Source organism: Hyaena hyaena, unplaced genomic scaffold (assembly GCF_003009895.1).
Source record: "Hyaena hyaena isolate Hyena2069 unplaced genomic scaffold, ASM300989v1 scaffold_189, whole genome shotgun sequence".
Classification (NCBI taxonomy): domain Eukaryota; kingdom Metazoa; phylum Chordata; class Mammalia; order Carnivora; family Hyaenidae; genus Hyaena; species Hyaena hyaena.
In genome coordinates, this window is record NW_024080821.1 from 1,344,681 (window position 1) to 1,488,005 (window position 143,325).

General features: G+C 47.2%; 3 protein-coding genes and 1 long non-coding RNA gene across 6 annotated transcripts in view; 1 reads left to right on the forward strand and 3 right to left on the reverse strand.

The window, feature by feature from the left end:
- Positions 1-60,702: 60,702 nt before the first annotated feature.
- CUNH17orf67 (chromosome unknown C17orf67 homolog) lies at positions 60,703-79,282 on the reverse strand. The gene is made up of 4 exons (XM_039241127.1): positions 79,228-79,282; positions 77,501-77,601; positions 62,770-62,907; positions 60,703-61,121 (listed from the first exon to the last, which is right to left on the reverse strand). The coding sequence occupies exons 1-3, from the start codon at positions 79,280-79,282 to the stop codon at positions 62,791-62,793; spliced, it is 273 nt and encodes a 90-aa protein (XP_039097058.1). The 3' UTR covers positions 60,703-61,121; positions 62,770-62,790.
- Positions 79,283-85,032: 5,750 nt separating this feature from the next.
- On the reverse strand, positions 85,033-91,710 carry LOC120237728. 3 transcript variants are annotated; one of them, XR_005530028.1, is made up of 4 exons: positions 91,658-91,710; positions 90,184-90,408; positions 85,730-85,861; positions 85,033-85,060 (listed from the first exon to the last, which is right to left on the reverse strand). It is a non-coding gene; the product is annotated as an uncharacterized LOC120237728 (long non-coding RNA). The 3 variants fall into 3 exon arrangements; XR_005530026.1 differs by having other exon boundaries at positions 85,730-85,932; XR_005530027.1 differs by lacking the exon at positions 91,658-91,710 and adding an exon at positions 90,663-90,718 and having other exon boundaries at positions 85,730-85,932.
- Positions 91,711-92,396: 686 nt separating this feature from the next.
- On the forward strand, positions 92,397-116,546 carry DGKE (diacylglycerol kinase epsilon). Its single transcript, XM_039241126.1, has 11 exons — positions 92,397-92,962; positions 102,832-102,991; positions 105,311-105,430; positions 107,225-107,368; positions 107,842-107,999; positions 108,332-108,383; positions 109,531-109,644; positions 110,944-111,015; positions 113,684-113,811; positions 114,734-114,845; positions 115,447-116,546. The coding sequence occupies exons 1-11, from the start codon at positions 92,508-92,510 to the stop codon at positions 115,624-115,626; spliced, it is 1,695 nt and encodes a 564-aa protein (XP_039097057.1). The 5' UTR covers positions 92,397-92,507; the 3' UTR covers positions 115,627-116,546.
- Positions 116,547-136,057: 19,511 nt separating this feature from the next.
- Positions 136,058-143,325, reverse strand: part of TRIM25 (tripartite motif containing 25) — a 24,758-nt gene continuing 17,490 nt past the window's right edge. The window contains exons 8-10 of the mRNA XM_039241138.1: positions 143,121-143,204; positions 142,942-143,043; positions 136,058-140,300 (exon numbers count right to left, since the gene is read on the reverse strand). Of these exons, the coding sequence (XP_039097069.1) occupies positions 139,771-140,300; positions 142,942-143,043; positions 143,121-143,204 (716 nt within the window). The 3' untranslated portion in view covers positions 136,058-139,770. The remainder of the gene's footprint in view (positions 140,301-142,941; positions 143,044-143,120; positions 143,205-143,325) is intronic.

Below are 143,325 nucleotides of genomic sequence, written 5' to 3' on the forward strand. Positions count from 1 at the left end.
AATACTGTGCCTCACAGAACCTGCACATGGCTCTGAACCAAAGCTTATCATTACCACTATCTTTGTTGTCATCGGCTTCAGCCAATGTTGATGAAGGAGACTCAAGCATCCAACTCAGGGAGCTTTTAAGTCATGAGAGCCATGCCTTTTGGGCAGCCATCGGTGGGTAGGGAGAGGCGCATCCACTCCCTGGTTCATGCCCATAATCCCAACCCGGTGGGCCCTCAGCCCATAGGACCTAATTCCAAACAAATGGCTCCTCCTCTGTCCCTCAACCCTCATCCTTATTTCAAGCAAAATAAGTCCTGTTTCCTAGAGGTTCATCAATGGCAGTTGGCCTCACTCTGCATCAGATGACAAGAGAGAGAAGGGACTTTTGATAAAGGAAAAGAACTCAAGAATGCTGCAGAATGTCATCACTTCACCTAGATTACACTGTTGAGCCCAGGGCTGCCTGGAGTCCACATCCTCCCCTTGTCCCCATGTAGGAACAAGATGACCTTCCCCTCCAAGAAGGTTCCCAGCAAATGGGCCTTATATCTCCCCACAGCCACTTACATCTTTACTATGTTTGCCCTTTAATGGAGACATTGCTTAATGGAAAAAACATCATTCTGCATTCAAAATAATAGCTAATAGTAATGAGTGCATTTATGAAGCACTTACCAGGTGCAAACACTGTACTAAAAATGTTAATAACCCATTTCACACCCCCTCTCACCAAAATGATTATCCTTGTAACAAAGAGGAAGCACCTAAGGCTCAGAGAAGCTACATAAATTGTCCTAGGTCCCCAAGATGGATTGTGGTGAAGTCAGAATCCTTCAGAGGCCAAGCTCTTACATCTTGCTTTCTATGTTGTCATAGGCATCTGGTGTTCTACAAATATGGAGGATCTGACGCTTTTTAAAAAGAAAATGTTCACTATGATAAAGAATAGAAGATATCTATAAAGGGTGAACAACTGAGGCATGATTGAGTTGAAATTTTCAGGAGGGTGGGTCAAGGAAATGCCGGATTCTGGTGGTTGAGGAGTGAATGGAAATTCTATTTCCAGAATCTGGACTGTGAAGCAAAGGAAACAAAGGATTTACAGGAGAGTAGTTTCTTGTTCACTTGTTATTTTTTTTCTTCTAAAATAAAGTTTAAGAGCAAAGATAAAGGATATAATAGAAGGGCAATCCTCTCCGATTGGAGAAACAGGAGGAGGTAAGTAAGGTTCCTTAGTCTGAGAGGAGTATGGTGTCAAGTTGAGAAAGTTTCCATCCCAATGGCCTCTGTTTTCTCAGGAATATTGATGGGTAGGTCATCTATTGTGACCAAGGGAGAATTTAGGGAGTGTCATGATCTGAATGTTTGTGTCTCCCCAAAACTCATATGCTGAAATCCTAATGTCCAATATGATGGTAGTTACGATGTAGGGCCTTTGGGGGCTGATTCAGCCATGAGGGTAGAGCCCCCCTCAATAGGAGACCCATTATAAGAGACCCCACAGTGTTCTCAGGCTTCTTCTTCCAAGTGTGGATATAAGGGTCTGCAACCCCAAAGAGAGCCCTCACATGCCCCCACCAGGACCATGATCGTGGACTTCCAGCCCCCACAACTGTGACAAATGCATTTCTGCTGTTAATATTGTTAAAGGAAATGTATTGTTAATCCTTATGGGCCAGCCTCACTTTTCACGTTACCATATTAACTGAGACGTGGACATCAGAACCATGTTCTCACTTGGCACATCACGGCTGTCATGGAGCTGGGCAGAGTGAGGACTGCCTGTATCAGCCTCATTATCAGTGTGTCAGACTGCAACAATGCCTCCTAGCAAAACTCCCCAAAACTCAATGACCTACATCAACAAGCATTTGTGTCACTGTCCACTCCGTCGGTTGGAGCAGCTCCACAGCAGCCTATAGATGAGCTGCACTTGGCTCTGGGTGCTGGGTGGCATGCAGACCTGTCCACGGATCCACACATTCTCCTTGGACCAGCAGCTACTGGGACATGTTCTTTTCATGGCAGATCTTGGGAGCCTAAGAGGCCAAATTGCATGAGCATATTTAAGGCCTCTGAATGCCTCGTTAGCATCTCATTGGCCAAAACAAGTCAAGGTGGCCAAGCCAACACCAATGGGTGAAGAAGCAGCCTCTGCCCACAGTGGGTCACATGGCACAGAGTAGGGATGCACAACTCTTTTCCAGGGGACAAAACATTAAAATCCAGAGCCAATGGCCACAGTCAGCATCTTCAACATCAGGACCAGCAGGCTTCTGGCTTGGCTAAAAGAACAGATTCACAGGGAGCAGTTCTGAGATCCTCTGTAGCTCCACGTGGGGTACATCAGCCTGGCTCAAGGCTGGTGGCCTCTCCTTCCCTTGCGCCCCTTTCTAACTCCCAGGGACATCTTGCTTCCTCCCACTGCCTCCAGGTACTTCCCCCACCACCACCCGCCAAATCTTCATGTTTCCCTGTCTCTGACTTTTGCAAAGATGGAATTCTTAGCAACATCTAATTGAGCCAAGATAGAGCTTATGCAAAAATCAGAATCAAATTGATGATAATAACCAAAATCCCTCAACTTTGCAGATATTTCCTACCCGAACTTGACAGCTCCTTGAATTATACAGGGCTGCGAGGGTTATCCAGGTTCCCACTGCACAAATGAGGAAACTGAGGCTCAGAGAAGTTACGCAATTTGCTAAAAGTCTCACAGTAGCCTAACAGTGGCCCGGCCATAATTGGAATATAGGTCTCCCTCCAGGCTCCAGTATGGAAGGGAGAAAAAGTCATCATGCCCAGATCCCGAAATCAGCTCGCGTTGGAGAAAGTCACACTGGATTGTGGGAAATGTCTGGAGGAAAGATGTATCCACAAAGATTCCCTGCACACACTTCCCTCCAGAAGCTTGGTCTGCATGGCTATACATGGCCCAGCTCCCAGCCATCTTCCATTTGGATGTGGCCAGAGACATCCAGGCCACAAGCGTTCAGTGTCCTTCTGAGTACCTTAAGAAGAGCAGATTTTCACCTTAATTCTAGGAACTGTATGAGTTTATTCATATCCATCACTGAGCACCAGAGAAACATCATTTTCTCCAGGGAGTTTTCCTCCAGCCACTCTCCTCTCCCCATTCTCTCCACCCACCCCATCCCTGCCCCCACCTTCTCTAGACATGAAGATCATCTCCCAGTTCAATTCATTTGAAAATGGGATGAGAAATTTAAACAAAATCCATTCTGCAGGCTTTTTAGCTACAAAGTGGTGTTGCTATGTTTTGGGGGATGATAGTAAAATAAGGATTTTTTTTTTTAAGTTAATGAATTGGCTGACATTATGATGTCAGAAGGACTGGAGCCAAAGGTGTTTTGCTAAAGGGAGTCTCCCCACCGCCCCCCCTCCAGACGACACGGCACCCCTGGAGCCCATAGTACTTGTGACTGTTCACGCTGTTTACACACCCAGCTCCCCTGACTGCCTCTTTGTGGGAAGTTGTTTACATGAATTTATTTTGGGAAAATTCCATTAGACGGGACCAGGATTTCTTCACAAATCATTGCCTCTCACTTGTGTCTTGATCAAATCTGGGCAGGCACTCTTTCTTCAGAGCCCGGACTCCTTGTGTTTCTGTTAGGGGCTGGGGGAGGGGAGGTGTGGAGGGCACATGGAAGATAATGAAGTGGCCAGGGATGGGCTTAGAAAAAAGAGGTCTGTCTGGTGGGATCAGAAGCAACAGCCCCGGGAGAACAAAGGGGTCCCCACTGGCTTGGGGACCACAGGCTCACAGAGGCAATTTTCCAGACTACAGCTATATATGGACTTGCCCATCTGTGCCTGGCTCTGTGTGATGCTACCAGGGCACAGGGACACATCGGTGATGCTTTCTGACCTGAAGACGCTCAAACCTAAAGAAAGAGAAAGCGACAGAAACAAACAATTCAATCAAGCGGTCATGGGGTCCTTGTGGGATCTCCACACCCTTCTCCCACCCAGCCTTCAGTTAGTCATGGAACACATTGATTCCTTCTGTGAACTCATTCCTACTATTTTCACTCTGTTGAAGGACAATCCCCAATATTAGACTCACCCCGGTTTGCTCCCATGGGTTTGGCTTCGGATCGTTATCACGTACGCACAGACCATATCACTACTTCTTTAGTTCCCAGGCAACCCCTTCTTATTTCCCAAAGAAGGATTTACCGGATCCCAACTAGGTGCCAGTCCTGTGGTTCAGAGATGTTGAGACGTCGTCCTGGCTGTGCAGCAGCTCAGCCTTGGTCCAGTGCAAAGGGGAAGGGAATGGGGACCACAGATAAGCCGTACAGCAGACACTGGTTCCTGCACGGTGGAAGCTGGCTGTTGTTGCAGGTGCACTCCCAGAGCTGGGAGGGAGGACTCAGCACCACCACAGGGCAAGGCACCCGCTGCGGTCATCTGCCCAGCAAGCCTGGCCTCCCCCTCCAGAAGCACTTCTCCTGGCACTGCAGACCGATAAAGCTCAAGGTCATAGAGCTCCCTGAGCAACCCTGGGCAAGGTCTATTGCCCTGGGTGGGTTTACTCATCTCTAATAGGAAGGAGCTGCACTGTCAGTTTTGCAGATATGTTAGCCATGGAAAGCTGGATGGAAACAAATTATGGGCAGTGCCCATGGCTCATGTTTATTGAGCACTTACTACAAACCGGGCATCGATCTAAATGTTTCACATGCATTGATCTACTTAGTTCTCACAGCAACCCTATACATTAGGTACTTACTAGAGATTAGCAAACTCAGAAAATACTAAGTACAGTAATTTGCTTGAAAATCCCATATGCGACCCAGATGAAAATATGGGTCCTTTTGCTGATGAGGGGGTGGGGTTCACTTTGCCCCTACAGATCTGAGCATAGACTCTCAGGGCTGGGAATAAAAAGACTGTGCTTTGCAGACACTGATCCGTGCCCTCTAGGAATTTAAAAGCCACCAAGCTCCAGGGTCCCCTGAAGTAGAGAAGCAGTTGAGTAGCCAACGGTGAGCATCCACTTCAGACTCAAATCTGAGGTCATATTGCGGTTCCGTGCCTTGCCAACATGGCAAATCACTTCATCAAATTCCTTAAACTTTCCAGATCTTGCTTCCCTTGTAGGGTTGTCATAAGTGAGAGCATGTATTCCACGCACCCAGGGCAGCATTTGTGGCCGATATTCAAAAAATCCTGGTACTGTTATTCTTCTCCAGACGGGTACAAGAAGCAGGTGTTTGGAGGGTATTAATGTGAGATGTGATGCCATTATAGGCTATTCCTTGAGTCCCAGACTAGCTCTAGCTATATTTGGGGTCTAGAGACCAGAGAGGCACTGGCCTTATTTTACTTTATATCTGCCACTGCCCTCAGAAAATTTCCCTGAATATTCTAAGTGCTGTTGAATAAATGAATGGCTTAGTGGATGGATGGTTAGATGGATGGATGCTTGGATGGATGGATGGATGGATGGATGGACGGATGGATGGATGGAGATGGATGAATGGATGGATGGTGGATGGATGCATGCATGGATGGATGCATGGATGGATGGATGCATGGATGGATAGAGATAGTTCTCTATAAAAAGCTCCACCATACCCCAGTACATGTCTTATTTCAACACCCCAGGGAAACGCTCCAGTCTTTGACCCCTCCCTACTCTTCCAAAACCTCAGCTCATCCTGCCAGGTATTTACTTGTTACCTCTCTGCTCAGCCCCCTCACAAGAACACATTGTCCCACTATCTGCTAGTTGGTGACTCTGGCTTCAGCTCCAAACAGTGTCTTCTGAAACCACACTCCACAGCCCATGGGCCAACTTCATGCCAGTTCCCAGTTGTGCCCTCCCCAACCCCAGCCTGTGCACAGTGCTTTCAGGTTGCTGAGGAGGAGGTAATGTGCAGGCATTCATTCCCTGGAGCCCCAGCCCCTAGGGACCTGTGCTAGAACAGTGGTGCCTGTGTATCTTGGCATTCCATGGCCAGACTCCAGCCACGCACTGAGGTTGTTTCATGCACAGCCTTAAGTGTTCTGTGCTCTGCCCGCTCAGGAGCCAGGAGGAGGCCCAGCCTGAGGCTCTGTCGCCCTCCCTTGGTAGTGGCTAGAGGTGAAGAGACAGCCCAGCCTCCCACAGAGTACAGGAGCCACAGCCTGCTACAGCTTCCCGGGGGCCCAGAACAGCCCTCCAGCTGCTGTCAGTCCAGGCGCAGCTGGCTCCCCAAGGTCAGGGCTGCCCAGCACACCCATGAACCACAACGCCATTATAGCTCCTGTTCTCACCATTCCTAGTCCCAGAAAAATTCCCTGATACCTTGGAGAATCCGTCCCTTCCCCTTACAGATGCAGTGGTACCAAGAAAACCTCAAGTCCAGGGTCTTAGGGGATAATGCATGTCATCTGCCTACTTGTGTACCTGATGGTGAAGGTAGAAAGGGTAACGTGACTTCTCTCACAAGACTGGGGAGATCGCTGAGGCCATGTTTAGGCTTCAGGGGAATTAACTGGCCTTTGCCCTTTCTTCATCGCAGGTCTCAGTTTCAGGCAAGAAGGGCCCACATTCCAGCAGGGGTTCCGGGTGGTCGGATGCTAATTAGCAATTATAGATTCAGTGGGAGTGCACCAGCTCTCCACCTGCCTGAAGGTCACTCTTGCTAGTCACTCTGTTGAAGGAGAATCCCGTGCAGGTTGACATGGATGAGAGGCACCCCTGGCTGGGGGAAGGGCAGCTTGTGACCCACATGCTGTCCTCCACAGAGTAGATGGGAAGCCTAGCCAGAGGCTGATGTCTGCCACTTCCTGGTCACTTTACCCTTCTGTCCCAGGCTTCTCTTGCCCCGAGTCCCTGGTGCAACCTTCTCCCAGGAAGTCCGTGCCTCGTGCCTCAGTGTTACCCTCTTCCAGATGCTACCTTTGACTATCGCTTTGAGAAAAATACGCATTTTGTAGAGCAGATGAGGAAGTAGAGGAACTGCTCTAGATTCACTTCCATCAACTATGACCTGGAGCCCACCTCTGTAATAAGTGCATCTGCTCGATGCTGCTTGAAAAGACATCAGTACTGGGCCCACCACCTTCCCCGAGGGGTCCTTCCCCAGCACCAACCTGGAGAGGAACAAAGAGTGGGGAGGCATCCCGAAAGACACAGTGGGTACCTGAAGAGTCCAAGCTGAAGGTTAGTTAGTTCCCAAAGACACTCAGCTACTGGCTTCGACTAAGGTTACTCAATCAGTTGAGCCAAAATGTAAGGGCGTTTTTCCTTTCCACCTTCCTTTGTAAGGAAGACAGAATCCATGAGAGAGAATTGTCACTGAGCTATAATTTCACTGCATATATGATGAGTGTGAGGAAACTTGTGCCCCCACCGAAAACAGATAGGCAGCAGCCGCAGAGGATGGTTGGGAAGATTAAAGGACGTGATGGGAGCCCAGAACTCATCCTGGCTGAGAATGAGTGCTCAGTAAAGTAACTGCAATTATTATTTTCATCAAAGCAAAGTTTACAATTCCCATGTCTCAAATATCATAGAGATTAAAAGAGGCTTTCTCTCTCTCTGATTGATCCCACTCAAGCGAAGTCTATAGGTGCAAAGGCCTGGCCTGACACCCACAGACCACTTGGTTTCATGACTGAGGCCAGAGCCCCTCACCACTGAGCAGAGGAAGGTTCTTGTTGGTGACCTGCAGGCCCAGGTTGCAAGGGATGGAGGGGAGGGGAGGGATGGAAAAGGAAGGCATGGGAGGTGGGGGGTGACTCCCATTCATCACTGCTGGCCCTGTCCAGATGCTTGGGGCAGGAGTTTGGGCTTTGCCCCCAGCCAGGCTTACTGAGAGCAAGACCATTTGCAGGGAGCCTGGGCCACCCAGAGGAAGGAAGGCTCTCAGCCTTCAGCCAGGTCAGGAGAGGAGGTCACCAGAATGGCTTCCGTCATGTCCATCAAAGAGCTGGGTTTCAGGGCACCAGCAATGTTCTGTTCTTCATGTAGGGGCTGGTTATAAGGTGTGCTAACCTCCTGAAAATCCCCCAGCCTGTATGCCTGGCATATGTGCAGTTTTCTGCACTTCTGTTATACTTTAATTACAAGTTTGGGGTGGGGGGATTCAAGTTTATTTTTTTAATGCTTTATTTATTTTTGAGAGAATGCAAGTAGGGGAGGCGCAGTGAGAAAGGGACAGAACATCTGAAGCAGGCTCTGTGCTGACAGCACTGAGCCCGATGTGGGGCTCGAACTCATAAACTGTGAGATCATGACCTGAGCTGAAGTTGGACATTCAACCGACTCAGTACCCAGGTGGCCCTGCTTATTTTTTAAAGTCACCCCCAAAAAAACAAATGCCTTCCCCACGACCTCTGGGTTCTTCACAGCACCTGTCTGGCTGGGCCGAGGGAGGCATTGGTGTAAATTGTCCCATTTAATCTAAGTCATTGAGAGATCGGGTCAGGTCAGGGGAGGTTTTACTCTTTGACCACAAAACTCGGAGTCTGACTTTTATTCATTCATTCACTTAACAAGTTTATATGCACTAGATGTTTATACTTAGCATGTCCTAAATGTCCAGAAACCTCTGGACTCTACTAACCCGTGGATTACTACGTAGCCATAGACAGACCCCAGAACTTATGCTGCTGCCAACGGATCAGCTATCCTGCAAATTCTGCTTTGGAAAATTCGACGCCTCCATCTCTTCCTTCCCTCCACAGGGTCAGTCCCTGGTCTATTCCTTCATCCCCTCACCCCTGGGCCATTACAGTGGTTTTCTACCTTGTATCCTTGCTGCCCTTGAAGCCAACCTTGAATCCTGCTTTGAAGCCTCATTGCCCTTGAAGGTGACCTCCTAGGCTGTCATCAGAGATCATGTCATTCATTACCAAAAGCCTTCACTGGCTCCCTACTGCCTATAGGAAAAGGTTCTAAACCCTCAGCTTCACTGAGCACGCCCTGCGTGACCCCAACTCACCACCCAGGGCACTTCTCTGCTCTCTACCACCCATTGCAATGGACCACTCTCCACCCCCCAACCCCGTACTCACCTCACATCATTGTCTGGTTGCCAATACTCTCCCCCTTCTCCATCTTTTGATGTTTCCCTCGGCCTGCAGGGCTCTGAGAAGCCTTCCCCAATCCCCTGATCAGACTTTATCTCTTCACTGGGCAGCTCCTACATGCTGTTGTCACTTCCATACCATTCTGCTTCATCTCATCATGATCATTACGCAATCAGGAAAGCCAGCTGACTCTCCCTTCAAAATGTTCCAGAATCTGGACATTTTCCACCACCTCCAATGCTACCCCCTGGTGAGAGTCAAGATTTTTGTCAGGATTTCTGCAATTGCTTCCTAACTGCAGAGAGGCCCCCGGCCACCTCCCTGCCAGGTCCTGCAGGACAGAGTCCCCAGCCACCCCTCTTCAAGATCCTATGGGATAGGGCGCCCACCACATCCTGCAAGGTCCTACGGGACAGCATCCCCAGCCACCCCTCTATTGCATCCTGTAGGACAGGGACCTACGACAGCCTGCAAGGTCAAACAGGACAGGGTCCAGCCACCTCTCTCCAAGGTTCTGCAAGACAGCATCTCCAGCCACCTTTCTGTCCAGTCCCGACACTTTTTTCAATCATTTAAAAATATAAAAACCAGGGGCGCCTGGGTGGCTCAGTCAGTTGACATCCAACTTCAGTTCAGGTCATGATCTCACAGGTTCGTGAGTTCGAGCCCTGCAGTGGGCTCCCGGCTGTCCATGCAGAGTCAGCTTCAGATCCTGTCTCCCTTACTCTCCCCCTCCCTCACTCACACTTTCTCTCTCTCTAAAATGAAGAAACATGTGGGGCACCTGGGTGGCTCAGTCGGCTAAGCGGCCAACTTCAGCTCAGATCATCATCTCACGGTTTGTGAGTTCGAGCCTGGCGTTGGGTTCTGTGCTGATAGCTGGGAGCCTGGAGCCTGCTTCGGATTCTGTGTGTCTCTCCCTCTCTGCCCCTCCTCCGCTTGCACGCATTTTCTCTCTCTCTCTCTCTCTAAAAAATACACATTTTAAAATTCTTTTTAAAAAGAATAAACATGGGGCGCCTGGGTGGCTTAGTCAGTTAAGCGTCCGACTTTCACTTAGGTCATGATCTCGCGGTTTGTGGTTTCGAGCCCCGCATCGGGCTCTGTGCTGACTGCCAGCTCAGAGCCTGGAGCCTGTTTCAGTCTCTGACTCCCTCTCTCTCTGACCCTCCCCTGCTCACGCTGTCTCTCTCTCTCTCTCTCCTAGAAATAAATAAAACATTAAAAAAATAATAAAATAAAAAGAATAAACATGAAAAAAAGAAAAAATGCTTGGCTCACAGGCCGAAGAAAATCAGGCAGCAGGTCATTTGGCCCATGGCCTACCCATCTTAAAGGCCGAATTGGCAACCCCTGGGGGAAGGTGGAGGGATGGGTTAAGGTTAGAGTAAACATGGCTCCTCAGTACCAGTCTTCTCAACATCCGGAAAACATGCAAAGATACAGTCTATCTGGTAGATGGAAAGAGGTGCGGTGTGAGGGGGAAGCTGGGTGTTCCTGTGAGCTCTAACTCGGGTAAGGAAATCCTCAGGATTGTAGTCAAGGAACATAACTCAGCAGTGAAGACAGACTGGTGGCGGTCAGGCTGTGACACTGGCTTTAGTGCAGGCGGTGACGCCCTGGTCCTGCTGATATGCCTGCAAAAGGAGGCTCTTAACTAGTCCAGAGCTTTTGTGAGCCAGCTGTTGCTTACAGTCATTATTTCACAATTGGATTTTATAGAATTGCAGTGAAATAGATTTACATTTAAAACAAGAGGTAGTAAGTGCTCAAAAACTCATCATCTTCTCATTATTCTGTGACACTTCACGATGAGCTTTGCTCTTCCGATGGTTCACATGGAGCTCAGCCAGTCAGTGGAAACAGTACATGACCACCTGCCAGGAGGCACACACCCCTCCCCGACTCTGCACTTCACACCAGCAGCTTGAAAATGACCGTGGAGGGAATATCTACACCACAGAAATGGACAAATGCTACAAATCGGGGCTTTTCTTCCCACCGCCCGCCAAAGAATCCACTGTTAAACATTTACCAGCAAACCACAGCACCAGGTGAAAGAAGATGGGCGGGATCTAGGGCCTTGGGGCATAAGTGGAGTGGGGAGGGCTGGGGTAGAATCCGCTCAGCCAGGTAGTTTTACAGACATGAGAGGCAGAGGAGGAAGAGAAGGATGCCTCTACTACAGAAAACGATCTATTTATACTGAAGCACTTCCAGCCCAAAGACTTGGCTGTGCCCTTCCGCTGAGCGCCTTCTCACCGGCGTCCTGGGTTAACAGCCCCGGGGTGAGCCTGTGAGCCCCCCGGGCAGCCCTGTGCGGTAGGAGGAAGGAAGCGCTTGCCTAAGATCTCCCGGGGAGGTCGGCCAGCACCACAGCCCCACTCTGTGTTTACATCTCATATAGCTGCGTGCAGAGCTATTTGGGCACCCACAGCGCTGCGCAACTGGGTCTGTGTGTATTTATAACCGCACAGCATATAGATCTCACCTACATCATTCACACATCCCCGAGGTGCTGGTCCTGCTTACTGACCTCACGTCGTCGGGGGCCTGCCGGGTAATTGACTCTGATGGGAATCGTCCTCTCCCAGCCAAAGGCATGCGGCCCACCTCCCACAGCCAGCGCCCGCCTCCCTCCCACGGACCTGGGGGGCCCCGGCCCTTCCTGGTAAAGCTCTGGAGAGGAGAGACGAGCTATAAACGTGCCGCAGGCTGACCCGCATATGGAAATGAGGCTCGAGGTTGGGCCTGGCGCCCAGCCACAGGCCTGTGGCCTCACTGCCGCCAAGTATCTTTAGCATGAACTTCATTAACATCACCTCCCCCACGCCCTCCTCCAATCTCTCTCCTCCTCTGCCTTGTCTTACACTCAGTTTGTGGTGTCTCTTTCCAGGCTGTGGTCTTCTTCTTAAGCCTGCACAGAGGGCTGGGCTCCATCACCCCCTCCTATCTGACAATATGACAATAATAATATAATCACAGCTTCCACTTACTGTGCTGGGCTCTTCTATCCCTTATCTCCCCGAATCTACATGGAAACCCTATTTGATAAATAAGGAACCCGAGGCTGCAGGGGGCTGCAGGGGGCTGCAGGTCACTCAGGGAAGAGGTCCCTGACTGAAGAGGTCAAGGTTGGCATAGGTGTCTGGGGCTCTGGCACACAGCCGGTCCTCGAGTGACATCCGCCAGGCTGAGAGCACAGCTGCATACAGAGGAAAGAAGATAAGGCTGGGCCAGAGGCCACGATGGCACAGGTAGAGAGTAGGGAAGGGTCGGGATGGAATGAGAATCAGCCATGTAGCTTGGGAGAGATGAGGAGAAGAAAGACGAAGGGAAGGATGCCTCCTTCTAGAAGACCCCCTGGCCTTGCACGCTGCTAGTTTTGGGGGGGGGGCTGTCCCCAGCAGTCATGCCAGGCTCAGTTTCCTAAGCGGTCTGTTTGCACTGGAAGCCCTCCTTGAAGACACGGGCCAAATAGCCACCCTAGACCTACAAGAATGTCAAGATCTCATTTCTTCACTGACCTTGCAGGCCAGCCTTGAGGAGGGGTCCAGCCACCTTGGGGAGAAGAGAGGGGAAGGAGATTTCTGTTCTCAGTGACCAGTGTCTGCGGAAGCTTCTCTGTTCTTTGCTCCCTCTACCCCCTGACACAGACTGGGGTTAAGGCCCAGCTGGAGTTGGCCTTACCCCCTGACCCCATCAGGCTTATCACTGTCCTTTGCAGGTTTGTCTGCTATAGTCCAAGGACATGAGCCCCTCCCTCCCTGCCTCCCCCATTACGTCTTTCCTTCCCCTCTTCTCCTCTCCCTCCTCCTGCCTATTCCCTTTCTCTACAGTTCTAATGGACTGTTCTTTCTGGAGTCTAACCACCAGTAGCCGCCCTGCAGTTCCCACCCGCTGCTCCCGTTTCTGTTCTTTGGGGGCAATGTAGAACCATCAGTAATAGACACAATGACAGTTCAGATGCCACCAAGGGTGATGACACATGTTATTCAGGTCTTATTTTGTACTAGGAACTCTGCATGCATTATTTCACTTAATCCTCATAGCAACCCCACCGAATAGGTTCTTCTCTACCCACTTCAGAGACGGAGGAACTGAGACTTTTGGAGGATCCCACATTGCACAGCCAACAGGCGGCAGAATTAGGATCTGGACTAGGGCCACCCAATTGAAAAGCCAGTTCTCGGGGCGCCTGGGTGGCTTAGTCGGTTAAGCGTCCGACTTTCGCTTAGGTCATGATCTCGCGGTTCGTGGGTTCGAGCCCCGCGTCGGGCTCTGTGCTGACTGCCAGCTCAGAGCCTGGAGCCTGTTTCAGAGTCTGTATCCCCCTATCTCTCTGACCCTCCGCTGCTCACACTGTCTCTCTCTCTCTCTCCTAGAAATAAATTTTAAAAAATAAAAAATAAATAAAAAGAAAAGCCAGTTCTCTAAACCATGGGGTTCCTTTGCATCTTCCATCTGCAAACCTTCGAATACTAAAGGATCTTCACTTCTTTACGGGGTGAGATGGCTTGCTTCATGGCTACACGCCTGCTGAGTGCCCAGTCATCCAGTCCAGTGGCCCATGCTGGGGTGACACCGTGTGCTCTTGATCCAGATTTTTCAGGGCTGAGGATACACTTTTAACCACGTGCCCCTCAGCCTCCTCAGAGGCCCTGTCAGCCAGCCACTGGCTTTTAAGCAGAAATGCATTAGCCCTGGGCATCCAGCTTCTGGCTCCCAGAGACCTAGAGGTTCAACCACAAAACGGAGATAATGGGATGAACCTTACCACACAACCACCGGGAGCCACGCCCGCCACGCCCTGAAGACACTCTTGGTGACCCGTTTGGGGATCTTCCCTAAATCAACCCCCGCCCCTCCGACTGCTCCCTCGACACCTCTCCCCTGATTCTGTGCAGTGGGTCCTCACAGCTTCACTCAGGTGGAACGTGTCCGCTGCCTGCTGCTCCCGGGGCCTCGGCCCCTAATAAACCCGCCTGCCATGCAAGTCCGAGCCCTGCGCGTTGCTGTCGCCGCCGTAAACAGCCTGGACGCGAAGCCCGCCTCCCTCGCTCCCCAGAAGATTAATAAATCAGATTCAGACGCCTATTGTTCTGGACACAGTCAGAATCAATTGCAGGATTTTAAATCTCTCAGCACAGAGCAGCTGGCTGGCTACAAGAGGCCCCGCCATGTCTCTGGGAAAGCTGGCCGGGGATGGAAATAAGAGAATGGGGGGGAAAAAAAAAGACCAAATAATCAATAGTTACCACGAGCTTGCGGCCATCTGCACCCAGTCTCCTTCAGGAGACAGGTCCCCCAGCTTCCCGTGAGGCTCACTTAGTGAGGGGTGGGGGAGGGGCACAAGTCAGCCTGGGAAGAGAGGGGACCAGAAAGGCAGGTCGCAGATGGGTGGGGCCACTCCCCGCCCACCTCCTAACCTCTCCAATGCCTAATTCCATCTGCAAATGTTTCACTCTTTCAGAAGTTGAGAGCAATCACTGCCTGAAGCCACAGGGTGACTGCCAGTTTGTTATCCCAGAATTCCCAAGAAGAATTCATAGAAATCCTTGTATCTTAGACTAACTACCACTCCCTTGCCACCCCCACCCCCTAGGCGTTGGTTCTTGTTGTTGGGTTTTGTTTTTTTTTAATCCCCTACTCTCATGAGAGACACAGTGTGCCTGCCACTGCCGCCTGAGTGGCTGCTAGCATTTTCTCTAGCTGTTTATGTGGAAAATCATAAAAATATTTGGTGGCCAAAAAAAGAGAGGGGAAATGCTTTGGTGGTCTGATGCAACAGAAATGCTTTTTAAAAAAAAAAAAAAGTGGGATGTCTTATTCTAATCCAAAAACATGCATAAATGCCGTATTGATTGAGAAGTACTAGGTGGAAGGCGTATTTTTCTCGGAGACCCACCCCACCCCACCCCCTCCAAGCAGACAAAATCACTGTTGGCAGCTGGCTGAGGGTAAGTCACTTATAATCCAGCCACAGGGTTTGGGAAGACCTGAAAGCAGAAATTCTTGCGGGCTGCGTTTTACCCCGGGTCTAGTAATATGCTCCTGTCCCAGCGGCCTGAGTCTGTTGGCTAAAAGAGAGGCAATCCTCACGATGACGGTGCTCATGTAGATGCTGTTGTTGCCACGGCAGCTGATGCCAATCAGATCACGTTTGTCTGCCTTGTACCGTCATGAAGCCTCCTTACACGCGTTCTCTCCTTTGATGCTCATAGAGGGAGGTGGGCTAGGAATCATTATCACATCATTCCCATTCCATAGAGGAGGGAAACAAAGCCCAGAGAAGCAAAGGGTCTTGCCCAGGAGCATACGCACTTTCACTGGCAAAGCCAACATTCAAACCCGGCAGATAAGCTTTATACCAGGTTACTCTGGACTCTCAACAACACTGCCCAATAGAAAGGTGCATGAGCCATATATGTCCCTTGAAATGTTCTAGTAGCCACGTTTTTAAAAAATAAAAAGAAACAGGTGAAATTGATTTCAGTAATACACCTCGTATAGCCTCCTTGCATCCCAAATATTATTTTAAAATGTAATCAATGCGAGGCTCCTGGGTGGCTCAGTCGGTTTAGTGTCTGACTTTGGCTCAGGTCATGATGTCAGGGTTCATGAGTTCGAGCTCCGTGTCAGGCTCTGTGCTGAAAGCTCAGAGCCTGGAGCTGCTTCAGATTCTGTATCTTCCTCTCTCCATGCCCCTCCCTGGCTCATGCTCTGCCTCTCTCTCTCAAAAATAAATAATAATTAAAAAAAATAATTTAAAAAAATTAAAAATAAATAAATAAAATGTAATCGATGCAAAAATTATTCATGTGATAGTTTACATTCTTTGTTTTCATACTTAGGTGTCTGAAATCTGGTGTGTATTTTGCACATTGAGCTCATTCTCCTTTCACCGTGGCTAGTGGCTACATTGAGGGCCAGCATCAGTCTAGAGGGATTCAGCACGGCTTTCATACTGAGTGTGGTCCTGAAGGAATCTCAGACAAAGGGAAGCATCACTGTTGCTTGACTCATCCTCAGTCCCAAAGAGGAGAGCCTCTCATCTCAACGTGAGCTCCCTGTACTCAAGCAGGCCAAGTGCCAGAGTCACTTCAGTTCACAATGTGATTTTTCCTCTTATCTGCCTCCTCTTCCTTCTCCTCTTCTTGAGTATCACTTGCTAAAACATCTAATACAGATGTTACCACTGAATGATTTGCTAGCCATCAACAAGCAGCAACGTGGTCCCTACTTTCTGAAGGTTTTCTGACTCCCAAGCAAATTATGCATATGCTACCCCAGGCATGGTGCCCCCTCTGAGTGCATCAGGTGCTCATATTGTGCTTCAAGAAGGAGATAGGGATGGAAGGAGAAAAGGAAGGAAGAGAGAGAGGAACAAAGGAAAGGAAGAGGGGAGGGAGGGAGTAAAGGAAAGAAGGAAAATGTACTGGATTGAAGAGCATCTCTGAAATATTCATGTTCTCCTGGAAGCTCAGAAGATAATCTCATTTGTAAGTAGAATCTTTGCACATTTAATCAGTTAAGATGAGGGTATACTGGCGGGGGGGGGGGGGGGAGCTGATCCAACGTCTGATATCCTTAGAAGAAGAGGAAAATTTGGATGTGGACACGGGGAAGAACATCCAGCGAAGACAGAGGTAGAGACTGGGGGATGACGCATCTGCAAGCTGAAGAACACCAAACATTGCCACAACCATCAGAAGCTAGGAGAAAGGCACAGAATGGACTCTCCCTCAAAGCATCCAGGAGGATCCAGCCCTATCAACACCTTTCAGACCTCCATAACTGTGACAGAATAAATTCCTGTCGTTTTAAGCCACTCAGTTTGTGATAATGTTATGACAGCCCTACAGAGCTAATACAGAAAGGGGGAGTTTGGGGGGCAAGCCAGACATTTTTCTAAAGAACAGATATATGATCAAAAAGAATTTGCAGTTGAGAACATGAACGCAATGCTGGCATCTCTATCCACACTCATTCGGTTCCTAGTGAAATCAAATCAGCTTCTCTCCTCCTCCTCCTCTCTGATCACACATTCTGATAACTATACCTGAGTCCTGGGTTTGCTATGAGGAGATAAAATCTTACAAAGAACCAACTGGTGGTTGCCAGAGGGAAGGGGTAGAGGGAAGGGCACAATGGGTGAAGGGGAGGGGGAGACACAGGCTTCTAGCTGTGGAATGAATAAGTCACAGAGATGAAAGTCACAGCGTAGGGAATAGAGTCAACAGCACCGTAATAGCATTGTGTACTGACGGATGGTAGCTACACTTGTGGTGAGCACAGCATAATTATAGGCTTGTCCAATCTCTGTGTCATACATCTGAAACTAATACAACATTGTATGTCAACTATACTCAAATAAAAAAAAAAAAATAGGGGCACCTGGCTGGCTTAGTCGGTTGAGTGTCCAACTCTTGATTCCAGCTCAGACCATGATCCCAGGGTGATTATGGGATCAAGCCCCACATCAGGCTCCACACTGAGCATGGAGCCTGCTTAAGGTTCTCTCTCTCTCCCTCTGCCCCTCTTCCCTGCTCATGCTCTCTATCTCTCTAAAATAAATAAACAAACAAATAAATATAATTTGAAGAAAGTTAAACTTTAAAATGAGGGATTCAAGTATTTCAAATATTTTCTACTGAAAGAGAGAATCATTTACTCTGTGTAATTGCTGAGGACAGGACAACGCCTAATGAATAAGAGACAGAGAAAAGCAGTTTTATCTCCACCTGCGTAACGTTTTGAACAAGCAGACCGGTGGATGGCAAACGTACTACCTGATAAGCAAGCCTGATGAACTCTGGTCCAGAAAATATTAAAAAGAGGCTCTGGAGATTTCACCTTTCTGACATCATTAAAGGACTTCCTGTATGGATCAGAGAATAAACTAGATGATCCCAGAACCGTCTTCCATCTTAAAGCTGACCACATGATTCTGAGTTGTGGTCTAAGAGCAGTACGATCTCAGAGAGGCCTGAGGTAGCAACTTCTCACAGGCCAGACTCAGGCGGGCCGTGGAAGGAACACTGTAGATGAGGTTCTGGGTCTGCTGGGCCCCAATCTCCAAGAGCCATGACCTATTCCCCATAACACATGGCCCTGCCCCTCATCTTGACTGATCAGATTCGCAAGTGCTTTGATTAATATGAAGACACTAATCACAGAGATGTAGGGGCTAGAGCAAAGACTTGGTCAGATAAGTAAGAACACAGCAAGTCATCACCACGTACGGGTTAAATTTACATGGGGGCAGGAAATACGAGTGAATGGGGAAAACTCAGAGGTAAGGAAAGCAGAAAAAAAGCAGATTTCTGGTGTCCTGCTTATTTACCTGCACATCAAACTACTCCAGAACTTAGTGGCTCAACACAACAACCTTCTGTCACATATCATAAGTGTGCGGGTTAGGGATTCGGTCAGGGCTCAGCAGGCGATTCTTCTGTTCTGCATGGTATCAGTGGCAGTTACTGCAAGGTAAGAGGCCAGCAGTTGGGCTGGTGCAGGAATGTCCACGATGGTTTCATTCAGGTGTCTGGTACCTTGGCAGGGACCGCTGGAAGATAGACTCAGCTGGGGCTCTAAACCAGAATGCCTAACTATGGTGTCTGCATCCAGCATGGCCTTTCAGGGACACTGGATTTCTTTGCTTTTTTTTTCTTTTTTTCTTTTCAAAGCTTATTTGCTTATTTTGAGAGGGAGATAGGGAGAGAAGCATGAGCAAGGGAGGGGCAGAGAAAGGAGAGAGAGAATCCCAAGCAAGCTCCTTAGTTGTCAGCACATGGAGCCTGATGACACAGGGCTCGATCTCACGAACTGTGAGATAATGACCTGGGCTGAAATCAAGAGTTGGATGCTGAACCCATTGAGCTACCCAGGTGCCTCCGGCCACTGGATTTCTTACAGGCAGGTTGAGGCCCCAAGAGTGAATATTTCAGTGAATGAGCTAGAGCTGCATGGCCTTTCATGATGGGGCCTTGGAAACCACATAGCATCGTTTCCACCATGCTGTAGTGGTGGAAATAAGCCCATGCAGATTCAAGAGCCAGGATACAAAGCCCATCTCTCTATGGCATGGTGGGGGGTGGAGGGGGAAGGAGGGGGTTATCATAGAATTTGTAACCATGGCTTAAAACCACCACCTCAGGGAGGAATGAAATGAGAAGGGTTGCTTTCCAGTTCACCCCCATGAGGGGCCTCATCCTTACAAATAAACCCTCTCACTTGGTTAACTTGAGTGGGGTTCTGTGCCTTGCAACCAAAATAATGCTGTTTGGGGTTAAGTTTTGTCCCTCAAAATTGAATATTGAAGTCCTAACCCCCAGGACCTCAGAATGTGACTGTATGTGGAAACAGGGTCTTTTAGTTTAGTTTATTTTTAAAGAATGAGGTTTTTAATTTTTTTTTAATGTTTAGTTATTTTTGAGAGAGACAGAGCAGGAGCAAGGGAGGAGCAGAGAGAGAGGGAGACACAGATTCCGAAACAGGCTCCAGGCTCTGAGTTGTTAGTACAGAGCCTGATGCGGGACTCAAACTCACAAACTGTGAGATCATGACCCAAGCCAGACTCTTAACTGACTGAGCCACCCAGGTGCTCTGAGATAAAGTCTTTAAAGAGGTGATTAAGGGGACACCTGGGTGGCTTAGTCGGCTAAGTGTCCGACTTTCGCTTAGGTCATGATCTCACGGTTCGTGGGTTCGAGCCCCTTCGGGCTCTGTGCTGACTGCCAGCTCAGAGCCTGGAGCCTATTTCAGTCTGTGTCTCCCTCTCTCTCTGACCCTCCCCTGCTCATGCTGTCTCTCTCTCTCTCTCCTAGAAATAAATAAAAATTTTAAAAAATATTTAAAAAAAGAGGTGATTAAGGTAAAATGAGGTCATTAGGGCAGGCTCTGATCCAATACGACTGGTTTCTTTATCGGGAGAGATGAGGAGACAGACACACATAGAGGAAAGGCCATATGAAGCCACAGGGAGATAGATGAGCATCTATCTACAAGCCAAGGAGAGAGGCCTCAGAAGAAAGGAAGCCTGCATCTTGGTCTCAAACGCCCAGCCTCCAGAACTGGGAGAAAAGAAGCTTCTTCTGTTGTGGGAGTCCCCCAGTCTGTGGTACTTTATTAGGGCCACCCCAGCAGACTAACACAAGGTCTGACCAAGCACATGTGCACAGTGTGGGTGTCCGGGTGCCAAGGGGGAGCGTGGGCCTGCAAGCCTGTTGGTTAGAGCACAGGTGGCTTCACATGGCCTTTGTGCGCGCTGTGAGATCGCAAAGCATACTAGGAGCACACAGCTCACTGCCTCCCCAGTGCGCGTCCTCTGGAATCAGAAGATACGGGATGGGTGACTCATTCCTCCCGTCGCCACTCCTGGCAAAGGAAAGCATTGACTGACACTCTTTATAAAGGCAGCCACGTGTTTTTCTTGGGAAAGAGAAACGTAGTCTTGGTCCAGCTTTCTTACAAATACAGACCTGTGCCCGTGAATTCACACGTGCATGCGTGCATGCACACACCCCCTTACACATCCGTACACCCTACCCTTTGCGTTCCCTCTCGGACCCACAGTGTCCCCCATCCCATGCCAGCACCTGGCACAAACCAGGAGTCAGGAAACCTGGGTTTGGTTCCAGCTCTGCTAAGCCTCACTGAACTTTCCCAATTTGCTGTTTGCTCAGCTTTGGAAAGTAAGGATTGGCCTACAGATGCCTTCTCGGATGACTCTGAGCACCAAAGGCTCGTGGTTCTGTAATCTCAGTACAGGGAAGAAGCCCTCGCCTAGCGTTAGGGCATGTGGTCTCTGCTGCTAATCAGCCATAAGCATCTCACGTCCTCTCCTCTTGGCTCAATTTCCCCCCACTGCAAAGTGTGCTTAATGGCCTCCAGGCTCCCCTTGACATTCCGAGACTCAGGACCTAGCCTTTTCCCCATATGTCCACTTTCCTCACTTCATCTGTTCTTGCTCTTCCCACCTTGAACAAAAACATCTCTTTCTTGCCGTCCTGAGCTTCCCCATCTCCTCTCACGGCTTTGATCTCACCACCACCCAGTCCCTCTCCAACATCCATTCCCTGAGGGCTCCGAGCTCCTACTTTCCCCTCTCCATTCCAAGTCCCACCTCACCACAGGGATGGCCCGTCCTTCACCTTGGCCTCCATTCTATGACTTTGACTCCTGTCCATCTCCACCCCGCCCCCCATGATCACTCGGGAACCTGCCATCGCCCACACCAGCACCTCATCCCCGGCCACAGCAGCCACCCTCCTCCTGTCCATGGAGTCCTGCAAAGCCCAGCCTCCGTCCGCATCTCTCTCCTACACGCTGAGTTCCCTCCCTTCCTAGCTGGCCCGAGGGTCATGATTCCTCATTTAACCCACTCTCCTGCCGTCACTGCCAAGCCTTCCCCACCTTGCCCCTCAGTCACATCAACCCATAAAGCCTCGAAGCTGTGTAGTCAACCCAGCAATGTGCCCTTTCCATCCCCAGCTCCAGACACCAGATTTCCACTAGAGAAAGATGTTTGGACGAGAGCCAAATGACAGGCCTCTAACAGCAGCTGGCCTCAACAAAGATGGACCATCCCTCCACTTGTCCCCACCAGTCAGCCCTTCTTCAATCCCCCACAGCGCCTTCCAAACCTCCCCCGGCCCCGCGTACCCCAGCCTGGGATGCTGACCATCTCACTCTCACGGGATGACCTCACCTCCTACTTTGTAGAGAAAATAGAGGCAATCAGGAAAGGACGCCCTCACCTTCCTGCCACCCCACCTACGAGCTTTGCACACTTACACTGCCCTTCCTGCTGCACGCAAGGGGTGCTCCTCCACCTGTCCGGGGCTAATCCCACCATCTGTGCCAAGATTCCACCCCACCCCCACCTCCCTAAGCCCTCGTCCCACCAAGGAGCACACCCCCTCTGCTATCTGTGTCATTTCCCCAGCCGTGGGCACCCTTCTCTCAGCCCAGATGCTTGATCACATCCCCATTTCTGGAAAAAAAGAAAGTCCTAGCCTTTTGTCCTTGCCGTGAGTGGCAACCTATTTCCCCACGACCTTCCTGGCCGAGGACCCTGCAAGCAGTCACGTGTCTACAACATCTCTGTTCTCCACTCATGGAGTCTTAAGGTGGAAATCCTTTAAGGGCTTTCCTGCTGTTAATAAAAGAGTGTCTACTCACTACTGATTTGCAAAAGAGTCAAATCATGCAGGAACGTTTAAAAACCAAATGCAAAGTCTCCTCTGCCACAGGCAGCCAAGCTGCGTGTGTTCGTGCCGCTCCCAGGCACCTGTCTACTCACAGGCATGCACACGTGCCAAGCTCTGCACAGACAGGCTCGTAGTCAATGTGTGGTCCTCCGGCCTGCTTTTCTGAACTTCTTTTTTTTTTTTTTTTTAATTTTTTAAATGTTTTATTTATTTCTGAGAGAGAGAGACAGCATGAGCAGGGGAGCGTCAGACAGAGAGAGGGAGACACAGAATCTGAAAGAGGCTCCAGGCTCTGAGCTAGCTGTCAACACAGAGCCCGATGCGGGGCTCGAACCCATGAACTGTGAGATCATGACCTGAGCCGAAGTCAGACACTTAACTGACTGAGCCACCCAGGTGCCTCATGGCCTGCTTTTCTCATGGCACAACAGACTGTGGGCGTCTTTCCACATCCACAGATGTGGCTACTAGGATTCTGTTGTGTGGACTCACCACGATCTACTCAACCAGGCTCTACTGGTGGGGTGTTTTGTCTGCCATTTACTACCCCCCTCCCAACTCTGCCCCCAGCCAGGTAAAAGAGAAGCCCCTTCCTAGCTCCTCCTTCCTAGTACAGCATCCTCCTATACCCCGACGTCAGGGAGGGGCACCCTCCCCTGCACTACGGCCTCGAGTCCAGCAGCTAGTGGCTTTCTCTTGCTTTTCTCAGTCTTCCCTCCCTTCTCTCTTTTGATTTCTCTCTGGCACAGGCAGTATTGCTGACGCATACAGAGGGTTCTGGGGTCAGACAGACTTAAACTTCAATCCCAGCTCTGCCACTGATGAGCCGGGCAACGTTACTCAATCTGTTCAGCCAATGCATGTTTATTCAGCACGTACTATATGCTGGTCCCAATGGGGCGTAACCCCTCCAAGTCTCTGTTTTCTCATCTAGACAATGAGTGTCATGATACACGGTGGTCAAGCAGGCACAGTGAGGTAGCTGAGGGTCTAGCATTTTATCCCATTTGTTCCCCAAAATGCTGATTCTCCCCACTCCTCTCTCTTTTCCCTTCTTCTTCCCATCTGTCAGAGGGTGGTCCTTGACAGGGTATCTGCTCATCTCAGTTGGTCGCTCCCGGTGCAGACATTACAACTGCCATCGGAGCTAAGCCTCCAAAGCTAAGCAACACTCCCCACCCCTACCCCCATCTGCAAGTCACCTGCCGCCCTCAGGCTGCTCTGAAGCTCTCAGAGCCTCAGTGTCCCCAGCTGGAAGGTGGGTTGAGGGAATAGTGCCCTGCTGTCTGCCAGTTTAGCTCATATAGGAATCCATCAGTCAGGCAGAGTGATTGCATCTGTCTGCAACACAGGTCACTTATGGTGAAGACACATGGCCAGTGGGGCTCACCACCTACCCCACGTGCTCCCTCAACCCTCCTTCACACCCAGGAGCTGGCTTCAGAAGCAACAAAGAGGATCCCCATGCTGGCCTAGCTAAGTCTCCCTGTTAGCCAGCCTCTCTGGGGTGGCGGATTTGGAAGAGTCTAGCTTGGGTCCCCTCTCTGTCCCCATGGCCGTGGCAAGATCTCTTATGCCAGGCCTCGGCCTCCCTCTCTGCCAACTAGAGGAAGAAGCCCCTTGCAGTATCCCCACAGGGGGCTGCAGGGGACAGAGGGCATACTCTGCAGGGAGATTTGAAGAGAACTTAGTGAAGGAAGGAAGCTGTTACCTCCCCCAGGACAGAGGCCCAGGTTGGAGCTGGAGGCACAGGAAGGGCCCATCACTAGGACCTGTCACTGCGTGGACACAGAGCTGGGGCACCGAGGAGAGGGAGGAAATCCCCCAACCCCTCCTCCTGGCTGATGTCCTGCTAGTATCTCAGACAAGCCCAGGAGTCCGGCCACCGCCCCCCCCCCCCCCCCCCCCCCCCCCCCCCCCCCGGCCCCGGGCACAGAGAGCAGGACCAAGAAGGTGTCTGGAGGACACAGCTGTCACACCCAGCAGGGTGCCACTGTTTTACTGGAAGTGCCAGCCGGCGGGGAAGAGCCCGGCACGGCCCTGCTGCTAGAAGGCTCTCCACGATCTCGGTTTCAGACTATGGACTGCATGACCACTACCCGCACCCCGCTCCACGCCCGCTCTGTCCAGCCCCTCCTTCCTCCAGGCTGGTGGAGGAACCTGGTGCTCCGTTGTCTGCTTAGGGAGAAAATAATAAAGATGACAACTTTCGGCTCCATGCTGATGCCCAAATCACCACAGGTCTCATTTCACAGGGCCCAGCAAAGCGCCAATCGCTCCCCCCACCTCCGCATCTCCACCAAAGCTTTAAAACCCTCTGCCTGGCTTACCGTCAAGCTACTGTCAAGCGTACCAGCCAGGTCTCCCATCTGTGACGTGTTTGGCCCCTTGGAGTCAAGGAAGAAAGGCCGTGAATCACACTAAGTCGGCAAGGTGTATCTGGTACATTCCACTCACACGCGCAGTGTAGCTCTGCGGCACAAGAGAGGCACTCACTAGGGAGCCAGGCCAGCCCCTGGCAGGCTGCTGAGCCTCTCTGGCCTCACTTTCCTCGGTACAAAATCAATAATGCCCCCTTTCCGCAGGTTGCCACCGAGAGAGAGGAGAGCTGGCCCAGAGAAGCCTTCTTCATTCAGCCTCCTCTTCCCCAGTCAACCCCCCGGTGCAGATGTGACACGTGAGGAAACAAGGGGGTGACCAGGAAGGGGTTTCTCACATATCCGCACCAGCAACTTCTCCAACCTTTGCTCAGAGCCAGTGGGATGCCCCCTCTCGCCCCACCTCACCCCTCCCAGTTGACCTATCCCCATCAGGGCACTTTCACTGTATTTTGAAGAAGCCAAAAATATTTTCTTTCTACTCAGTTTGAGAACACATTCTGTGGCTTTATTTTGCTGGTAATTAAAGTGGGTCTGCCTTATCCACTGGGGCTACGTTCCTAGACTCCCCATGGATGCCTGAAACCACAGATCATAGGAAACCCCACAGACACCATGTTTTGTGCGGTGGGGGCGTACCCACCATACAGGTTAACTTCTACATCAGGCGCGGTAAGAGATTCGCAGCAAGGACTAACAATAAAATAGAACAACTATAACAATATACTGTAATAAAAGTTCTATGAATCTCTCAGAATACCTTTGTGTCCCGCACTTGTGCTTCTTGGGAGGATGTGAGGTGATAAGGTGCCCACGTGGTGAGAGGAAGTGATGTAGCAGTAGCCGCCATTGACCACAGGTGACTGGGAGGGCACAGAGCAAAACCGTGGATAAGGGAGTCTGCTATATTTCTTTGTCGTCACGGACAGATGGGAACATGGGTGCACAGCCTGGGTCTACGGCCTCCACGGATGGAGACGGGGGTGGCGGGAAGGAAGAGCTCACTGGGGGGGGGGGCCCAGACTGGGGCATCCGCAGGAGGAGAGAGTGGTGCTGACTCCGTCTCTGGATTTTTCTTTTACTGAAACCACCAGCACTGGGGATTTGAGTCAGGACCTTGGGACCCTCAGCCCTGCTCTTGACCCCACCGCTAACCCAGAGCAGCTCACTCCTCCGGGGCTAGAAAATGGGTCCAAATTTTCCTCTCCTGGAAAAGCAATGAGGTGAGGTCAAGTTATTCAAAGAGCTTGGATCCAGGAAGTCAATGTTGTTTGGAAATGGACTTTGGAGTCTTGGCTTTGAGTCCTGATGTGAACTTTGACCTCAGGCATATTACTTCATCCTTCGGGGCCTTGGTTTCCTCATCTGTGAGGTGGGGGTAATGACGCACACCTCTGGGTGTCACTAGCGGGGTACACTGAGGTCACGTCGGAGGGGCCTTTGCACAGTCCTGGGAGTGCTCAGCAAACAGGAGGTGCATTTAGGGGAGAGAGCATATCAGAGCGAAAGCCATCCTCGCCTAACCACTCTGGCTGGCAGGGGGGCAGGGGTGCCAGTAGCCTTGGGGGATCTCCCGGCTTCGGGCCTCCCAGCCCCTCTTGGCCAAGGTTTCCTGTTTTCCTCTTTTCCTCTTTCTAAAAAGAAAAGAAGCAATCCTTCCCCTGGAGACCTTTATCCTAAAACTAGCTGGGGAACGCTGGACACATTCGCTCCATGCTGAGTGTGTTAAGCCACTTTCTGGGCTTAAAAAAATATATTATTGTTTACCTAATGGTTCCTCTGTGAGAAACGGGTGTCTGTTCCTTTAAACAGAGCACAGCGCGGCAGACAGAGCGGCTCCGTCCTGGCAGCCAGAGGAGGGGGAGAAGGAGGGCATCCTGTTGTTGAGTAGAGACACAGAGACAGACAGACAGACAGGCAGGCAGGAAAAGGTCAGCGCAGACCGAGGCAGGGGAACCCAGCTCATTTTTTTTTCCTACAAGAAAACTTTCTTCTTGAAAAAAAAAATACTCACTTTTTTTTTTTTTTTTTTTTTTTGCCTATATTTTACCAGTCTAACCCAAGATACTACTGGCTTACTTAAGACGGGGGAACTTTCTCTGAGTAGAGTGGCGTTTCAAGATAAAGAAGTTCCCGACAGCCTCAAGTTCTCAAACTTTTATGCCGATGATGGCGTATTCTGAAATTTCTTTTCAGGGGGGATTGGGATTAGGAATCGGGAAGAACACGTCCCGTTTACTGAATGGCCATGCTCACCGTACACAGCCCTGCCCGCCAGGGAGATTATGCACTCCGTTTCACAGATGTGGGAACCACCGCTCAGGCTGATTAAGGGCGTGCCCAAGGTCAGGGACATACACAGGTGGTAAACTGAGGTTTCTCCCTGAGTCTTCAGGCTCCTCTTTCCAGCACACCACACCTCCTTTCTTGTAAACACAGCAGCAGATCTGAGTGTGGGATAGAGGGAAGATGGGGGGGGCGGGGAGCTTCTGGCTGCGTGGTTTACCAGCCTCTGCTTTGAACACCTCTGGCAACCCCCTGGTTTTTGGAGTTCTCCAGTATGGAGGAACAAGCCCAGCGTCCTCATCTCCCAAGGGTGTGTCTGATTCAACTGCCAGCACTGAGCAATGTTACAGAGCATTTACAAAAGTTAAGAAGCACTTTATCAGTTGCCCAATCAGACTGTGTGACTCTGCTCCTTACATTTAGAAGGTGGCCCATAAGAGCCTGCAGATCTGATCCCTGTCTGCTCTTCTAGTCTCTTCTCCTCACACTCATCCTCTGTGTGTTGTGAGTTCCTCTAACACGGTGCCTCTCTAATGTGAGCTGCAGCACCGGCAATCACCGGGGAGCTTGATGGAAATTCAGGAGCTCAGACCCATCCCAGAACCCCCGAGTCAGAATCTGCCTTTTAATAATACCCCCAGGTGCACCCTAAAGTGTAAGATGCACCACTATGGCACACCCAGCGTTTCCACTTCAGGACCTTTGCACATGCTGCCCCCTCCCCCCCGCCCCCGACTAGCCAATCCTCTTTTATCTTGGCCTGACTTGGCCCTACTCATCCTGAACTTATATGCCGCTTCCTCAGAAAAGCCTCTCTTCATCCTCCCTTCACTTAAGTTATGCTCCCTTAACTGTCCAGTTCTTCTCTTTCATGCACTTTTTGCAGCGTGTAATTACAGACAACGTTATTGCATGTCTGTCTCCGTGAAGGCTGAGGCCACGTCTCACTGGCTGCCCAGGAACGCAGGAGGCTCTGCACAAACACGCGTTGAATGAGTAAACACGGTGCTGTTGCTGGTTCTGGATGAAGAGAAGTCCACAGACAGAGCCCTTTGAGGGCATTGGTCTCTCTAGGCATTTCCATTCCATTCCAGCAAATATTTACGGAGTGCTATTATGTGTCCAGAGCTGGGGTCACATGTGTAAGGGAACTACTTGTGACAAAATGCCTCCCAGAATTTTGGCCCAGCAGTTCTGTTTTCTTGTTCAGGGCATAAGGTCAGGGGCTGAATGAAACAAAGCCAAGAAGGGTTCGTTCCTGGTGGCAACGACAAGGGACCTCGGAAGAAGGGATAGAAAATTAATATTTCCTAGCCCCATGGTGCAGTAAGGAGGACGCTCGTTGAGATGAGCACTGGGTGTTATATGTAGGGATAAATCACTGGATCTACTCCTGAAATCATGATTGCACTATATGCTAACTTACTTGGATATAAATTTTTAAAAAATAAATAATATAATTAATTATATATATATATATTTCCTAGCCCCCATTTCTGGGCCAGACACCTACATAGCTTGCAAGTATCAAAGATGGATTTCAAACACACTAGAATAATATATGAACTACTTGATTAAGACCCATGACTTTTGTCTTCTTTTGTTTGTAAGTAAAATTAACAAAGCACATGGTGAAAAAGTTAAATAGTAAAAGGGAACCTGGGTGGCTTAGTCGGTTAGGCATCTAACTCTCGGTTTTGGCTCAGGTCATCATCTCACAGTTTTGTGAGTTCAAGTTCAGTCCTCTCTGCTGACAGTGCGGAGCCTGCTTGAGATTCCCTCTCACTCTCTCTTCTCTACCCCTCCCCTGCTCACACTGTCTCTATCTCTTGCAAAATAAATAAATAAACTTGAAAAAAATTAAATAGTAAAGAAGGGCCTTATTCCTCCCCACCCTTAGTTCCATTCTCCAAAAATAACTATTTTTTAACTCTTTCACCTGGTGTTTCTGGTAGTTAACTCGAAATCTCTATTAATTATCTCTTTATTTGCCAATTTATCTATTCAATATTGATTCCTTGCTATGATATCAAGATGTGATTTTAGCTGCTTTCTATCACTTCCACCTTCTTTCTCTATTCTCCTCAAAAATTTATGTCACTATTGATTACTTATATTTGTAACTCTGAGTAATATATATATATACCCTATATTAATCTTTCAACTACTATTAGTATTTACTTTCTACTTTATAAAAATATTAGGGCCTCCATCTTTTCGTAGCTCTCCTCCCCACACCCATCTCCTAAGTTCTGACATTGTACTTGTACATTGTCCAGGCTGATAACATTTACATTCTGTTGTTTGGCAAATATCATTAAATCTTCAATTCTTTATCTATAGAAATATTCTAAAATATGAAAATAAGCAGTTTTACATTATTATTATTATAAATAAAATTCCTAGATGATTATGCTTTCTTTATTCTAAGCTTTATATTTTCCCTTGAGTTTCTAATTGCCTTTTTTCTTTATTTATCTTTATTATAGCCTCTTTTTTTTTTTCAAATTCTCCATCAGGCAAAGTATTCAGTTAGCAACACTGCCAGCACCCTTACCCCAACTTCCACGCCACCTTCCTGCATGTTTCCCTTCTAGTCCTCCTGAAAATTCTTGCAAAGTGCTCTCCTGGGTTATTGTGAAGGTTATGACTTCCTCTTTCTCGGTTCACTCCCTCAATTTCACTGGAGCACATTCTCAAGTAACTTCCTAAGAATTTGTAAGAAATAGCTTCTCTAAATCCTTGTATCTTTTGAAAATATCTTTCACTTTTTCAATAACTTTCCTGAATTACTTTTGAAAATTACTTTTCCTCCTAATGCTGAAGTCATTTGCCTCATTACATATTCCAGGATCCAGCATCACTAAGAAATCTGATTCGTATTCCTGTGTAGATGACATCTTTTCTTTCTTTCCTTTTTTCTTCCTTCCTTTAGGATCTTCTCGTTTCCCTTTGTGCTCTGAAATTTGACACTAATGTACTTTTTTGACCTGCTGTTTCACTCACCTTTAAATTTATAAACTCATGTCAATCAGCTCTGGAAATTTTTAAATGTTCCATTTACAATTTTTCCCTTCTACTTTCTTTGTTCTCTATTACTCCTGTAAGTTGAATATTGTATCTCCTGGATTCAACCTCTGTCTTTTATCTTTCATAGTTTCTACCTCTGTCAATTTCCTGAGCTATCTCTTTGTCCTTATCAAACAAGCCACCCATCATACCTCAGCATGTCCCCAAGCCTAACAATTACAGAATAAGATCTAGCTCTTAGACATTCTTCTAAATTGCATTTTCCAAAGTGTCTTTCTTAGTCTTTCTCTCCACCTTTTGTCTTTCTCTCTCTCTTTCATCCCCCCCCCAACTTCCCATTACAGAAGTTTCTCAAATATTAGGTGATCCTTAATTATCTGTTCACATTTTTAAACATGGCAAAAGTAATATAAAGATATTTTTCTAATTTATTCTATATATTTAATATATCAATATTTCAATGAGATTTTCCATGTATAGTGTTTTATACGCACACACATACACACACATATATACGCTCACATATATAGACTAAAAGATAGTTTGCCAAGATAATTTGTAGGAAGACAAACAAGGAGGAAAGATTCATGCTTTCCCATATTATAAATTTATAGTAATTAAGTCAGTGTGGTATTGGTGTAGAAACTGGCAAACAGACCAATAGAACAGAATGGAGAGCCCAGAAACAGACAGGCAAATAAATAGAAACTAACCACATGCAATGGTGACATTACAGATCAATGGGGAAAAGATGTGTTTTTCAATAATGTGTTGGGGAAAAGCTGGGCCAACTAGCTACTCGTATGGAAAAATCAAAATGAGATTTCTGGCCCACTCTACAAATGGAAATAAATTCCAGATGGATTAAAGACTAGACTTTTTTTGTTTTAAGTGCTTTAACTTTTTTTAAAGAAAATAGAGAAGATGATCTTTATTATACTGGCATACAGAAAGAGCCTTAAAACACAATGAAAAAAAAATCCAAAAGAAAAAAAATGAGTACATATGATTGAAGTAAAAATTTTAAAGTTCTATACAATAAGTGATGCCATAAACAAAACAAAAAGGCAAATCACAGAATAGATGCTCAATTCATACGGCTGATAATGGACTGATACCCAGAATATATCATGGTACTTACAAACCACTAAGAAACAACCCAAGCAAGAAAAAGAAGAAGTAAAATAAGAAGGAGAAAGGCAAAGAATGTGAGTCATTATCACCAGAAATAAACAAATTATGGTATATATTTAATGTGGAAGAATGTAAAGCAGTTACCTGGAGGGACGAGAATTGCAGGAGGAAAGGAAATAAGTGAATGTGTCATTCTAACCCAGAAACCAACCTGTGCTCTTCCTAGAACCCATCTGACCCTCTAAAATAGTTAAATCTTCAACTCTATCAGATCTTTGGTTGCAGGTAACAAAAAGTGACTTTGATTAGATAAAAGAAAATGGAATGTTTTGGAAGGACCGTAGACCCTAGCCGCTACGCACTAGATGTTAGCAGCAGCCCTCCAGGTGCGAAAATCAAAAATGTCTTTGGACATTGCCACACGTCCCCTCGTAGGGCAAAACTGCCTCTGGTGGAGAATCTCTCTGACTACCATCCCCTGAGCAGCAGCAGCACCAGGGACCTTGTTAGCAAAGCAAATTCTTAGGCACCACCCCAGACCTCCTGAATCAGATACTCTGAAGGTGGACCCGGCAATCTGTTTTAAGAAGGCTTCTGGGCAACTCTGGTGCTTGCTCAAGCTTGGGAACCACTGAGCAAGAATTGGCCCTAGAATGACCCAGCTGCAACTTCTCTCCATCAACATGGATAACCTTTCAAGATTCAGATGCTTGGGAGCGTGTATCTCCTTAGTCTAGATTAAATTGCAGGCCCCTCTCAGGCTGAAGAACCAGCTTTGCATGGAAGGACATTGAATAGAGAAAGAGGCAGTTCCCCCAAAAGCAGGGGTGGAGGCTGCTGTTTGCAGAAGATGGAGAGAAGAGATTCCAGCTGATCCCCTCCTGAACGCCGAGTCCATCCCATCACCGATGGTGTCGGTGAGCTCCAGGCTGGCCTCTGATGGTCCCAGGAGACTATTAGGGGCCACTGTGAACTACAAGTTCCTGGCCAGCTGCATTATCTTAGGTTCTCTGAACCTGTTTCCTCATCAGAAAACAGGTAGAACTACTGTGAGCATCAAATAAAAGAACACGAAGGTGCAACACAAATACTTACTGAAATGGGAGAGGCACGCGTTTGCAGCAGTGAACCGGGTGAGTAGCCTGAGGAGGAAACACAAAGTCCTTTTTTCCAGCATTTTGATAATAATCAAGTGGCTTGTTCCATCTCTGGTTAAAACATCAGCACCATGGGTGCGCCTGGGTGGCTCAGTCGGTTAAGCATCCGACTTCGGCTCAGGTCACCATCTCATGGTTTATGGGTTCAAGCCCCGCATCAGGCTCTGCACTGACAGCTCAAAGTGTGGAGCCTGCTTAGGATTCTGTGTCTCCCTCTCTCTCTCGCCACCTCTCCCCTGCTTGCACAATGTCTCTCTCCTTCTCTCAAAAATAAACATTAAAAAATATTAAAAAGAAGTGTTTTGAATTGTCATGTTTCAGCAGCTGTGTGATACCTGATGCTTCCACGCTACCGGAGTTTGCAGAGTAGTTTCTCGTGCATCTGCTCATTGGACTTGATCCTCACAGTGCCCCTAGGAGTCCGGGAGAACCAGCACTCTCATTCAGCATTATAGATGAGGTTGTTGAGGGTCAATATGGCCAAAACTTGACCGAGATCACATCACTGATAAGCTCCAGGACCAAGCTCTCATAGAGTTGAACCAAATATACACCTTACTGCCCGGTGTATAATGCCCAGGAAGGACCCCCCCACTGTGGTGAAACACACAATTTAGGGGACTCTCATGAAGCAGAAAGCTACGCACGTGCAAAGGTTACTAAGAACAATATATACTCACAGTCTGTCTCCTGTGCTTGGAGGAAGTAATCCAGAGGTACCTAGCTGGAGACCCACTGCTCAGTTAGCATGCCAGGGAATTTTGTTTGGCAGCTCGGTGTTTTCGAAAGTGCTGTATCAATCACCATTCAAACACACCCAAACATAGCTGATGCCACCCCATGCACTCTTTCCATCTCTTTACTACTGTCACTTACACAAGATGTCAGGCCCTAGGAAGGAGCAACTAACTGTCTGAACCTAGGAAGGGCACCTATGCCCTGGCTGCCATGCACAGGAAAGGGTCCCCCAATGCGAAGCAAGATACTCCACCCTGGGGGCCACGCTATATGATTTCATCCTACACAAAGGTGAGCTCACAGCGAGTGAGTAGGGGCTGAAATCCAGCCCACCTCTGTTCTCTAAGTCCCGTGTCCTGGCCCAGGGCTTGTTAGGTGGAGCTTGGACTGTAGCTCAGTCTCCACCTGCCCTATCAGCTGAGTAGTCTTTGTGCAGTGTACAACCTGCATGGTACAGGGCAGCCCTGCTTCTCAGAAAAACTCACATATGGCAACCCCAGCCCCCATCCCCACATGGCAACAGCTGGAGGGAACCAAATCATTGCTGCCCACCCTGGACGGGGCACACACTCTCCCTGTTGACGGGGCACACACTCTCCCTGTCACCACAAATCCCCACCCAGCCCACTTTGCTTGTTTATGTCACCTGCCTGGCCCCTAAGGCATGTGAGTTTATGACCCCTGTCTCAAACAATAAATTTTTTTTTACATTGGTTTATCCAGGTAATTAGTTTCATGGTCTATTTCTGAATGGCATTTTTTCTTTCCCACCCAACCCCCTTTCCCAGCACTCCTGGTTAATCTATTTATTTTTACTTTACCTCCTCCTAAAAATACATACAATACAACAAGATTTAAAAAAAAAAAAAAAGTCAGCCTCCTGGTAATCTCTGGAATGTGGGAAAAGCACTCTTACCACAAAGTTATATTAAGAAGTTTAATTATCAGAAAATGACTATATAGCAAATATATCAAACACTAAGTATGTGCACTGTATATATGCACTGAGATTCCTGGGAAGCCACAGTCTATAAACCCCTTCGCCTCACCCACAACCTCAACCGACTCTTTATTCCTTTCCTTTGACCAGCACGGGAGACTTCAAGGTGCACTTGCTCCTGTACAGCCTCTCGCCTTGCCAGGACCCCCTACTTATGCTGCACTTGAAAAGCTGTCGGGAGAACGTTCTCAGCTCCTCTCAAGGCTGTGATCATTTCTCCTTTCTGTTGGCACTGACTCACTCCCTATTTGTTAGCCATTTATTGGTTCATTCCCTACCTTTCAAGAAGCCCTGGGGCTCTAGGTTGCTATTGTGAGATGTCTCAGTTAGCTACTGCTGTGTAACAACCACAAATATAACAGTGGCATGTAACATGAAGTGTTTCTCACCCAAGTGCCTGAGGGTCAGTTGGGGTGACTCTGCTTCAAGCTACACGTCTGCAGATCATCTGAGGCAACACTGCTCCAAGTGCCTCTCACTCTCCTGGGCCTGTGTCATGTTTTTTTCAGGGCATGGACAGAAGCACGAGACAGCAAGCTCAATGGCACAAGCACATTTCAAGCCCCTGCTCGTGGCACACCCATTAATATCTCATTTGCTGAAACAAGTAAAGTAACTAAGCCCAAAGTCAAAGCCAAGTATACTTACCCCATAGAGATGGACAAAAAAAGGAAGGAAGGAATATTTACAGAAAATGCCCACCCTCTGCCCTTTTAGTCAAAGATATCCTTTCCCGCATGCAAAATTTGCTTCTTCTAGTCCTAAAATACTCCAAACATCGTATCCAATCCTGACGCTGAGCCGGAAATCCCAGAAACTTAGGACCTACATCACATCTCACTAAGGCTCCTCTTGATCCAGGGACCTAAAAATAAAAAAGACAAGTTGCTTTACCCAGGCAATGGAGGAACAAAGACAGAAGCACTGCAAGAACATCTCATCTGAAGCAGGAGTAATCTGGGAGTGGAGAATATGGCTTGATTTGGACCCTGTTCTACATTCTCAGACCAGCTCCCTAGTCTTTTCTTCTCTGGGGCTCCTGGCTCTGCCCTCTGGGGGGGAGGGGGTCCTTCATCCCTTTCTGTCAGTCTTGGCACTTCTGAAGTGTCCCCTGGGGAATATGTCCTTAATAACAGAGAGCAGCACTGCCCAAAGAAAGGTGGGGACCCAGAAATTTATTTACATCCCCACTAGCCTCATTTTCTTCTAGATCAATCTAGTGGCAGTTTGGGAAACAAGCTCTCTTTCTAAGAAAGAAAAAGAAAGAAAGAAAGAAAGAAAGAAAGAAAGAAAGAAAGAAAGAAAGAAAGAAAGAGAGAGAGAGAGAGAGAGAGGGAGGGAGGGAGGGAGGGAGGAAGGAAGGAAGAAAAGAAAGAAAGAAAGAAAGAAAGAAAGAAAGAAAGAAAGAAAGAAAGAAAGAAAGAAAGAAGGAAAGAAAGTTACTTTGTAAGTTTTCTGTGAATTGTATTCATTTCAGCTTTAAGACCAAAAGCTGTATCCACAATTCTTTCGGAGATTTCTCTCTTTCTTTCCTTCTCTATCTGTATTTCTATCCCTCCTCACACCTTCAATTTTTCAGTCTTTTTGCCCAGTTGAAAGGATACAGTCGACACTCTGTTTGCTCAGAAGAGCTTCAGACACAGAGAAGATGGAAAGCATACTCCAAGTGTGTGCAAACTCAGATGAGTGCTTATGCTTGGTGTGAAAATCTCTATAGTAAGTATTGCTTCTGTACCATCCCTTCTACTTCTAGAAGGGACTGACTAGATCATTACAGCTCATGCCTGGTCCCACATAAATGGGCTTCCCTGGCATACTTTTTCATTCATTTCAATGGCTCCCATTGTCCAGGCCACCCTCTATAAAATTGCCACCCTCCGGCTCCACTAACCTCTCCTGTCTGGTGTGCTTCCCCATGATATATTTCACATATTTGTGCAATGTAATGAATGTAAGCTCTATGAAGGCAAAAAAAAAAAAATTGTCAGATGTGTTCCCTATGTCTCCAGTGCCTGGGAAATATGTCACACAGGATAGATACATCCTTAATAAATAGAAGGATGGATGGATGGATGGGTGGATAATGAATAAATAAATGAATGTATAAGCAAAATCCTGAATCTTTCACCTGAAGGAACTTCATGCCTTGGGCCCTACTCTGGCTCCAGTCTTGCTAAAAGACTGAACAGTATCTCATCTTGCTAGTTCTGACTTGCCCTCCTCTCCTTTATGATTCTGCCCAACACTGCAAGGCTTCTTCAAACCTCCTCGGTTAACACCTTCCGTCATGAATCGTCCCAGTTGCCCCAAGCTGTCTCAACTTCCCCTGGATTCCCATGCACTGGAAGGCAGAACAAATAGAAGAGGATGATTAAAACTCAGACAGAAAAACCAGAATCAAGGTCAGAATTTTAAAAATCCATACTAAGGAAAACTAGTGCAATTGAGCAAAAAGTTGTCCTGAGTTTCCTAGTGGCCAGGGCATAAAGGAAAAGATGATGAAGTGAGCTTTTACAAAATACATGCTAGATTGTTAGGCAAGACGACCTTTTTTCCCTAGGGACCATCAAGTCCAGTAAGCGGGGTAAAATTCAGATGGAGAATATTTCCTACCGTGAAGACAGCTTCACCTGCCTGGGAACTCAGTAATAAACTTGGGACTTATGAAGAAGGCCTGTCAGAGCTCATGTGAGCTTCAAGAAAGGGTATCACATCCTAAGAGCAGCATCCTGCTTCCTGGGAAAGAGAGGAAGCCAGGGTGGGGGACAAATGAAGGAGTTTAAAGCACCTTCCAAGAGAGAGAAACTCAAGATTTACCTTATTGTATTTTATTTTGTTTTTTCAACCTGCAAAAAGCTGAAGAGGACCGTTAATTAATTAGCTCCATTGACTAGAGAGCAAGTAGGAAGAAGTACTATTTCACTGGCTTGCTCATTCGCCGGTTCACTGTTTGTTCTCTGCTGACTCTGGGACTATTATATGCTCTGATAAGGGCTGATGTGCAGGTTTGCTTTTTGAGGCTGTTGGAGAATTTAGGTCCCCGGTGCTCCCTGGGGAGGTTTGGGAGAGGGGCCCCACACTCCAGGCTCTGAGCTTCATGAGCAACAGGCTGTAATGTCCTTGCTGGTCTAGAGGAACAGGGTGTGTGCCTAGGAGGGAGAGTTACTATGTTACTGACAGAAAGATTAAAGAGACAAGCTTCTTTTGTTGAAATTCCCTTTTTACCTCCTGGAGCAGAACTGATTGATCCCTGGGACAATGTTACCAAACTCATTGCTTCTTCATGGCTTCTATGAAACAGGGTCAACCCCTCCATTCCAATAGTTTACATTATTACATTTTATTCTAGAAGCCAGACTTCCAAACTCTGGGGGCTCCCTGTCAGGGCAGGACAGGGAGATGCAGGCATAATATTTATAGCATATCCCTCGTTAGGAATTCCAGGAAAGTAAGCTGACCTCTTAGTTCAGAGGACCTTGAACTTGACACTGTTCTCCTCAATTTGGCTCTGCTAGGCTTGAGGCAGAGGTGGGGGCTCAGAGAAGGGTAGAGAGAAGAGTTTACTGGATCCTGAAGGTGGAGTCATAAAAGCACCTGGGAGCGGATGCCACCAATACAAGAGGCAGTTTTGTCTCCTCGGCCTCTGTCCTGCCTGGTTCATGGCCGAGTGCCGAAGCCAAAATCTGGTCAAACTCTTTCCCGGATTCCCAGCTGGGTCTTCCCTGTCCTGGGTTACTGGCAGATTCTCTACTTACTAAATGTGCGTTGTGATCTCAGTTAGTGGGAGGCAAAAAACCCACTGCTAAACAGGGAAGCTACTGAAAACCCAAAACGCCAGCATGTCTAGTCTGGGGCACACGGTAACGCACCATCCATTCATGAACATCTCCATTCACAAATCCCCGTTGCCCATCCACTTCATGCAGCTGCGATGCAAGGGCCTTCGGGTCTAGAAGCTTCATTCCAAACTGGAAAGGGGAGGTCCGAGTGGTTAGGATAGTCTAATCGGGACTGTTTAGGACAGCCTGGAGGTAGCATCTCTAAGGAGGCCCCCTCTCCGGCCGGGTATGCCAAAGAGGGGCGTGAAGAATGAGATGGAGCCAGGGGGTTAGTAAAGCAATTACAAGATGAAATCAAGACCACGCTCAGCACTGGCCCCCGAGGAGGGATGAGGCCTGGAATCCAGCACAACAGCCCTCCTCTGAATCTCCCCTCAGAGACCATCCCGGCAGGATGGACGACTCTGCGGAAGTCAGGGCAGCCTCCCCGCTGTGGGGCAGGCCGCTTTGGAGAGCAAGGAAATCATCAAAGGCTCCAGAAGCAGGAACACTTCAGCCATTAGACAGTGGAAGACAGATTTCCTCTAAAAGGTTCCTTTAAAGGCAGTTCATTTACCCTTGTGGGCCCCAGGAAAGCCCGAGATAGGTGCCGTCCAGGAAACCCGGAGTCTTTAAGACCGGCACGGTTTAATGCAGCATAAGAGCCACGGGTCAGACCAAGAAATGACTTCCTGACTGCAAGGGCTTATTGGACCATGAAAGAGGATTCCTAGCGAGACTGTGAAATCGCCTTCTCTCAAAAGGGTTGAGATTCCTGTTTCATTGGGCGGCGGATTGAAAGCCAGCCCAGGGGCAGCAAGGAGAGGCTTGAGCAATTCTCAGACCCCTTCTTCTCATGGCCCAGCTGAAGCACCAAGCCTCCCCACCTCTCCCGTTGGAGACTTGGTCTGGAAAACAGGTGAAAACAGCAAATAGTACATTCAGCCTAAATTGCTGTCTTTTTTCTCTCATTTGCTTCTCCATATTTGTTTTTTTTAACTGAGGTATAATTGACATATAATATTATATTAGTTTCCGCTGTGCAGCATGATGATTTGATATTTAACATATATTGCAAAATGATCACCCTAATAAACCTACTTAACATCTGTCTTCATTCTTACTTACAAGCTATGGTTTTCCTTGTGATGAGGACTTTTAGGAGCTACTCTCTGAGCAATTTTCAAACGTGCAATATAGCATTATTAACTACAGTCGCCATGCTGTACTTAAATTGCTCTTAAGTACTTGGGAGCAACTGATATAGGATGAAAATCCTCACATTTTACTTTTTTGTTGTATTTGCCGAATAGCAGGCTCCGGATCTTCAAACACTGAAGAAGAAATATTCTCAGCCTGGAAGCCATTTCGCTATTTTAAATACGTGGGAGTTTCTCCAGCTTTGCAACAGCTGTAGGATGTAAAATAAAATCTCTCCAGTTTCTCTCCAGTCCCTGGGCAACTCCAAAGTATCAAATGGTAAACCAGGGTGGCGGGCGGTGGGCAGTGGGTGGTGGGGAGGGGGCGTGGCCGGCCCCAATGGGGCAGAGGGTATACTTCCTTCATGCTGTGGAACACTTTCTAAAATATCAGATGGAAACCCTTGGAGGCCCTGGAGACCTCTAGATTTTATATCAGCAGAAGATCTGAGAGCTTTGGAAATGACCCCAAAATTGGAACACAAGCTTCCTGCGTGACATGGTCAGATTCAAACAGGTTGTGCCTCCCGGCAGCTGGACATGGACGCTGTCTGGCTGAAGAGGGAGGAAGGGCAGGTGGGTGGGGTAGGAGGGGCCCTTTCATCCGAGCTCTTCTGGATTTGTGATCCTTCTTTAGGATAAGTCTTACTGGGTTTGCAAGCACAATGGCCATAGATGCTACAGCCCACCTGGTGAAATGAACTCGTGTGTTGCATGACTATTTACTGGGCACTTACAACGTTCTGGGAAGTGAGCTCTAGAGTTGGTGCTGGGCTGCTGAGAATGGAGACAAGTGGCCCTGCTCTTGTCTGACCTCGCCTCCCTGCTATATCTCCATCCTGCGTGCCTGAGAGAGCACAGGACTGTTCACTCATTCTTTCACCCATTCACTCATTCAGTCCATCCTCTGATGCATTCAGTGGACACTCACTGCACTCCTTCCAAGAGCTAAAGATGCAGCAATACATGAGACACCCAATGCCACGCATCCTTGGGTCTAGTGATAGGAGAGTCACAAAAAAACCCATAGACAGATAAAATTTTATATTTATTTAGAAAGATTATAAATTATATTTTATATACAAATTGTATGTATATCTATAGTGTATATGTTATACACACACACACAATTTCAAATGGTCTTGGGGGTCTATGCAGCACACCAACCAGGCCCAGGTAACGGAGTGACTGGGGTGGGGCCCCCACATTCGTCCCTGTGGGTGGGAAAGGCCTCTTGTGACACCTAGACTGAAATCCACACACCAAGGAACCAGCCAGCCCCCTGAGGATCAGAAAGAGAGATGCTCCAGGCAAAGGGCCTAGCAGGTGCCAGACCTGTGGGCAGGAAGGAGCTTCACATGTTCAAAAAGCAGGAAGGACAGTATGGCTGTGGCAGGAGGAAGGACAGAGCTGGAAAGAACCATACACATCCAGCTGGGGCCTAACCCAGTACTAGCCCAGGTAGAAACGTAGTCATCACCGTGTACAAAGTCATAGTTACCAGAAGTGCCAGGACAGCGAGGTTTGCAGGGCTTGGACAGACCTTTCAGGAGGAGGGTGATCGGGGTGGGGAGGCGAGCACAGGCCTCCCTGAGAAAGCAAAGCTTGGGGTGCAATGTGAACAACGAGCTGGGGGTCAACGGGCAATGGACGAGAGCAAAGCATAGTGTTCCAGGCAGAAGGAACAGCATGTGCCGAGGCCCTGGGGAAGCAAGGGTACGGTGGATGTGAGTGGTCCAAAGGAAGCCAGAGTGACTGCCCGAGGGTAGGGGGGCAACATGTTGGAGAGGAGGACAGAGGCATAGGCAGGGGCCCGACCACTGAGGGTCTTGCACAAAGACATAAAGTTTGGGTTGTATCTTGAGAATGGTAGAGAGCCTCAAGGGAGATTTAAAAAGGGATACTTAAAACATAATCTTGTCATTCTCTCAAATGTATTAACACATCCAACAGGCATTTCCTGGGCACCTGTATGTACAAACATCGTTCCAGGCACGGTGAGGATGGGGAAGACACCCTGAACACTAAGTCTCTTAGGGGAATGTGGGGCAGACAGGTGTTGTTAGCAAGAGTTGATTATAGAAGAAAGAGCCCTTGACTTGGGTGTCATTGGCAAGGGCTCAGGTCCCAGCTCTGTCCTTTACCGAATCACCCAGAGTTCCTTAAGGATGGCGACTAGGTTTAGTCCCCTTTGGGTCCCCAGCACCTGGAATACAGGAGAATTGACAAACCTGAAAAGAATACATCTCTTTGCATAATATCAATAAGGTCTTCCATTGGGTTAGTGCTGTATCATCTTTAAAGACCTTTTGGGGCACCTGCGTGGCTCAGCTGGATAGGCATCCAACTTCGGCCCAGGTCATGATCTCACAGCTCATGGGTTCAAGCCCCGCATCAGGCTCTGTCAGCTCAGAGCCTAGAGCCTGCTTCGGATTCTGTGTCTCTGTCTCTCTCTGCCCCTCCCCCACTCGCACTCTGTCTCTCAAAAAATAAATGAATGTTAAAAAATAATTTTAAATAAAGACCTTCTTTATATACTGGATGTTATTTTATTTTCATACCATTCCTGTAAGATGGTTTCAGGATCAGCTACATCATTTCTGGAGCCCAGTACAAAAGGCAAACGTGGGGCTTTTTGTGCAAAATCTGTAAGGATTTCAAGGTAGTGACTGCAGAGCATTAAACCAGGAACGGGATCGTTGGAAGCACAGGGTCCTGGGGGACTCCACCTGCAGCACAGCCACAAAGCCAGCCCTGGGCAAACTCTCTTTTACTCATCTTACAGGTGAGGAGACTGAGGTATGAAGTAAAGGGGCTCTGTCACTGCTAGCCACCAAAAGGGCAAGCTGCAAAATAAACCCAGGCCTTCTGACTCCAGGTCAGAGGTTGGGCCCACCTGGTTTCCACCCCGAGAGGCTGAGGTGTTCCTAGCAGAGCCATTCTAAATCATCCATTTGAAAATCAGGCTCAGTCGGTTGGGCATCCGACTTCGGCTCAGGTCATGATCTCACGGTTCGTGGGTTCGAGCCCCGTGTCAGGCTCTGTGCTAATAGCTAACTCGGAGCCTGGAGCCTGCTTCGGATTCTGTGTCTCCCTCTCTCTCTGACCCTCCCCTGCTCATGCTGTCTTTATCTCTCTCTCAAAAATAAATAAAACATTAAAAAAAAATCAGTACAGACAAAGAAGCAGAATGTGCAAAAGTACAGGACACTGCTCTGCAGGAAACCTCTCGATGGGGCCCGTTGCTCTCGGGCCAGAGTCCAAAGGCTTGGAGTGAGGTACGGAGTCTTTCTGTGGTCTTAGCCCTGATTAAAATTCTCCAGCTGCACCACCCACCTCTTCCCCCTCCCTTAAAATGTGCTTTCCAACCACACCCACCCACACACCTTCCTGCAGTTTCCCAGCTGAGCCCTTGCTCCCTCAGGCCTCAGAGCCTTTTCTTACACGATTCCCTCTGCTTCAAATTCTTCGTTATAAAGGGTGACTTCAAGTTAGGCAGCTGAGCAATGGGGGAGAGCAGGATGAGGAAAGGCATCTGAGGCAGAAGAAAAAATCACAACTAGTGTGTCTGCGTGCTTAGAATTGCCACCCATCCATCCATCCATCCATCTACTCATCCATCTTTTCTCCCATCTATCCACCATCCATTCATCTATCCTACCATCTAACTACCCCTCCATACATTCATCTGTCCCTCCATCCTTCGGTCTTTCCATCCTTCCTTCCACCCATCCATTTATCCATTCATCCAGCAACTATTCACTGAGCCACTGACCCCATGTGCCATGTGCCAGGTATTACGCTAGACACTGGGGACCCAGAGAAGAATGAGCCATGCTTTCTTCCCCCAAAGAGCTCATAGTCCAATGGCTAGACAATAAGTGTTACCCATTGCTCAAATCCCCAATTGCGTAACCTGTGAGAATCCAGACGCCCTCCCCACAGTTGACGCAAATTCTTTCTTCCTCTTGACCTTGTTTCCATTCCTGCCAATAAGGCCAATATGGCCTGGAGCCAGTTGGGACGAGGCCCCACACTCCTCCACCATTTTCCACAAGAAAGACAATTCCACTGGTTTTGAGGATTTGATAACTTAATTGTAGACCTGAGGGGTCCTGGCGAACGATTATGCCCCACACTCTACAGTCTTCTACCATCTTGCTGGTTTCCCACCAATCACCCTCCACTTTCCGAAAGCCCACGCTATGAGCATGGGACCCTCCCCAGTGCACAGGTCCTTGGGAGTATCCTCTAGTCCCCTGACACAGCCAGGACAGTTGGCTGTCCCCAGCATCTGGTGAATATCATGTGCTCCAGCTTGGCACACACATGAAGAGACTGTTAGGATACAGGCAGTGGCAAGTGCCACAACACGGTGAGTTCAGGATGCCCACATGAGGTAGCACAGAAGGGGGCTAGGGTCTGGGGAGGACCCCTGGGTAAAGAGGGAGATTAGAAGAAGCCATTTCAAGCAGAACAAATGACAAGAACAGAGAATCCAGAGAGGAACGGTGCTTCGGAGGGTGGGGGGAGGGCACAGAAATGGGTCAGCCAGGCTGGAGAGTCAAGTATACAGGGGCAGCGAGCAAAACACCAGAGAGGGAGGTGGACAGGGCAAGGCCAGAAAGGCTCGGGCGGGCCACGCTAAGGACTGTGGACTTTAAGCAATAACTGCAGAGCTGCTGCTGAGAGACCTTAAGCTTAGAAGTGACATGATTAGAGAATCTGGAAAGAGTAGAGCGGCTGGGTATGGTGCCACTCAACTGTGGGAGCCTCAGGCTCGGAGCCAAAACCTCTCAAGTCTCAAAGTTCAAGGCAGCGGTTCCTTCCCCTCTGACCCACCCAGGGTCAATTCTAGGGACGCGGGGTTGTGATAAAGATTGGCAGGCAGAGCCCCAGGCTGATCGTCCTTTTTTCGGGGACGCTTCATGTCCACTCTGTTCTCCAACATCTCCTCTTGGGGATTCGTTATCAGACCAAAAACAGAGTCTGCAAGATCCTTGGACTGTCAGGACCTGGCAGAGGATTCAAACTACTTTCCAAACGTCTTCGGGTCAGCAAAACCTCAAACACACTTTTTCCAGAGTTCGTTCCTACCCTCCACACCCCCACTACCACCGCACTGCTGCTTAATTGGAAAAGCCACATGGAGCTCAAGGGGAAGGGAATCAGTTTGGTTCCAGTTCATTCACATCTGAATCCTCAAACAAGCTGTTTTGCAAGAGACAGAAGACTTCCAAGACACCTTTGCAGGCTCCCTTGGACAGAGTCTTGTTTTGAATCATGAAATTGTATTTTGCCAGAACTTTATGTTCAAGTTCAATATTAATCTCAGAACCCACGAAATGTGAGTGGGTTCTAAATTTGGAAAAACATGTTCTTCAATCTCTCCCCAAAGCATTCCTTCAGCTATTGACTTTGGAGACAACTTCTCTATCCCGTGTGGTTATCCGAAGTCGGCTCTGAATGACACACTGAGGCTTGGAACACATGAGGTGCTTTCTCAGCTGATCAATGTATCAATAATCGGCTTTGGAGGTGCTCTGCTGAGGAATCCAATACATGGCCAGCTTCCTTTCTTGGCAAACCCTGGATTGGGTCTTGTTTCCATGCAAGACGTCTGCCCTGACTTAAACTTTGACTCCCTACCAGTGTCTTCCCTGAGCTATTTGCACTGTGAACATAGCGCCTAAAAAGATTTATTAAAAAAAAAAAAAAAAAAAAAAAAAAAAAAAAAAAAAAAAAAAAAAAAAAAAAAAAAAAAGCTGAGTGTCATTTTTAGAAAGGTGAGATACCCAACACATCCTACTCTGAGTAGATTTCTTTGACGGCTTGTGATGTTGCCTGAATGGTAAATATACCCTCAGACTCTGAGTAAATAGTCCATGGCATGTAACTAGGGTATAAAAGAGGAACTTTTACACAACATGGCCACAGACGCCTTGTCATTTCCCAGAAAATTAGAGGGTCTTCCAGTGACCCTGTAAATTTATCACACGAGTATTCTTCCACGACTTCAGGAACAGATGGGGCCTGTTCTGATACTGTTTTCCAGTCCCCATAGGTAACATGCTGGGGGCGGCAGGGAGGGGGGGAGGGCAGGACAGAGAGCCGGTTGCCCCCAGGAACGGAGAAACCAGCGCTCAGTCCGGCGGCTGAGCGCCCTATGCCTCTGCTGTCTGAAAGACACTTTGTTAGCACCAAGAGTTTCGTTTTTGAAGGGAAGCAGTAAGGCATCTGTGGGAACGCCCGTTCCTGTATCTGGTAACCCCTCACTAAAGCTCCAAGAGTTAAATGATGAGCTGAAAGAGATACTCAAACCTGGAGGGTGGGCTGGACCCAAACCCGGGCTGCAAGGGGTCTTGAAAGGCAGCCCCCTGCCTCCCTCCAGAAAGGATCCCAGGGGTTCTGAAATCAGAGGGAGATTTCACAACCTCCTTACCAACTCCTGCGGCACTGCAGTGGAGGTGGATCAATGCAAATCAGCATCTTCCCTGCGGCGGCCTTTGGTTCCCTTTAAATCAGGTCCTTCCACCGCTAATAATAATCGCTAATATTGACGGAGGGATTCCCAGGTGGCCGGCACTGTGTACAGCACTTGGTGGTTTTATTTCATCTAATCCGCCCCACGCTGAATGCAAGAGGAGGCAAAGGAGGCTCCGAGAGGTACCGACCCACCCAGCTCCCCAAAGGTAAGGGCAGGGCTGGGAGGGAACTCGGTCTGGCCCAGGTGCAGGGGTCCATGTGGTGCACGGTGGATTCATCGCTTGTGAAATCCAGCTAATAACAGCAGCGTGATACCAGGTCCCGGCCAGGGCTCTATGGCTTTCATCATGGTGTCCCCCACCGCTCTGCTTTCCAGCTCTCACTTTTGTCCCTTCAACAGTGTTATTGAGCTCGTACTGTGTATGTCCCTGCCATACAGATTTTCACTCTGGGCCTTTCTAATGAGCTCATCCATGGCCCTTCCACAGTGGGCTTTCCCACTATTATCATGCCTTTAACAAGCATCTCATGGGGCCACTGTCACTTTACAGAAACAAACTCTACCTGTCTTGTGCTTTGCTATTCCCGAATACCCGTCACACAGACTGACTTATATGTGGTCCTTATGACAACCAGCAGAGTAAAACAGATAGGATGTAATTTTTTCTCCATTTTACATACAATGAAGGCTGCAGCCAGGACTCAGAGGCAGGTCTCCTGAGGGCCACTAAGCACACCACATAAACTGGGGCACTGCCCTCTGGGAGGTCACCATCAAAACTAGGCAGGGGTGGGGGCTGGGTGGTTCAGTGGGTGAAGCGTCCGACTTTGACTCAGGTCATATCTCAAGGTTTCTGAATTCCAGCCGCCACGTCGGGCTCTGTGCTGACAGCTCAGAGCCTGGAGCCTGCTTCAGATCCTCTGTCTCCCTTTCTCTCTGCCCCTCCCCTGCTGGCATTCTCGTTCTCTCCCAAAAATAAATATTAAAAATTTTTTTAAATAAAAATAAATAAATAAATAAATAAATAAATGAAATAGCCAGGGTTGGTAAAGCGCACCAGCCCAGAGGGGCAGGGTAGCCTGGTGGCTAAGGGCATGGACTCTTGAGCTGCACAGCCTGGATCCTAAGTCTTACCCCTGCCACTCACTAGCTGATGACCTTGGACAAGTGACTTTACCTCTCTGATGCCTCAGTTTCTTCAGGGGTAATAAGGGGATAACAATAGCACCTACTTCATAGGATGGTTGTGAAGATCAGTGATCAATAGACAGAAAGCTCTTAATGACAGTATCTTGCATTTAACAAATGCCATCTCATTGTTTGTTTGTTTTGACATTATTATAGAGGCGTCTGAAAGCAAACAGAGGTGACGGAGGGAAGGACAGTAGAAGAAAGAGCCCCAGCTGGGGATCCAGATGAAGAAAGTTAATGAGAACTAGCCGTCAGGAGACGCGGTTCCATTCTCCATTCTGCCACTTGACTACAGGTGCCACCTGCAACAAATCTGTCACTTTACTGTCTTCAGTTTCCCCACCTGCCTGGTGAGGAACTTTCCCGGTTCCAAAGCTGAAAGTCCCCCATCCCAGAAACCCAACCCCAGGAAAAACAGCATGCCTGATCACCCTAATTAGGCCACCATCCCTTTTTTAAAAGTCTATGATCTCATCCATCATCCTCCAAATTTTGCCACTCATGTTATCACCCTTAATATGTTTTGCCAAAGCTGGATTCCAGTGGTAAAATTACTCAGATACATTTATTTCAAATGGAATATTTCACATCATTGCTGCAGCAGCCAGGGTAGGCCAGGATACCTGAGACAACAAAGTACCCCACACACACGGCTGGGAAGATGCCATCGACGGCTCTACAGCCATGAAAGTAAGCCAGCATCTGCTGCCATAATGAGAAGGAAACATTAAAATCAATGAAAACCAAGCAACTGTCACTTGATCGTGGGTCTGCCTGAAGCCTCTCTCTGGCCCCAGGAACCTGCTTGCTCTTTGTGCAAAGGAAAGGTTAGTAAAAGTTAAAAACACCCTGGAATTTGTCTCCCTTCCATAAACACTTGAAAATAAGGGGAGTTTCTTACTCTGTAGCTTAATGTTATTTCATGTCATGTCCCTCTAGCAGTTAAAATCATCTCCCACACCACTAGCAGAGGACATCGCCTGTGCTGGGAAAGAGCATCAGAGTGTGAAGGTGAGACGGCAAGGGTCCGATCATGCATCTACATGCGAGAGGCACCCTTCCCTCCAGAGCAGCTCTTATGCTAGTTAACCTGGAATCAGACAGCCTACCAGTGGAGAGCGGACCCTGCCCCCCAAACCTTTCTTTTATCAGGACTCCCTACCTTTCCCTAGTGCCTGCCTAGAAAGTACTAGAATGGACCAAGAATCAGAAAGAGTGCCCAAGAGACTTCCTTGTTCCTGCAAGAATTTCAACAGAGCAAAGACAACCAGTGGCAAAGGACCTGTGACTTTTAGATCCCAACAAGGTTTAGTCAGTTCCCTCCAACATTCTAAGAAATGATCGTAAATTCTCATTGTGGGGCTGAAATTCCACGGGACCCTGTCACTGTTATGTCTTCCAAAGCCAAAGAGTACAAAAACTGGTTTGCCACCTGAAATGGGTTACCTAGACTAATGCCAAACTGGCTGCAGGAGCCCTTCCCCACCATCTATGGTCTTGCCTTAGCCACCTCCTCAGTTCCCCGAATGCCATTCACCTTCTCCATCCCAGGATTGACCTGCTCACCCAGCTGGACCACCTCATCCACTCTCGGGCTTTCAATGCCATCTATGGCCAATGACTCCCAGTCTCTAACACCAGCCCAGGCTATCCGTGCCCTGACCCTACCCATAGCCCACCTTGGACATCTCACCAGGACCTCAAACTCAACAAGTCCAAAACTGAACGGTCTGCTCTGCTCCCAACCTATTTCCCTCCAACACCCATTCTTTTGCTCAAATTCAAAGCCTGGGAGTCATCTATGATTCCTCTCTCTCCCTTGCCCCGTCCACCCACATCCACCCTATGGTAAGGTTTTATCACTTAGGTGTTTGTAGAATCCACCTTCTCCACCACCACCCCTCTCACCTTCCTGCATATTGCCCGCATCTCTCCCCAAGCCTACAACAGAGACTCCTAACTGGCCTTTTAAGGTAACCTTTGCTCCTTTCTAATCTTCTCCGATCCACATCACAGCTACAGCATGTAATTTAATCACATATTTTTAAGTATACAAATCTCATTACCTTGTTTTCTTTCAACTATATCCTATTACCTTGTAACCAATCCTTTTTTTTTTACCTGAAAATGTCTTTAATTTACTTCTATTTTTTTTACTTTTTTAGAAATGCATTTATTTATTTTTTTAAACTACATACAAGTTTTATTAACATTTTTTTCTGAATTTTATAATTCTTTTTTTTTTTTTTACAAATAGTTTGTTGTCAAATTGGTTTCCACATAACATCTAGTGCTCATCCCCACAAGTGCCCTCCTCCATGCCCATCTCCCCCCTCCCGCCCACATCCATCAGTCCTCAGTTTGTTTCTCAGCATTCAAGAGTCTCTCATGGTTTGCCTCTCTCCCTTTCCCCCACCATTTCCCCCCTTCTTCTCCCCCTTGTTCCTCCGTCAAGTTCCTCCTAATTCTCCTATATGTGCAAACATGTGATATTTGTCCTTCTCTGCCTGACTTATTTCGCTCAGCATAACACCCTCAAGGTCCATCCATGTTGCCACACATGGCCAGATTTCATTCTTTCTCATTGCCATGTAGTAGTCCATGGTATAGATAAACCACATCTTCTTGATCCATTTGTCTGTTGATGGACACTTAGGCTCTTTCCATGTTTTAGCTATTGTGGAGAGTGCTGCTATGAACATTGGGGTACATGTGCTCCTATGCCTCAGCATTTCTGTATCCCTTGGGTAAATTCCTAGCAGTGCTATTACTGGGTCATAGGGGAGTTCTATTGTTAGTTTCCTGAGGAACCTCCACACTGTTTTCCAGAGGGGCTGTACCAGTTTACATTCCCACCAACAGTGTAGGAGGGTGCCCGTTTCTCCACATCCTCGCCAGCATCTAGAGTTCTCTGATTTGCTCATTTTAGCCACTCTGACTGGTGTGAGGTGGTATCTCAGTGTGGTTTTGATTTGTATTTCCCTGATGAGGAGGGATGCTGAGCATCGTTTCATATGCCTGTTGGCCATCTGGATGTCCTCTTTGGAGATGTGTCTGTTCATATCTTCTGCCCATTTCTTCACTGGGTTGTTTGTTTTTCGGGCGTGGAGTTTGGTGAGTTCCTTATAGATTTTGGATATTAACCTTTTATCTGATATGTCATTTGCAACTATCTTTTCCCATTCCATCGGTTGCCTATCAGTTTTGTGGGTTGTTTCCTTTGCTGTGCAGTACCTTGTAATCAATCCTTAAATCCCTAACATGGCTATCAAGGCTCTAGATGGCCCACCCTCCCTACCTTTGTAGGTTTTCCTCAACTCACGGTCCCTGCTCTGGTCTCGTTCTGGCTCTACAGGGCTTCCTGTTCTTCTCCTCACCTTTAGGGGCTTTTAGGAGCTTGGAACAGGCCGTCCTCCCTTTCTGGCTCCCTCCCTCCTGCTCCTTCCTCACCACTCAGCTTGGACGGCACCACCCTGGGAAGCCTACTTTGCCCTCTGCTCAACCCGCATATAAACTCCACCACAGCCTGGCCTTCTCCCGCACAATGCTTAGCATCACAGCACTTCCTGTCCCTTAGCCATTCCCCATCAGGCTGCCCCTTCCATGGAGACAGGAACCCACCAATGTCCCCACACCTTGTACACTTACAAGGTGTACACTAAGTACACTCTACAAGGGTAGAGCAGGTGCTCCATAAATATCTGGAGATGGAGTGATAACTATAACAATCACCCCCAAACGGTTTGAATACCCCCACCATATTCCTCTTGGTGCACCTTTTAAAGAAAACTCAATGGCATGCATTCTGGTCTTAGAGAACATGGTATCTGGTGACACCGCTGGCTACACTGACAAAAATGTGGCCGTGGTAGTTTCACCCAGCTCTCAGGAAGGAGCAAGTACTGAGTCATGCTGCATCATACACAGGAAGAGCCTGAGCTGGTGCCGATGGCGCGGGGTGTCCTGAGCCTCTGGTCTTGGATTTCTCTTCCTAGAGTATTTATAGCCATCCGGAGAAGCCGGCTGGCTTCATTAATTGTAAGCGTATGTCCACCCAGAGCAGCCATACACTGAATGTATTGAATACCAGCCCTTATATGGGCATCCCTCGTTGCTTTATATGTTGTTCATAAGTGACGTGAAGTGGGTGGCTAAGGCGGAATGCCAAATGTTTGCCTTCCCCTGTCATCTGAAAGTTTGTTGTTGGTCTGGAATATTGCTTGTTTTTAATGGAATAACTACTTTTTAAGTGAAAAAGAGGGATGTGTGAGGCCCACAGACAGCTAATGAACTCTATGGAGACAGACGTACAGTTCAGAAGTGGCAGCAAAGAACGCAGATTCTGAATGGAGTGTCTTAAACAGGTAGTATCTGTGCCAAGCGCCATTCCACATAAATACGTTATCTCATCTGTCCTCACCACAGGCCCATGATGTGGGCACTACTATTATTCCCGTTTTGCAAACGAGGGAACCAAGGTTCAGGGAGGTTAAGTGACTGGCCCCGTTAGTAAGCAGCAGAGGCAGAATTTGAACCCGGGGAGCCTGGCTCCAGAGTCCAGAAGTAGGGGGCCTCCATGGGGATGAGTCTAGTCCAAGCCAAAGCCAAGCCAGGGGGCCCACTTCCAGCGGACTGACTCAGACCCCACCCTGCTTTGGCCTTTTCTCTCTCGAAGGCTCCAGAGGTGTCTGCATGACCCTGGCCGCAAGGAGCACACCGCTTTACAACAGCATGAATGAGCAAGTGTGCGATGCCATGTGAGGGCTCCAGGCGCCAAGGGGCAGGCTGCCCCTGCAGACGGGGGGCCGGGGGGGGTCCTCCAGTCCTCCAGGCGCCAGGGGGCGGGGGTCCTCTGGTCCTCCAGGCTCCAGGTCCGCATCCCTGCTCTGGCTGCCAAGTTCTGTGGTTGTGGGCAGATCAGTTTCTCCTTCTGAGGCTCAGCTTCCAAATCTATGAAATGGAGATGATGATGACCGGGATGATGGTGCTAGTTCCCATCTCACAAGGATGGAGTAAGGATTAAGTGAAAAAAAGCCTGCAAGCATTTAGGACAGGGAGTGTGTTCCATAAACATTGGCTATTACTATCTCTAGCAGAGGGCTTAGGGACACCACCATTTATTCACTCCCAATCATAGGTCAAGCGCCTCCTAACAATGCACGAGGCATGGCGCGAGGTGCTAGGCTAACCAAGAATGAGATAGCGCCCAGGCCTTCAAAGGGTGCATTGTTCAGAAACGCCATGCTATAGGGGCAGCAGGAGAGGAGGCAAGGAGGCTGGCTGTCTTGGGTCCTTGCAGAAGGAATAAGAGCAGAATGCCATGGAGGAAAGTGATGTGGATGCTGGAAATGGGGTGAGGGTGTTTCCTGGATGTGCAAAAGCATGGCAAGGGCCCACTTCAGGACATGCCATTTGCGAGTCAGGGCGTTTGAGGACAGGTGGCCAATGCTCACAAACAGGAGCCGGGTTCCAAGCAGGTAGCTCCGATGTGGTGAAGTCTTCTTTATCTCCAGATTCAGCCTGAGACTAAGGAATAACTAAACATTGAAGCAGAAATCTAACTGATTTTTTTTTTTTTTTTTGGTGCCCAATTATTTGCCTGTTAGCCAGCCCCAGGATGAGACTGACTTTATGCCTCACCAAAGAGGCACCAAAAAGGGAAGAAGGGCTAGGGAGAGGGGGAGATTATGCAGGGTGGTGTTTTTTTGTTTTGGGGGGGGTTGTGGGGTTTTTTGCCTTTTTCCCCCCCTCCAGAGTGTCTCCTCTGTAGAATCCTGCCGCTCTGTCTCCAGGGAGCAGTTCGCCCTCCAGAAAATATGACACTTTATTTCCTGCCCTTGTTTGTTAACACACCCCATTACCATCCATCTCAGTTTCAAGTAACTGCCAGCCGGCATTAACGCCCTCCTCCTCGCCCAGGCAGAAAATAGAAAAGGAAGAATTCAGCAGATTTTCCCCCCAGGCACCCTCGCGGCACCGAGATAGCCAGAGCAGAAACCACAACTGGATTCTCAGTCCTTCAGCCCAGGAATGCAAAGGACGGGCCGGGTTAACCACCTTCTGCATTTTCCTGCAGAGAGAAGCGGCTTGTTATTTCGGTTGTCTGGGCTCCCTTCTCTGCTACGGAGAAAGATACATTAATTAATTTTTTTTTTTTTTAACCTTAGGCAGGAGATGTTGCAAACTGTCAGGAACTGTCAGTGGGCATCTGCCCCAATCAGGTAAGCGGCCCCCAGGGCCTGCGGCGGAGACACACTGACCCCTAGCGGCCGGCTGGGCTCTAGCATCCCCCGCACCCCGCCCCCGCTCCTGACTGGGTCACATAGCTCCTTTGTCCTGGCAGCTCTGAGTGGGCTGGGGTTGGCAGGTGCCCCAACGCACACGCACACGCAGACAGACACACGCAGACACACATGCAGACACACAGATACATGTGCACACACACAGACAGACATACACACATGCGAACATAAACACACACATACACACATGCAAACACACCTATGCACGCACGTACACACAGACACACTCAAAGATGCAGACAACATGCAGAGACACACTTGTACAGACACTCAAAGACACAGACACACACAGACATACGCACAGATACAGACATACACACATACCCTTCATGTCCAATTTCTTCTCCTTTTCCAATTCCATAAAGCATAGGTCTCCTGAGAATCCTCAGGGCGCTGGCCTTGCATTACAGATAAGGCCTGTTTGTCTGATCTTGAGGAGTGGAGGGAAAGACAGACAGGGCCCAGCAGGACTCAGGGCTGAGTGGGAAGAGGGGAGCCCACATCCGTGCAGGCTCCCCATGCACACGTGTTCCCACCAGAGCCTTTCAACAGATCCAATGTGCATATTTGGAAAGTGAGGCTCTGGCCATCAAACAGCTTGCCCAGGCGAGAGAGAGAATTTGATTTTATTTGTTTTAATAACCTGATATTTATATCGCACCTACCTGCCAGACATTCTTCTAGTGCTTTTCCTGTATTTAAACTACCCATGCTGAAGCCTCATCATGACCCTATGAGGTAAATACTAGTATTACCTCCATTTCACAGTCAAGGAAACTGAGGCACAGAGAGGTGAAGTGACTAGTGAGTGGTGGCTCCAGCATTATGCTGAGGCAGTCTGGCTTCAGAGTGCTCTCAGCCACCACACTGGGCTGCCTGGGCTGCCTTGGTAAGAGGGGGGCCAGGATCCCCAACCCCAGCCCTGCCCCACAGCCACGCGGGAGAGCGAGCAGTCATTGTAACTGTCTCGGAGGTAAGAAGTCTTGTGGAGAAAGGGTATTGAGGCTCCTTGAAGTCACAGACCTAGTCATTCACCCCTACAGCCTCGTGCCCGGCACACAGGGGGTGCTGGACCTTGAGGGAAGGTTGGAGGAAGGTGGGAAGGCAGGAGGGAGGCTCAGAGGGCTGCGTGAACAACAATGCTGAGATAGCATTCTCCATCACGAACCCCACCGTGAGGTATTTTCAAACATACCCATGCTCTTTTTTTTTTTTTTGGCCAGTGCATGGGGCTTAGCAGCACCTCCTGAGATTCCTACCATCTAAAATGTGTGTGTCCCCACTGAAATACCACCTCACACCAGTCAGAGTGGCTAAAATGAGCAAATCAGAGAACTCTAGATGCTGGCGAGGATGTGGAGAAACGGGCACCCTCCTACACTGTTGGTGGGAATGTAAACTGGTACAGCCCCTCTGGAAAACAGTGTGGAGATTCCTCAGGAAACTAACAATAGAACTCCCCTATGACCCAGTAATAGCACTGCTAGGAATTTACCCAAGGGATACAGAAATGCTGAGGCATAGGAGCACATGTACCCCAATGTTCATAGCAGCACTCTCCACAATAGCCAAAACATGGAAAGAGCCTTAGTGTCCACCAACTGATGAATGGATCAAGAAGATGTGGTTTATCTATATGATGGAATACTACATGGCAATGAGAAACAATGAAATCTGGCCTTGTGTAGCAACATGGATGGACCTTGAGGGTGTTATGCTGAGCGAAATAAGTCAGGCAGAGAAGGACAAATATCCTATGTTTGCACATATAGGAGGATTAGGAGGAACTTGACGGAGGAACAAGGGGGAGAAGAAGGGGGGAAATGGTGGGGGAAAGGGAGAGAGGCAAACCAGGAGAGACTCTTGAATGCTGAGAAACAAACTGAGGACTGATGGATGTGGGGGGGAGGAGGGATGGGCATGGAGGAGGGCACTTGTGGGGATGAGCACTGAGTGTTATGTGGAAACTAATTTGACAATAAACTATTTGTAAAAAAAAATAAATAAATAAAATGTGTGTGTCCCTCTGTATTTCATATCATTTGAGCTTCAGAGCAGCCCCACGAGGTAAGAAGCACCAGCCCCACTTTTCACATGAGAAAACTGAGGATTTTTCCAAATGGGCTAAGTCACTTGTCCTAAGTTTCCTAATATGGAGAGACCTGGACCCCCAGGCTCCCTGAGTCTGAGGCTCACATCCTCACATGATGCTGTCACTGCCTGCCAGCGCCCCACACGGGGACGGCGCAGGCCCCTGGCCCCCACCCCTGCAGCCCTGTTCTCTCAAGCAGCTCCTTGAACTGGCCACTGGTTCCTGTCTTAAGATCTCTACCCTGGCGGGTCCCTCAACCCGGAATGCTCTTCCTGTGCCGGGATCCTCCTGCGGTCGGCTCCTTCCTGTCATTCCGGTGTCAGCTTCAGTGTCACCTCCTCCAAAAAGCCTGCCTTGTCCATCCGACCTAAAATAGCCTTCCAGTCACTCTATTGCATCACTGTTTTATTTTCTTCCCAGCACCCATTAATCTCTGGTAATTTCTTGCTTAGTTACTATTGTTAGTCTCATCTCAAGTACAAAGTAAGGGCTATCGGTTACACAGCACAGACCCACCCTGTGCCGTGCAGAGTCCCCAGGGCTTTACACACGGTAGGTTCTTTAGTCTCCACAGCCATCCTATACTGCAGGTTCTGGTGTGGTCCTCATTTTACAGAAGAGGAAACTGAGGCAGAGAGGTTTGGACACTTGTCCCAGAGTCTCCCTTTAGTAAGCTCTGCTTCTAGGACATCAAAAACATCAGCCCTTCAACAACCAAGTTTTTTATTTGTTTTGAATGTTTATTTTATTTTTGAGAGAGACAGAGACAGAGTGTGAGCGGGAGAGGGACAGAGACAGAGGGAGATACAGAATCCAAAGCAGGCTCCAGGCTCTGAGCTGTCAGCACAGAGCCTGACACGGGGCTCGAACCCACAAACCACGAGATCATGACCTGAGCCAAAGTCAGATGCCTGACCAACTGAGCCATCCAGGCACCCCAACAACCCAGTTTTTAAATGGGCAAAAGACTTAAACAGTTCTCCAAAGAAGATCGACAAATGGCCAATAGGCACGTGAACAGATGCTCAACATTATCAGTCATTATGCAAATCAAAACCACAATCAGATACCACTTCACACCCTCTCCACTGGCTATAATAAAAAAAATACAAATAAAAAAATAACAAGTGTTGGCAAGGACGTGGAGAAAGCAGAACATTCGGGCATTGTTGGTGAGAATGTAAAATGGCACAGCCCCTATGGAAGAGTTAGGTGGTTCCTCAAAAGTTCAAGAAAGAATTACCATATGACCCTGCAATTCTACTCATAGGTGTATACCCGAAAGAAGTGAAAACAGCTATTCAGACCTTGTGCATGAACATTCATAGTGGTACTTGACAATAGCTGAAATATGGAAGCAACCTAAATGTTCATCAACTGATGAATGAATGAACAAAATGTAGTCTACCTATATATGCAATGAATATGACTCAGCCAAATAAAAGAATGATACACGCTACAGCACGGATGACTCTTCAAAATATACGATGAGTGAACGAAGCGAGGCACAAAAGCCATATCTTGTATCATTCCACTTACATGAAATTGGAAAATCCAGAGAACAGACTTCTGGTTGCCAGAGGCTGGAGAGAGAGACAAATAAAAAGTGATGGCTGCATGGGCACAGGGTCTCATTTTGGGATCATAAAATGTTCTGGAACTAGACAGTGGTGATGGTGGCACAATATTGTAAACGTACTAAATACCACTAAATTTTATGCTTTAAATTGATTAAAATGGTGGATTTGATGTTATATGAATTTTATAACTTTTTTCAAGAATCAGCCTTTCTCTTTTTTGTTAAGTTTATGGATTTATTCTGAAGGAGAGAGTGTAAGGGGGGAGGGGCAAAAAGGGAGGGAAGCAGAATGTCAAGCAGGCTCTGCTGTCAGCAGAGAGCCTGATATGGGCCTCCGTCTCACTAACTCCAAGATCATGACCTGAGCCGAAATCAAGAGTCAGATGCTTAACCAACTAAGCCACCCAGGCGCCCTTCTGTCTTTTTCCTCTCTTGGTCCACAGGGCCCAAAACGGTGTGAGGTGCACAGGAGGCAGTCAGAGCATACCTGGAGAAATGAGTAAAATAGATCAGAACCCAGACCTACAAACTCTTGGTCTTGGGTTCTTTCCACAACATCAGGAGGCTTCAGAAAACTGAGCCACACACAAAATGAGTAGTCCATTTTACTCAGTTGAAAAATCTCTGAAGCAGAGATTTGTTTTCTATCAGATAGATGAGTTTACAAGTTTGAGGAGAACATTAACTGTGCTGTATGAGATTTACTGGCTACCTCCTTGGGGCAGACATTCTCCCTCTCTCTTCAGAGGTGAGGTCACCCTGGCTTTGTGGAAGCTCCTCAAACAAACCAGCTCCTTCCCCATCTCAGGACCTTTGCACTTGCTGCTGCCCCTGCCTGCAACAACACTCCCCATCTGCACCCTCACCTTGTCCTACTTCTCATCCCCACTCCATCTTTTTTTATCCAGGTGATCCCTTCACAATCATTGAGGGCACCCCCTCTAAGAAGACTTCCCTGACAAGCCATACTAGCTCAGGAACTTAAGGATAGTTTAACATTAGGGAAATCTATCATCACATTAATGCTATTCCAAACAATATTGTCATTTCAATTAATGCAAAAGAGCATTTGAAAAATCAAATACCCATTTATCATTTTTTTCAAACTAGGAACAAAAGAGAACTACCCTAATCTTATAACAGCCTTCTACCAAAAGAATACAGCAATCATATTTATTCCCTTTAAAGAAAGGAATGAGAAAGAAAGAAAGAAAGAAAGAAAGAAAGAAAGAAAGAAAGAAAGAAAGAAAGAAAGAAAGAAAGAGAAAGGAAGGAAGGAAGAAAGGAAGAAAGAAAGAGGGGGGAAGGGAAAAGGAAGAAAGAAAGACAGACAGGAATGAGGCAAGAAGACACACTACTATGACATCTATTCAACACTGTTCTTGGGGTGCCTGGGTGGCTCAGTCGGTTAAGCATCTAACTTCAGCTCAGGTCATGATCACAGTTTGTGAGTTCAAGCCCCACATCGGGCTCTGTGCTGACAACTCAAAGCCTGGAGCCTGCTTCAGATTCTATCTCCATCTCTTTCTGCCCCACCCCACCCCCACGCCCCCCAGCTCATGCTCTGTCTCTCCCTCTCAAAAATAAATATTAAAAAAAAAAAACTTTAGGGGCACCTGAGTGGTTCAGTCGGTTAAGCACCCAACTTCAGCTCAGCTCATGATCTCACAGTTTGTGGATTCGAGCCCCGTGTCAGGCTCTATGCTGACAGCTCAAAGCCGGGAGCCTACTTCAGGTTCTGTGTCTCCCCTTCTCCTTGATCCTCCCCCACTCATGCAATGTCTCACTCTCTCTCTCTCAAAAATAAATAAAAACATTTAAAAAAATTTTTTATTTATTCAACACTGTTCTAGAAGTCCTAGCTATAGCAATAAGACACGAAAAACTAACAAGAAGTATAAGGATGGCACAAGAAAAAACAGTACTATCACAGACAATATGACTTTCCATATAGTAAATGCAATGAAATCTATAATATGTGAGAGACATTTATTTCATGTTTCTTCATGGTGGTAACTGCATTAAAATAACACCACTGTCCTCCCTTTGCTCTCTCATTCACCCCAAAAGAGTAAGTTACTGGGTTTGGAGAAGGACCTAGATCTGCATACCTCAGTACCTTCCTCTCCATGGTCTTAGGGAGTAAGCCTGCCCCTAGGAAGCACTCATTCTCTGTTCTTCCATTCCAGAATTTTTCCAAGGGCAGGGCCCGTAGAAGATGCCTGTAGTTTTCCAACTCTGTCTGTCACAGGGCACATTTAATTCTGGAATGGAGTATTAAAGAGCCTATTGTAGCTATAGATCTAATCCATATTTTCCAAAGACCCTTATTGGTAATAAAGGGTATCATTTTTATTCTGACTCCTACATCTGCTTCTCAGTTTATTCTAAACTTAGAAGCAAAAGTCATAAATAGTAATTATCTCAAAACCCCAAACTGTAAGAATTAGTAAGAGATATCAGAGAGAGGTGGCTAGATATAATCAATATTTAAAAATCAATTTTATTCCTATACACAGCAGAATAACCAACTAGAAAATGTAATTTTAAGAAAACTCTGGGCGTGCCTGGGTGGCTCAGTTGGTTAAAAGTGTCTGACTCTTGATTTTGGTTCAGGTCATGATCTTGTGGCTCGTGAGATTGAGCCCCAAGTCTGACTCTGCACTGACAACGTGGAGCCTGCCTAGGATTCTATCTCTCCCCCAGCTCCTCTCCTACTCGCAATCACCTCTCAGGTGAGGGGTGCAATGCTGTCCTGGTAAGGACACCTCCTGAGCCCTCAGGGAGCTCAGCTGAGAAAACCACTTAATCCAAGGCAGAAGGATTTTAGGTTTAGGGCACAGATGCAGTGTTTGGGGGGCCCAGAGCGGTGAGGGGTTTCCTAGCTTCAAATCCCAGCTGCTGCTCTCCTACCAGTCATGTGAACTTGAACAAACTGTCTGTAGGAGGCAGCATAATGCCCACCCACCAACCCCCCACATTATTCACATCCTAATCCCTGGACCCTGTAAATGTATTACCTCTCACGACAGTGAGGAGACAAGGTCACAGATGGGATTAAAGTTGCTAATCAGCTAACCTGAAGATAGAGAGACCAGCTGGTTTATCTGAATGGGCTCAAAGTCATCACAAAGGTCCTTAACAGTGGAAGAGAGAGGCAGAAGAGACAGAATGATGTGGTGTGAGAAAGTCCCAGCCTGTCACTGCTGGCTTTGAAGATGGAGGAGGGGGACAGGAGATGAGAACGTAGGTGGCCTCTAGAATCTGGAAAAGGTGAGGAAACAGATTCACCCTTAGAGCCTGCAGAGAACAATGCAGCCCCTGCATAAAGTGATAAATTCACGTTGTATTAAGCCACAAAGTTTTTTGTTATACCTAAGACTAAAAATGATTACCATCTAAATTCTGTAAACCTCAGTTTTCTCATCTCTAAAGTGGGGATAATAACTGCATCTACTGTGTAGAGTAGGTGTGATGATTCAACAAGGTAGTGTATGGAAAAATCCTCATGCAGAGTTAGGGCCTGAGACCCTCTGTAACTTATCCCTAGACAAGCCCGCCCTGGCTCCCTTGGGAACAGGGACAGGCCCTCCCCCTGTAGCCCAGGGTACATGGGCATCTCTTCTTACCTCTTTTTGAGGATGCCAGATTCTCCCTGGGACCGTTCAGAACATTTTCCATTGCCCTCCCCATTTCTGATTTTGTTGCTCTTTGTCAGAGCCATCTCTGATTCTGGGAGCTGTGGGCAGGTGAGGGATTTAGAAGCCACAACCCCCTTTCCACCCCAAAATGTATCCTTAGCTAGAAGACCAGCCTGTGCACCTGCCATTGTGTGATGGCTCTATTTCCAGAACAGGCCTTGGGCAAGTCATCTCTCTACCAAAAGAGATGGCCCTCGTGAAAACTTGCTTGGTGTTTGGGTTTTCTTCCATGTCTTCACAGAACTGTAAGCTTTCTGATGCTGGATTCACAAAGATACACAGGGAGTGGCATCTCAGCTTTTCTTCTTGGAGAGGAAAGAGAGGAAGCACCACGGAATGCAGGTTTAACACCAACATTTATTAGAGCAGATGGGTGGGGGGGGGGCGGGGAATAGATGACCAAGCAGCTCCGCAGCCCTCCCCGCTGTGGTGAGCTTCACTCCCCTGGGCAAGACTTCCCAGAGTCCTCAGGGCAGGCAGCCTGCCCCAAATGCCTCAGGGAAGCTCCCCCTTCTGCCACCCAACAAACTGTGGGAAGACCATGGCAGGAGAGGGGGGCGAGTTATACTTTAAGCTATTGGCTTTAGTGAGTGATGCAGGTTAGTAAAATGAAGCAGTGTGTATATATTTGCAATCAATCACCAAAGCACCCTTTGCTGTGCCCACAGCTCACGAGGTCTGAACCCATCCATCTCCACAGCTGAAAAACAAATGAAAGAAGGAGCCTCATCCCGTTTCGACAGTAGCCAGGTCGGTGCTTGTGACAATGCTTGCTGGAAAAGGAGAGAATAAATCATCATGTGATGATCCTGGGGATAAAAAGAAGGAGAGGGGAGGAGGGGGAGGAGGAAGGGGAGGAAGAGGAGGAGGAGAGGGAAACAGCCCTCAAGCTGCTGTTTCCTGAGCACTTCCCCCATGTGTGCCAGGCCACCACCATTTTCCATGCACTGACTTTTTTTTAGTGCTCAGAATGACCATGTGAGGGAGGAACCCTTACTATCCTCGTTTCGCAGATGAGGAAACAGAGAGAAATCGGACATTTTTCCTCGTGATCAGATTTCATGATCTGAACGCTCTGTGAGTTGGTGCGCCCCTCCAGCCACCACTTCCTTGTTTCCCTGTGAGTGCAAGCTGCCTGCAGTGAGGCCTCACTGCAATCTGGGTTTCACAGGAGCCTGAGGTCCTCACTCCAAGCTCACCAGCAGGGTCCCCATACCCCCAGGGGCAGAGGAGGGAGCTGCACAGGGCGCACTCACCCAGAACCCACTCTTTCTGCCTGGCCTGTGCAAGGGTAACAGGTGCCTCCCTTTCTGGAGGGATGTCAGTCTAGCCCCTACCCCTCAAGCGGATGCTCCTCTCACTGTTTGCTGACGCCCCTGGGAGGGACTCCAGGACCCAGCAGTGCTGTCCACAGGGAGGCTGCGGGATGTGGTGTTGCCAGAAGACTGACATCCCAACCGCTGCCCAGCGTGAGTTAGGGGTGTGATCCTGCTCAGTTAGCTCCTCCAAAACCTGGGGTTAAAAGTGTGCCCTCAAATGGCACAGGACTGTTAAGAGGATCAAAGAGGGGACTTTGTGTGAGAGTGCTCTGCAAATTACACAGAGCAAGACTCCAGAGGCGGTGTTGCTATGCAGACTCGCAGTAGCACGAAATCAACAACAATAAAGACAGAAGAGTTCTCTCAACTGCCGATGATAAACTACCCAATTATATCCTGTCCCGCTTCGTCCATAAAAATTACAGCCGCTAGGCTCACTCTCTGAAGGGGTTCGCTACTTTATCTAACAGGATTGGGGAAGGAGGAGAGAGACTGGGAGGGAAGCAGATCCTCCACCACATCCTGGTGTGGGAGCAGAGGTGCCCTGTGGCCTGAAAGAGTAAGCCCAGGGCAAGAGGGGGATGGAATGGACCGCCGGGCAGACCCCCAGGCCGGAAGGCTAGGGGAGGGCAGGAAAGAGGTTGTTGGTCCTGGTGATGGTGGTGATGGTCATAACGGATGTCACTAGGTCACTAGTCAAGCCCATGGTTCTTGACCCCACCTGCAAAGACCCGAGTCTCCACAAGCCATACTTCTCCAGATTTGCATTCCAGTGTGACCTATGTGGACGGCAAATAGGGTCCCATTCCCCCCTGTTTGGGATCTCTTGGTGAGTCAGTCGGGATCAGGCTCCCTGGCGTGTCCCCAGAGCCCTTCTCTACCTGGCTGCCGTCTCTCACCCCTGCCTGGCTCTTGCCAGTGCCCAGCCCACAGCCAGCTAACCAGCCTCGAAACCCCTGAGCCATGCGTGTGCCGCTCCCCACGCCCTCCCCCCCCGTCGCCCCCGCCATCCTCCAGCGGGCCCCCCCTGCAATCCCCCACCACTCCCCCATTCCCCCACCCTCCCCATACACCAGAGGCCAGGGTGGGGGAAGGGACGTACCGGAAGCTGGTCCCGGGCCCCTCACACCGGATGGACCACGTTCCTGTCGCAGTGGGGCTTGCAGTGCGGGTTCAGCCAGTGCTCCAGGAACTGCTCCTCGGCGCGATGCTCAAGGCCGAGCAGATGATGCATGTACTCCTGTCCAAACAAGCCCACACAGCAGAGAGGCTGTTCAGCCACAGCTGAGCGCTGTGGAGCACGCCTGGCTGTGCTCCTAGGACACGGCAAGGCCAGGCTAGGGGAGGCTGGGGGCCGGACGGGAGGGCAACCGCCACCCCACACCTCTCTGCAGGGAAACGCAGTGGGACAGGCCCAGCGATGGGCAAATAAGGAAATCTGATGACCCTAAGGGCTGAAAGGGTGTGTGTCTATGGGAACTCACACACACTGCTAATGGAGTGTGACATGGAAATAGCACTTGGAAAAACAATGAGTAGAAGGCAACCCAGAAACCCTTCTCCTCAATTACGCCCCTAAGCAGCGGTCCTCAAACGCTGTCAGGCATCAGAACCACCTGGAGGCCTTGCTAAAATACAGATTGCCAGGTGCTACCCCCAGAGTTTGTGATTCAACGAGTCTGGGGTTGGGCTCCAGAATTTATTACATTTTGGGCAAGTTTCCAGCCAATGCTGACGATGCTGGTCACTTTGGGAGCAGAAGAAATGTGTATCAGGAGCCGTGTAACAATGCTCACAGCAGCAATAAACTTGTAACAAAACACTACCACTGTGCAGAATTACACTGAGAGGAGGGTGGATACATAAATTGTGGTGAGGTCACCCCATGGAATACTATACAGCAGGGAACATGAAGTAACTACAGCTATATCTGACTTAGTGAGTCTTAGAAATAGCGTAAGGGGCACCTGGGGGGCTCAGTCCATTAAGTGTCCGACTCTTGGCTTTGGCTCAGGTTATCATCTCGCAGTTTTGGGAGTTCAAGCCCTACATCAGGCTCTGCGCTGGGATTGTCTCTGCCTCCTCTCTGTCTGACCCTGCCCCACTCACGCTGTCTCTGTCTCTCTCAAATAACTAAACTTTTCAAAAAAAAAAAAATAGCATGTTGAGTGAAAGAACAAATCCAAGAAGACAACATTCACTGTGTAACACCATTCTTTAAAATCTCAAAACGTGCATCGCTAAATAAAATATTATTTATGGCTGCACATATTTGTGATTTAAAAAAAATCATCTTTTATAAAAGGCAAGGGATAAGTATAAGAAAGCTGAAGTCACTCTACTATTATCAAACAAAAGAGACTTTACAACTAAAAATGTGATCCTCAAAATGTGAAACATAGTCTAACCTCAAAATGCCAACCCTGAGTGACTGGTGATTTACTGCTAGGTGCACGCCCAAGAGAAACACCAGCTGTGTACATGGTGTTCAGAGGGCATCACTCATCATAGTCAGATAGCAGAAACAACCCAAATATCCATCAACTGATCAATGGATAAATAAAAGATGGTACCTCCATACAACGGAATATTATTTGGCCACAATAAGGTACTGACCTGTGCTTCAACATGGATGAAACCCGAAAATGCCATGCTAAGTGAGAGAAGCCTGTCACAAAGGACCACGTGCTGCATGAGCCCATTGCCGTGAAACGCAGCCAGCCCTGCACATCGACGTGTTCACAACGGAGAGCGGCTCACCATCTGGTGTGGCCACTTCTGGAACCATCTACCCAGGAACACAAGCCAGAGTGCAGACCATCCTCGTCTCCCTCGCCCCCACACTCACCCGACCCTGAGCATGGGGCCTTCGAGTCAACTCCTGATGTCCCAGATGCACCCCCTTCACCGCTGCCGTGTCTGTGGGTGGAGCCCCCAGTGCCACCCACCCAGGCTACGACAGCCTCCTCACCCCTCCACTCCTCCCTCTGTCCCCCTCCCTCCACCCAGTGTCACACCTGCCCCCACCACCTCTGCTCTAGCCTGACAGTGACCAGTCCAAAATGCTGCCCAAGGGGCCACAGCTGTCCTCAGGCCTTCACCAGCACGGCCCACCAGGGAGGAGGAGCAGGGGGCTGGCCTGCAGCTCCGCATGGCATCACCACATCCAGCAGGTGAGGGCAGCCCGCTGCAGGGTCCGCTCCATCTCCCCGTGCTTCACAACAGAGCGAGGCCATCTTCTGCCCTGTCACGATCGTCGCCACAGCCTTGCTGATCTCTGAGCTTCTCCAGAATCACTTTCTCCCCCATACGGTTCACCTCCAGGGACTCTACTGAAGGGGCCATTCACGGCCATGTGGACAGGCTTAGGGGAACCACCAAAGAACATTCCAGCACTCAGGGACTAGCAATAGAGGGAGGGGGGCACGGGAACAAACACCCCAGTGTCCCTCTCCTCTTGCCCCCCATCTCCTGCCTCGCCTAAGCAGAAGCCAGCCTGCCAGGGAACCCGGCCACCTGAGCCGGGCAGAGCAGGCACAGGCTGGATGGGGGACGGGGTGGAGGAAGCCAGCAGCCGCGCCAGGACGATGGGAACAAGGGCGCGCTGCTGCCAGAAGGGAGCCGAGAGCACAAATAATGGATGCTCCTGAGGTCTGGGGCAGAGGAGCCGCCCGCGGAATACACTGAGCGCGGGGACCCAGCCTTGGGAGGACGGCGGCTCGCTCTGCGTGTGATGGTTCTCTCCCTGCCCTCCTCCCTGTTGGCTCAAGCTCTGCCCTCGTGCACCTGAGGGTCACGTCCAGGGGCAGCGTGATCTTCTCAACACAGCTCGGTCTTCAACAAAGCCAGCTCAGGCTGTGGGCTTCCCCACACTGTTTCTCGTTGTATTAACTCGTGTAAACAATACACGAAACAAACCAAAAAAAAAAAAAAAAGATAAATCAGCAGGTTGCTTCTTAAATAAGAAGGAAAGTGTTATTTTTCTCCTGCCTCGGTGACAGAAGTCTCTTCCTTCCCTGCATCCCTTTTCTCTCTACCACCTGATGCAAACAGAGAAGTGGCCTGGACACTACCTAGACTACCCAGAAAAAGGGATTTAAAAAAAAAATCTACCCATGTTGCTTCCTTGCTTAAAGTACTTAAATGGCTCTCATGGGGCTCAGGAGAAAATTCGAATTCCTTAGTGTGGTTTGTGGGGCTCCTTGGGATCTGGCCTTCCCCACCTCCTGACCTCCCCTCACCATCAACCCCCCACCGCCACACTTTCCCTGGATGGGCCGCACTGGCCTTGCTCTCTGAGCCTGTGCTATTCTCTCTGCCTAAAACACCCACATGCCTTCTCTCTCCTGTCACATCTCTACCTGACTTCTCAGGCCTCAGCTTAGATGTTACTTCCTCCAGGAAGCCTTCTCAGATTCCCTGTGACCCCAGCGCTCCCTGGGTGTTCCCCCCCCCCCAGCACAGCCCTGGTCACTCTGGCAGTGACCTCTCTCCCTGAGAGTAAGGACTTAATTGGCCCACATCACATTTTTTAGTGGAGGTGCCATGTGGGCGGGCTCACACATGGGCACATGAACTTGATGTTGTCTCCTCAAAAGGGAGTAGGTGGAGATTGGGAATGGCTTTTAACTTGGAGGATGTATGCTGTTGACATCGCCCTGAATGAAGCTCGGGCACTGTAATGATGGGATGTGAACCATCACAAGTAAGAAACAGATCAATATAAACAATTTAGGTAACCCAAGGCAGCAGGCAAATAGCCAGAGAAATGGCATCTCATCTCGGGAGAGAGTAGCCATATTCAGTAATATCTGTACAAGATTAAACTATTTTGGTATGTATCAATATCACAAAAATCCTAAATCCTGGACAACCCCCCTATGGCGATGGTAAAGCTTTAAGAGATGAGCCAGTTTAGAACTTTAAGTTTTTAAGTTTTTAAGAAGAAAGTCAGGACACAGATTTTCTTCTCTAGGAAGTCTGTGTCCTGTATTAAACATAGCTTTTATTTTTAATTTTTTTAAACATTTATTTATTTTTGAGAGACAGAGCGTGAGCAAGGGAGGGGCAGAGAGAGGAGACACAGAATCTGAAGCAGGCTCCAGGCTCCAAGCTGTCAGCACAGAGTCTGATGCGAGGCCTGAACTCATGAAATGTGACATCATGACCTGAGCCAGTCGGATGCTTAACCGACTGAGCCACCCAGATGCCACAAACACAGCTTAAAAAAAAAAAAAAAAAAAAAATTAATCACTGTGCAAAAGAATGAATTATAAAATGCCCAATTTTCCTCAATTTTTTTTCTTTCTCACCGGACCCATGCAATTTGAATTTGTGGTATCGAAGTTGTTTTCATCTGACCTATCAAAATACAGCCCTCCTCCCAGGCAGGGGGTGTGAGTTTGGGGCTGAATCTTGCCCTGTCCAGTGAGTCTTTGGGGAGAAGAAGAAGAACTGGGGGGAAAGGAAGGCAATGTGGAGTCTTGTAAATAAAGAACAAAGACTTCCCAGCACACAGCTATCCTGACTCTCTCCTGATCGTGCGAGCAGCTCACTGGAGGAAGCCTGTGCTGCCATCTCCTTGCCTGCCCGTGTGCCAGACGGTGGCAGAGAGGCGGAGAGGTCCAGGTGCGAGCCCGGGTCGGGGTCTGTTCAAACCCACACCCTGCCAATGTCGCTTGACCTCTGTGGCTTTGATGTGTCTAACGGGACGGCCCTAGTGCTTACTCCTCTGGGTCGCCAGGATTAAATGAGATGAGATGAGTTCTGTGCCACATACGTAGTCTCCGTCTGTCCCTCTAAATCCATTCTCCCCTCCTTCACCCGCACCTGTGCAGTGAGAGGCTGGCCTAAAAGTGCAACCAGGCTCCCCTGACCTGGGACTTCCCAGTGGGTTTGACGTAGAGATGCCGGCAAGGGATTAGAGGTAGGGGTGAGGGAGGCCGTGGTGTGTCCTCCCATGTTGCCTCTGGAAGAGTCCCGGCCAGTCAGCTGGCTGCACCCCCTCCTGAAGGCCATCCATCGTTTCTAGGGGGCGGCCCTCTCCTGTGCTGGGAGCCGCCTTTCCCCATCATGCTCAGGCACTGCTAGCCCTGGCTGCTTTATCATCATCTCTTGCCGGTTGACCTGAGTCCCACCACGCCTTCGCAAAAAGTCTCTTCCTTCATTAAGCTCTGCCCGGTTCCATGTGGTTACTCTTAGGTAAGAAAGATCTGAGCCTGTCTTGAGGTTTTGTGGGGAGCCTCTTGCCCAGGAACTGGTCCACAGGAACCTGTCAATAAATGCTTGTTGAATGAAAGACTAGAGTAGCCCTGGCTCTGTGCTCCCCTCAGGGGTCAATGGGGTCAGAACTCTTCTTTGCCTTTTCACCGTGTGCACTGGTGGGTAAAGCAGGTGCCTTAACCAGAGTCAGGGCAGTGACAACCACTATCACTGTCCTTGTATCTTTCACCGTCACACACTCACAGTTAAAATGCATGAATGAATGCAGAATGTTCTTAAAATCCCAGCTTCCCTGAAGAACACCCCCGTGAAGCAGAAGACAGGGACCACATGGGAAGCACGCATATAACACTTCTATCACATGACCTAGTACAATAGTCTTCTCAAAGAAGAGCCCTTATGTGGGGCGCCTGGGTGGCTCTGTGGGTTGAGCGTCAGACTTCAGCTCAGGTCATGATCTCGCAGTTTGGGAGTTCAAGCCCTGAATCAGGCTCGCTGCTGGCAGCACGGAACCCGCTTTGGATCCTCTGTCCCCCTCACTCTCTGCCCCTCCCCTGCTCTCTCTCTCTCTCTCTCTCTCTCTGTGTGTGTGTCTCAAAAATAAATAAATCAAAAGAAGAACCCTTAAGTGATTGTTGGTGTCAAGGACAGAACTCGTTGTGTTTGGCAGGCATCTCCTTGAAAGTGAATGAAGTAAGCCTGTCACTTCAAGGAAAACAACTGCCAGTATCAGTTACTAAAACAATAAACTTCAAGCTTTTGAGAGAAATTAGGATTTTGGAAAACCTGACAGCTTCCATACTTACCGACTTTTCTGATGAGATCAGTGGTGCTATTAACAAATGACACCACCGGTATACAGCATTTGTACGCTTCTTGTAATTATATGCTCTTTTGCTCCTTGCTCACAGTCCCCCTCAGCCAAACCTCTAACTGGTTTTTTGATGGCAGTGACCAAGGGCTATCTAGTGTACAGCTCAGCGCTTGGCACATAGTAGGACCTCAATAAAAAAAAAAAACCACTTGAGAAATGTACAAACGAATAAATAAAATGACTGCTCTTTTTCCATAATCTTTTGAAATCCTCCTGGGAAGTTTCCTTAACATCTATGTCGATCTGCTCATTATAACGGCCCAGGCCAAACGTACGTAAAAAGCATCAAAGGGTAATCTATATTTCACACTCCTAAATAGCGGCTGAAATCATCACTGAAGAAAAACAACCAAAACAGACACACATATAGAGAGAGAAAGAAATGAGCGCTGGTTTCCATGACATTTCCCTATTTACTTAAAATGTTAGGAAAACGGATATGCCACAAAGGCCGAAAAGCAATCATTAGTCAAAGATGAAACGCCAAGCTGCAAATCTGCTGAAAACCACAAATTCAACAATTGCACTGGCAGCATTAGTAATGACCCGGCATTAATGATAAACTCAAATGTTCCTGGATCAAGAAAGAAAGGATAGATGGAAAGTAAGTTTTAACTTTTTTTAGGTTCCTTTCTTTTAAGGGGAAAAAAAATTAAAAGCAACACAGAAACTAATATCTGCATTCCATGTCCAATGCCAAGTGTTACGATTTAAGTAAATAATGTCTTGGTAATTAGAGCGGAAATTGGAAGTGATCCTTCATTATGGCACTGGAGTGGTGTGATAATGAAATTAAATACCCACTGGACTCTGATCTAAGCTGAGAAACATAAAGTGGACAGTTAATCTATCAAGGCAGGAACTTTTTCCAAGAAGGCAAAATCCTTCCTCTGACATTTGCGTGAAATTAAGAGTCCATCAACATTTGGATGAACTATTTTGCTCATTAGTGTAAGCAAGGTAAGCAGATAGGCAGAAAGGTAGCCCAGAACTTAACTGTGTGGGGACGCCAGAAGGCTTAGCCCTAACAGAAGGCAGATTGGTGATGTGTGCCATTTATATCACAGTCACTTCATTCTGGCCTTTGAGATGATGGGGAACCAAAGGGTAGTACTCACTACATATATTTATCAAAGGGCTAAACACAAAAACATATTTTGAATGACTACTAACAATAAAGCTAATATGATTTATACTTGACCAACAAGAACATTCCTTAAAGGAACACAGGCCAAAATGGAGAGCATATTCCCAGGGACCGTGAGCACTTACCAATGCGCTCACAAAAGACATAATTTTAGCTTGGATGTCATCTTACTAAAGAATTTCCATGGCTCACCCCAGCAGTTGGCAGATAATTTTTTCCCTAAATTTTGGGATGATTAGGAGAAATTTAATGAATTTAAGTGAGGCCATAGAAAAGATTTCTTTGAAATAACCTCCCAGTTACAGGGTAGAGTTATGGCCTACCTACACAATTTCTCCCTTGAGAGAAGAAAAGAAAAGGAGTGAGAATAAGTATAATGAGCATCTAGCAATTGTCAAATACGGTCCTTGGTGCTGGGGACCCAGAAGTGCAGCAAAGAGCCCATCTGTTCAAGCAGTGTAGATCACTCCAGTAGGAGGGACAGATTAAAAAAAAAAAAAAAGTCAAAAAAAGCTATCTTTGCTGTGAGTTGTATGCCAGAGGGACGCTCTCATTCATGGTAGGAAGACAGGGGCATCAGGGAGGCCTCCCCAAAAAGGCATTATTTAAGGTGAGTCTCTTACGAATGAGTAAGAGTTAAGCCAGGCAGATAAGAACAGAAGAAACAAGTGCAAAGCCAAGTGCTAGAGAACTTCAAACCAAACAGCGCGATTACAGACAACCTGCTTCTCCTCATAGGTTTCTAATATCGCTGAATGGCACCAGGTTGTGCGTACAGACATGTCATGTGTGACGCCCGTTCCTCCCCTCACTGTGCCCACTCGCCTGCCCCAGAAACAGCCAACTGGTTTCCAGTTTAAGGCACCATAACCATGCTCCCCTCACACTTTTGTCTAAAAATCTCTACAGGAAGACTCCCAGAGGACAAGCGTATAAGCCGATTTTAAAATAAAGAAAAGAGGAAGGAAAGAAGGAAGGAAGGAAGGAAGGGAGGGAGGGAGGGAGGGAGGGAGGGAGGGAGGGAGGGAAAGAAAGAAAGAAAGAAAGAAAGAAAGAAAGAAAGAAAGAAAGAAGGAAGGAAGGAAGGAAGGAAGGAAGGAAGGAAGGAAGGAAGGAAGGAAGGAAGGAAGGAGAAGAGAAGAGAAGAGAAGAGAAGAGAAGAGAAGAGAAGAGAAAGAAAAGAAACAGAGAGAGAGAGAGAAGAAAGGCGGACAGACCTTTTGGAAAGCAATCTGATGATACGCACTAAAAGCTTTAAAAATATTCATATCCATGGGGTGCCTGGGTGGCTCAGTTGGTTAAGCGTCTGACTTCGGCTCAGGTCATGATCTCACGGTTCGTGGGTTCAAGTCCTGCATTGGGCTCTGTGCTGACAGCCAGCTCGGAGCCTGGAGCCTGTTTCAGATTCTGTACCTCCCTCTCTCTCTGACCCTCCCCTGCTCACGCTGTCTGTCTGTCTCTCTCTCTCTCTCTGAAATAAATTAAAAAAAAAAAAAAAAAAGTGTAGCAACCCAAGTATTCTTACGCGAGCCACTAGTGGGAGCTAGTACAGTTGATTAGGCAATTTGGCTGTATTTAATTCAGTTAAAAGGACATAAATCTTCTGACTCAGCAATTCCATTGCTTATCACTGAATTCAGCAAAACACACTCGTACAAGATCTTCATCACACGCTGGAAATAACTAAAAATGTCCATTGTTCTGGGAAGGGCTAAACAAGCAAGTTTAAATATGTCTTAATCTGTTCGGGCTGCTCTAACAAAACACTACAGACTGGGTTGCTTATAAAGCACAGAAATTTGTCTCTCACAGTCTGTAGGCTCTAAGTCCAAGGTGAGGGTGAGAGTATGGCCAGGTGGGGGTCCCCTTTGGGTCACAGACTTCTCCCTGTATCTTCACTTGGCAGAGAGAGCGAGGGAGCTCAGTCTCCTCTCGGGGCTCCACTGGCAGCCGTGGAGGGGGACGAGTGGTCAGGGTCTGGATCTGGGGCCCACGCAAATAGGAGGGGGTGGCACCGTTTACCCGGATGTGGAAGGCAAGAGCAGAAGCTGGGGTGACGGGGGGCGCCTGGGTGGCTTAGTCGGTTAAGCGTCCGACTTTCGCTCAGGTCATGATCTCGCGATTCGTGGGTTCGAGCCCCGCGTCGGGCTCTGTGCTGACTGCCAGCTCAGAGCCTGGGGCCTGTTTCGGTCTGTGACTCCCTCTCTCTCTGACCCTCCCCTGCTCACGCTGTCTCTCTCTCTTTCTCCTAGAAATAAATAAAACATTAAAAAAAAAAAAAGAAGAAGAAGCTGGGGTGACGGTACGGTCAGGAATTCCACTCATGGCTGCTGGGTCTGAGCTGCCTGAGAAATGCTGCCAGTCACGTGGATGGTCAGGGAAATGAGTCTGGAGCTCCGGGTGAGGCTGTGTGCAGCCATCACCGTAGATGTGATATTTAAACTCACAGGACTGGGGCACCTGGTGGCTCAGTCGGTGAAGCCTCCGACTTCGGCCCAGGTCATGGTCTCGCGGTTCGTGGGTTCGAGCCCTGCAGCAGGCTCTGTGCTGACAGCTAGCTCAGAGCCTGGAGCCTGTCTTCGGATTCTTGTTAAGTCCGGACTTCACCCCCAAACCATCCTGTTTCTGGTTATTCCTGTTCCCTATAAACCCACTTAATGGAAACCCTGTTCCCTTAATAAGCTGTTTTTGCTTCTATGAAACTGCTTAGTTTAATCTAACTTCTCCATACCCAACCTACCCTCACCCCGCTTAGCGCTGACAGAATTTACTTAAACAACAACATGAGTCAGCTATAACTGGCCAAAGTCAACAAGTTATGTTTCAAAAATCTGTGTTAAAGCACGTAAGCGGAGCCCGCCTGTTTTATCGCATCCTGTACTTCCCTGATTGGTCACTTCTGTCTGTATCTTGCCACATCGCGGTCGGCTCAGGGCCAGACTTTGAGGGGCCCATTTCATCGTCCTGTCTGGCCCGGCCGTAATAAATTTGTGTATAGCTCATTTTTGCTGTCCAGAGTTGGTAAGCGATCGCGACCTATAACAATTCTGTGTCTCCCTCTCTCTCTGACCCTCCCCTGCTCACGCTGTTTCTCTCTCTCTCTCTCCCCCAAAAATAAAAAATAAAACATTAAAAAATATTTTAAAAAAATAAAAAATAAAATAAAAACTTTGAACTCGCAGGACTAGACGAGGTGGGAATGCAGGCCCTGGGACCCTCCAGACTAAGGGTCCAGCAAAGCACATTGAGGCACAGAAATCAAAAAGGAAGACAAGAGGCTGAAGGCAAGGTGTCCTGGTGACCGGAACCCTAATGAGCAAGGTGCCCAGAAGGAAGGGAGAGAGATCGGTTGTGTCACGTAAAACAAACATGGGCCAGCTCCTGGTCCCCAGGACGCCAGGAACAGGGCAAAGAGCCTCCCTTGCACTTAGCTCTCCAGGGCCGAAGTGGGTTCTCTCCAGCCAAACAAAGCAGGCAGGGGATCCCTGGGGCTGGTGGAGACGAAGAGACCTGCCCACGGGAGGTGCGTGGGAGAGCCTGAGGCCGGGCGGCCAGGGCTGGGGACCACGTTCTGAGTAGCAAGAGCACAGACCCAAACCCTGATAATTAACATAAGCACCGTCATGACTGAGAAATATTCCAGGAGAGCTCATGGTATTTTTTTTCCCCACTATCTTCCCTCTAGACATAAACCCAGACCTTTATGGGCATCAGTTTCTCCCCAGGCAGATTTTTTTTCTTCCATTAGGATCTGAAGGTTTCATTATACCAGAGCTTTTCTGAGAGGACGTCTTCACCACCTGAAATATTCAGTCCTAACACAGACTCCAAAGTGATCTGGAGGAAACCTAACCCACATGGGCTGCCCCCAAGTGAAACCCAGCCTTCTGGGAGTGCCCATCCCACCCCTCTGAGGTCTCGAATCCTTGCCCCCAAATCCCTGAAGACTTGGGGGCGATGTTTCTCCTCAATCAGTTTCCTAGCCTGCTTCACCGCCATGGCAGCTTCTAGATTCGAGTGATTACTCTCCTCATTTGTCAGCCACACAACACACCCCCACTGTCTGCCATTCCCCACAAAGAGCCACTAACACAAGGTCGCTGTGTTAGCGGACTCGCTCCTAAGGTCTGGGGGTTGCAGGGGGTTATAACAGCGCAGAGAGGAGAAAACAATGGCAAATTGTTTTACACCAGGCGCTGCCGTAAAATCAAAGTATCCACTATTCACCGCCATAAGGAATTTCTCAGTGGTGTGCCTTCCAGAGGCCCTACCTTCCCACCTGCTTCTCTCTCTCTCTCTTCGACCCCTCTGCACACCCCCTGCCCTGCCTCCCCGCGGCCCCCATACATTCAACATCCCTCCTGTCTTCTTCTCCAGAGCCATCGCTCCTCCGTCTCCATCCCCGCTGCCATTGCACCTGCTTCTAGCCAGGACCCCAGCAGGATGCTTACGCGTCTCTGGGGTGGAAGCCAGCCCTCCCCACCACACAAGGCCACACAAGTGACCTTTCCAATAGCCTGGTGTCCTTCCCACCACATGGTCAGAGAAGAACAGTCCTTGCAGTGAGTTGGCAGTATTCACAGGGTCAGAACAGTCCCTCCCCTTGGAGGCATGGGGCACAGCTTGTCTGAACCTGTCTCCAAAAAACCCATCTTTCTGCCGAAGCCAACACCTGCCAATACTTGAGCCACACGTCAAGATTATAAGCATTGCTTAGTAAATACGATCTGCTGCAAATCTTCATACTCGTTTGCATGTTGAATTCTAAATACCTCCTGAAAGTCCCACTCACTCACGCCCATCACTGGCCTCTCCTCTCTGTGAACCTGTTTTGTTTTGCACAGTCCATCAGAGGGGAGAAGCAAGATAAGATAACCCAACCAGTCATCTCTCGGGGATTTCGAGCTAGAGGGGAGCACAGGAGTCAAGGCTCAGGTCCCAAGGGCATACGCACTCCCCAGAAATCACATCTTCTGCTCATTGGTCCCGTCCACCTGTCTGTCTCCCGGGTACCATGGCAAGGAGGGGCGACAACCTGTCTAAATGTCATTTCCCATTACCCGTGTTGAGTGGCATCTGAAGGGCAGTGTTGAAGAGGCTGTGTCCCTGACCTCTGCATGGCTCTGGTCCCCTGGCTCCGATCTCCTCACTCCCCTGCTTAAGGTCCTCCGACTGACTACAGAACGAAGTCACCTCTGCTGTGTCAGCCGTGGCCTTCCAGCCTGGCCCTAGAGGACCTTCCCTTGCCATCGCCTATTCTTCCCTGCGTTCCAGGTACTCAAGTCAAGGTCAAAAGTGGAAGGGAGGGAATTGGAATCCAGACCTTCTGAAAAAGTACTCTGCGAGGTCTTTTTCAAAACATACATGCACACACCCTCATACATACATATACACAGTCATACACACACCCATACATACACACACCCTCACATATACACACATACATACACACACAGTCACACACACACACACCCATACATATGTACACACATACACACACAACCTCACACACAGTCACACATACACCCATACATACACACATGCTCACACATACACAACCTCACATACACATACACACAGTCACACACACACACCCATACATATGCACACACTCACATACACACACAAACTCACAACACAGTCATACACACACCCATACATATGCACACGCTGACATATACACAACCACACACACAGTCACACACACACCCATACATACACACACTCACATATACACAACCTCACATACACACACTGTCACACACACACCCCCATCCATATGCACACACTCACATATACACACACAACCACACACACACTCACATACACACATACATACACTCACAGTCACACACCCATACATATGCACACACTCACACACACACACAACCTCACACACCGTCATATGCACACCCATACATACGCACACACTCACATATACACACACAACCTCACATACACACACATGTTCACATATACACATACAACCTCACACACAGTCATACACATAGCTATACATGTGGACACACATGTACATACCCATCCTCACATATACACACGCTCTCACACATACAACCTCACACACATATATACACACACAGTCACACACATACCCATACGTACACACACGCTCACATGTATATACACATCCTCACATATACACACACTCACACAGTCAAACACACATTCTCACATATATACACATCCTTATATACACAACACCTCCTCACACACACACCCTCACATACACAATATAGCCTCACACATACAATACGCACTTACACACAACACCCTCTCACATACACACACACCCATACACAACACACATGATATCTCCAATCCCGAATGCACAGGACAGTGCACCCACCTGCCCGTTTCCCTAGCCAAGGGACATCTGAGCAGATGGTTTGCACAGAGAAACAAGGAAGGCAGCAGGTGGTCTTGGCAAAAGGTAAGGAACAGGGCAGTGTGGTTCCCCACAGATCAGAGTAACTTAACCCCTTGGTGCCCACACTGTAGGACGTGAGCCTGGGGGGCAGTTCCGCCCAGCAGCCCCTGCCCTCCCCTGCGGCCTGCTCCTGACCTGCTGACAATGTGAGGGGGGGTCACGGCGTCCAATGCTCACGTTCAACAGTGATGCAGGACCAGGATCACTATAATGCCAGCCGCTCACCTAAAACGAGCAAATCGCTTCTTTTCCATGGGAGGTGATTGGTATTACTCACTTTGCTCTCAAGAAATCCATAAAAAGGAGAAGTCAACAACGACATCCCAGGTGGAGGAAGAGGTCAGACATAAGTGTAGGATTTCAGGTGCAGCCGAAGGGCCAGCTCGAAGGGAGGCGGCCCTGGCGCTTTAGAGAAGCCCTCTAGGGGCCTCGACATGAGCCCTCTGGCTCCTCGCCTGGGGCCGCGTCCTGCTACCCTCGGCTTCTCCTTCTGTATCGTTCCCGAAGCTCTATCCAGAACCCTAAACGATGAGCCCTGGAGTAAACCTTCTAGCCAGCTTCTCTGCAAGTTCTCCCCACAAGTCACAACGTGGAGGCAGGGAAGGGTGCCCCGGTTCAGAAAGAAAGGCGGGTGGCCCCCACAAACCCCCAGGGCAGGCCGGGGACTGAGGGCCAAACTCAGAGGCAGGAGGTCTGGCCAGAGCCCCCACAGGCCGCAGGGCACACACGCTGCCTGTGCAGACAGAGCGTCGCTGACCGAGGGCGAGGGTGCTGGTGCAGCTTGCTGGGCGCCCAGGGGAAGAGGAGGAACAGGCGGTCGGCCCCAACTTACAGGACACAGCTCCCTGGCGTCCCGTTCAGGGGTGACATCTGGCCACCCACGGGGCATCCTGGGACTCTGGCCATCGGCCCAGCTGTTTCCGTTTGAAATACCGTGTGCAGAGCAGGTGCATGGGGCTGGCGCCTCCGGACGAGAAAAGGCAAGAGCAAAAGGTTGAGGTCACCTGACACTGAGACCCCACGGGACCTCCGTCCAGCAGCCCCGCCGGGCCGGGACCAGCACCGGGCTCGATTCGGTTCCGTGGAGAATGAACATTCAGGTGGTGGCGCTTCCCTTCGGACCGCGGGAGCCCGGCACTCACCCGCATGGGCTCGTCAGGGAACCCCGGTTTGCTCGGCCTGTCCTGCCGTCGGGACCTCAAGAGCTGCTTGGCCTGCTTTTCCGTCAGAATCGGCGACGCCCCTGAAACAGTCAGGCAGGCACCTTAGGGACTCTGGCAACAGGAGCTCAGGCTCCAGCTCACCGTCCAAGGCCAAGGATTTGCAAGCTCGACTTCGGTCAAACACAAAAGCTCTTTCACAGGGACCTGTCCCAAAGGACGTGGCATTCCAGAGAGCTCGGCGGGGGATTCTAAATTGTTTCTAACATGGTAAACTCAGAGCCAACGCGGCACAATGTAAACATATCTACTTATTGCAATGGTGCATTTCTTTAAAAGTGGGTGCTAATTTAATGAATATGGGATTTTTTTCTTTTTCTTTTTCTTTTTCTTTTAATAATCTCTATGCTCAATGTGGGGCTCGAACTCACAACTGCAAGACTAAGAGTTGCATCTCCACCAAGCCAGCCAGATACCCCAGAGTAAGTTTTTTAAAGCATATTTTCTTCAATTCTCTGGTCAATGTGTTTCTTGTCCCTTAGGGTTGCTTTGATGGTTTGTTGTTGTTGTTATTTTTTTAATCCCGAAAGCACTAAATCAGCTAAAAGTTGTTACTGGAAGATTCTTTCTGAGAACAAGACTGTGTTAAACTTGATAATTACACATGATCTCTCAAAGAAGATATGATAGTAAAATTATATTGAGTTTTGATAATCACATACAAACTCCAAATTTTATCATCAAATAACAGTCTGTCAAGTTTTGATGATGACATCTGAACTCTAAAAGACTGTGTAGTTGAAGATTTATCAGCATTTCTGAGAATTAATACTCAAATACATTTAAAGATTAAGAAAATAGGAGCGCCTGGCTGGCTTAGTCGGTAAAGCATGCGACTCTTGATCTCTGGGTCATGAGTGCAAGCCCCACTTCAGGTACACAGATTACTTAAATAAATACAACATAAATAAAACTTTTAAAAAATAATAAAAGGGGCGCCTGGTGGGGCGCCTGGGTGGCTTAGTCGGTTGAGCATCCGACTTTCGCTTGGGTCATGATCTCAAAGTTCATGGGTTCGAGCCCCGCATCGGGCTCTGTGCTGACTGCCAGCTCAGAGCCTGGAGCCTGTTTCGGAGTCTGTGTCTCCCTCTCTCTCTGACTCTCCCCTGCTCATGCTGTCTCTCTCTCTCTTAGAAATAAATAAAAACATAAAAAAAAAAAAAGGGGGCCCCTGGGTGGCTTAGTCAGTTAAGCGTCCGACTTTTGCTTAGGTCATGATCTCGCAGTTTGTGGGTTCGAGCCCCGCGTCGGGCTCTGTGCTGACTGCCAGCTCAGAGCCTGGAGCCTGTTTCAGAGTCTGTGTCTCCCTCTCTCTCTCTCTGACCCTCCCCTGCTCATGCTGTCTCTCTCTCTCTCTCTCTCCTAGAAATAAATAAAACATTTAAAAAATAAGGATAATAATAAATTACAAATAATTTTTCTTATTTCCATTTCTAAATATTTTTTCTAATTTCTATTTCTAAAGAAATAATTTATCCCTAACGATAGCAATTCTGGGAGCCTGCTCTTGGGGGGGGGGGGGCGAAGCACTGAATTATTATATGTTACATATTCTTTGAAATGAAAAAAAAATTTTTTAATATAAAATAGGCTTATTCCAGCTTATCATGTCAGCATGGAAATAGGCTGTTTTCAGAATTCATGCTCACCTGAGAAGCAAGTCAGTAAGGTAAGGCAGAGGACAAGCACAAATAGCTTCTTCATTCTGTCTTTGTTCCACTCACAGCCTCTTGCAGAATGAACGCCCCCCCAAATGGGCCAGCCTACTTGAAGGAAGCCACTTCCGGCCCCCTGCTTGTTTATGCTGCGACTAACTACGCTTACGGTATGACGTTAAGTGCATCTGACTCTGAGTTTTTAGTATCACCACTAAACTGTTTTCCCTCTGAATCCCTGTATATTTTCATCCTGAGCAAGGAAATCACCCCCCTGTGATGTGAGTTTCAGAGCACCAAGTGGAGAAAGCAGCATGTGATATTCACTCCACTGAAACTACATCATACTCTGGTTTGTGTCTGTTTTCGCTCCTGTTTTCATCTCTTCCGTTAATCGTCTCTTACATTTGCACATTGTATGACATCTCTCCAAAGACCGTTCACTAATTGGATTTGACCTTTCTAATAGTTTCAGAGGTAGGCAGGGAAACTGGCAAGGGGCATGGTAAAGGGGACATTTTTGTTCTGACTTTGGAGCCAGATGCCCAGGGTTCGTGTCCTAGCTTCACCTCTTTCTAGCAATGTAACCTTCAGTAAATCACTTACCCTTTCTGAACTTTGGTTTCCACCCCTGTAACAAAGGAGAAAAGGTCCCTACCTTGTGGGTGTGATTAAAGATGAGGGATAAGCAGCAGCTAGCACCATATCCATTTTACAAATAAGGAAGTGAGGGGCACCTGGGTGGCTCAGTCAGTAGCGTCTGACTCTTGATTTCAGTTCAGGTCATGGTCTCACCATTTGTGAGTGAGGTGAGAACTCACTCATTCTCCTTCCCTCTCTCTCTCTGCACCCCCTCCCCACTTGCTCTCTATCTCTCTCAAAATAAACAAACATTCAAGAAAAAACAAGAACGTGAGGTTTGGAGAGGTGAAACCATATCCAAGTTCATGCTCTATGGATGCTGAAGTAGAGGCAAATTCTTCCGTCTTTAAAGGCTACTGCCCTTCCCATTATCCCCAAAAGGGCCTCCTGCAACATGCTATCAGAGGGGTAAGCAGCCCATTTCAGACTCAAGGTTATTTTTATGAAGATAATAAAATCTCAGTAATCTGAAGTTCTTTTAAATTCAAATCATCTGTAAATATTACATAAAGAAATTATTAAATATATTCTTTACAACGTCTGGAAGATATGTGGCATTTACAGGGATGAAGTTCTCGAGTCAGAGAAATGATCTGCTGCTTCTGGGGTCACTTTACCCAGCTCAGAGGAAAACAGTGTTCTCATCGCAGTTGTCCAAATGAATGCTAATGCTGTGTAACTGATATCGAACCTGAACGTCCTACGCACTCTGCTGGAATAAAGACACTTTGAACAGAAGATTGTAAACAAGAGGAAAAAGTCATGCATCATCAGCAAAGTTGCTCAGAATTAGATCTTCAGTATTATGCTCTTGGTCGCTGTTAACACCCTTCTGTTTTTATGCAGCTTTCAATAACCGAGGAATTTTAGGAGCATTATTCTACGAATAGACATTTGCCACATTACACACCTTGTGGTTTTTTACGTGCATTGTCAAATCTGTCATTGCTTTTGCTCGTGTGGTTGAATCGAACACTAACCGTATTGTTTTATCAAATACATACTTTCAGTGGACCAGAAAATGTATACCTAGCTAGAAATTTCTAATGTGTCCAATGTGAATTTACTACAAAAGTATTTTTAAGTTTTCTTAACATTTATTTATTATTGAGAAACACAGAGAGACAGGATGTGAGTGGGGGAGGAGCAGAGAGACAGTGAGGCACAGAATCTGAAGCAGGCTCCATGCTCTGAGCTGTCAGCGCAGAGCCCAACGTGCGGCTTGGACCCACAAACTGTGAGATCATGACCTGAGCTGAAGTTGGATGCTTAACAGACTGAGGCACCCAGGTGCCCCTACAAAAGTACTTTTTAAATTCAGTAACTTTTGTTTATATCAGCCATGTCTAATAAAAACAGGATGTGAGCCACAGATGCAAGCCGCATACATAATTTAAATTTTTCTAATAGGCACATTTGTTAAGTGAAAATAAAAAGGTGAAGGTTTTTTTACATCCTACCTTATGTATCATGAAATACCAAAAATATTACTATGTCGATATGTAATAAAGCTAAGCAAATTATGAGATATTTCCCGAGGCTTTTTGTACCAAGCCTTCGAACTACAGTATATATTTAACATTCATGCATTTCAAGGGCTCAGTAACCACATGTGGCTGGTGGCTACCATATTGGACGGCATGGGTCTAGATCCTTCCATCTCTGGCCACCACCTGAATCGAGGCTACTGTCACCCTTCCCCCAGCTTCTGGCACCAGGCTCCCAACTAGTCTCCCAGCCTCCCCTCCTGTTCACTTCGATCCATTCTCCATGCAGCAGCAATGATGGTCTTCTTAAAATAGAAATATAAAATAGGAAATGGACCTCATCACTTCCCTAAGAATCCTTTCTTATCATCTCCAAAATCAGAATCCTTACCATGCACTACAGGACCCTGTGCTCTTTCCAGCCCTACTCTGGCTTACCTCAATCCAGCCACACACACACACACACACACACACACACACACACACACACGGTTATTTTCTGCTTAACAAACTCTTCCCACCTCAAGACCTTTGCACATACTCTTCCTCACACTTTTAATGACTGGATCCTTCTCATCCTTCAGGCTTTGATTTGAAAGTTCTCTTGCTCAGGCAAGCCTGTCTTTACCAATCTAATGAAGATTCCCTGCCAGCCCACCACCACTACCATTACACTCCATCTCATAGTACTCACCGTAATGTGTAAATACTGGCTTTGTTTACTTTTAAAACTCTGTCTCTTCCACTGTACTATAACCTCTAAGGAAGCGTATTATTACTTTTGTAATTAAAAAAAAGAAAAAAGGAACCTCTGGTGAACTGGAGAGGTCCTACTGGAGAAAGTCAGGGACCTGTGTCCCACGCTGCGATGTTGGTGGAGAGGGGTCTTCAGCTGTGACAGCTGGGCCATTCAAATGTCCTTCAGGGGGGCCTGTGCCAATATTGTTCCAAAGGGGGAACTATAGGAAAACTAAACAAGCAAGGCCACTTTGTAGTAAGCGCTACTCTGGTGAAAAGAATTCTTTTCTACCACATACCCTTATTCCCAGGGAAAGCAGCAGCCAGATCAATCAAGTGAATCTGGGTGCCTGTGTGGTTCAGTCGGTTAAGCATTTGACTTTGGCTTGGGTCATGATCTCTCGGTTTGAGGGTTCAAACCCCACGTTGGGCTCTGTGCTGACAGCTCAGAGCCTGGGGCCTGCTTCAGATTCTGTGTCTCCCTCTCTCTCTCTGGCCCTCCCCTGCTCACGCTCTGTCTTTCTCCCTCAAAAATATATAAACATTTTTAAAATTTAATCAGGTGAATCTGCAGGGAGCTCAGTTGAAGATGCAATTCCCCAAATCTCCACAAGGTGGCAGACTACAGAGCAGAAGCAGGGACCTCCAAGGTCAGGGGAAAGAAACTCAAGGTCACCAAGGTTAACTGTTCTAGAAGCTGCCAGGAGTACCAGAGACTGCACTAGAGATGGAGAGAGATGGTGCTGCAGTGCCTCAGACTATTTTCCTAGGATTTGAATCAATCTGAAGGTCTTCCTTGATGCTGAGGCCTAGAAATGCTGCACTATGAACTACCAACAGGAATACTCCCACCCACATTCACAGAGTCCGAACATAGCTGATACCTCCATTTGTGTGAACTTCCCGACTCTTCTTAAAAGGAATCCTCGGGGCACCTGGCTAGCTCAGTCAGTAGAGGATGCAACTCCTGAGCTCAGAGTTGTGAGTTCGAGCCTCACGTGGGGTGCAGAGATTACTTAATAATAAAATCTTTAAAAAAATAAAAAATAGAGGCGCCTGGGTGGCTTAGTCAGTTAAGCATCCAACTTTCGCTTAGGTCATGATCTCGCGGTTCGTGGGTTCGAGCCCCGCGTCGGGCTCTGTGCTGACTGCCAGCTCAGAGCCTGGAACCTGTTTCGGTCTGTGACTCCCTCTCTCTCTGACAATCCCCTGCTCACGCTATCTCTCTCTCTCTCTCTCTCTCTCTCTCTCTCCTAGAAATAAATAAAAATATTTAAAAAAAATAAAATAAAAAAATAAAAAATAAAAGGAATTCTTAAATTAAACTGATGTTTACAGATCAGTGAAAAACCTGACACCATCAAGCTCCCAATATCATCCCACCATATATTCTCTTGAAAGGAGAAGACAGTGATTTGAAATTCTGTCAGTAAAGAAACTTCAAGGGACAAGGGAACATCTTTAAAATAATAATAATAATAATAATACAGAGAGATGCTGAATCTGCCCCAAGAGGATTATAATGTGTCCACATTCTTTAGGCCCAGAGTCAATTAGACAATATGTAATATTACTTTTTGTAGTTGTTTTCTCTTTTTTTTAATGTTTTTATTTATTTCTGAGAGAGAGAGACAGCGTGAGCAGGGGAGGGTCAGAGAGAGGAGGAGATACAGAATCTGAAGCAGGCTGCAGGCTCTGAGCTGTCAGAACAGAGCCTGACACAGGGCTCGAACCCATGAACCGTTAGATCACGACCTGAGCCAAAGTTGGACGCTTAACCGACTGAGCCACCCAGGCACCCCTGTAGTCGTTTTCTTTTGTTTATTGTCTACCTTCTCCACTAGATTATGAATTCTATATTTTTATGGTATATGTACAATTCTTCTATAATTTTTATAGTAGTAACTCTGCAAGCTGCACACGAGTGCAGGTGTGGTGTGTTAAATCATTAGCACCAATTCTTTACCATCACCACATGTGTGTGCTCTTTACCATGTGATCTTGCAGGCCTGCCCTTTGACCTTGGGCTCAACCAAGAGACTTGCTTCAGACGATGGGATGGTATCAGGCACAACACAGACAGGGTATATGCAGAGTGTCTCTGCACGTAGTTGTGCCCTCTTGCATTTCTGCCATTGCTACAAAAAGAGCTTCCTCCAGAAAGCTACCGCCCCTCCCCCCTTCAAGCTGAGTCTCAAAATTAACTCAGATGGAAAGTACCTGAGCAAGGAGCTCAGCCTATACAGACGCACAGCTTGGAGTAGACTCACTCAACCCAGCCCCACCTAGTTCCCCTGGCCTCCAACCACCACGGCATGAAGCACAGCCACCCGGGAGCCTGCAGATCCTTAAGATTACGTGATTGTTATTGTACGCCACTGAGTCTAGGAGTGGTTTGTTACACAGCATCACTGTGAAAATAGCTAACCCATACAAGGGGCTCTTAGGAGATGGGTAGTGTGTCCAAACCTGGGTGCTACTGGATTTGAGTTAATCATAGGGTCCTGCTGGAAGCTTCACTCAAAAGGGAGTGAATATCTCCTGCGTAGGCCATGTGGTGTAATGGTCAAGACTGTGGAGCACTGAGCCATCAATGAACCTGAACTTCAATCCTGGTTCTGAAGCTTAATACCTGGGTCACACCGAAGCTGGAATTGGGCAGATTTCTGAACTGTCCAAATACTGCTTTTTTGTTTATGAGAAAAGAATAATAATTACAACATAAGTTACGTCTTAAAAATTTTTTTTTTAATGTTTATTCATTTTGAGAGACAGAGAGAGAAGGAGAGCAAGTGGGGGCGGGGCAGAGAAGGAGACACGGGATCTGAAGCAGGCTCCAGGCTCTGAGCTGTCAGCACAGAGCCCGACATGGGGCTTGAACTCCAGAGCTATGAGATCATGACCTGCGCCGAAGTTGGATGCTTAACCGATTGAGCCACCAAGGCACCCCTGTTTTGAGACTTAAAAGAGAAAGTATATGTAAGGCACTTGACAAATCCGGGAAGGATCTAATACCTGGAAACCACTATTGGTGTTGTCACTATTCTTTCTATTTCTCCTTCTCATCTGTGAAAGATGATTTGTGAATCACCTTTGCTTAAATTTCATACGCATACCCACTCCTTTCTCAGACACGTGATAGAAAGTCCATAGAAGATTTCTGAATGACCAAATGACATGGGGATTAATCAAACACATATTAAGATATATAATTCTATATGTTGTTGAAATAAAAATCCAGGTTAATTAGAAAAGGAAATACGGGGGCACCTGGGTGGCTTAGTCGGTTAAGCGTCCGACTTTCGCTTAGGTCATGATCTCGCGGTTTGTGGGTTCGAGCCCCGCGTCGGGCTCTGTGCTGACTGCCAGCTCAGAGCCTGGAGCCTGTTTCAGTCTGTGACTCCTTCTCTCTCTGACCCTCCCCTGCTCACGCTGTCTCTCTCTCTCTCTCCTAGAAATAAATAAAAAAAAAAATGAAAAAAACAAACAAACAAAAAGTTAAAAAAAAAAAAAAGAAAAGAAAAGGAAATACGGCCCCTTTTCAATAGGAGTTGATTTCCCCCCATCTCCACGCCCTGTGCCCTTGGCTTCCCTTCTCATATCCTCAGGACTTCTACACAAACACGTACCTTCCTGTCTGGAGCAATAATACAATGGTAAGATGGTTTGGCCTTGGACAGGAGCCTTTCTGGCCTGCTGCATGCTTCCACAGTGGGCTGTAATTTCTGCTCTGTGTCCAGGACATTGGCCCCAGCGTACATCTGCCCAATAGGTGAGGACAGCCAAGGTCAGCATCAGATTCCTGATGGCCAGTGCCAGGCATCCCTCCAACCTAAACAGGAATGGCAGAGGAACTGGCAAAGTTTGGGAACGTACGATGGTACAAATAAACATGCTAGGGGAGTGGGGCATGGACCAAACAATTTGTGAAACCACTTCTAAGGCTGCTGTCATATTATACTTCATTCAAGAAAAGTGCTAGGCCTTCAACTGGGAAAGAAAAGTTTGATTCTTCTGAGGAAGAGATCCTGAAATCTGTGTTGTTTTTCTCTGTGGGCTCTCAGTCGGGATAAGCTTCAGAGAGACTAAGAGACACCCTAGCCTGGGTTCCTTAACCTTAAGCAGCATAAGAACCACCCAACATCGGGCACCTGGGTGGCTCAGTCAGTTAAGCGTCCGACTTCGGCTCAGGTCATGATCTCACAGTTTATGGGTTCGGGCCCCGCATCGGGCTCTGTGCTGACAGCTAGCTCAGAGCCTGGAGCCTGTTTCAGATTCTGTACCTCCCTCTCTCTCTCAGAAATAAATAAAAAGCTTTTAAAAAATTAAATAAAAAAAATAAAGAATCACCCAACATCTGTGAAAGTCTCTCCCATGGAAAATGAAGACAAAGGAAACCAAAGGGAAAAGCAACATGGGGCCATCAGAGACCATGCAAGGAGAGAAGGAGAAGACAACTATCCAATACTATCCTCTGAGTCATGGTTCATGAGTTCAAGCCCTGCGTTGGGCTCTGTGCTGACAGCTCAGAGCCTGGAGCCTGCTTCTAATTCTGTGTCTCCCTCTCTCTCTCTGCCCCTCACACTCTGTCTCTTTCTCTCAAAAATAAACATTAAATGTTTTTCAAAAAAGACGTTCTTAGAAATTAAAAAATTAATCAAAAGATCCAAAGATAAAGCTATGGAAATATTTTAGAAAAACAGAGCCAAATTGAGAGAGAGAGAGAGACATTGAGAGAGGAGGGAAGTTTAAAAAAACAACAACAAAGCAAGTGAGAAAAAGTATTTTTAAAGAGAGGACATTTATACAGATGAGTTGAAAAGTTATGTCCACACAAAAACCTGCACACAGAGGCCTACAGTCACTTATTCATAATTGCCGAAACTTGGAATCAACCAGATGAACTCCAGTATGTGAATGGATAAATAAACTGATGAGTAATATTCCAAACAGTGCAATACACTATTCAGCACTAAAAAGACATGAGCTATCAAGCCATGAAAACAGAGGAACCTTAAATGCCTATTACTAAATGAAAAAAAGCCAATCTGAAAGAGCTGCATATGATATGATTCCAACAATATGACATTCTGGAAAAAGCAAAACTATGGAAATGGTAAAAAGATCAGTGGTTACAAGGGCTGGGGACTGGGGAGAAAATTAACAGGCAGAATATGGAGAATTAGGGCAGTGAAACTATTCTGTATGTTGCTATAATGGTAGGTACGTGTCATTATACATTTGTCCAAAGCCATAGAATGTGCCCCACCAAGAGTGAGGCCTAAAGCAAACTAGGGACTTTGGGGGACAATGGTGTGTTAACGGAGGTTCATCGTTGGTAACAAATGCACCACTCTGGGGCACCTGGGTGGCTCAGTCCGTTAAGCATCCAACTTGGGCTTAAGTCATGATCTCACGGTCCTTGAGTTTGAGCCCCATGTCTCGCTCTGTGCTGACAGCTCAGAGCCTGCAGCCTGCTTCAAATTCTGTCTCCCTCTCTCTGCCCCTCCCCCACTCACACTTCATCTCTCTCACACAAATAAAGATTTAAAAATCTTTTCAAAAATGCACCACTCTGGTGGGGGAGGCTCTGCCTGTGTGGGGACAGGAGCTATACCTGAAATCTCTGTGCTTTCTACTCCATTTTTCTGTGAACCTAAATCTGCTCTAAAAAATAAAGTCTATTTTAAAAAAGAGAGAGAAAGAGGGAAGACAGTCTACGAGGTCCAACATCTAAATAAGAGAAGTTTTAAAAAGGAGATCACAGGGGCACCTAGGTATCTCAGTCGGTTGGGCATCCAACTCTTGATTTCGGCTCAGGGCATGATCTTATGGTTCGTGAGTTTGAGCCCCACGTCAGGTTCTGTGATGGTGGATTCTGCTCTGGATTCTCTCCCTCTTCCTCTCTGTCCCTCCCCTGCACATGCAGTCGCTTGTTTTCTCTCTCTCTCTCTCTCTCAAAATAAATAAATTAGGGGCACTTGGGTGTCTCAGTCGATTAGGCACCCGACTTTGGCTCGTCATGATCTCACAGCTCGTGGGTTCAAGCCCCGCATGGGGCTCTGTGCTGACAGCTCGGAGCCTGGAGCCTGGAGGCTGCTTCAGATTCTTTGTCTCCCTCTCTGTGCTCTTCTCCTACTCTCTGTCTCTGCGTTTCTCTCAAAAATAAATAAACATTGGGGTGCCTGGGTGGCTTAGTCGGTTAAGCGTCCAACTTTCGCTTGGGTCATGATCTCGCGGTTCGTGGGTTCGAGCCCCGCGTCAGGCTCTGTGCTGACTGCCAGCTCAGAGCCTGGAGCCTGCTTCAGAGTCTGTCACTCCCTCTCTCTCTGACCCTCCCCNCCGCGTCAGGCTCTGTGCTGACTGCCAGCTCAGAGCCTGGAGCCTGCTTCAGAGTCTGTCACTCCCTCTCTCTCTGACCCTCCCCTGCTCACGCTGTCTCTCTCTCTCCTAGAAATAAATAAAACATTAAAAAAATTAAAATAAATAAATAAATAAATAAATAAACATTAAAAAATTGTTTTAATTAATTAACTTTTTTTTAAAAAGACGATCACAGAAAATAGAGGGGAGGAAATTAACAAAGTAATTCTAGAACCAAAAGACATGAGCTGCTAGACTGAAAGCACCCACCAAACCTGGCAAAATACATTAAAAACAGACTCACACCAGGCACACATCTGTGAAATTTCAGAACACTGGAGAAAAAGAGAAGATTCTACAAGTTTCCGGGAAGCACAAATAATGCCCATTCAAGGGGTCAGGAATAAGCATAACCTTAGACATCTCTACAGCAACATTCAAAGCAAGCAGAAATGAAGCAACGTCGGGGTGCCTGGGTGGCTCAGTCGGCTGAGCGTCTGACTTTGGCTCAGCTCATGATCTCGCCTTTCATGAGTTCGAGCCCCGCATCAGGCTGTGCTGACAGCTCAGAGACTGGAGCCTGCTTCAGATTCTGTGTCTCCCTCTCTCTCTAGAAATGGAGCAATGTCTTCAAGGTCGTGCAGGGAAATCATTTCCAGCTTTGAACTCTATACCCAGATAAATAATCAGGTATGGAGGGTGGAATAGGGTATCTGTAGACATCCAAGGATTCAACACAATACTTCCCATGTACCTTTGTTCCTAAAGGAACTGATGGGTGTGCTCCACAAAGACAAGAGAACTCACCAAGAAAGGCCAAATGCCAGAACCCAGGGAACAGAAGGTGCAAACAGAATAGCCATGAAGGGAAATCCCAAGGCGACCCCTGTGCTCTGACGCAGACGGCAGACACTCCAGGTTGGCACAAGTGTGGTCTGCGTCACGACACACTGAGGACCGACTGCCTGGGTGAACCAGGTTCCTATTTATTTGTGCTTTGACCAAAACCTACGAACTGACAAAGTTCCTGCTTCCCCCGCCCCACACACTTTGCCTGGAGCAGCTGAATACTCCTTCTGGAGCAAGGTGCCACGTGAACCTTTCTCCAAGAACCTGAAGGAAATCCTAAGAAACTAAGGAAACATGGAAACAGCCCCTCTCCCAGCCAGATTTCTGCCTGATGTTCAAACTACAGCCCTGGTCAGTCGGCCTCACTGTCATTAGCAATCTTCCCAAGATCATGCCTTCTGATCATCTCACGAGGGCTCTCCTCCAGGAAGCTGGATTCAAACTCTGCCCCAGACTCAGCCCATCTCCTCCAGGAGCCTTCATACATTAGTAGCTTCACTGCTGTTTCCTGACAGGACCAGGTTTGGGCTTGCTTTTCAAAACAAAACTATATTTGGGAAGAGGGATCCTTTCAGGGATGGTAGAACTTTAAAGAAAAGCAAGGGAGCGAAGGAGCTACAAATTAGGATAGTAGTTGTTTCCTGATGAGGGTAGCAATCAGGTGGGCACAGGAGAGGCTCTGAATGTTCAATATGTCAAGCTGTGTGGTGGGTACCCAGGTGTTTATTTTATTATTGTTTCTAACTGCACATATGTTTAACTGCATATATGTTCTTATACGTTTCACAGGATATTTTGTACTTGTGATAGATTTCACAATTTAACACCCCCCCCCAAAAAAAAAGCTTGGATAAGAAAATGAAAGGATCACCTGGGGGACTTGTTAAGCAGGCAGCATCTCAGCACCACTGTAATTCTGATTGGAAAGACCTGGTCAAGACCTGGGAATCCACATTTTTCGATGATGCTAAGCAGGTGGTCAAAGACCATATCTTGAGCTACCCGCCTGGCTTCAGAGCATGTAGACATCAAACTGAGGTCAAAGCCCCAACTCACTTAACTCCTGGTTGTGTGACATCAAGCAAGTCTTCCTCGTCTGTAAAATGAGAATGATAAATTATAAATAATAGCAAAATATTAAAGACAGATGGCCAAAAATGGAGGTAAGTTCACAACTGTGAACTATCTCCATAGAATGCAACCATTATATACAAATTCATAAAAGCTTGGAAAAGTTATTTTGTAAATGAAAAGACAGCCAGATAGAGAATATATGTACCATAGAATCAAAATTATGTACAGGAAAAAATAAACCAGTTTCCGTTGAAAATAATGAAAAAATATGCCTACATGTTCAAACACAGGTTGTCTTTGGGGTGAGAGATGGATGATTCTTTCTTTGCCTTTTTTCTTTTCTACGTTTTCCAAATGTTCTATAATGGGAATTTTTTTTTAACCCCTCAATTTTTAAAAGTATATTCTTTGTTATGTTTTCAAATCGAAACTAAATTAAGGGCTCTGCCTCAAATAGGATTCACAGATGTGGATGGCCAGGATGTCTCTGATCCAAGCCTCACAATGCCGCCACACACTCTTCCCACTTTACCACAGCCCACCCCCAATCTTCATAATCCAGATGGCTGGACACTTTAGATCCCTACTCAAAATGCAGCCCAGGAACCATCAACATCAGCACCACTTGACCCTGTGTTACCAATGCAGACTTTCAACCCCTCTTCCCCAAGAAAGAGAATTAGAACCAGCATTTTAACAATATCTCCAGAGGCAATGTTTTTAGAGATGTAACAAAATAAGAGACACTCTCTCCTTTGACGGTTTAATTTGGATTGAAGCTAACTTGGATGACCAAGATAAAACAAAGGGATCTCAGTCCCAACATTGCCTAGGAGCCATCAAGCATGTTTCTCTGCCACTCTGCACCTCGGTTTTCCTCATCTGGAAAACGGGAATGATAAACTCAGCCTGGTGTCTAGCAAGTGCAGAGATGAAAGCAGGGGTGCAGCAAACCATTTTTTAATAGGCTAAATAAATGCTTCTTGTCGGGTTTGTTTCAACAGGACTGGCACTCTGTAAGAGCTAGGGCTCAGTGTTTGGCTCAACGTAAGCCTGTGTGGGTTTAATAAACAACTAGTAAGAATTTTTTACTTGGATTGTCTGCCTCATTCTTTCAGTATATAATACTCAAATCTGCCAGTTTCCTCCCAACATTCAAAACTGTACCAGCTCCCACCTCCGCCACTGAGAGAGGTGGGGGAAGTTGAAGGTCATAGATGGGCTTCCTGCAAATCGTTCATACGAGAACTTCCTACACTATGGTTACGGACCTGGAAGGCTCAACCCTGCATCCTCTCTACAGCCCTCACCTTACGGTTACTCCGCCCACCGGTCTCTCTAAGCCACGCCCTCGTACCCGCCCCTTCCACCCGGCTCCGCCCTCTCCCCAAGGCCCGCCCCGCCCCCAGATGCGTCGGCCGCCGCGTCCCACCCCACACCTCCGCTGCGCCCCGGGGCTCGCGCCGCAGGCCCCGCCCCGCCCCGCCCGTGGCCGCGCCGCCCGGCTCGGCGTGCGCACTGCTCACTTTGCCCTTCGCCGGCGTCGGCGTCGGCGCGCCGGCGGCCCCCGGAGGTCTGCAGGTGGGCGCGGCGGCCTGCGGGCGGCCCCAGGCCTGGTCCCGGAGCCGCGCCTCCGCCCACGCGAGGTAGGGGCTGAGGGGCGGGGCCGGTCGCTAGGCCTCGGGCGGGGCCGGCGGGAGGCCGCGCCCGGGCGGAGCGGCTGCGCCGGGGCGAGGAGTGCGGGCCCAGAACTAACGGTCACGAAGGCTGGCGGCGCTGCGCGGCCCACGTGCGCCACCGCGCCCAGAGGCCCGGCACCCAGCTCCGCGGCCGCGGCCCCGCGGAGGGCAGCCTGTCCGTTTTTCCTGTGGGCGACCCCGTGCCCGGCGCGGGGAGGAGCGTGACAGCGCTGGGCACCGCCCCCTCGGCGCGGCTCGGCTGGAGGCTCCGGGGTCGCGGCGGGGAAGACGCGGCCCGAGCTCCGCTTTGGAGACCGCGGGGCCACCCGGGCAGAGGCGCCCTCCGTGTCCCCAGAAAGGCGGAGGGCGGGCGAGCGGGGACCGCGAGCCCCGGGAGGATCCCGCCTGTTTGTCTGCCAGTTAGAAATCGGCCTTAGACAAGATGGAAGGGGAGAGGCGGCCGGCGCCCTACGAGGGCCTGTTTGCCGACGGGCACCTGATCCTGTGGACGCTGTGCTCGGTGCTGCTGCCGGTGTTCATCACCTTCTGGTGCAGCCTCCAGCGGTCCCGCCGCCAGCTGCACCGCAGGGACATCTTCCGCAAGAGCAAGCACGGGTGGCGCGACACGGACCTGTTCAGCCAGCCCACCTACTGCTGCGTGTGCACGCAGCACATTCTGCTGGGCGCTTTCTGCGACTGCTGCGGGCTGCGCGTGGACGAGGGCTGCCTCAAGAAGGCCGACAAGCGCTTCCCGTGCAAGGAGATCATGCTCAAGAGCGACGGCAGGGCCCTGGACGCCATGCCCCACCACTGGATCCGGGGCAACGTGCCCCTGTGCAGCTCCTGCGTCGTTTGCAAGCAGCAGTGCGGCAGCCAGCCCAAGCTCTGCGATTACAGGTACGGCATTTGTGGGTACACGGTGTCCCAGGATGCGGGAGAGGAGTCGGGATCAGGATCCTGGAGCGCGCTAGAGACCTACCTTGATCTCTGCCAGTGGCCTCAACTGCCCACTTCAAGGATGCAAGCTAGTAAACATCCCTGGTATTGGACAAGCAGGTCGGCTTTGCAGTAGTCATTTGCCTAGATGATACATCTAGCCTCCGCCCCTCAGCCAGCCTGCCCTTTTGGGTAATAATAGAACTCTGCACTTGACTTTGATCCAGAGGTCTCTAAGTACGGCATACTTCGTAGCTACCGTATGTTACGTTTTCGCTTTTGTTACCATGGATCATTCCCATTTTAGGTGAAGAAACACGAAGTATGGACAAATTGACTTTTCCTTAGGCTCACAAAACTGATCCAGTGTCCTTTTATGAATGGACAGTGAACACAAGCATCATTCCATGGCAGTGCTTTAATTATCTTTTGCAAATACAGATATTGGGGCTGTGGTGAAAGACCAAACTTAAAGGGGTTCTCCTTTTGCCACATGGCCTCCTAGGACAGGAAGCGCCTTAGACAAGAGTCTTGGATTAAGCCAAGAATAGTGTAGTGCCTTCTAAATAGACACACGTTGGACAACGCATGAATGTTCTTAAGTATTCTCTGAAAATGCCCTTTGCTGGTATTAGAGACTCATAATAACAGGGGATGCCGCTCCTGCAGACCATCTGCTTTAACTCAATTTGCAGTTGACAGAATTTTAGGCGGTGGTAAAATAGAACTGGTGTCTGGGATTTCTAACCCCCAGCATAGTGTTGGGAGTACTGACACCTAGCCTTGTCTCAGCCTGAAGTCTGGACATCTTCACCGTCCTGAGTTTCATTTCTGACCAGTAGAAAGGGCCCCGAACATATTTAAGACCTAAAAGAGAAAGCTGATACTAGGTAGAAAGTTACTTTTGTATTCCGTCTGTATTTTTTCGTTTATGTCAGAACCTTTTTTTTTTAAATTAGTGTGCGCACCGTTACGTCAATACCTATTTTTAAATCTTATTTTTAACAGTTTAACACAAAGAATTTAGACTTTAGAATTTTCAAAAAGATATATTTTAAACTACTACAGGGTTTTATAACCATTTATTTGGTGTCTTTCAAATTTAGATGTTGTGATTTTGGCATCAGTGAGAGCTAGGTTACCAGTGTCTTTAAATAAATTGAGTAGCTCTCTGTATAGGTAAGCTTTAGTCTTCAAAAGCTGGGATTAGTTGGAAAGAAGACATGACTGGCATATTATTTGCTTCCCTTCTTTGTGTCTGTGTAGAATTAGATAAAAGTGGCTTCCATAAATATCTTTAACTGCGTTTCAGATACTCCTTAGCGAATAATCATAGAGCTCTGATCTTTGGCCCAAATGATCTTTCTTAGAAACACATATCTGGGGGGCACCTGGGTGGCTCAGTCGGTTAAGCATCCGACTTCGGTTCAGGTCATGATCTCGTGGTTTGTGGGTTCGAGCCCCGCATCGAGCTCTGTGCTGACAGCTCAGAGCCTGGAGCCTGCTTAGGATTCTGTGTTTCCCTCTCCCTCTAACCCTCCCCTGCTTGCGCTCTGTCTCTCTCTCCCTCTCAATAATAAACATTTAAAAAATTTTTTAAAAAAAAGAAACACATATCTGGGAGCACCTGGGTGATGCAGTTAAGCATCTAGGTCTTGATTTCATCTTAAGTCATGATCTCACAATCATGGGATCAAGCTCCACATCTGGCTCTGCACTGTGCATGAAGCCTGCTTTAGATTATGTCTCTCCCTCTCTCTCTGCCCCTCCCCCACTCATTCTCTCTCCCTCCCTCTCCCTCCTTCTCCCTCTCCCTCCCTCCCCCTCTCCCCCTCTCCCTCTCCCCCTTGTTCTGTCTCTCTCTTTCTCTCTGTCTCAAATAAATAAACATTAAAAAACAACAACACATGGGGCACCTGGGTGGCTCAGTTGGTTAAGTGTCCGACTTCAGCTCAGGTCACAATCTCGCGGTTGGGGAGTTTGAGCCCCTCATTGGGTGCTCTGCTGTCAGTGCAGAGCCCTCTTCAGATCCTCTGCCTCCCTCTCTTTCTCTGCGTCTCTCTCTCTCTCTCTCTCAAAAATAAATAAGCATTTTTTTAATTGCATTTGCAAAAAAAAAAAAATACGTATCTGATCCAGTCTCTCCTCTGCTTAATTAAACCCCTTCAGTTGCTCCCAGCCACTTACCCTGATGGTCTTTCAGTATAAACTTCAGTTGCTTAACATGGTGCCCAGGGCCTTATGTGCCCTTTGGACCCTGCCTGCCCTTCTGGTTTTTACCTGCACCACCTGAATTAAACTTTAAGCCCCAGCAACGCTCAGCTGGTTGTTAAGCCTTCCTTAAGATATTCAGCTTTTCATATTGCCGCTCCCTTTCTCAAGGCTTTCCTCCCCTGGCTAGCTTTAGGCATCCTTAGAGACTTGTCTTGTGTCCTTTCCTCCCAGAACCCTTGCCTGATCTACCCACCCCAAGCCCCAGAGTTTTCCTTTTTGATAATGACGTAATATCCGGTATCTCCATGCTTCTCAAAGTAGGTTTCCCAGGCCAGCAGTATTAGCATCATTTGGAAACATGTTAGAAATGCAAATTCTAGTGTTGCCAGATTTAGCAAACAAGATAAAACATTTGCAGTATTTGGGGCAGACTTATAATACCCCAGAATTATTTGTTGTTTATCTGAAATTGAAATTCAGTTCAGCGTCTTCTATTTTCCTGGCAACCGTACTCCCACCTCATACCCACTGAATCAGGAACTGGATTTCTGGGCTGGAGACGAGCAGACTTTGCTCTGGCAGGCCCTGCAGGTAATTCTAAAGTTGTGTGTACCTTTCACAGCACCAGCCTCTGTCCTTAATGTTGTGTCCTCCCCTTTGTGCACGATGAATGCGATGATGCATCTTTTTCTCACGAGCTTGTTCTTAGCAGATACTCAGCCCAGCCTGCTAGAGCCCCTTACCACTGGTGGGCATTATTTCTGTGTAACTTAGGCAGTGTTGGTTATTCCCAGGAGAAAAGGGAAGTTGTGCGTGTTCTGCAGTGTTCTCCTGTGTTTTAGCCAATAATGTTATGCAGGGCTACTGAATGCTCTGACCTTCCATAGGAATGAGATATTTCAGGAAAATAAACTATCTATTAGAATCTTACAACACAAGCCAGTCCGCCCCTCTGGGTTTTACCCAGCCCTGGCGGGGGCCCCTGCCATGTCTGTATCACAATGGAAGCTCGAGACTTAAGGGACTATAAAGACTCAGGTAATAACTGATTTTAAAGCCTGTGGCCCAGTTAAGCTCTGCAGAATAAGTGACAAAGGCCCTTTAATTTATACTCATTCAGTCATGATGTAACTTTCACATGGTGAGCATCTGTGTGTTTTGTTTCAGGCGCTGTGCCAGATTCTCCTTTCCCTGTAGGTTTCTTTCTCTGGTGTGTGTTCCCCCAACCGCTGTAATGTGTCTCCACACCTAGCATCGTATCACTCCTTCCCTGTCCTTCCCTTCTTCCTTCTTAACTCTCACCTGCCTAAAATAAGGAATTGTCTTATAAGCATTCATTATATTTGTTAAATAAACCTTTGTTCCTTAGAGTAATCCATCTCTTGTTAAGAAAACTTAAGGTGCCAGGGCGCCTGGGTGGCTTAGTCGGTTAAGCGTCCGACTTTGGCTCAAGTCATTATCTCTCGGTTTGTGGGTTCGAGCCCCGCATCGGGCTCTGTGCTGACTGCCAGCTCAGAGCCTGGAGCCTGTTTCAGATTCTGGTCTCCCTCTCTCTCTGACCCTCCCCTGCTCACACAGTCTCTCTCTCTCTCTCATAAATAAATAAAACATTAAAAAATTTTAAGAAAAAGAAAACTTAAGGTGCCTTTTTACTTATAAGGCCTTTTCTTCCTTACATCCTATCCCCTTCCCCCTACACACACTGATTAATGAAACAAAGCTTCTGATTTTTAGCAAATAATTACATTGGCCACTTTAGTCTTGACTTTGATCTTTTTAAAAAATTTTTATTTGATTTATCTTTTTAAATTTACATACAAGTTAGTTAGCATATGGTACAACAGTGATTTCAGTAGATTCCTTAATGCCCCTTACCCATGTAGCCCATACCCCCCCACACACAACCCCTCCAGTAACCCTCTGCTTGTCCTCCATACTTAAGAGTCTCTTATATTTTTTTGACTTTGATCTTAAACTGTGATCTGTGTTCTGTCAGTATGTATTTATTCATTTCATTAATTATCTGAAACAATGAAAGATACCAGATCATCTCCTAGAGCAGAGGTGGACAACCTTTCTATGAAGAGCCAAAACTTAAGTATTTTAGGCTTTGCAGACCATACAGTCTGTCGTAACTACTTACCTCACTGTATGTCATGGTACAAAACCAGCCCTAGACAGCACATAAATGCCTGGGTGTCACTGTACTCCAATAAAACTTTATCGACAACATCAGGGGGCAGACGTATTTATAGTTGGCCAATCCCTGTTGCAGTGTGAGTATCATAAATGAACATCTCGGGGCGCCTGGGTGGCTCAGTTGGATGAAGGTCCAACTTTTCGGCTCAGGTCAAGATCTCATGGTTTGTGGGTTTGAGCCCCGAGTTGGTCTCTGTGCTGACAGCTTGGAGGCCTGGAGCCTGCTTGGGATTCTGTCTCCCCCTCTCTCTGCCCCTACCCCCACCCACTTGTGCTCTCTCTCAAAAGTAAACATTTAAAACATTTTTAAAAAATAAATGAACATCTCAACCTTATGTATAGTTCTGCCATCTCCTCTAGCATACTATATAAGAAAGCTATCATGAACAGTTAACTTAAAAAAAATAAGTGTTGCCAATAGTTTCTTTTTTCCCCTTGTGAAGCTTCTTTTTTAAAAAATAAAGTGGTCACACTTGACAATAAACTATTAAAAAAAATAAATAAAGCGGTCAGCCACCTGGGTGGCTCAGTCAGTTAAGCGTCTGACTCTTGATTTCCGTTCAGGTCATCATTTCAGTTTGTGGGTTCAACCCCCCGCATCAGGCTCTGCTGGCATTGCAGAGCCTGCTTGGGATTCTCTCTCCCTCCCTCTGCCCCTTTCCTGCTCATTCTTTCTCTCTCCCTCAAAATAAATAAACATTAAAAATTTAAAATAAAGCTGTCATATACCTGCATAAAAATGGCACATAGGGTGATGTTCTATGTCCTGATAAAGGTTTTAGTTACATAAAAATGTTCATTTGTCAAAACTCAGCAAATGTACACATTTGCACATTTGATTGTGTGTAAATTTTACATCAAAAGAAAAATCCTATAGATAAATGATGAACTCTAGATAATGATATTCCCGTTTGCTGAACTATTTAGGAAGTATCCTGATATCTGCAGTTTACTTGACATACACCAAAAATTAGGTGGATTAATGGATAGAGAGAAATGTAACAAAGCAACTACAGAAAGATATTAATGCTGGAATGTAGGGGGTTTACTGTTTACCTGTTTACTTAAAAAAAAAGATTTTAACACAAAACATTTTAAAAAGTAAGGAGACTCTCCTTGTTTTTTGGAAATCCTTGTTGAACTATTGAAAGATAAAATCTCATCGTGTCCGTAATACTTTCAAACGATTTAGCTATATATGAGTTTACACTGAAAGAGATAAAGCAAATGTGGGGAAAATGTTAAGAATCAAGAGTGAAGGGTTCATTTAAGGGTATTCATTTTGCTATTCTTTTGACTTCTGGGAGGTTTAAAATGTCCAAATAAAAAGATAAGCAATTAGTCAGTGACATCACTGAAACTAAAATATCAAGACATTATATTAGTAATGTCTTGTTTTCCCATCAGGCTTGAAATCTAAATCAGGTTAAGCACTAATTACAAAATACATAGAGACCAGTCTCAATTTTGAATATAGTATTTGTAAGGAAAAGCATAACGTTGAATAACTAATAAGCATTTTGGCTCTACCTTTACAGAACACAGGCTGATAACAGCCATCATTTTAGTGAGAGGAATCTTTTCAGAAATTTATGAGCATGTAGTAAATGATAAAGTTGTCCCAAATCAGTGGGGACAGAAAGGACTGTTTTATGAATGGTGCTTGGACAGGTACCCTCTGGGGGAAAAAGTGAGATCTTCCTAAAACACTAGATGCCACAATAAACTCCAAATGGATTAAAGCAGGGGCCCTTAGTTCACAGATGGATAAGGTTCCAAGAAACCCTGACCCTTTCAGGAGGTTCTCAGTGGAGCCGGTAGCCCTGGAAGAAGCACTAAATTAAAGACATAGATATGAAAGCTGAATGGGTGGGAAGGGAGAAAAACTACAGGTGAGTAATTTGCAAATATTGAAGGACTTCAGAGCTTAAAAGCATTTACGTAAACCCCAAAGGGAAGTAGAGATCCATCAAAAACTAAACTTAAGTACATTAAAAAGTAAACTTAAAAAGAAAATTAAAAGAAGTTTGCAATAAATATGACAGAAAAGAGGTTGATATCCTACATAGATAAAAAGTGCATGCAATTATTAAAACCTAGTAAAAGGTGAATATATAGGACATGAATCAGTTCACAGAAGAAGGCAAAAAATATTCGGCATCACCTAGTGATCAGAGGCTTCCAAATTAAAACAAAAGAAAATTTGTTTTCTATCAAATTATCAAGGAATACATTTTAAATACTAATGTGTAGGATTAGCAAGCATTAGACATGATAGACCCCTCCATGCACTGGTAACAAGCACACGGGACAGACAGACCACATCCCAGTCACTGTATTGTGTACCTGAAACTAATGTACATTTATGTGTCAGCTGTACTCGAAAAAAATATTGAAAAGAATCTTGGGAAAATGCATGCCCTTTGAGTCAGTAACTTGACTTTTAGGATTCAACAGAAATAATCTCATGTATGTTTGTGATTGTTCAACTATGTTGTTTATACTTAATAAAATAAGCTATCTAAATGTCTAATTTTTAGAGGTGCCTGACTGGGTCATTCAGTTAAGCGTCTGACTCGTGATTTCGTCTCAGGTCATGATCTCACAGTTCAGGGGATCAAGCCCTGCCGGGCTTCACACTGACAGTGCAGAGCTTGCTTGGGATTCTCTCCCTCTCTCCCTGTCTCTCTGCCTCTCCCTCTCAAAATAAATAAAACTTAAAAAAATAATAAATGGTTATGTTTTAAAATGTTAAATTATGATATATCCATAGATATGGTATAAGCCATATTTTTAAAAATATTCAATGGCATTGGACAACATTCATGATAATGTGGAAAGAAAAGTCCTGTCCAGATATACATCTATCATATCTCAACGGAGAAACAAACATCTCTATACAATAAAACTGAAAAGTATGGCAAAAAGTGAGGAGTTAAGTGTCTCTGGATGATTTTTATTTAGTGTCTTTTTGTATTTTCTAAATTCTCAAGCATATGCTGATATTATCTTATTGAAAACATAATTTTAAAAACGTATATAGGTAGTTGACAAACGTATTCTGGTTTTTAGAAACTCAAGCAGTACAGCAGTACAGAAGGATATAGGATGAAGACCATGTGTTCTCAGCTCTCTCCTCCCACCTTTCTTCCCAGAGGAAACCAATGAGAAAGAATTCAGGGGTCCGCAGTTCAGATTATTCTCAATAACAGTATCCTGTTGTAAAGTTAATGGCACGGTAGAGGTGGTTTACTTGGGCTGTATAAGTGATCTATTGTAGTTTCTCAAGCTTAGCTTGAAAAAAACTATTAACTAAACATACGCAAGTTATTTTACAGTTTTCTGTCTAAGGGATCGTGCAGGTAATGCTTCTTTCAGCAGTAAATAGGACTCCTGAGTAAATAGCAGTAATCATTTGAGAAATCTGAACATCCACCGGAAAAAAAACAACCTTAAAATAGAAATCCAAGAGGGTTGACCTTGGGCGAAAGACTTTTATCCTCTTTTTTTTTTTAATTCATTTAATTATAACCATTATATTCTGTTGGCCTGCTTTTGTCTGTACAGTCAGCTCTGCCTTGTCTGTAAGTGGATTAAAGTCTTAGCAGCTTAATAATAGAAACCTGGGACCTTTACCAGCACTGTTCTCTGTTTGTTTCACGCTCGTATCCAGAGAAGCAAATCTGTACACATCTTCTGTCTGTATTTCAAATGCAAACATATAGATTAGTTTTGTATTAACTGCCAACAAGAAATTGACTGTTTTGCTATAGTTACTAAAGTATTCACAGATGGTCATAAATTAAGAGGTTTTCAAACTGGACAGACTGGACCCTGAGGGACACAAACACCCAGGGCAGTAGGGCATTTAATTAAGCAGCAAGGACCGTAGGCCTCACAAATGTTATTTCAACCAATGCACAAATAATTAAAATACAAAACCATTGTTCTAGACCCACATTTGTTTATGTGGATATACCTACTGGCATTTACCATGTTCTAAATTAAAACTGAGAAATTGTTGGGGCGCCTGGGTGGCTCAGTCGGTTAAGCGTCCGACTTCAGCTCAGGTCATGGTCTCACGGTTCGTCGGTTCGATCCCCGTGTCCGGCTCTGTGCTGACAGCTAGCTCAGAGCTTGGATCCTGTTTCAGATTCTGTGTCTCCCCCTCTCTCTGACCCTCCCCTGCTCATGCTGACTCTCTCTCTGAAATAAATAAAAAATATTTTTTAAAAAAAACTGAGAAATTGTTTAAATACTTATTTTTAAAGTAACAAAATATTTTTATGAAAATGTAGTAAAAAGAGTGAACATTATTTTACCTTTTTGGTACATTTCTTTGGTTTAGAGGCCACCTAGATTCTTCTGTCAGCTTCTGCACTGAGTCTGTACACTCTTGAGAGAAGGAAGATGAAATAGCATCTTATTATTAATATTAAAATGATTTTAATCTCAGAGTCCTGGAAGGATCTTGGGGGGCTCCAGACCACACTTTGCTTTTTTTTTTTTTTAATTTTTCCTATTTATTTTTGAAAGCATGATAGCAGAGAGAGAGGGACAGAGGATCTGAAGCGGGCTCTGCACTCACAGCAGTAAGCCAGATGTGGGGCCTGAATTCACAAACCACGTGATCACGACCTGAGCTGAAGTCGGATGCTCAGCCGACTGAGCCACCCAGGTGTCCCTAGACCACATGTAAAAATCACTATTAGGGGCACCTGAGTGTCTGACTCTTGATTTCAGCTCGGGTCATGATCCCAGGGTCATGAGATCAAGCTCCCCATCAGGCTCTTCACTGAGTGTGGAGCCTGCTTAAGATTCTGTCTCCCCTCTTCCTCACCCTTCCCCTGCTCATTCGTTCTCTCTCTCTCTCTCTCTCTCTCTCCCTCACTCACACTCTCTCTCCTTCCCTCCCTCTCTCTCTCCCTCTCTCTCTCCCCCTCTCTCTCTCCCTCCCTCTCCCTTCCTACCTCCCTCTCCACCCCCTTTCTAAAAAAAATAAAAATAAAGTTTTAGGGGCTCCTGAATGACTGAGTTAGTTGAGCATCCAACTCTTGATTTCAACTCAGGTCATGATCCCAAAGTCAGGAGATTGAACCCCGCATCTAGCTCTGCACTGAACATGGACCCTGCTTGGGAGTCTCTTCTCTCCCTGTTTCTCTGCCCCTCCCCTACTCACATGTGCATGCGTGCGCTCTCTTTTCCAAAATGACGGGGTTTTTTAGTCATAAAAAACACTCTTAAACTGCCAAGTTTGTTCAAACTTTATTGTTCATTATCACTGTGCAGATAGTTATAAATCTTCTGTTTGCTAGATTTTATGCCCAATAGTGGTAAGATTACTAAAGGATCAGTTTGCACGTCTGTGAAATTACAGTTTAAAATTAATTATTGTCTTTGTTTCTTTCTTCCCTCAGATGCATTTGGTGTCAGAAAACAGTACATGACGAGTGCATGAAAAACAGCTTAAGGAATGAAAAGTGTGATTTTGGAGAATTCAAAAATCTCATCATTCCACCAAGTTACCTGACCTCTATTAATCAGATGCGGAAGGACAAAAAAACAGATTATGCGGTGGTAAGCGGAGTTCGTGTTTCCTTATGGAATTGATTTTCACAAAGCTGCTCGAGTCCGTGTGCGACAGTTATGTCGGCATTGAGGGAAGAATCGTTACCATGGGCGGTAGAGCCCTGCCCGGTGCTTCGAGAGTGCCGCCAGGGTGGGCTCTTAAGTCCTTCATGTCTAAAGGGAAATTGGAAATGTTCTATTACGGGTCTCTAAATCCCTGCTGCACCTGCATCACTTGGGGAGCTTTTTAAAAACGCAGATTCCTGGGGCACCTGAGTGGCTCAGTCGGTTAAGCATCCGACTTCGGCTCAGGTCATGATCTCGCGTTCGTGGGTTCGAGCCCCGCATCGGGCTCTGTGCTGACAGCTAGCTCAGAGCCTGGAGCCTGTTTTGGATTCTGTGCCTCCCTCTCTCTCTGACCCTCCCCTGCTCGTGCTGTCTCTCTCTCTCTCTTAGAAATAAATAAAAACATTTTAAAAATAAAAATTAAAAAAATAAAAAAATAAAAACGCAGATTCCAGAGTCTACCTCCATCACCAGGTTTGATTAGGAGGCCTCGGGTAGGTCCCAGGAATCTGGATTTCTTTAAGGTCTTCAGACAGTTCTGATAAACAGGCAGATTTGAAATCCATTATTATTATCAGTGAAAAGAAAACCTGGAATTTCCTCACATGTTGTTCTAACAGAATTTTTCTGTTTGGAACTTCATGTTATTTGGAGCATGAGATGCCTTGACAAATAATTTGAATATCAAAACCGTCAACGACACTCTGCAGCATGTATGTGTGGAAACCAATCTAAATGTGTTTTTCAGTCTTTCTGTGGTTCTTAAGGGATAACTGTAAAAATTTGCATTTCCTACTTGACTATGCCAAAATAGTTGAACTATTTCATCTCAATTCAGTTTTGTGCCTTTTCCAGTTTAGGATTGTATATCTTAAATGTCACTTTTGACAGTATTCCTGCCAAAGAAAAAGGCATTTTAAAATTTAAAAACATTATGTTTAATGTTATGATAGATATTTTTTAAATGTACAGTCCCTTAATGTATCTGATTTCAATCTAAGATCAAGAGGGCTGAGAATCACAAAGTAAAGCTGTAGAACATCGTCATTCCCATTCACATCCGCGAGGAGAAGGGAGGGGAGAGAAAGGGTTAGGTCAGAGAAACACAAATTTCATCTGACTTTGGGCTTTGTATAAATCTGGATTCTTTTTTTTTTTTTTAATATTTTTTAAAATTTATTTCTAGGAGAGAGAGAGTCAGCATGAGCAGGGGAGGGTCAGAGATAGAGGGAGACACAGACTCTGAAATAGGCTCCAGGCTCTGAGCTGGCAGTCAGCACAGAGCCCGACGCAGGGCTCGAACTCACGAACTGCAAGATCGTGACCTAAGCGAAAGTCAGACGCTCAACCGACTAAGCCACCCAGGTGCCCATAAATCTGGATTCTTAAATCTATTTGAATATACCATTTAAAAAGTTTTTTTAATTAAAAAAAAAAAAAAAAGCCTTGCAAACTAAAATACATTAGACTATATCCAGAGGACAGCCAGGGTAAGAGAGCAGAAAACATCTGCGTCCATGCTGTGAACAGTCGAAAGGTCGTCAAGTGGGTTGCCTAGGAGATGAGACTGACGAAAGATACAATGCTTCAGGTGTTGGAGCACAACAGTTACATGGAAGAACAAATAACATTATTTCTGGCCGCCTTAGGACGCAAAATTAGAACGATGAATGCAAGTTGTTGAAACATAGCTCACTTTAAGTCCAAACTTTCTAACAATTTGATTCAGCAGTAGAATGGGCTACCTTGTTAAATTCAGTTCCTTCCTTCTCACATGAGTATCCATGCATCACTAGGTGACTCATCTAGAATAAGCTGAAAGAAATTTGATACATTAAGTGCGAGTTAAGTTATTCATGTCCAAGTTCTCTTTCCATTCTTAGAATTCTTTGATTTATATATTCATTGTAGTGTGATAGCTGTTTTTCTCCCAGCATATTTATATAGCACTATCGCTACCAAGAAATGAAAAATTTTATTGCTGGGACTCCTGGGTGGCTCTGTTGGTTGAGCTTCCGACTCCGGCTCAGGTCATGATCTTGTGGTTCCTGAGTTCAGGCCCTGCGTCAAGCTCTGTGCTATCAGCTCAGAGCCCAGGGCCTGCTTCGGATTCTGTGTGTGTGTGTATCTCTCTCTGCCCCTCCCCTGCTCGGGCTCTGTCTCTCTCTCGACAATAATAAACATTTTTTAAAAAAAAAGAAACATTTATTGCTCACCATCTTTGAGATCTTAAACCCTTTTCACTTGCATTAATTTTTTTAGCTGGCCTCTAAGCTTGGAAAGCAGTGGAGCCCATTAATAATCCTGGCCAACTCTCGTAGCGGAACGAACATGGGAGAAGGGCTGCTGGGAGAATTTAGGATCCTCCTAAACCCAGTCCAGGTAACTAAAGAGAAAACTTTTCCGTTTTAATCTTCTCACACTTAGCTTTTCATTTTCCCTAAGTTGTAATGGTGGTTAATGCTTCAAACCAGGCCACCACTTGATTTTAGGAAAGAATTATAAAAGTACCATGCCATTCAATTTTATGCAAAAAGAGGTGCTATCTTGGTGGGGATATAAAATGGCGCAGCCACGTTAGAAAAGTGAAGCAGTTTCTTAAAAAGTCAGGCATATGTTTACCATACCACCCAGCAATCCCATTTCTAGCAGTCTACCCAAGGGAAATGAAACATATGTCCCGCAAAGATTTTCATGCAAATGTTCGTAGCAGCGATATTCATAATAGTCAAAAAGTGGAAACAACCCAACTGTCCATTCGCCAGTGAGTTGACAGAACCAGACGTGTAACCACCCAGGGGGTATCGCTCAGTGATAGGAAGGGACGAGGTGCGACCCATACACACTACTGTGGATGAACCTCAGAACCGTGCCAAGTGAAAGAAGCCAGGTTCAAGGACCCACTGAGTATGTCCCTTTATGTGACCTGTGCACAACAGGCCAAGGTACAGAAACAAAGGAGCGAGGGGGTGCCTGAGGCTAGGGCTCCAGGCGGCAGGGACCACAGCCAGACACGAAGGGCCCTCTCAGAGCAGGGAAGGTGCTCGAGGCTGGATTGTGGTGGTTGCACAGCTACGTAAACTGACTAAAATCCATTTAATTGTGCGCTTTAAGTGAGCATTTCCATATATGTAAGTGGTACCTCAGTTTAAACGATAAGAGTAGAAGGATTGCACCGTAGAGTTTACGCGCTTGCAGCTTCTGCTTTGGAAAACATTTATAAACAACTCCTGTAACACTCAGAAATGGGATAACTTTTTTCTTCCAATTTGTATTTTTCCTTTTCAACCATACATACTTGAGGAAATTATAAAAGTAATAAAAAAGGAAAGAAAATCAGCTGCAGTTTCCCCCACACAAATACACCAGTCGGTTTCATTTGTCCATGTTCTTTCCATTCATTGTCTGTGCGTCTACATATTAACATTGCAATAACAATAATCTAGATTTAAAATGTGTATGGTTTGCAGTACGTAGAGAGTATTTATCCGTGTGTGATATGGTCTTCACAGTTACACCTGAAATTTTGAAAGTAGCTAATTGAATGGGTTTATCCCGTTTATCCAGGCTCCTGCTGTTGGAGGTTGAGTTTGTCTCATAATTATACATCCATAAATAATGCCACACTGAATACCTTTATAAACAGGCATTTTCGGTTTTTGAAATATTTTCCTAGATCATTTACAGAATTAGAGATATCAAGGGTCCTTGCATCTTTATGCCATTGTACGTATGTTGCAAAATGGCTTTCCAGAAATGTGCACTAACTTGTGCTAGCGATGGATTTGAAAACTACATCATAAAATATGAAGTGCTCGTTAAGGGTGAACTTAGCACATTCTGGTTTCATGTGAACAGGAAGGAGGCGGTGTCATATAATGGATAGACTCTAGGACTGAATTTGAATGTCAGCACTTACATATTGGGGAAATCACAGGCAACTTATTTAACCCCGCTGCACCTCAACTTCCTGGTCCATAGAAAGAGGCTTACTCGTTGCAAGTAGGGCCAGCGTCCGGATGAGCTGCAGTGAGTATCAGCAGTCTCGCATGTAATTAGACACTTCGTAGCCAGCATTGTTCTCTAACCGGATCCGTACTCATCTGGGGGGACGTCATCCTCACCCATGGAAGATGGTGTTGGAAAAAATAAGTTTTCCTTTTTTTTCATTTCTAGGTTTTTGATGTAACTAAAACCCCCCCTGTCAAAGCCCTGCAACTTTGCACTCTCCTTCCCTGTCACTCGGCCCGGGTGCTTGTTTGTGGAGGGGACGGCACTGTGGGCTGGGTCCTGGACGCAGTCGATGAAATGAAGATTAAGGTATCAACCTTTAAGACCTGCGGGCCCTTCACAGAACAGTTCTGAGTTACGGATACAATATTGTGGTTATATATTTTATTATGCAGATGAATATTAGAAGACGTTACCAGGTGGTTTTTTTGTTGTTGTTTTGTTTTGTTTTTAATGTTTATTTTTAAGAGAGAGAGAGACAAACGGTGAGCATGGGAGGGGAAAGAGAGAAGGAGACACAGAATCCGAAGCAGGCTCCGAACCCACAAACTGTGAGATCATGACCTGAGCTGAAGCCGGAAGCTTAACTGACTGAGTCACCCAGGCGCCCCGACATTACCAGTTTTGAACATTATGATTAAGCAGTTCCTATAACCTTCAGCAAAACAACATACAGCTGTTATATTTGTGTCTTTCTTGCTTTGGTCTATAAGTTTTGCCAAATAACATTACCCTACAATCATCTGAAGAGAAAAATCTAACACATACCTTCCATTTTCTAGGGACAAGAAAAGTACATTCCACAAGTCGCAGTCCTGCCTCTGGGAACAGGCAATGATCTGTCCAATACCTTGGGCTGGGGCACTGGGTACGCGGGAGAGATCCCAGTTGCTCAGGTCTTAAGAAATGTGATGGAAGCAGATGGAATCAAGCTAGATAGGTGAGTTTTACTTTCTCCAAAAGGTGGATTTCTGGAGCTTCAGGAATACTGTCTGGTCTAGAAAGGAAGACTTGTGTAGTTACTTACAAAATGTAATTTAAGTGTAAAAGAATGTGTTAATTGTACTCATCCACGATGCTGGGGTTTTATTCTGTTACATAAGGACTGAAGTCACGTTAGGTAGAGTACTCAGCTCAAAATTTGTGTAGTCACTTAGAAGTGCTTATTTTTTCAAATGCTATTTTAATAAAGGTACCTTATCTACAGGCATCCAAAGTTAACTGGCAATTAATTTGGTAATAATTACTTTTTTTTTAACTTTTGTATTTTAGATGGAAAGTTCAAGTAACAAATAAAGGCTACTACAACTTAAGGAAACCCAAGGTATGTTTTCTGGGCCTCAGTTGCAAGTGGTTCAGGAGACGGAAGGGAGTGCCCCTTTGTACACATGTGGCGTGGAGGTGCTTACTCCCTCCGGGGGCTGGTTACAGAGCAGAAGAGAGACCACGTGCTCAGCCCCCAAGTGGGCTTGTAAAGAGGGCTGTGGGAGAAAGCACACTGTGAGTGTGCGCAGTGCCTCCCTGGTAGAGGCAGATTGGGCTGGAAAGGTTTCAGGGGGAGGAGACGGGTGAGGTGGTCCTTAAAAAGTAAACACAATTTAGATTGACAGAAAAAGGAACAAAAGACTTTCCTGGCAGAGGAAATAGATCCTGGGGATGCAAATCATGGTTAGCAAATAAGGCAGAGATCAGCTCTGTGTTTTCTAAAAGATACTCTGGGGGTAGAGCAAAAATAACCCTGAAACTTGGACGAGGGCAAAACAACAGGACTTTTAGTAAGAAGACAATGGAAAGACATTGTAGAGGCGGAAGTGATGGAGACTGGGCCGCTGACTGATATTAACACAAGAGAGAAAATACACATTATACCAGATTTCTAGCTGTTGCCGCTGGATATGTGGGAATGACATCAACCAAGATACAAAGAAAAGGAGTTTCAGGTTTGAGAAAGAGGAAAAGGAGTTAGATTCGGGGTGTATCAGCCTGGAAGCTGTGGCATGTTGGAAGGGGTTTGGAAACGCAGGCGCGGCGCTCAGCAACAAGCCGGGGCTGGAGAAGGAGCCTGAGGAACTCATCCTGGGCTGGGAGATAAATGAAGCAAGGACCCACATCCTGGGTTGACACGGATAGAAACTGAGACCCTGAGCGTTGCAATGAAAGTGAAAAGCAGATGTAATGGGAACACAGGAGAGGCCTGGGTGCCAAGCAGAGCCTTTCTAGATACTAAGATCTGAGGTGCAGCATATTATCAAGAACAGCAGAGTGAAATTTATAAGGCTTCTATCGGCCTTTGAACCGAAGCTTTATTTCTGGAAACTTCACTGGATAGCATCAGCTCTAAGTGAAATGTAAATGCAGAAAGCATTACATTTTCATAAAGAACATAGAGACTAAGACTTAACATATTTAACATATGTCACAGGCTTAGACTGAAGCACACTGCAGTTGCTTATTCTTTGCCCTTTTCACAGGAATTCACAATGAACAACTATTTTTCTATTGGACCTGATGCTCTCATGGCTCTCAATTTTCATGCTCATCGCGAGAAGGCACCATCTCTGTTTTCTAGCAGAATTCTTAATAAGGTGTGTTGGATAAAATAACATTTCCTGCTTATCACCGAAGGTACAGTAAAAATAGTTCAATTATATCTAGCACTCTTCCAAGTAGATTCAGAAAGAACTTACTTATGGAAACATTTACCTGCTCTGTTTTGTGTAAGACTGTCAAATTAGATCCTTAAATGTGCTTTACCGAAGGATTTTGTAACTGTGACAAGCTTTGTAAAATTCGGAGAATGTTTTACATCACGTTCTGCTCAAATAGCAACTAAATGAATACATGAGAGCTTATCTTACTTAAAGGCCAACGGACGTTGGAAAGAATTTTAGGCAGGATGAAGTTTTGGTGAAGTCATGAATGGGAAAAAAGAATAGATTCCTTTGGCTTCAGAACAAAGCTCCGAAATGCAGATGAAGAATGAGAAGGAGCAGTTTGTTTGCCATGGCTTTTACCTACGATCCTCACTCTGACTCCTAATATAAGTGATTCCTTTGATGGAAGTTTCATTTTGGAATTTTTATGGCTTTTGGTGATTGAGCAACAAGATGTAAAAATTAAATGCAAAACAGTTTTGCTCCTGGTTCAGTTTTACAAATATTTCAAATTTACAAATAGTCACCTCTTACTAATACAGTTGCTAAGGCCGCAAAGGCTGCTGTTTGTACAATTAGTAATTAACATCTCAGAGACCCCATCGACCTTTCTGTTTTCGGAAGTGATTATAAGTGTCCATTAGATGTATCTGTGTTCCTTTCTTTTTTTTTTTTTTTTTTAATTTTTTTTAAATTTTTCTTTTGAGAAAGAGATAGAGACAGCATGAGCAGGGGAGGGTCAGAGAGAGAGGGAGACACAGAATCTGAAACAGGCTCCAGGCTCTGAGCTAGCTGTTGGTAAAGAGACCGACGCGGGGCTTGAACCCACAAATCGTGAGATCATGACCTGACCCGAAGTCGGACGCTCAACCGACTGAGTCACCCAGGTGCCCCTCTGTGTTCCTTTCATTAAGTGATCTCAAGTTCTAGGAACAGGTGGAATTTTCTAATTTTGATACAGTATTTCTTTATAAAATGGAGCTTTTTTACATTTTATATGATACCAGGAGAAAGCAGCATTTAGGCACAAACACTCCTATCTCACATTTCCCCTGAAGAATGGGCTAATTCAGCTCAGAAGTAATGTGTCCTCTCTTCCTACGAGAGCCTAGTGCAGCGTAAGGAAGCCGGACTCGACGGTCCCATCAGGGAACGTTGGTCCGGTGTCTTGTCTTGCCTACGAGCTTGTTAGGTTGCTTTAATATCCCGTTTTCTGTCCACTTCTCACAGGCTGTTTACTTGTTCTATGGAACTAAAGACTGTTTGGTGCAAGAATGTAAAGATTTGAATAAAAAAGTTGAGGTAAGCTTTTAAAGTTTTAGGTGGTCTCTGGATTATAAACTTATTTTAACAAAATACTGAATTTTCTGGTAACGTATTTTACTAACATACATGGAATATGTATTGTGGGCCAGGCACTTCACTAGGTGCTTTATACACATTACCCCACTAAGCTGTCACCACAGTCGTACAAGGCAGGCATGACCCTATTGCCATTATGCAGAAGAGAAAACTGTTTGAAATTATGCCTTTTACCCAAGTACACACATAACCAGGATTGGAACACAGGTTTATCTCACTCCAGTCTGCTTACCGGATACTGAGCAGCCGGTATTCATACCTGATGACAGGTGTGAAGCAGTCTCACATAGTGCCTGACTCGTCATTGACTCTCAGAGGAAGTTTAAATGCAAAGTTTAATTTATGTAACAATTGTGATGTACCTCTCTTAGATACGAAAGCAAAGTCAAGATGTAGGAGTGTTAAAAACAGAATATTAATGAGTGCTTGTTGCTACAGTGTCCCTGACATGATATGGCCAAGTCTTGTGTATATTCCTTGCTTGCTTCCAGAAAGAATCTGTAATGGTTAACAGTACCATTAATACAGAGAAGCCTAAAAAACTAGTAAAAGGAGTAAAAGGGGAAGAGAGGGGGAGAGAGCAGAGTGAGCGGGAGGTGTGAGGAGCCTGACGATACGTGACCCAAGCAAGGCTGCAGCAGTCAGGCCGACGCTGGGCTCACGGACTTTGTGGCCATGCTGCAGGAGGAATGGCAAGACTAGTCCAAAAAAAAAGTTCCATCCACTTTATCACATTTCCTTTATCCTAGGCTTCGATAGAATTGGTGGAATGGGCAGCAAACACAGTGACACTTCATTGTGTTGTCTGATATCTTATTTATACAAAAATTATTTATGAAGCCACCTACAAAATGCCAGGCACTGTCCTAGGTACTAGGGATACAGTGATAATCCCTGGCTCTTGCTGAGTTTACAGTGTCGGGGAAGGAAAGCATTTAAACCACATTGCAGTACAGTGTGAGAGGTGACGTGATCAGGATAATACAAGAATAAATAGATCTTCTGTCTTTAAATTTTTTTAATGTTTATTTATTTTTGAGACAGAGTGTGAATGGGGGAGGGGCAGAGAGAGAGGGAGACACAGAATCCGAAACAGGCTCCAGGCTCTGAGCTGTCAGCCCAGAGCCCGGACACAGGGCTCAAACTCCTAAATCGCGAGATCATGACCTGAACCGAAGCCGAACGCCCAACCGACTGAGCCACCCAGGCGCCCCAGTAGGTCTTCATTCGTATCAGAATAAATGAGAGCAGTGCCTGACCAGGGGCTGGAGAAACTGTCTAGGGAAAGTGGCTGTAACAGGTCTTTCTGAAGGAAGTGGCCATAAGAGATGGCAGAACTAAAAAGGAGGTGGAAATTGTTCTCGGCTAAGAAGAGTGTGCAGAGGCCCGGAGGTGAGAGAGAACGTGATGCGTTCGAGGGAGTCCCAGCTGGAGGATAACTTGCAGGACGGACAGAGGGACAGTGGCAGGAGCAGAGGCCAAATCTCAGAAGGGCCCTGTTGGCCCATTAGAGAACTTGGGGTTCATCCTGAGCTCGAGTCAAGCACTGGAGGGCTGTAATCGGGATGACATATTTGCATTTCATAAGTGCCCATCCCCCTGCTCTGACAGAGATGAAGAAGAGGAGAGAGAGGCCAGAGAGGAACACGTTAGGGCAGAGCTGAGGGTGTGCTGGACTCGGTACTGTCCGGAGTGACAGAGAGGATGGACCTGGAAGCAGGGGGGAAAGGCGAGGAAATCAAAGATGACCCCCAGGTTTCCGGCTTAGGCACCTGAGGCCTAGCGGGTGGTGCCCTTTCCTGGGAAGTAGTTGGTAGGGGCCGCAGCAAAGATGCTTTGAGTTAACCCAGTTTTGTGCCCGGGAGTTTCAGGTGGCCCGGTTCACTTTCCTGGACCAGCAAGATAGAGCTGTCAGCACCGAGATGGCAATTAACGACACAGCCATTAATGCCATCCAGAGTCTGCAGCCTGAGAAGAGAGAGGAGCCTAGGACACAGCTAGAGGCGAGAGGCAGTGACTGACGAAGAACCGGACAAAGAGGGTGTGGCTCCCAGACGTGAAGGAAGGGAGTAGGTCTGGAAGGAGTGTCAGGTGCTACAGGAACAGCAAATTAGATACGGCCTGAAAAAGATGAGATTTAACAACAACTGCCATTTTACCTTGGTTAAAAAAATGAAATTGTTGGGGCGCCTGGGTGGCTTAGTTGGTTAAGCGTCCGACTTTCGCTTAGGTCATGATCTCACAGTTCGTGGGTTCGAGCCCCGCGTCGGGCTCTGTGCTGACTGCCAGCTCAGAGCCTGGAGCCTGTTTCAGTCTGTGACTTCCTCTCTCTGACCCTCCCCTGCTCACACTGTCTCTCTCTCTGTCTCCTAGAAATAAAACATTAAAAAAAAATATTTAAAAAAAAAAAATGAAATTGTTATAATTCTTACAATAACCACTGAACAGGTGGGAAAGACAGACTCCTTGAGGAGGGCGGGGAGGAAGCAGTCTTCTCCTACACGTGTGTCTCTTGCCTCTTGCGTGTGTGCAGAAGGACGTGCGTGATTAGTGGGTGTGTGTAGAACAGTATGCCCTGTAGTAACTAACTACTTGTGTTCTGTTAAAGCTAGAACTGGATGGTGAGCGAGTAGAACTGCCCAGTTTGGAAGGTATTATAGTTCTGAACATCGGATACTGGGGCGGCGGCTGCAGACTGTGGGAAGGGATGGGAGATGAGACGTACCCTCTAGCCAGGTATGTACATGTGTTTTAGGACACTTTTCTTTAAAGCAGTCTGTTATTGGGGTGCCTGGGTGGCTCCGTCACTTAGGCATCCGACTGTTGATTTCAACTCGGGTTATGGACTCATGCTTCATAAGACTGAGCCCCATGCCCAGCTCTGCACTGCCAGCTTGGGATTCTCTCTCCCTTGCTCTCTGCCTTTCCGCTGCTCACACGCGTGTGTTCTGTCTCTCTTACTCACTCTCAAAAAAAAAACATAGGGGTGCCTGGGTGGCTCAGTCAGTTGGGTGTCTGACTTCGGCCCTGCGTCAGGCTCTGTGCTGACAGCTCAGAGCCTGGAGCCTGTTTCAGATTCTGTGTCTCCCTCTCTCTCTGCCCCTCCCCTGCTCACACTGTCTCTCTCTCAGAAATAAATAAAACAGTAAAAAATTTTAAAAAGACAAGAGATTGTGGAGAATCATTTAAAAAATAAACAAATAAAAATAAACATTAAAAAAAAGCAGTCTGGGGCACCTGGGTGGCTCAGTTGATTAAGCGTCTGACTTCAGCTCAGGTCATGATCTCATGGTTCGTGGGTTCAAGGCCCACATTGGGCTCTGCACTAACAGTGCGGAGCCTGCTTGGGGGTCTCTCTCTCTCTCTCTCTCTCTCTCTCTCTCTCTCTCTCTCTCCCTCCCTCCCTCCCTCTCTCTGACCCTCCCTGACTTGTGCTTCTTCCCTCTTTCAAAGTAAATAAATTTTTCTTAAAGCACTCTGTCGTTGTTGATAGACTGTTAATGTTTCTCAAGTTTTTCTGCTTTGTATATCTCATTAGTACGAATACCTCATTAAATAATAAGTTGATTGTCCACCTCTGTGAAAAAGGATTTGTCCTGACGTGACTGATCTTACCTCATTGCGTCACGCGATACGTGTGTCCTTTTTCCGACTGTAGGCATGACGACGGCTTGCTGGAGGTCGTTGGAGTGTATGGGTCTTTCCACTGCGCTCAGATTCAGGTGAAACTGGCAAACCCTTTCCGAATAGGACAAGCACACACAGTGCGGGTAGGTGAGACGCCGCTCGGCGTGTCGTACGTGCGCAGCGAGTCCCGTTTCTAGGCTGCTGATCCGTAGCGAGCGATACACACGTTACAGCTTTCCTCAGCGGCGGTGCACGGAGGCACCTGGGTGGCCCAGTCAGTTAAGCATCCGACTCTTGATTTCGGCTCAGGCCGTGATCTCAGCGTTTATGGGACTGAGCCCCACCTCGAGCTCTGCACGGGCGGCACGGGGAGCCTGCTTCAGGTTCTCTTTCGCCCTTTCTCTCTGTTCCTTCCCTGCTTGTGCACATGTGTGCTCTCTCTCTAAGTAAATAAATTAACTTAAAATTTTGTTTCTCTAAAAAGTAAACAAACAGTGGTTTCCACCCCCACTGTTACTCACCCTCCACCAAAAGCTTCTGTGTGATGGGGAAGAAACAAAGTGTTCAGTACAAAAGAATCCCTTAAACAGTTGATGAATAGAGAGATGTTCAGATTGATTTTCCAAGAACGGAATGTTAAGAATCGTCCCTAAGAAAAGTGAAGGGACTGTGGATAATTTCACTAAGACCTTTCTGAGCTCTTGGGAACTGACGTCTTTCTAATTATTTGTCCCCTACTACCAGTTGATTTTGAAGTGCTCGATGATGCCAATGCAGGTAGATGGAGAGCCCTGGGCCCAGGGCCCCTGCACGGTCACCATAACTCACAAGACGCACGCACTGATGTTGTATTTCTCTGGAGAACAGACGGATGACGACATCTCCAGTACTTCAGATCAAGAGGACATAAAGGAAACCGAGTAGTCGGATGAGGAAGTGAAAGTTTAGAGTAGAATCCTTCCAAACAGGTAGATACGTATTCATCCGGAAGTAGAATCCTCTATCAGCTGTTTGGTCTTAATTTCACCAGTAGTCGAGTGGGTATACATTTATGTAAATAGCATTCCAAAAACAGCCGAATTTCCAGTTGTTTACATACGCCTGTTCTCTCTTCAGCAAAACAGTCCCGTCGTATAGTACTAACTTTAAAACGTCACAGAACGTTAGTGACCTGCAGGTGAGATGTCTGTCACGGCTTTATGTGTGAGGGCGGGACTCGCTCCCGGGTCCACGCTCTCCTTCCTTATCCTTAAGCGCACATTTGATGGACACATTACACGTCCAGCAAGATGTAGGTGGAAAAATCATTGCCGTCTTAATTTTTAATGTGGTGACGCCGCCATAACGTTTTAGAAATTGACTTGCTTGTTTGAACGGAGTTGACTAGCGTCAGGCCAGCAGGGGTGGTGCAGGGCCGTCCGCCGTGGCGGGCCTCAGAGAACCTCTGCAGCCCCGTGCTGCGTGGACCCCTGCAGATCCGTTTCCAGGAAACCTGAAACAGAGAAGTGTTAAAGGAAGACAATACTTAAATTTTTTATGTAACTTTTATCTTAGGAGCAAATTGAGACCCCCAGATGTTGCTTGGTTAACTCTGTTAATGACCACATAGCAGCTCATTTATGACCCGTGGAGCCAGAAGACACCCACACAGTTGAATTGATAAAGATTAACATTCAGAGCACTTCGTTTCCAGGCTGAACTGTTAGCCAGTTTTTCCTGAGTAAGAGACAATATCAACAATTGAAAAACGTACTACAGAAAATGTATTTGCCCGTTAGTTGCTTAAGAAAAGTTCGATAATGATTACTAACTCCTGAAAGCTCAGTGGTCTTGTAGTATTTGAAGTACAGTCATCTTTTTTTTTTTTTTTTTTTTTTTTTTTTTCTGAGAGAGACAGCGTGAGCAGGGGAGGGTCAGAAAGAGGGAGACACAGAATCCGAAGCAGGCTCCAGGCTCTGATCTAGCTGTCAACACAGAGCCCGACGTGGGGCTTGAACCCACGAACTGTGAGATCATGACCTGAGCCAATGTCAGACACGTAACCGACTGAGCCACCCAGGTGCCCCTATAGTCGTTTTTTATATCCAAAGGACTTCACAGAAATCTCCTCTGGGGAAGCAGGCAGGATCCTGTGCTGAAATGTTTATGTCGTATTTATTTTAAAATGAGATTTTTTTAATTTATTTTCTTCATTGTGGTATACTTGTGTTTAGTGTTTACAGCATATGGCTTTATTTAATAAGTTAAATTCATCACATAAATTCAGCTAGTCACAATCAGAAATGTAGCCTGTTGACCAAGGAATTAAAACCCACAACCTAATTCTCCTGACATATATATCATCCAGATATTCTCATTCTTCAGAAACATTAGTCAATATTTTTTAAAAAGAGGGAGAATGAAAGCACTGGCAAACTACTCTTGCATAACTGAAAGTTTTGTGTTATGTTTTATTTCACTCTCTGAGGTTGCCAAAAACTTGTTGAAGGGCTAGTCTCGTGGTTCCCCACTAGAGGGCACTCTCCTGCTATGAACCCGCCTGCTCCCTCAGGCCAGCGAGGCCGACCCATAGGGCCTCCAGCCTGGGGTTTTTCCAACAAACAGCCTATTTGTGAGCACGGTGGTCTTTCATGATGTTAATCTCTGAAAGACTAGAATGTACCCCCCAAAACACCAATAGCGTCCTGTAAGGATCTATTATGAGTCTATCTTCCATGAATTGCCATAAACTTAAATTTCACTCACCTTCAGGCCAGGGCCATGTTATAAAGGAAAAACTTAGTAGTGATACAGTAGTCAGTGCATTGTATAGAGTACTTTGGATTCTGCTTCAGTTAACCTCTTCCAGATCTCAACAGGAGATGCTAAAGCCTAGTATTGAAAGATTCTGTGAGCAGATCTGTATTTACCTTTTCATATATCTTTCGTGGTAGGAAACCTATCATGGTTGCTGGGAGAGTTTTGTAGATTTTCTTTTATGGACTGAACATGTTTTGAGTATAACAAATTTTATTCCTTAACTCATGGTCAGTATTGTTACAGATAGCACATTTTATAAAGATACTGTTAAGTTCACTTTGTTTCAGGCTGTAATTTATCTTAATATAATTCCACAGTGCTAACTGTAGAATCAAAGTAAATAGTTTGGGATGTCAGAATTAATCAAAATAACTAGATAGTTTTTATAATCGTTAAAACCATACTTTAACCATAATGTTACATCGAGTTTAGAACAGGTTTATATACAACACCCTTGTTTATTTAAACAGATTATTTTTTCAGTTTTCACAATCCCGTAAGGTTTTTCCCTGCTGACCCTTCATGAAGTTTTTCTGTTACCTGATTCATTCAGAATTAGTTTTCATTTAGGAAGCTTATTTCTGAATACCATATCATCAAACATCTTATATAAGCAAATCCATTTACCTTTTAGGCACATTTATCCAGCATGTCAAATAAAGGTATAGGCACGTGTCTTGTTTTAAAAAGGATAGTTTACAAGACTCATGTTGCAAGTATATTCTATTTAAGAGTAGCAGTTGTTGACGTGACCAGTGATTCCATACTTTACAAAAAATAATTTGCCGTAATATTTTCCTGTTCCATTTTGAATTGTCGTGACCTAAAAACAGTAAGAAATTCTACGTTCTCAGGAAGAAATGCATAAAGTGAAGCCTAGCTCCATGTCTGTTTTCACATTTCTCTCCCCCTTTACTGTTCTCCTACATTCCTAACCCCTTCACCTTTGTGGCTTACACACTGAGCACCTGGCAGCTCGTGTGGACCCTAAGCAGACGGTGATCACTTTTCAGTGCAGTGCTTTTTATGTTGCGTAGAAATCAAACTGACTTGTGTTTCAAAACACAGGTTGTCTGATTGTGAGATTACACGATCTTAAATGGGTTTTAGGTTTTCTGCAACCATTGGCTGGGAACCCCTAGTGTAGCTAATGTTTATAAAGATTTTATAGTCAGAATTATTTATTTTTATTTTTTTAGGGTGTGTCAAAACGTGTAGTATTTGCTTTTTGGAATATGTTTGCCTACTTCGAGTTGTAAAATATTCTGTGACTCAGAAATTGTAAAGTCCTTTTTGCGTTGTAAAAATGAATCCTACCAGCATGTCAAAAGAAAAATAGTTTGCATTTGTAATATAAAGCAAAACTGTATTTACTGTATATTATGGAATTTTAAATTTGCACTAACTAGAAAACTCTAAAGGTTATGTTAATTTACAGATTCACGTGGATCCGAATACATAATTTGTACTTACTTGGCCAAAAAGGTCAGTAGACTAGATGATAGTTTTGTGTGGCTTTTCCTTGAGATGATAACATTGAAGCAAGAACCAGCACTTTATATTCAGAATTTTTTTTAATTCTACCTAATTTGGGACAATGGAATGTAGGTAAATTTATAAAAAAATATATATATATATATATGTATAGGAATTTAAAAAGAAAAGAGTGTTGTTACTCTGTCCCAATCCGAAGGAAGGAAGGCACGTTTCCAGCAACAAGACAGAAGAGGTGGTTTGGGTTTTGCTTTTGAAGTGCGCCCTGGCTTTCTCCCGAGGGCCCCTGTACGGCCAGCCTCCTCCTGAGCGAAGTGGGCTCTGCAGGGTGTCGGCATAGTGGGACTCACCGGGGGAGCTCAGAGGCTGAGGCCCGCCCCTGACTTCATGAAGCAGTGCCTCTGGGGGGACACGGACGTTTCGCTTTCATCCACAGGCGCCTCGAGTGCTTCTCACGCGCACTGACGTTTGTAAAGCTGCTGGTCTGTACCTCGCGTTCACCCAGGGCTCCTGCTGGGTGGATACCACGCAGGAGAATTGAACTAATCACATGTTCTTAAAATCGTTTTTCCTTCACTCCACTAACTGCGTTCTCTCCCCACAAATCACTCTTCTAAAGGACTGCTATGAACAGTTGGGTCATATCCTGTCCAAACTAATGTCTTTGTCTAGACCACCACATAGAAATGGGTAGCCTCGGATTCTTATGTGGAAGCAGATTTTGGATTATGACCCAGGGAGTCTTAGAGAACAGGCAGTGCTCAGGGGCTGTGGAGTGGGCCCCCAAGGGGCTCCTGCTTTCTCCCCTCATCCGGTGCAGCCCCCCACCCCTACCCCCGGATGCTGCTTAAGGTAAGATTTCTGTAGATACAGCTCTGCCTCCTTTCGAAAAAAGGGATTCCACTATTTTTTTAAAAGGGTTTGGAAGCCACTACTCAGAGAATGCCTGTCACCTGGTTCATTTTCTGCTGATTTTTACATATTCAGAAACCTCATGTTTTTTGATGAAAAATATCCTGAAGGTCTTGCTGCTTGGAATATGGCCATCTGGCTATTTCACAAGTTTTAAAGGCATTTTTTTGAATAGTAAAGCACTGGCTTATCCTCTGTTCCTCACATTTCTAATGTTAGTATAGAAATGGTCTGAATATTTAGTCAATTTTAGTTATGTAAATACACACGTTTACCCCCATGGGCCCGACTGTAGTCTGTGCCTGACGCAGGTATGAAAGAGGTATGTTCCAAGGATCTGGAGAAAGAATCCAGTGTCCCCCTCTCCTACAGAAGTTCACAAAACAAAATGGTGGCACTTAGTCACCTGCAAAAATGTCTGAAGAAAGTCAGTGACCTAGAAGCTGTGCGTCCAGATGTGTTGCTGGTACGTGACACTTCCTCCGTGTCTGCAGGGGCCTGGGCACCCGTAAAGGACAGCGTCCACGCAGCACGCACTGAGCAAGATACACCATAGGAAATTTCCACCATGTGGTGCTTTCTGGTGACCGATGTGGAAGGCCGAAAAGGAGAGCTGGGAAGTTAGGTCACTGTCCTTGTTCCTCTCACACTGTCCAGGCGACAGGGCATCATCATAGGTGGGGGCCGCGCTGTGTGTGAGAACATCCCCGCGGGAAGGGCAGGAGACGCGGCTCGTCAGCGCCTCTGCTCCCTCCCTCTGGCTCCGCGGTCCCCCTCGGTTCTCTGTTTGTTCTCGAGTTTGAGCTGCTTGAATGAGCCCTACAGACAAATGGGCACTCTGGTTTGTAATTCTGTTCTATACAAGGTTAGAGCAGCCTGGGTCCTGGCCCTGACCGCTTGCCGGCGAGCCCCCTGAACTGGCTCCCTGGCCCATGGTGTGGACGCTTGGGGTGGCTCCGCCTCCGCAGCCACGGGCCTCACACCTACCCCCCTCCCCCACATACCTCCCACTAAGTACCCTGTGTTACTGACTTGCTTTTGTTGCGTTTGCTCCGTATTGTGGTGGATGCCTACTGAGAAATGTGAATTAAAGCACCGATACGTTGAAAATGTTCGCTTGTTTTTTAATAAAATTTAAAGTGCAGCACTCCAGAAAGTGTGATCCTGTGTTGTTCTTTGACACAAAAGGGAGAGAAAACCAGCAGCTTTGAGTTAGTTTCAGAGGATGGTCTTGGATCTACAGGACAGAGCGTGTGGCAAGGTCTGGGTCAGGCTCTTGTGGACAGAAGAGAAAGGAGCCCGGGGCACAGGGCATACAAACTCGAATGCACATCCATTCTTGTCGTTTTTAGCCAAAAGTCCATTTTAATCAATTCTTTGAAATAAAATTCACTGTTCACTTGCTTACTTTTTATTTTAAGCAGACAGTGCTAGGCATGATGTACCTTTTCTTGATCATTAAGTGTAAAGATGAATTACCCTGCTTGGCCGGGACACCCACTGAAGTTCACAAGGAAGCCTCTCGTTAGTAACTAAAGAACCCCAGGTAAGTCCATGGTTTTTTTTCTTTTTTTTTAATATTTATTGATTTTTGAGAGAGAGAGTATGAGCAGGGGAGGAGCAGAGAGACACACACAGAATCTGAAGCAGACTCCAGGCTCTAAGCTCTCAGCACAGAGCTTGATGTGGGGCTCCACTCAGACTGTGAGCTCATGACCTGAGCTGAAGTCGGACGCTTAACTGAGCCACCTCGGCGCCCTGACAAGCCCATGTTTTGACTTCTTAGAGTTTTAACACTTTTTTAAAAATTTTTTTTAACATTTATTTATTTTTGAGAGACAGAAAGAGATCATGAGCAGGGGAGGGACAGAGAGAGAGATGCACACAGAATCTGAAGCAGGCTCCAGGCTCTGAGCTAGCTGTCAGCACAGAACCCGACGTGGGGCTCGAACCCATGAACTGTGAGATCATGACCTGAGCCAAAGCTGGACGCTTAAGTGACTGAGCCACCCAGGCACCCTGACAAGCCCATGTTTTGATTTCTTAGAGTTTTAACACCTTTATTGGTCACTTGGGTCGTATGCTAGATGTTTTTACTTTTATCTCATTATAATCTACAGTGCTGCAAGTAGATATTAAGTCCATTTTACAGATTGTGAACTCAGGGCTAAAGGTGATGCCAGGTCATTCCTGCTGTTTTTCATCCTCAACACACCCACCACCAACAGTGGACTGTATAGAAAGTAACGCGAGGTGTAGGCAGACACGTTATTATTCTGGGCCCTATGGAATGCCAAGGTTTATGATAAGCCCTCAGAGGGAGGCCCCACATAAGGAAACAAAAATGTATTACTTGCTGAAGGAGGTCTGAGATTTTGATGGGTTGAAAGCGTTACATGTCAGCCATCATAATTTAAATTTTTTGGTAGGGTTTTGAAACTCGGAAATAGAAACACACTAGTCAGTCTGTGAGAAAGCTGTGAGCTCTTGAGAGCTGGGAGCTACCTTGATCATCTCTGCATTCAAATCAACGAGCACTTGCACATCTGTGAAGCTTCTGTTCTATGTGTTATAGAATACCTCCTCTGCGGGACATTACTCTCAGCCTCCCAATTTCCAGCACATGTGGGGGCGGGGGGGGGGGGACACTCCATAGACTGAACGAGTGAAGTTGCCACGGCACAATCATAGGGCAGCCCTGTGAACATCTCCCGGCCCGCATTCCAAAGGAGGGGCCCCCAGCCAAAGACTCTGCCCCAGGGCCACGCGGCCCTCCCTCCCTTGCGGCTGATTGGGCCCGGGGAGCCCATCAATAGGCCTGTAACCAATTGGATTCTCCACTGGGCTTCGTTTTCATGTACTTCACGAAAGTACTCCAGTACTTTAAATCTGTACTACTCAAAGTATGGCCCACAAATTGCTTCTAATCGATCAGGAAATAAGTGCAGCAGAAATTGAGTAAGAGTTTAGAAATTTTTATAGCTTGGGGCTCACAGTTCATGAGTTCAAGCCCCAAGTCGTGCTCTGTGCTGAGAGCTCAGAGCCTGGAGCCAGCTTCAGATTCTGTGTCTCCCTCTCTCTCTCTGCCCCTCCCCTGCTCATGCTCTGTCTCTCTCTCTCTCACACACACACAAAAAAATAGGCATTAAAAATTTTTTTCATTTCGGGGCACCTGGGTGGCTTAGTCGGTTAAGCGTCCGACTTTCGCTTAGGTCATGATCTCGCGGTTCGTGGGTTCGAGCCCCGCGTCGGGCTCTGTGCTGACTGCCAGCTCAGAGCCTGGAGCCTGTTTCAGTGTGTGAGTCCCTCTCTCTCTCTGACCCTCCCCTGTTCACGCTGTCTCTCTCTCTCTCCTAGAAATAAATAAAACATAAAAAAAAAAAAAAAAAAATTTAAAAATTTTTTTCATTTCTATAGCTTATTTTGACAGTTGACTATTATTGAATCTAATGATAATGAAACATAGCTTATATTTTGTATGTTTTTCATGTCATTTTTCTCCATTTTATAAAAATGCCAATTTTTATAAAAAATTCCAATGTGTTGGAAATTTAAAAAAAATAAAAACCCACCTTGTCCACCACAGAGAGTTTCGAGAAGCCCTGCTTTAAATAGATGCTTACTTCCTTCAGCAGTGGAGGGGCTCCTGATGCAGTGCGTTTCCTCCTAAACAAGCTCTGACTGAAATGTCGCAGGAGGCTTGCTTTAATTAATTTGTGATACAAGCCACACTTTATAGTGTCATGCCAAAGCTTGAGACCATGACTCCGGCAAGGGCAATGGACTCTGAACCAAGGAAACACGATGAGTAAGAACTTGTCGGCAATTCAATTCAAATAAACAAACAGAAATGGGTGGTTTTGACCCGGTTTCTTATGGAATGCTGTCAGGACAGGGCTCCACCCTTCCCGACAGCTGGCCATGACTTCCTCATCGCTGACCTCCAGGCATCCTGTTAGAACCTAACTAACTGCAAAGTTTTGAAATAAAAGCTGTAAGATCTTCAAAAAAATAAAAAAGACTAATACAGAAGAACATACCCTTTCAAGATAGGTAAGACTTTGTGCAAACCAGAAATTACACAGAACCATACGGTTTGGAATTAAGTAGTATAATAACTTACGTTGCTAGAGCATTCGATCACTTACAAAGCAACTTCATGTATTTTATTTCTTTTTCACAGAAACCCAATCGAGTAGGCAGAGCAGATATAATTTGTTTCCCAAATGAGTGCACTGTGAATAAGAAAGGTTAGTGACATGCCAGTGGCTTACAGAGCTGGGACACCAGTCCAGTCTCGGGACTCCAAAATCCAATGGGGTTTGGTGTTGCCTTGTCTGTCACTAAGATATACCATCTTCCCTCTAGGTGAGGGGTTCTCAGCCTGTAAGCAGACCTCCGTAAGAAGCTGGTTATAGTTATAGACACACACAGAGACAACATTATAGTGTTTGTTGATGTACACATACAGGTGCCAACTTCAGGGGCCTCCTAGACTCCACTTAAGAACTTTTTTTAATTTATTTTTGAGAGAGAGGTCGTGAGCTGGGGAGGGGCAGAGAGAGAGGGTTAACAAAGGATCTGAAATGGGCCCCACACTGGCAGCAGACAGCCCAGTGCAGGACTTGAACCCACAAACTGTGACATCATGATCTGAGCTAAAGTCATGGACACTCAACCAACTGAGCCACCCAGGTGCCCCTCCACTTAAGAACTTCTGAGCCAAGAACACCACTCCCAGCTGAGGTGTCTCAGACACTTAGTATCAACTGTCAATAAACTTGTTCTATCTGGTTATCTTCTGCTGTCTCTAATCATTTTCTGACTCATCCACAAATCCACCGAGTACTACAGAGGACTCAGTGGCACACAAGTTCAGGAGAGCTAGTGGTAGAGAAACACTTCAGGAAGAAAGAAAGTGGCACTTAGCCCAAACTTATACGAGACGCTGCCATCTGGCATATTCACAGAACATTGTGTTGGCCAAGCTGGTGAGAAGAGAAGGTTACATATGGAGGATTAATTTGGAGGTACAGCAAAAATTGTAGAGCCTTTAACAAGAAGCTAAAGCATGTCAGCTTTAAGCCTGTGAACTTCGGGGTGCCATGAATGAAATGACATTTTAACATTACTCACGCAGTACCGTGGAAGACGACTTCTAAGGGGAAGGATTGGAAACAGGAAGCCTAGTTCAAGGATCTTACTACAATCTAGGAGTGAGTAGACGAAGGCTTGAGGGAGACAACAGACCTGGAAATAGAAACAGAAATGAGAACATTTATAGAGGAAGAATGGACAGATCCGGATGAAGGATACCTTGAGGAAAGCATTAAGTAGTCTTAAGATTTTGAATCTTGGAAGAATGGGTTTGCTCAATAAATATTGATTATGAATACATAAATGATAGGAATGGAGAAGTGGAGGGTTTCAAGCTCACACAAGGCCAATGCCTAAATGATTCAACCACGAAGTTACAAGAAGCCACTTTTAGACTTAGACAATTTATTACTTAAACAGGGGTTGGGTGGCTCAGTTGGTTAAGCGTCCAACTTCAGTTTAGGTCATGATCTCACAGTTCATGAGTTCAAGCCCCGCATCAAGCTCTCTGCTATCAGCACAGAGCCTGCTTCAGATCCTCTGACCCCTTTCCCAGCCTCTCCCCCACTCATGTGCCTTTTCTCAAAAATATACATTTTTAAACATTTATTTAATTATTTTAATGTTCTATTTCTGAGAGAGAGAGAGTGTGTGAGCAGGGGAGGGTCAGAGAGAGAGGGAGACACAGAATCTGAAGCAGGCTCCAGGCTCTGAGCTAGCTGTCAGCACAAAGCCCGACATGGGGCTCAAACCCACGAACCGTGAGATTGTGACTTGAGCTGAAGTAGGATGCTTAACGACTGAGCCACCCAGGTGCCCCAACATTTATTTATTTATTTTTAAGAGTGATAGAGTGTGTGCAGGGGAGGGGCAGAGAGAGAGGGAGTCACAGAATCCGAAGCAGGCTCCAGGCTCTGAGCTGTCAGCACTGAGCCCAATGTGGGGCTCGAACTCATGAACCGTGAGGTCGTGTTGAGCCAAAGTCAGACGCTTAACGGACTGAGCCACCCAGGCACCCCAATAAACATTTCTTAAAAATAAATAAAGGTAGGGGCACCTGGGTGGCTCAGTCCATTAAGCGTCCAACTTCAGCTCAGGTCATGAACTCACGATTCGTGGGGTCAAGCTCCACATTGGGCTTTGTGCTGACAGCTCAGAGCCTGGAGCCTGCTTGGGATTCTGTGGCTCCCTCTCTCTCTGCCCCTCCCCTGCTCATGGTCCGTCTCTCTCATTCTCAAAAATAAGCATAAAAATTTTTTTAAAAACTAAAATAATAAAAATAAAGGCAGCAAAAAGACTTAGCCGATGGTGTGAGCTCCCTGCGATTTTTTCCTCACCGAAAAGCACCAGAGCAAAGCAAAAGGGGCCAGGTGACTGCAGTTCGAGTTGTGGAGCCCCCATTGAGGAGGAGCTAGTTCGATCCGCGGGGAGGCAGTTTGGGATTCTGAAACCCACGCCTCACCAGAACCCCAGAGAAATGAGACACTGTCCTGGCAGCTTCCCAGAAGAGGTAAGGAGGCAAACAGAAGATGGCCTTGCAGCCGCCCCTTCCGGACCAACCATCCTCTCACGTCTGGGAGGATCACAAGGTGCTCCGCCAAGGTTCAAGCCTTGGCCTAAGTGGATGACATGTGCAAGGACACCGCGATACCTCGGGGGCGTGGGGGGGGGGGTGGCGGCTGGTTCTGAGCAACAGAAGATAAGCTTCCTTCTAAACACTCGCACACACTGTGAAGGTACACTGGGACATTTCACGTAGACCTGATCGAGGCTGGCCACGACTGCAGGTGCAGATCTGTGTGTCACCTGCAGAGAAGCTGGGGTGTGACTGAGTGCATCTCAGCTCCAGGGCTCAGGTTCTGACTGTCACTCACTACATGAGTGTTCCAGTCACCATGGCTGTGTGACCAATTACTTGAAAACTTAGTGGCTTCAAGTAACAATATTTATTTCGCTCGTGACTCTGCAACTTGGGCGGGACTCTGTGCATTTCTCACACGAGTCTGTTTCTCCTCCCGGTGTCTGCTGGGGGCTGAGCTGGTAGAAGGCTCACTCGTTCACACATCCTGTGGGTCGGGACTCCAGTTGGGGCTGGGGCTCCCTCACATGCGATGTCTGAATTCCCGGAAAAGCACTCCAAGAGGGAGAGCCAGGCAGAAGCCTTATCTCTTTAAAAAAAAATTTTTTTTTTAGGTTATTGATTTTTGAGAGAGAAACAGAGCACGAGCAGGGGAGGGGCAGAGAGAGAGGGAGATGCAGAATCCAAAGCAGGCTCCAGGCTCCGAGCTGTCAGCACAGAGCCCATGTGGAGCTCAAACTCACAAGCCGCAAGATCATGACCTGAGCCAAAGTCACATGCTTAACCGACTGAGCCCCCCAGGTGCCCCAAGAACCTCATCTCCTCTTGTGACCTACCCTCAAAAGTCACACAGTGTCACTTCTATCACCAAGGTGGTGACAAAACTGAGTTCCAACAAAATGAGAAATAGTCTTGGACTGTTAGTGAGGATGTGGGAAGGTTCTGGAAGAACATGAGGAAATGAAAAGAGGGCTGTGGCCATTTGGGGACTAACTCTCTCTTCTCTCTTTCTGATGGTAAAATACACGTAACATAAAATTGATCATTTTAACCACTTTAAAATATTTTTAATGTTTATTTCTGAGAGAGAGAGAGAGAGACAGCGTGAGCAGGGGAGGATCAGAGAGAGAGGGAGACACAGAATCCGAAAGAGGCTCCGGGCTCTGAGCTGGCAGTCAGCACAGAGCCCGACGCGGGGCTCGAACCCACGAACCGCGAGATCATGACCTGAGCCGAAGTCAGATGCTTAACCGACTGAGCCACCCAGCCGTCCCCATTTTAACCATTTTTAAGTGTACAATCCAGTGGCATTAAGTACATTCACAACGTTGTGTGACCGTCACCCGTATCTTCAGAGCGTTTTTATCTTCCCCAGCTGACCCTGCTGCCCAGGGAACACCAGCTCCCTAACCCCTGCCCCTCCAGCCCCTGGCAACCGCTGCTCTGCTTCCTGTCTTCATGAATGTGCGTGTCTACGTACCTTGGATAAGTAGCATCATACATTATCTGTCCTTTTGTGTTTGGCTTATTTTACATAGCATAATGGTTTCAGCATTTTAACATCATCTCTTGAGCCTGTTTTCCTCATCTAAATTTTTTTTTTAAATGGAGAATAGAACCTGCTTCCTAGGGTTGCTTGGAAGATCTAATAAGGTAACACATGTAATGGTCTACAATGTCATGACCATGTGGAGTGTCTACAGCCACTGCAGCCATTTTCTGACCCTGAGGTAAGCAGACCTGAAGACAAGGCCAAAAGGCAAGAACGGTAGCGTGGAAAGAAGGAAAGACCCACTGATGACCATGTTGAGGCACTGAGTCAGTCGACCTGGACTCGCCCTACCTTGGGACTACTTGGTATGTGAGATGAAAGTCTTCCCAATCTGTTTAAGTTGGGTTTTCTGTTCATTGCCATCAAAGGCAGCGTCCTAGCCAATATCTTCGTGTAAAGTCTGATTCGTTACCGGGAACCCAGTAAGTGGAAATAAATGTCAGCTATGATGGTGGCGATGATGGTGATGGGAGGTGGGTTCCTGGAGGGCAGAGTGTTAAGGTAAGAATAGCAGGGACTCTGTGGACACTTGCCTGTAGGGGGAGTGGACAAACAGAATCAACGGAAGATGAAATGACAAATAACCAGGAAAGGAAAGGGGAAGTGAAGTACAGTGCAAGCCAAGGAGATGAGAATATCAATCAGGATGCAGGGGATGCTTCCACCGTGTAGAATGCTGCAGAATGAGTTCTCTTACACTCACAGTGGTGGACCTCAACGGGGCCCGACCCTGACACCCAAAAGCCCAGACGGATGTATTTGCTGATGCCCACTGAGGTGTTCTTCTCGAAGCATGGTCCCCAGCTTGGCAGCCCTGGCAACTTGCTGAGAACTTGCTCGAACTGCGAAGTCTCAAGCCCCACCCTAGACCTTCTGAATCCAAACTCTGGGGACGGACCCCAGGAATCTGTTTTAACTAGTCTTCCGGGTGACTCAAGTGCCTCTAACGTCTGAGAACAATTCAGACTAAATACCTAAGTGCTAGGAATTGGCTATGAATTGCCTTGTGAGGAGAAATGAAGAGAAGTAAATCCCAGGGCAAAGTCAATCCCTGTGAGGGGGTGACGAGGCTTTCTCCATTCAAGGTTGAAGAGAGGGCTCTCTGTTCCCACTAAAATCAGACGGACCCAGTACAGAAAAGAGAGGCTAAGTTCCAGAGTGCTTTAAGGGAGCGCCGGTGAAGGATGTAACTTTGGCTTTTTCTTTTTCCCCTGGACTCTGGAAATAGTCACGTCTAGCATCGGATGTTCAATATTTTCTTTTTTCCTCTGTTACAAACTCCTCTGGCTGGTCCCAGACATAACAGCGGAGTCGTTTATGCACACTGGAGCCTGTATTCGTGATGTTCACTCATGTATTTGACAGACATTTCTTGTGTGTCTACTAAGTCCCAGGCATTTTTCTGCGTGTGTCCGAAAGAGCAGTGAACAAGAGAGACACACTTCCCACCCTCGTGGGGCTTACTTTCTGGAGGGAAATGAGAGAGGATGAAGGGGAAGCGCGGCCTTCCTCTAATGGCCTCACACTTGGAATAAAATCCAAAACTATGCCACGGTGTCTTGGACGCCAGACACATGCCTGTCACAGGGCCTTTGCTGTTCTCCCCGAGCTTCGTGTGGTCTGACCCCCCACCTCACTTCATTCTGGATGCTGATCACATGTCGCCCCTTCAGAGGGGTCTCCCCTGAACCCCTTATCTAGACCAGCACATCCACACATAAATCTATCACGCTATGCCCTTACCTTGCTTTCTTTATAACACTTGCTCCCTAATATTTACTGGTGTTCTCTGTTTCCTCTACTAGAACATGGACTCCAGGAAGGCTTTTTTTTGGGTTTGTTTTTTTCACTGCTGTATCCCCAGAGTGAGAACCGTACCTGGCATATAACAAGAACTCCAAAACTATCCACTGAACAAAGAAGTCAGCCCTCCGGGAGGCCAGTGTGGCAACAGTAGCTTTATATGGAGAAGCCGCGTAGAGTTCCACGCAAGGAACCACTAATGACCCACAGAGGCACATCTGGGGCAGGTGCAGGACAGGCGTCCTAAATAGAGCAACAGAAGATGACCTATGACCTGGGGAGGCACGCCCTTGGGCTACACCTGATTTGGCACGTTGGTGGGGTTTTCACTGACTATTGTAGCTTTTTCAGGGAACACAGGGCACACTTGGCAGCACAGGGGAAAGGAACTGCCTGGTGGAAAGACAATGATCAAAAATATAAAAGAGGGGGTGCCCGGGGGTCTCAGCCGGTTAAACATTAACTGCGGCTCAGGTCATGATCTCCACTTCGTGGGTTCGAGCTCCATGTCAGGCTCTGTGCTCACAGCCTGCTTGGGATTCTGTGTCTCCACCTCTCTCTGCCCCTCCCCTGCTCGCGCTCTCTCTGAAAAATAAACATTAAATTAAAAAAACAAACAAACACAAAAGAGAAGGGGCGCCCGGTTGGCTCAGTTGGTTGAGTGTCTGACTCTTGATTTCAGCTCAGGTCATAATCTCACGGTTTACGGGTTTGAGCCCTACCCACATCAGGCTCCACACTGACAGCACAGAGTCTGCTCGGGATTCTTTCTTTCTCCATCTCTCTCTGCCCCTCCCCTGCTTGCTCTCTCTCTCTCTCAAAATAAATAAACAAAAATTTTAATACAAAAGAGAAGATACAAATGTGGAACAGAATTCCAGCATCTACTTTTCACCTTCTTTTGTGTCCACCTGGCCATAAGGTTGGGAATGGCCACCTCTAGTATTTTCTCCTCTTCCCGATGCCAAAGCCGGCTGTTTCCTTAAGTGTACAGCAGCACCTAACACTGTTGTACTTAGTTTCTGGTCACTGGCCACCTCCCAGAGAGGTGGCAAATGAAAGGTCACTTATGTGTCATTGTTCGAATGCATCAAATAGCCAACTGTTAGACAGCAAGAGAAATGTCTCATCGCGAGTCACTAAGGAAGACAAAAGGAGAGCAGAAACCGCTCCATCTCACAGGCAGGACTCCTGGTGACAGGGCAGAGGTCTGTCACAGAGCAGTGCAAGACTGTGCGGGGACCCCGCAACAGGGAGCTAAGTGCAGAAGCTTTTTCGTTTATGTGTCACAGAATCCTTTTGAAGATTACATGGCCGGCATCCATTTCTGACTGAAGATAGTTGGCACTTCTTACATCATTAGAACACTAAGATTTTTAAAAACAACTTTCCAAAAATGAAGCAGAGCACAGACTGCACTCAGCCTTTTCTCGGGGTGTTGTAAGAGAGAGGAGTCGTAAACGAGTGCTTTATAAAGCAGGAATGCCTTTCTGAGCCTTTTTTTTCTTTTCTTTTTTTTTTTTTAAAGAAGTCATTTCTGTTAACAAAGTGTTGATTTGGTTTGGCATTTTAAGAAGTTAGATTCTGGGGGCGCCTAGGTGGTTCAGTCAGTTAGGTGTCTGATTCCTGATTCCAGCTCAGGTCGTGATCTCACGGGTCCGGTTCGTGAGTTCGAGCCTCGCGCTGGGCTCTGCGCTGATGGTGGAGCCTGCTTGGGATTTTCTCTCCCTCTCTCTGCCCCTCCCCTCTTTGTGCTCTCTGCCTCTCTCAAAAAACAAACTTACGAAGTTAGCTTCTATGCACTAAACACTATTTAGATTCTGTGACACTCTTCTTTGTGTCACTTCAAGAGTGGTCCCAGGAGCATCAGAGGGTGAGTAATAACCCAGCATTATTCATGGATATTGGTAGTGAAATTCAAAAGCTATTTTGTGTGTGCATGTGTGAATCTTTTACACAGAGAAAATGAATGTAAAATTGCAGCCTGAGTATAGTTTTTTTCATATGAACATTTCCCTATCCTCAAGAGAACAGTAATTTCATAGAATAAAAATAAACTAACAGATACTGGCCAACCTGAAACCAGTATATAAGTGGTCAAGGAGGAAATAAAAGAAAAAGTGGGGTGTGCGTGGGGGGCTCAGGTGGTTAAGCATCCGACTTCGGCTCAGGTCACGATCTCACGGGTCGTGGGTTTGAGTCCCGTGTCAGGCTCTGTGCTGACAGCTCAGAGCCTGGAGCCTGCTCTGGATTCTGTGTCTCCCTCTCTCTCTGCTCCTCTCCCATCCCCACTCACACTATCTCTCTCTTTCTGCCCCTTCCCCACTCATGATCCCTCTCTCTCTCTCTCTCTCTCAGAAATAAACATGAAAAAAATTTTTAATAGAAGTATGGCAGTTTTTTCAATGATGACACAGCATTATTTCCCATTCTGTAAATGGTCTAAACACATCCATTACAAACAGAGATTGTCAGATTACAAAAAGAAGCAAGAACCAAACATGCTGTCTATAAGAAAGACACTTCAAATGTAGTAACACAGGTTAGAAGCAAAAAGATGGAAAAAGGGAATACAAAAGGAGAGCAGAATGCCATGCTAACATTAGTCAAAAGAAAACTAAAGTATCTATATTAATATCAGAGAAAGGAGTTTTCAGAGCAAAGCATTTTAGCGGGGATACAAAGGGTCACTTCATAAGGATAAAAAAGGTCACTTCAACAAAAGAACATAAAAATCCTAGATATTTAGGCACATAACAATAAGACAGCTTCAAATTACATAAAACAAAGACTAATAGAACTTCAAGGAAAAGTAGATACACCCACAGTTTTAGTCAACGGTTGTTAACACCCTTCTCCCAAAAACGGATACAAGTAGACATAAGCCATCGGTAAGGATATAAGTAAAAGACTTGAACACTATCAACCAACTTGACCGCTGACATTCAAAACTCCACCCAACAATGGCAACATACACAATCTTTTCAAGTGCACATGCACATTTTCCAAGCTAGATCACATTCTGAATCATAAATCAAAACATGACACATTTCCAACAACTCAAACAATGCAAAGTATAGTCTCAGACCACAATGGAATTAAGTTAAAAACCAGTAACAGAAGGATACCTGGAAACCTCCCAAATATGTAAAAACTACAAAAACACACTTCTAAGTAACTGATGGGTCAAAGAAGAAATAAGGGAAACTGAAAGTATTTTGAACTGAATGAAAATGAAATCACGGATGTACAGGTTTCCAGCTGCGCACGTCGGAAGCCTATAAATAGCAGTTTCCTTCTAACGAGAAGTAAAGCTGACGGGGTGAATGTCCACCACTCCTCCTGGACTCATACAAGACGAGAGGACACAGGACAAACTGCTGTCCCCAAGGCTGGAGAGGCAGGCACATACAAGGAATCATGGCTTCCCAAAGCTCGCTCACCAATGGAGCCAGTGCTCGCTAGAAACACCTAAAGTGTAATTGATGAATTGCTGGAGGCTCTGTGTGGACGATTCCGAGGGTTAAAAACTCCAAGGCACCCCAGTCACGGGGGGACTCCGCCATCTTGAGAGATTTATCTCCAAGAGCTCAACCAGGTTCCCACAGTAAATACTGGAAAAAAATCCTCTTAAGCTTCCAGGAGGAGGGGAAGAGGAACCATTTTGAAGACAGCACTGTCCTTTTTTTTTTTATGTTTTTATTTATTTTTGAGAGTGAGAGAGACAGAGCATGAGCAGGGAAGGGGCAGAGAGAGAGACGGAGACATAAAATCCAAACCAGGCTCCAGGCTCTGAGCCATCAGCACAGAGCCAGACCCAAGCTCAAACTCACAAATTGTGAGATCATGACCTGAGCCAAAGTTGGACGCTCAACCGACTGAGCCACCCAGGTGTCCCCAGAGCACTCTGTTCTTAACAAGGCCTGCCCCTGAGAGAAACTAGTTAACCAGAGCCTAACCCACTGGGTTAACATGAAACTAGTTAACCTGAGCCGAGCTGACCTGAGGGAAGAGAAATACCCAATTCAGGTAGCATCCTGTCCGACTCAGGGAGAGGAGGATAAAACTGAGAAACACTTGTGAAGCTCACAGTCCAGAAGCAAAGGCCCATCCAAGTCGGAGACCGAATCACAGGACTTCGAAACGGGTCCCTCTCCCCCACACACACCAAAGGCCTATTTGTAGTAGTTCCTTTCACCTAGTACACCATGTCTGGCTAGCAAGGAAAAGTTAGAAAGCATACCAAAAGGCAAACAGCACCATCTGAAGAGACGAAGGAAGCATCAGAACCAGACATGGCAGGAGTGTTGGAATTATCAGACTGGGAATTCAAAACAACTTTAATAAATAAGCTGAGGGCTTTAATAGATAAACTGACCGCAGACAGGGGCTCCTGGGTGGTTCTGTTGGTTAAGCGTCCAACTCTTGGCTTTGGCTCAGGTCATGATCTCATGGTTTCATAAGTTTGAGCCCCCAGTAGGGCTCCATGCTGGCAGCATGAAGCCTACTTGGAATTCTCTCTACCTCTCTCTCAGTCCCTCCCCTATGTGCTCTGCCTCTCTCTCAAAATAAATAAACTTAAAAAAAAAAAAAAAGAAGTAGACAACATACAGGAATGATGCACAATGTAGCAAGAGAGATGAAATTCCTAATAACCAAAAAACAAATGCTGGAAATCAGAAACCCTGTAACAACTGAAGACTGCCTTTGTGGGCTTATCTGTAGACTGGGCATGGCTGATGGAAGAATCTCTCAAAAACTGAAAAGCACAGAGAACAAAGACTGAAAAAAACAAAACCCAGAACAGAATAACCAAGAGCATACACATAATGGGAGTACCAAAGAAAGAGGAAAAGGAGCAGAACTGTTTGAGAGAATAATGACTGAGGATTAACATCAGATGCCAAACCACAGACCCAGGAAGCTCACAGAACACCAAGCACAATCAATGACCCCAGAACTACACATGTGGCAGCTGAACCTTCTAGAAGCACCATGGCATGTGCCATGCCCTGGCCCCATGCATCAGCGACTCCTCAGCAAGCTGTGGACATTTAGCCAGGAACTTCCCAAAATCCAACTGGGAGGCGATGTGCCCCCATCTACAAGTTTTCAATCGAGAAAATCCAGGAGCACACAGGAAAACTGAAAAAGCTCAAGTGGCTGGACTTCTGAGAGGAAACACTTGGTCAGCACAGAAAATCTTGTCACAAAACATAGGCTAGGGAAATCATCAGCCATGAGACATTTTCACCCAAATTACCCCCTTTCAACTAGCTTTCCTTGTTATATTGGTGTCCCTTCATTTCCCCTCACTCAGACCTGCTTTTCTAGAGCCTTCCTACAGTTCATGTATGGAGACTGTGGTACAGTAAAATGCAGGTAGACTGCTCCTCCAGGCTCAGTAAAGGCTGGGGACCGTCCATCATTCAAGATGCAGGGGTGTTTCAAGACCACCTGAAACATGATGAGGAAACAGAGGGAAGACCCAGGATGGAGCCCAGTGTCAGTGAACGGGGCCCTCCCGCAACCACAGGGAACTCAAAACCAGCCCGCATCCACACAGGCGTGCACCCAGCCTTGGTTCGACTTCTGAGGGGCGAGGAGGTACCGCCCCTGAACAGAGGTGTGTCCCGCAGCAGCCGAAGTGCCATCTCTAAAGGGGAGGGCAAGTCTGTAACTGACATATTGAATATATTTGTGGGGACAGGGACAGGAAGAAAAAAAAAACTGCGAGAGGTGAGGTGTGAGAGAACAAAACCAGACTTTAAACCCTGAAGGCTGCACACCAGGGAGAAGAAACAGGAAGCTCCTTTTAAGGACGGGGTGTTTTATTCAAGGAGACTGGTCAAGAAGGGCTTATTCCAAGTTTCAATGTCCCACCACCTCTATACTGACAGCACCTGGTGCACCATGAGGCAATTCTGCCACTCATGGGCTGGCAGTGCGGCTCTACAGGCTGAAGGACACAGCTGTGGCTCTACAGTAGTGCGGCTCTACAGGCTGTCAGGACAGGGCTGTCTTTGCTTCAGACAGCAACCACAATTCACGGTCGGTCCCCAGGCCACCCCCACTTCCGGCCGACTGGCAGATCCAGAAAGTAATGCTAACCCTGAAAATTATTTAGAAATAAATTTATTCAGGAATAACAGAGAATTGCAATTTGGAACACGCAAATCACCACAAAACAAACCATAGGCAGAGCCTGAGAACCAAGGAGAGGAACATTCTTTTATAGAGGAAAGGTGGGGAATTGGAAGGAGCTGTTATAAGCGAATGGTCCATTGGTGTGAATGGTCCACTGGTGTGAACTGGGAGTTCCAAGTGTAGTGCCTTTTCATTGGCGGACTTGGGACGGTCTCATTGGCTGGGCTGTTGCCAGGGGAGAAGAAAATCTCCCTTCCTCCCGCTGGGTAGCATAGGCTCCTTCCTGTGGGCAATGCATGGTAGCTCTTCCCAGCTCCTCCCCTTGGGTCTGCAAAGGGCTTAAGGAGCGGTACAGCCCAAGGGCTCCCCCTTCCGGCCTCCTAACTCGATTTTAAACATAGTTTCCTTTATTCCGTTTCACACTCCCAGGACATCTTAGTCTGGGCTGCTATAACAAAAACACCAGAAACTGGGTGGCTTAAATATTTATGTCTGGCAGTTCTGAAAGTTGGAAGATCCATCCAAGAGCCAGTGCTGATGGGTTCAATTTCCAGGGAGGAACCACTTCTTGGTTCATGGTCTTCCTGCTGTGTGCCCACATGGCAGAAGGGGCAAGGGTGCTCTACGGGGGTCTCTTTTATACGGGTACTGATCCCACTCACGAGGGCTCTGCTTTCATAACCAAGTCTCCCCACCCCATACCATCACACTGGAGGTCAGGTTTCAACATGTGATTCTGGAGGCAACATGAACATCCAGTCCATAGCACATGACCTCCCTCGAGTTCAGTAATTCAGAGAACTCACAGAACTCAGAAAGTGTGATACTTTTCAGTGTGTATAGACATCGTATAGACCCTCTACACAGACTTCGATGCAAGAAAAATACCAGCCACCGCTTTTTATATTCACAGCTTCTAAGGCATGTCAACCAGCCCTGGCCCTAGTATTTTCATGGGTTTTGAAAGCTCTGTGTCTACAGCCCCAATGATGTTCTGAAGAATCAACTCTTTAAAAAAAAAAAAAAAAAGCTCGTGAAATAGTAGCACAAATACTCCTACCAATTAACTAAAATCAATAGTGGTGAGAGGTGGAATAGAGTAAGGAGATAACATGTCAGTATTAGTTATAGATCACAGATCCATTTCTCAGTGATTAAAACAGGGGAACTGGCCAGTCTTGAATAATACAAAAACTTGACCCCTGATCAGATCATGCCAGAGTGACTAAGTCCCTGATGCCTGGGGTCTGGGATAGTATTTTTTATGTTTGTGTATCTGGGTTTTCTGACTCTTCCCCCACGGTACCGGGGGGCATCTAGGAGGCCTTTCCTCCATGATGGGAGGGCCAGAGTGGTTAGTGGAGTCATCCAGTACCTCCTCATTGACTTATCTTGCAAAACGAGAAGTTAGATGAATCCACTGTTGCCCCAAACTTGAGGACTCTAGGCTGGGCAACAGCCCTGCAAGGCGAGGGGAGTGTAAGGTCTCCCCACTGCAAACAAGATGACCCGAGATGGCGAATATGCACACCTTGATTCACATCTCCAGGGCGCCTTGCACAGAGTTCCCCTTGGGCCACCTCCTTGCCGCTCTTAAAAACAGAGGGAACTGCACTTCCCTACCCTGAGGTGTAGGGTCACCAGGGAGAAGTTCCCTCTGTTGCCCATGGGTCTGTGGAGCGAGCCCCAGCAGCACCCGTGGATTACCCTTCAGCATCCTCCTCTTCCACGCCTAGCTGTTTCCCAAGTGGGAACTGGCTTCAGACAAGGCTTTGGTTTCAGAAGATCGATGAAGATGCTCTTGACCTTTGCCAAAAGCAGAGAAGAATCACCAAAGAACTCTCCTTCCCAGGATCAAAAGAAGAAAATTAAAAGCTGCATCTCAGCTACTGCAGGGAGGTCTTCCCTACGAAGATGATCTCTCTCCCGAGGAAGTGAAAGTCCTTACCGGGAGAGGACACAGAGCAACATCCCTGTCAAGAATTTCCAATGCTCTGGGCCTGATTAGAGTGCCCTGGAATTCCATCCAGCACAAGGCCAGAGATGCGTTCAACTCTCAAATATTCATATAAAAGTTCTGGGGTCCTGACATCCCCAGTGGTTGACCTCTTTTTTATACCACAAAAAGCCTGAGCTGAGCTCCCCTCTTAGGAAAGCCCAGGGTAGGATTTGTTTTACCAAAAAGAGGTTAAATTTCTCCCACTTTTGGATTGGGAATTTACATCCTGGCAACGTCAGCACAGAAGGAGCTCGGGGAATTCCGGCGACCCATTCCCTCCTGCCCCTGAGCAGACTGGGGTTACTTTCACTGCACAGAAAACCCTGCAGGAAAGAGATCCCCTCGTGCTGGAGTCCCGTAGTTCTCTCACTGGCCCTGGAAGTCTCTGGGCCCCCTCGCCTGGTCAGTCCCCACACCTGGAATTGGCTCAAAGGAGAAAAAGAGAAAAGGCTAGTGCAGTGCCAGTACCAGGCACGTGACTCACAAGAGAGTCACACCGGGCCGGCGGCCTGTGGCCAGGGATAAATAGGAATGTTGCTGTTTCCCACGGGACCTGCTAGAAGACTCTCTTGGCCGCAGGTGGTCAGCCCAGCAAGAGAACTAGCACCGCCCTGGAGGCAAGCCCCGCATGACTTGTCTGTATGTATGATGATGGGCTGCGGATATCAAGTTTGTAGTCCACTTGACTGTACTGGCCGCAGTGGGATTTACACCAGCCAGTCCAGTGCCTCACAGCCCTGGGGACGAGCGGCTATCACTGAGCACAGTTATCAGTAAGAAGGCAAGACGCTAATAAGAGCAAAACCACCACAATGTCGACCCAGCTCAGGGTCACTCTTGCCCAGTGGTGTTCCTTGCTCCAAAGCCTGTGGGAAGAAGGCCTTCCGCAAGGCTCTTGCGTGTGCTGCCAGGGTATCCACCAAAAGTGGGAGTGGGAAGCGTTCCCATCCAGGGGACCTGGGCCACCTTGACCTTGAATCACAAATTCAACACAGGCTGACTGAGATCATGGTTTGAAACCTCCGTCTGAAAAGTTTCCTGCTGGATTAAACATTTTAAAACCATTGACGGGGCATGAGGTACAAGGAGAGGAAGGGAAGCAGGACCATTCTCCAGTGGAGGGAGAGGACCCTCTTCTTCTAGAAACTCTGATCTGGGTGGAGACCTGCTATGGGCAGTTTTCCTGAAGGACAGAAAATAACCAGGAGTCTGAGCATACATCTGAACCCCCACCTGCAGGGGGTGAATAATATTGAAATTCAATGACGTGGTAATTGTTTTTAAATCTATGTAAGTTGAAGAGCCCTAGAGAGTAATCAAAACACTAAGGTCCGAAGGCTGCTCCAGAAGGCCAAGGACCTTACACCGGGTGACCTGGGAAAGAGCCTGCGTGGCTACAGATTCCCTCCGAGAGGAAAGGGCTCCCATGACTTTACCTCCCCAAACCCCATCCAACTGCCAGCAGCTGCGGACCTACTGGAACAAGGGGGAGGAGGTCACCCTGCCCCAACGGGCACCAGGAGGTGGAAGTGCTTCCTGGCCCACAGCGCAATCACCTCCCCCACCCTCCACCCCCACCCTCCCACACTCTCAACCCTGAGGAGTCTCAGGAAACTCTCGGAGAGTCCCGCCTGCAGCCCTCCCACCCCTGCCCTGGGCACCCAGAGGCCAGTGTCCATGGCCGGCCTACTTGTAGGAGCAGATGGAGAGCGTGGCGCCCGCAGAGAACACCCAGAAGGCTGGGTACAGAGCTTCGGTGAAGTCCACCTTGAACTTATACATCACGTGGACCTTGTCGGCGACGGCAAAGAAGATGACGAAGCCATGGTCACAGTTGAGAAGCACGCCGACCCGCGTGGCCTTGGTGGGGGGCAGCGTCTTCTCCACATTGTTGTGCCAAGCAGAGATCTTGGTATTGAACCACTCCACGCACCAGGAGGCGCTGTTGCGGCCGAGCCGGCTGTCGGGGCCCTGCCGCGCCATGCTGCCGTAGCAGATGCCCACCCCGCAGAAGTTGTTCTTCTGCAGCTCCACCTCCCAGTACTGAATCCCCTTCTTGTAGCAGTGCAGGCCCAGCACCTGGGAGCAGTACGTGAACCTCTTGGGATGTGGCTGGTAGTTGAGGGGTAAGTCGGCCACGGAGGCTACGGTGTACTTCTCCGTCAGCGCCACCTTGTTGTGGGCCGTGTTGCAGTCCAGGCTGAATTTAATGGCATCTGAGAAAGCATCACCCAAGGAACCAATTACAAGGAGCCCAAAGTGTTCTTACTTTTAACCCTTTCCCCAACTGGTAGTACTTGTTCATTTACTTTATCCGTTTGTCCACCCAACCTGCCATCTAGCCATCCACACATCCATCTTTCCATGCATCCAACTATCCATCCGTTCATCATCCACACACATATCCATCTATCCACCCATTCTGCACAGCCAGCCAGCCACTTGTCCACCTGTCTATCCATCAATCCAGTCACCTGTCCATCTATCAGTCACCCATCTGTCTATTCATCCACCCAATGCCACTCACTGAACACCCAATTCTGTGCAAGACGCACAATTTGGAGCAGGCGCGGCAGCTGACCTCATGGAGTTCACGCCGCAGCCAGAGAGGTGAGCAACCTGCGCACAACACGGGGAATACGCATGCCGCCACAGGGTGGGCACGCGGCTACAGGGGCAAAGAGCTCACTTGATAGGTGGGGAGAGCATGGGGGAGCACTACCCACCTGGGCTGGAATGTGAGCAGAGTGACAGGAAGATGAGAAGAATTAAACAGAAGAAGCGGGGGGGGGGGAAAGCTATTCAGGGCAGAGGGTACAGCGAGTGCAGAGCTTGGGGTCACAAGGACAGTGGGCGCCAAAGGCTGGGCAGCAGGCGAGAAGTCTAGCAGGAGAAGGGGGACGTGTTGGGGCCACACAGTAGACAGGTAAGGGGTCCAGACTGTACTTGGTGGGCAGAGGGGAGCCGAACATTTGTGAGCACGGAAGTTACCTGACTGTATTCCCCTGGTTAGGACACACACGTGGCCTCACCGCCCTTCCTGCCACACTTCCAGCCAGTTCCAGGGGATTGAAGACAGGGCTCAGCCTCGTGTGGTCCCCAGCCTCCAACTCCTTCCCAGGACACACCCATCTCTACCCCTTCCCTCCCAGGAGAGCCTGGACCCTGGGAGAAAGGTTCTGGGCAGTTCTGCACAGGGACAATCCCTGGCTTGGGAACCTGGACACCAAGAGCCCTGGGTTTGCACCACCTCCTGCCGCCCCCTTGTGAGGTGGCTTAGGGCAGGATGCTTTTCACAGAGCCCTGAGTTTCCCCGTGGGCAAAATGAATGGGCTGGGGAAAATGTTCTCCAAGGTCCTGGGCTGCTAGAACTCACTTTCCCTGCTCCCCGGAGCGTGGGGCTCCAGAAACACTTGGCTCAGCACCCCACCAGCAGCTGGGCAGCAGTTAGCTCCAGCCCAGAGCCAGGCCTGGGCCTAGCCTGGGGGCGGGAACAGCAGGAAGCTCAGGGAAGGATGGCCCTGAGAAACCCAGGTACCTGCCCATCCCCCGGGTCCCGCGCCCCGCTCCAGAGAAAGGAGGGCCAGGGCCGGTTTTGCAAGACAGACCTTGGCTGCTGCACGGAGGTGGGTACAAATGGAAGGTGCTACCGTGTGAGGCTGCGGGATGAAGGGGAAACAGAAAGAGCGATGGTGGGGGGAACCTAGGCCTGGCCGTGGGGCAGGAACTCCAATCACTTCCAGTCGGACCAGGGAGGCCAAGCCTGCAAAGGAGCCTAAGGAGTGACCAGAGGGGCAGGTGGAGCCCAAGGGGGCACAGGGACTCAGCAGCCGTAGGGAGACAGGGTTCCCAGAAGGAGGGATGCACCTGAGAGGACCAGCCAACTGAAGGCTGACAGGTGTTCTTGACATTTAGCTGCACGGGGGCTGCCGCTACCCTCAGTGTGGGGACAGAGGCCAGACTGCCATGGGAGAATGCGACTCTTAGTTCTGGCGTCCCCAACAATGCCCCGCCCCCACCCCTGGAGCTTTCAGAAGCACAGAGACATGCAGGGGGGGTCTGTCACGCTCCCCAGGGGCTCAGACACACAGCCACAGCTGAGGACCAGCGCCGGGGGGGGGGCGGGGGGGGTGTGTGTGTGACATCGCAGCTGCATTTTTCCAACTTCCTTCAAAAAGGATCACTGAGGAAATGAGCTTCTCGACAGCTTTCTAGGCTGGTCCCCTGCCGCCTGATTTTGCAGCACTGGCCTGGGGCCCAGAAATTGGTATTTTTAACCAATATTCAGGTGAAAGGGAGGTGGACCCAGAGTGGTAGCCAAGAAAGGCTGGCTGCACTGGCTGCCGCTTTTGTTTTCCTTTGTTTCTTTTGCTCTGCTTTTGTGATGCGGGAGAGTTAAATATGCTGCAGAGGGGCGGGCCCCAGGAGGGCAGGTGAGGATGAGGAGGGGTGTGCAGACAGAGCAGGAGGGGCCCCTCTTCTCTGTGAAGCGCGGGGGAGGGGGGCATGCAGAAGACTGAAGCTATGACAAGTGGGAAGGTTCTGGAATGGCAGGGCAGCCGGCGGGACATCCAGAGCAGGACTGAGGCACAGCCGCGGGCAGCAGGTGCCGGCCCAGAGAAAGAGGCGAGCCGGGCTCACGAGGGCTGCGGGTGTTTAAAGCACCTCCGCAAGGTCCGCGCTGCCTAGGAAGGGAGGTGAAGGAGGGCAGGTGCTGACGGAGGACGGCGAGTCGCTAACCGGGCAAGGGGGGGCCAGGCAGGACCTCCCGACAGAGGCGAGGGCCAAGGCCGTGCACAGCTACACAGGACAGCCCGAGGGCCGGCGGGACCGCTCGCCAGGGCCCATGCTACTCACATTCTAGGAGCTCGGACCTGGACTTGGCCAAGAAGGTGTCCAGCACGTTGCTGGTCTTGAGGAGCGTCGGGTTCGGCTGCGCAGTGGAGGCTTTGGTTGCATCTGGGTGAGGACAGAGAGCCGTGTTCAGAACCAACTCAGGAAGGACACCCCACAGCCCCCTGCCCATGATAACTCACTCTCTGGGCCTGCTTGCTTTAAATCCAGTAACTGTTCTGGGGCTCCGAAGGTGGGCATATTGATGGATGAGGCAGAGGCAGCGGCTGGGGATGAGAAAGAGAAACGTGAATCGGACACACAACAGAGTGACCAGATGGCCTGTCCTCCCTGCCACACTGATTTTCAAGAGCTCCTTCCACAAACACACACCTGGACAGCCGGCGT

What these genes read in the sequence shown, in the direction of transcription:
- CUNH17orf67 (XM_039241127.1), bottom strand. Translation starts at nt 79,282, where the DNA reads ATGAAGAAGCTATTTGTGCTTGTCCTCTGCCTTACCTTACTGACTTGC. An exon ending in CTTACTGACTTGCTTCTCAG is followed by an intron (nt 77,602 to 79,227) that starts GTGAGCATGAAT and finishes TGACTGTTTCAG; the next exon opens with GGGCGTCGCCGATTCTGACG. An exon ending in TCCCTGACGAGCCCATGCGG is followed by an intron (nt 62,908 to 77,500) that starts GTGAGTGCCGGG and finishes TTGTTTGGACAG; the next exon opens with GAGTACATGCATCATCTGCT.
- DGKE (XM_039241126.1), top strand. Translation starts at nt 92,508, where the DNA reads ATGGAAGGGGAGAGGCGGCCGGCGCCCTACGAGGGCCTGTTTGCCGAC. An exon ending in AAAAAACAGATTATGCGGTG is followed by an intron (nt 102,992 to 105,310) that starts GTAAGCGGAGTT and finishes TAATTTTTTTAG; the next exon opens with CTGGCCTCTAAGCTTGGAAA. An exon ending in TCGATGAAATGAAGATTAAG is followed by an intron (nt 107,369 to 107,841) that starts GTATCAACCTTT and finishes TCCATTTTCTAG; the next exon opens with GGACAAGAAAAGTACATTCC.